Source organism: Stigmatopora nigra, chromosome 7 (genome assembly GCF_051989575.1).
Source record: "Stigmatopora nigra isolate UIUO_SnigA chromosome 7, RoL_Snig_1.1, whole genome shotgun sequence".
NCBI lineage: Eukaryota > Metazoa > Chordata > Actinopteri > Syngnathiformes > Syngnathidae > Stigmatopora > Stigmatopora nigra.
In genome coordinates this window covers 13,922,006-14,063,103 of record NC_135514.1, presented here as the reverse complement: position 1 = coordinate 14,063,103, position 141,098 = coordinate 13,922,006, and the positions used below count along the sequence as shown (strand labels likewise).

The 141,098-nt window shown below is 38.2% G+C and overlaps 13 protein-coding genes across 18 annotated transcripts; 5 read left to right on the top strand and 8 right to left on the bottom strand.

Moving 5' to 3' along the window:
• Positions 1-48,524: 48,524 nt before the first annotated feature.
• Positions 48,525-54,062, bottom strand: rragca (Ras-related GTP binding Ca). The gene is made up of 7 exons (XM_077721751.1): positions 53,632-54,062; positions 51,577-51,780; positions 51,312-51,511; positions 50,838-50,952; positions 50,627-50,769; positions 49,558-49,706; positions 48,525-49,164 (listed from the first exon to the last, which is right to left on the bottom strand). The coding sequence occupies exons 1-7, from the start codon at positions 53,815-53,817 to the stop codon at positions 49,001-49,003; spliced, it is 1,161 nt and encodes a 386-aa protein (XP_077577877.1). The 5' UTR covers positions 53,818-54,062; the 3' UTR covers positions 48,525-49,000.
• Positions 54,063-54,242: 180 nt separating this feature from the next.
• Positions 54,243-58,115, bottom strand: mgat1a (alpha-1,3-mannosyl-glycoprotein 2-beta-N-acetylglucosaminyltransferase a). Its single transcript, XM_077721808.1, has 4 exons — positions 57,912-58,115; positions 57,405-57,443; positions 56,665-57,288; positions 54,243-56,101 (listed from the first exon to the last, which is right to left on the bottom strand). Exons 3-4 carry the CDS (start codon positions 57,241-57,243, stop codon positions 55,403-55,405), a joined length of 1,278 nt encoding a protein of 425 aa, XP_077577934.1. The 5' UTR covers positions 57,244-57,288; positions 57,405-57,443; positions 57,912-58,115; the 3' UTR covers positions 54,243-55,402.
• A 435-nt stretch (positions 58,116-58,550) lies between these two features.
• On the bottom strand, positions 58,551-60,765 carry LOC144199384 (uncharacterized). The gene is made up of 2 exons (XM_077720984.1): positions 59,956-60,765; positions 58,551-59,229 (listed from the first exon to the last, which is right to left on the bottom strand). The coding sequence occupies exons 1-2, from the start codon at positions 60,481-60,483 to the stop codon at positions 59,179-59,181; spliced, it is 579 nt and encodes a 192-aa protein (XP_077577110.1). The 5' UTR covers positions 60,484-60,765; the 3' UTR covers positions 58,551-59,178.
• A 1,247-nt stretch (positions 60,766-62,012) lies between these two features.
• Positions 62,013-66,515, bottom strand: rnf183 (ring finger protein 183). 2 transcript variants are annotated; one of them, XM_077720878.1, is made up of 2 exons: positions 66,303-66,515; positions 62,013-64,474 (listed from the first exon to the last, which is right to left on the bottom strand). In XM_077720878.1, the coding sequence occupies exon 2, from the start codon at positions 64,458-64,460 to the stop codon at positions 63,534-63,536; it is 927 nt and encodes a 308-aa protein (XP_077577004.1). In that variant the 5' UTR covers positions 64,461-64,474; positions 66,303-66,515; the 3' UTR covers positions 62,013-63,533. The 2 variants fall into 2 exon arrangements, with proteins under 2 accessions (XP_077577004.1, XP_077577003.1); XM_077720877.1 differs by having other exon boundaries at positions 62,013-64,478; positions 66,303-66,508.
• Positions 66,516-67,967: 1,452 nt separating this feature from the next.
• dhx16 (DEAH (Asp-Glu-Ala-His) box polypeptide 16) lies at positions 67,968-79,996 on the bottom strand. The gene is made up of 20 exons (XM_077721176.1): positions 79,832-79,996; positions 79,248-79,462; positions 78,153-78,394; positions 77,458-77,641; positions 77,333-77,389; positions 77,009-77,263; positions 75,908-76,144; positions 75,645-75,833; positions 74,802-74,912; positions 74,607-74,722; positions 73,239-73,449; positions 73,065-73,163; positions 71,882-72,175; positions 71,653-71,815; positions 70,688-70,806; positions 70,548-70,615; positions 70,313-70,475; positions 69,382-69,543; positions 69,147-69,320; positions 67,968-68,274 (listed from the first exon to the last, which is right to left on the bottom strand). The coding sequence occupies exons 2-20, from the start codon at positions 79,443-79,445 to the stop codon at positions 68,146-68,148; spliced, it is 3,171 nt and encodes a 1,056-aa protein (XP_077577302.1). The 5' UTR covers positions 79,446-79,462; positions 79,832-79,996; the 3' UTR covers positions 67,968-68,145.
• Positions 79,997-80,578: 582 nt separating this feature from the next.
• Positions 80,579-91,107, top strand: LOC144199953 (uncharacterized). 2 transcript variants are annotated; one of them, XM_077721858.1, is made up of 13 exons: positions 80,579-80,766; positions 81,514-81,686; positions 82,343-82,801; positions 83,649-84,166; positions 84,926-85,057; positions 86,221-86,298; positions 86,444-86,560; positions 86,831-86,980; positions 88,228-88,395; positions 88,481-88,672; positions 89,487-89,678; positions 90,274-90,377; positions 90,471-91,105. In XM_077721858.1, the coding sequence occupies exons 2-13, from the start codon at positions 81,515-81,517 to the stop codon at positions 90,535-90,537; spliced, it is 2,349 nt and encodes a 782-aa protein (XP_077577984.1). In that variant the 5' UTR covers positions 80,579-80,766; position 81,514; the 3' UTR covers positions 90,538-91,105. The 2 variants fall into 2 exon arrangements, with proteins under 2 accessions (XP_077577984.1, XP_077577983.1); XM_077721857.1 differs by lacking the exon at positions 80,579-80,766 and adding an exon at positions 80,968-81,412 and having other exon boundaries at positions 90,471-91,107.
• A 188-nt stretch (positions 91,108-91,295) lies between these two features.
• On the top strand, positions 91,296-93,548 carry LOC144199634 (uncharacterized). Its single transcript, XM_077721403.1, has 3 exons — positions 91,296-91,612; positions 92,490-92,609; positions 93,287-93,548. Exons 1-3 carry the CDS (start codon positions 91,558-91,560, stop codon positions 93,490-93,492), a joined length of 381 nt encoding a protein of 126 aa, XP_077577529.1. The 5' UTR covers positions 91,296-91,557; the 3' UTR covers positions 93,493-93,548.
• Positions 93,549-94,365: 817 nt separating this feature from the next.
• Positions 94,366-104,444, bottom strand: notchl (notch receptor, like). Its single transcript, XM_077721504.1, has 12 exons — positions 104,435-104,444; positions 103,489-103,695; positions 101,987-102,131; positions 100,624-100,962; positions 99,686-99,930; positions 99,256-99,601; positions 97,918-98,057; positions 97,770-97,831; positions 97,569-97,692; positions 96,621-96,718; positions 96,236-96,558; positions 94,366-95,172 (listed from the first exon to the last, which is right to left on the bottom strand). The coding sequence occupies exons 1-12, from the start codon at positions 104,442-104,444 to the stop codon at positions 94,677-94,679; spliced, it is 2,535 nt and encodes an 844-aa protein (XP_077577630.1). The 3' UTR covers positions 94,366-94,676.
• Positions 104,371-112,862, top strand: tap1 (transporter 1, ATP-binding cassette, sub-family B (MDR/TAP)). Its single transcript, XM_077720703.1, has 12 exons — positions 104,371-104,571; positions 105,258-105,595; positions 106,342-106,576; positions 107,154-107,268; positions 107,337-107,467; positions 108,332-108,537; positions 109,345-109,542; positions 109,643-109,771; positions 110,484-110,669; positions 111,247-111,420; positions 112,244-112,403; positions 112,465-112,862. The coding sequence occupies exons 2-12, from the start codon at positions 105,260-105,262 to the stop codon at positions 112,674-112,676; spliced, it is 2,082 nt and encodes a 693-aa protein (XP_077576829.1). The 5' UTR covers positions 104,371-104,571; positions 105,258-105,259; the 3' UTR covers positions 112,677-112,862.
• Positions 112,863-113,416: 554 nt separating this feature from the next.
• Positions 113,417-123,404, top strand: LOC144199214 (bromodomain-containing protein 2-like). Of its 4 annotated transcripts, none has more exons than XM_077720700.1 (12): positions 113,417-113,602; positions 114,535-114,846; positions 115,316-115,453; positions 115,826-115,982; positions 116,045-116,205; positions 116,928-117,347; positions 117,846-117,974; positions 118,265-118,507; positions 119,219-119,469; positions 120,224-120,540; positions 121,145-121,273; positions 121,636-123,404. In XM_077720700.1, exons 2-12 carry the CDS (start codon positions 114,586-114,588, stop codon positions 121,764-121,766), a joined length of 2,337 nt encoding a protein of 778 aa, XP_077576826.1. In that variant the 5' UTR covers positions 113,417-113,602; positions 114,535-114,585; the 3' UTR covers positions 121,767-123,404. The 4 variants fall into 4 exon arrangements, with proteins under 4 accessions (XP_077576826.1, XP_077576824.1, XP_077576827.1 ...); XM_077720698.1 differs by having other exon boundaries at positions 113,418-113,602; positions 114,573-114,846; XM_077720701.1 differs by lacking the exon at positions 114,535-114,846 and having other exon boundaries at positions 113,418-113,602.
• A 462-nt stretch (positions 123,405-123,866) lies between these two features.
• Positions 123,867-129,207, top strand: ankmy2a (ankyrin repeat and MYND domain containing 2a). The gene is made up of 10 exons (XM_077721108.1): positions 123,867-124,211; positions 124,851-124,915; positions 125,645-125,783; positions 125,882-125,980; positions 126,053-126,213; positions 127,041-127,255; positions 127,335-127,470; positions 128,046-128,174; positions 128,828-128,933; positions 128,997-129,207. Exons 1-10 carry the CDS (start codon positions 124,145-124,147, stop codon positions 129,044-129,046), a joined length of 1,167 nt encoding a protein of 388 aa, XP_077577234.1. The 5' UTR covers positions 123,867-124,144; the 3' UTR covers positions 129,047-129,207.
• A 359-nt stretch (positions 129,208-129,566) lies between these two features.
• On the bottom strand, positions 129,567-135,502 carry crppa (CDP-L-ribitol pyrophosphorylase A). Its single transcript, XM_077721107.1, has 10 exons — positions 135,107-135,502; positions 134,453-134,717; positions 133,465-133,614; positions 132,330-132,434; positions 132,212-132,257; positions 131,812-131,900; positions 131,018-131,095; positions 130,777-130,869; positions 130,604-130,714; positions 129,567-129,898 (listed from the first exon to the last, which is right to left on the bottom strand). Exons 1-10 carry the CDS (start codon positions 135,343-135,345, stop codon positions 129,794-129,796), a joined length of 1,281 nt encoding a protein of 426 aa, XP_077577233.1. The 5' UTR covers positions 135,346-135,502; the 3' UTR covers positions 129,567-129,793.
• Positions 135,503-135,912: 410 nt separating this feature from the next.
• On the bottom strand, positions 135,913-138,222 carry sostdc1a (sclerostin domain containing 1a). Its single transcript, XM_077720443.1, has 2 exons — positions 138,030-138,222; positions 135,913-136,349 (listed from the first exon to the last, which is right to left on the bottom strand). The coding sequence occupies exons 1-2, from the start codon at positions 138,220-138,222 to the stop codon at positions 135,913-135,915; spliced, it is 630 nt and encodes a 209-aa protein (XP_077576569.1).
• Positions 138,223-141,098: the final 2,876 nt, after the last annotated feature.

The following is a 141,098-nucleotide window of genomic DNA, read 5'->3' as shown; positions in this document are numbered from 1 at the left end:
AAGTACTGTTTAATAGCTAAGTACTGTTTAATATATAAGTACTGTTTAATATCTAAGTACTGTTTAACATCCAAGTACAGTTCAATATCCAAGTACAGTTCAATATCCAAGTACTGTTTAATATTCAAGTACTGTTTAATATTCAAGTACTGTTTAATATTCAAGTACTGTTTAATATTCAAGTACAGTTTAATATCCAAGTACAGTTTAATATCTGAGTAATGTTTAATATCTAAGCAATGTTTAATATCCAAGTACTGTTTAATATCCAAGTACAGTTTGATATCCAAGTACTGTTTAATATCCAAGTACTGTTTAATAGTTAAGTACTGTTTAATATCTAAGTACTGTTTAATATCTAAGTACTGTTTAATATCTAAGTACTGTTTAATATCGAAGTACTGTTTAATATCTAAGTACTTTTCGATATCAAAGTACTGTTTAATATCTCAACAGTAGATATTAAACTCTTGAGAGCTGTTTTCAACAGTACTTACTCTCTGTCACCATTTAACTGGGGACCAATCGTCCGGGCGACCAAATGTCCGGGCGACCAAACGTCCTTTGCGACCAAACGTCCCAGCGACCAAACCTCCCAGGCGACCAAACGTCCGAGTACCCTTGGATTTTTTTTCATACTAGAAACCTTGACCATGAAAGTTTAGGTTTTTTTAGGTAATATAGGACAGATATTTGTTTCTTGGTAAGAGTTTCTTTAGACGTTACATGCGACCATTTTTATATTAAAGCTTGACTTTGGTTGATGAATAAAAGAGCGATCCAGCGCCACGTCGATAACGACATTGAAGTGTTTTCCAGTACACACATGTCTCTGCCGCTTGTACGTGTTCATTAATTAGGCGGTCGTTGATCAAAACCCCTGGCGTGGTCCGTCAATACCTTCCGTCTTGGGCGCAGCCAGAGAAGCATTGACTGGTTCTGGTAATTAAAAGTACAGCCGGAACACGCGCTGTGTTGACATAATGGCACAATAGCGCTGTTCTTGTCTTTTTGGGGATAGTCAATCAGCTTGTTAACCAATTGGGGATGGACTCTCCATCACAATGGAGGTTTAAAAAATAATTATAATAAATAAGATCCAGCAAAATGAAGGTCAACTGCAACTTTGTGTATTTTAACATAAAAACATTGGTTTTTATTGGTGAAATACAATATTTTCTGGACTATAAATCAAGTTTTTTTCCAGTTTGCCTGCAATGGTTAAACAAATGCGACTTATCTATGTTTTTTTATCTATTTTTTTTTTTTACTATTAATACAAGTCATATGATTTACTAAAGGTTTCTAAAAACTTTTTCTATAAACAGATACCTAGTTAGTCAGTTTTCTATGTTTTTATTAAGTTTTTTTTATTTTACTCTGATTATAACAGACTTATATGATTTATTTTAGGTTATAGTTATCTATAAAACATTTTCTATTCACAGATACATATTTACCCAGTAGTTCTCAATAGTATCAAATTTACTTTAACGTGTATTTCTAATCAAATAAAAAAATGCCACTCACCCCCCAAAAAATGCGACTTATCTATGTTTTTATTTTTTAACTGTTATTACTATGACTATAACACACTTATTATTTACTTTAGGTTATAGTTACCTAACCACATTTTTTTCATTAACATGCCTATTTACCAAGTTGTTCTCAATTGTATTATTATTACTTTAAGTATTCGTAACAAAAAAAAATTGCCACCAACCGAAAAAAATGCGATTTATACTCCAGTGAAGCGCATAAATATGTTTTTTTCCACTTTTATCGTGTATTCTGAAGCAGTTATAACTAAAGTAACCAAAATATCCAGTACTTCTTACAAATACTAATTAATTGCCAATCACATTGTGTCATTTCATCAAACCACCGTAATGTTGTCCTCAAAATACGAAAAATCCCATAAAAAATAAATTTCCCACGTTTTGTTTAATTGCTGTTAATATATACTTTGTAATAATAATATTAATGTTATGACAAAGAACATGATTAAAAAAACAATAATTTGTATACTTTTACCCATAAAAAAAAAAAATTAAACGAAAACGAACTCTAAAATGTAATAATATTTTTTAATTTTATAGACTTTAACGTAGTACTCTATAAAGGATACACTTAAAAAGGCGTCCAATCATTTGGATTTTTTGCACGCAATGAGACAAAACTCCCAAAAACAACACCAAAAAAAATTCCAAAAACTAAATAAAAGTAATTTTTCAACAATCCCATTAAAACAAAAAAATCCCATAATTTTTCCCACGTTTCTAGCCGCCTCCCACCCACTAAACAACCACCCAAGGAGCTCTTAACACGTCCCCTTTATTTGTTCAACAATGTTCCGACGCAAAACAACCCGCGTCTCGACGGCAAAAGCCATGCTTTCATGACGCTAAGTACATTAGCATGAGTCATCCGCGTACTTATTGTTCCCTTCCCATTCCGTCTTTGTCTGTCCGTTACAATGGGATATTCCTAATGGGAGGATAGCGAACGCGGGTATTACCATTCTCCGCCATTGTTCTACTGAGCCTTTTCTTACCGCCGTACGTACCACGTCGGGCCCGCCATTCGCCCGCTTAGCGACGTGATTACCGCCGGATGTGTTCAAAAGACAAATGGAAAACAAATACAATCAACGGCCCCGTCTTATTAAGCGGGTTGTCTTATCCCCGTTACCCCAACCGCCTCGACGCTAAGCTAACACGCTAATACGCTGACGGTGTGGGAGCGTGTATGCGCAGTGCTGATTGGACGGTTGTGACTAGAATGTAAAGAAAGGTTAGCATAAGTATACAAAATAATATCGGATGGCAATTAGATTACGTTGGTGGAGTAAAGTTGGATGGGGGCGGGATTTGTATGGAAGAAAGGGGGTGTTGAATTAGTGTGGGTTTTTTGGGGGTGTTGGGCCAAGATTAAAATTGGAAAAGTGGAGTATTTGGTAACCACGGAGGTTGTTTTTGTGGAAAATATGGTAATCTAAGGAAAATATTGTGGTAATCTGCTGGAAAATATTGTAATGTAAGGAAAATATGGTAATATGAGGAAAATATCATGGTAATCTAAGGAAAATATCATGGTAATCTAAGGAAAATATCATGGTAATCTAAGGAAAATATCATGGTAATCTCAGAAAAATATGGTAATCTCAGGGAAATATCATGGTAATCTAGGGAAAATATCATGGTAATCTGGAAAAAAATAGGGTAAATTGGGGGAAATATCATGGTAATTTAATGAAAATACCACGGTAATCTAAAGAAAATATGGTAATCTAACTAAAGACTAGGTAATCTAAGGAAAACATTGTGGTAATCTAGGGAAAATATCATGGTAATCTGGGAAAAATATGGTAATCTGGGGGAAATATCATGGTAATTTAATGAGAATACCATGGTAATCTAAAGAAAATATGGTAATCTAACTAAAGACTAGGTAATCTAAGGAAAACATTTTGGTAATCTAGGGAAAATATCATGGTAATCTGGGAAAAATATGGTCATCTGGGGGAAATATCATGGTAATTTAATGAAAATACCATGGTAATCTAATGAAAATATGGGAATCTAACTAAAGACTAGGTAATCTAAGGAAAATATTATGGTAATTTAAGGGTGGTGAACAATTTTGACAAAAATGCTTTTTTGGAGGTGTGTGTCCAAAATTAAAACTGGAAAAGTGCAATATTTGGCAACTATTGAGTCCCAAAAAATGTTATGGCCCTTTTTGTGGAAAATATCAGGGTTATCCGAGGGTGAATCTAAACTTAATATTTCTTTTTAGGGTGTGTCAGTCCAAAATTAAAACTGGAAAAGTGCAATATCTGGCAACTATTGAGTCCCGAAAAATATTATGGCCCTTTTCGTAGAAAATATCAGGGTAATCCAAAGGTCAGCCTTAATTTAATATTGCTTTTTTGGGTGTCAGTCCAAAATGAAAACTGGAAAAGTGCAATATCTGGCAACCATTGAGTCCCGAAAATCTTTATCCACCTATGTGGACTTCACATGTTCTTCCTGGCCCTTCATGAGTTTTCCCCGGGTACTCCAATCTCACCCACATTCCCAAAAAACATACATAAGCTAACTAGACACTCTAAAACTGCTCCTAGCTACAAGTAATTGTTTTTTTTTGTCATTCTGCCTTGTGATTGGCTTCCCACTGCTTCAGACTGTCTGGAATAGGCTCCAGCACCCCCTGCGACCCTTCCAACCACCAAACTGGTTCTTTCCAAGAATTTTATCAGTAGTTTCAACTCATTTGTATTTTGATTTTTGATTTTTTTTCGTCCGGGGAGTACGCCGGTCGTCTTGAGGCTGGCGGTGGGGTGTGGGGGGGGGTGGGGGGGATACGAGGGGGTTACGTAAACAAGCCACGGTCCAAATTAGCCTCTCAGAAAGCCCCGTGGCCTCGAGTGCTGCCGTCCTACCCCCCAGCTACATTATTGAGCAATGCTAATGATGCGGCCCGTGCTCATTTACTCGCTCTTCCACGCCATTTCTTCGCCATTTTTATTTTTTTTGGACCGACTCTCAAGGTTTTTGGTAAACAGCACTGCGCCTTTAATAAGCTTCTTTTTCACATTTGTGTGTGTGGACGTTTATACTGTACGCGGGTAACAAGATAAGCCGAACCAGCCATGTTTACTCTGGCAAATCCTCTACGAGGCCGCAACGCTCTTGTTAATTGGTCATTAAAAAGACGGCTTTGTGGGCCGCGTTACATCTTTAAACAGACTGTGAAATAATAATAACCATGATAATAATAATAATAATTAAAAAGTGTGAAGGAGCAGTGGACGGAAGGTACTTTTTTTGTAGGGAAGATGGTTGAATGAGGGGAGAAAAGTTGGGTTGGTTGGTGGGTTGGTTTAATGTCAACTTGGTTTTATGTGGGATGGAGTATTTTAGATATAATATTTAGATATTTTTTTTATTAATGGATTAAAAGAACTGGATTAAAAGACCGGAATTATCAGTTTTTTGTAGAGCTGAAACAATGTTTATTTTAGCTTTTTTTTTAAATATATTTTTAAATTTTACAAAATGATTTTTTGAACTAAAAACAAAAAAAATGATTAAAAATTACAATTATGGATTAAAACAACTGGATTAAAATCCCTGAATATCTATTTTTTATAGATCTAAAACAATGTTTATTTGAGGTTTTTTTATATATTTTTTCCAAAATATTTTTTGAATTAAAAACTGAAAAAAAATTAAAAAATTACAATTATTGATTAAAAGACTTGGATTAAAATCCCTGAATATTTAGTTTTTATAGATCTAAAACAATGTTTATTTGGTTTTTTTTCCATATTTTTACATTTTGCAAAATGATTTTTTAACTAAAAACCACAGAAAAAAATGGATTAAAAAATGACAAAAATTCATTTTAATTTGATCCTAAAACTGAAAATCGACACTTTCCCGGGCCACACAAAATGATCCAGCGGCCCAGATTTGGCCCCCAGGCCACTACTTTGACACACAATATAACATGCAAACTCCACACTGTCAGGACCATCCCTGGTATCAAACCCTCGACCCCAGAACCATGAGCCCAACACACCAACCACTCAATATCACTAAACGTTTGAATCTCCCACCACATGCTAAAACTAACAAATATTCTTTTATGACTTAAAACAAGACACTATATTAAACTTTCCCCCAAAAAGTATCGGAATGGGCGGGGCAAAATTACTAACATTAATAAACCCATTCCAAAACACATAAATATAAACAACAGGTGTCAAAGCACCACACATCCCAAACACAGCAATGATTCAGTTATTCTCATTTATTGAACGAGACCAAAAAAAAGGGCGACGACCCCCTTCCCCCTACACAGGGGGAGCTCACCCCCGAAATCTCAACCTATTGTGTCTTTCGCACTAAAATAGCAGCAGTTTGCGCCAAATCCATGCTTCTCCTTGACACGGCTACCCCAACACACACCCGCACTCATTGTTGGGGTATCAATTTGAGCAGTCAATAATGGGGCGCCGGAGCGTGACGGCGCAGACATGACCCAGACTCCCCGCATGGATAAAGAAGGCCAGATCGCCACCCTTGGCGACCTCTCTCCGTCTCTCTCTCTCTCTCGGCACCCCTCATCTGTTTGGGTGTCGACCCCCCCCCCCCTTTCACCCTTGACCCCGCCCCCTAAAAATCCCAGTCTACCCAAAAAGCTCCCATTGTTTCCACGGCGACCCCGCCTCTTTGTCTCAAGTGGGGCGGACCCATGTAAAGATAGGGGGATGAGTTTTTAGAATTGTATTTAATAATTGGAAATATTAAAATAATAAAAATATTGGGGTGCTGTTTTTGGTGGTTTTTGTGATTTTAAATGAGAAGTCAGAATTGATCTTTAGTGATGGTAATAGATCCAATACAAAGATTTTGATCGCTCTTTTAAATTGAAAATGTAGCATTAGCTTAGCAATCGAAAAAGATGATTTAATGATGTTTAGGGATTATTTTTTGTAGAATAATCGTGTAAAAAAAAATTCTAGATTTTTCAAGCGTCCACTTCTGTATAACTGGTCATTTACTTGAAAAAATCATTAATTTTCTTGCTAAATTCTCTTATTTTGGTTGATTTTGAAGTTGTTATTGATTCAAATTCATTAAAAAAAACTCTTTTTGGAACTATGATACTTTTTTAAGTTCAATATATTTAACACATTAGAACACTAAGAAAAAAGTGACTTAATACTATTAAAGCTCCCCAAAAATGTATTTTTCGTTGTCATGGACATTTGTTTTCCATCAAAAATAAAACAAATACCATTGAACCATTACATTAAATATTTGTGTACATCATCCATCTTGTTTTGTTTACACAAATCATTCCATTTTAAATCTGCCATACTTTAAAAGTCCCTTTTTGTTTAAACCACGTTGACTTTTATGTTTAAGTGAGACAAACATACGTTTGATATCAATAAATATGAATATCAAAAAGCTATTTGACCTATGAAAGAAAAAAGCTGCGCAGTTTCGGGAAGGAAAGAAAAAAAGAAGAAATAAAAGACGACGGATTTCAATGACTAGCTAGGTTTTGGCTGCCATCTTCAGGCTCAAGTGGGTATTACACTCTAGAGGCAAAGCGTTTAAGAGAACAAGCCCTCGGGCTAAAACATGGTGATTGTTCCTTTATGAAAATGAAACATATTCAACGTTAATCTATTCTCATTTCATTCAATGATTTGAACAAGACGTTACAAATGATGAGGGGGTCCCAAAAGGGTCCGGAAATTAGGTATTAATTGAAAAGTAGTAGGGTAAAAGATGAGAAAATAGCGACAAGTATACGGATTTTTAGCAGTATTTTTGGGGGATAAAAAAGTGAGGAATTGGGATGATATTTTGCGTTTTTTTATTTTTTTGTGCATTTTTGAGCATTAAAAATGGGTCGTGTTTGATTGAAAAATGGGAATTCAATGTTTTATGGTTTTTAAGAGATTTATAAGGAGAGTTGACGTTATTTGGGCAAAAAATATATATATAACATTTTAAAAAATTGATGTTTACTGTGATTGGTCTTCATCGTTTATGATTGAAATTTTGTACAAATTTAATGCAGGTGAGGGAAATCAATGTTTTTATGAAATAAAAAAATAATTGAATAATTTTTGGGGAATTTTTTTTAATTCCATTATATTTTTACCCAGAAAAGGGCTATTTAAAGAGGAATTTTATTCAACCAAAATGATTGATTTGAATGATTAATTATTCTAAGTCAGTTTAAAATTGCAGATGAAAAAAATAAGTTAAATTAAATATTTTTAAAAAACGGAGAAAATGACCTATTTTAACATGCATAAAAATGTAAATAATATTTTGGTTTAATTGCTGATATAATATACTATGTAATAATAATATTATGTTATGTAATGAATAGTATAAAAAACAATAATTTGTATACTTTTACTCATAAATACATTTTTAAACTAAAATGTAACAACTATGAACTAATAAAAAAAATGGAAATATGATTCCAATAACATTTTTTAATTTTATAGAATTTAACGTAGTACTCTATAAAGGATAAACTTATAAAAGCGTCCAATCATTTGGATTTTTTGAGCTATTTGCTTTGTCCCAAAACGGAATGGACGCAATGAGACAAAACTCCCAAAAACAACACCCAAAAAAAACAAAAAAAATAAATAAAAGTCATTTTTCCCTTATGAATCTCCCTCAAAACCCTCAAAATACTCAACACCATAAAACAAACGCATAAAAACCCCCATTGTGGTTCGCAAAACCATCTCTCAACGACAAGTGGGTTGCCAGGTAAGCGAGCCGTGGCCGCCTTTCCCAATGGCTAAGTCGTAAGGCAAACAAAAAAAGCGCCTACTCCAAATGAGCCTTCCCCAGCGCCCCTCCAGGGAGGCGGCGGTATTAAATAAGATCTACCTTTGGCGCATTAGCGGAATTCAATATGTGCGACGTAATTATGCTGCTCAATAAGCCACTGGAGGAGGATATTCCATTTACACGCTCGGTAGCGGCTCGGGCTGCCGCTGTTTTATGTTCACGCCGTGGCAGTCGCCGTGCCGCCCGATTATTCTAAACACGCGTCTGGTGAAAGCTGGGGACAATATGTAATCGTTCGGGGGAGTACTACGTTTTTGTCGTTGTTGGGTATTAGCTTGAAAATAGGCTTGTTTTTATTCCAAAAAGGGAGCAGAGTAGTAGTTTCTCATTTCGGGTCGCAAAGGTATAATCGAATGGGATGTATTTTTGGATTATATGTATATTGTATTTTCTTGTCTCCGCGTATATGATGTAAGCTTGAAATTGCGTTAAAATCGATGATTTTTTTTAATTTCTCGAGTATAAGCCGCCCCTTGATTCGCAGTTTTTTACAGTAATATTCATGGTTTTAATAGGGAGTACAAATGTGTTATGTAGAAGGGAAAATCTTGAGAAAAATCATATATTAGCATATTAGCTGCCTCCGCGTATTAGCCTGTAACCTTAAAATTGCGTTAAAATCAATGATTTTTTTTCAATTTCTCGAGTATAAGCCGCCCCCTGATTCGCAAATTTTACTGTACAGTACAAATGTATTATGTTCAAGATAAAATCTTAAGAAAAAATATATTAGCATATTAGCCGCCTCCACGTATAAGCCGTACTGTTAAATTACGTTAAAATTGATGAATCTTTTTAATTTCCCTCGTATAAGCCGCCCCTTGATTCGCAATTTTTACTGTCATATTCATGGTTTTAATAGGAGTACAAATATGTTATGTTAAAGATAAAATCTTATATAAATAATATAATATAAAATCTTATAAATAATAATATAAAATCATATATATATAATATAATGTAAAATTTTAAATAAAAAATGTAAAATAAAATCTTATATAAATTATATAAAATCCTATATAAATAATATAATATAAACTCTTATATAAATAATATAATATAAAATATATTTTAAAAAAATAGTTGTGCCTGCCATTGCTCGCTCAGGGTGCCGTCATCTTACCTCGGGATGACAAACTAGACTGCTATGAACACATTTCCTTGATGTACTGCTCACATAACTTCCTTTTTCAATTAAACTTCCTTATAATATTGACCCTAAAAAACTTAGACAGTATCTCAGAAATACCTCGTTTAATGATTTTTACTGAAGATATTCCCTTCAAAGTAACACATTTGTACTCCCTATTAAGACCATGAATATGACGGTAAAAATTGCGAACCAGGGGGCGGCTTATATGAGAGAAATTGATAAAAAAAATCGATTTTAACACAATTTCAAGAGTACAGCTTATAGGCCAGAAAATACGATATATGTATAGTCCGAAAATACATCCAATTCATTTTATTTTGTCACCTTGCAGTTTTTCTGTCTAATTTATGCGCATATAAGCCATACCCTCAATTCAGTCCCCATTTTTTAACAACAAATACGGCTTATATGTGAAAAAAATACAGTAATCAACAAAAAAACTAGTTAATTAACTCATTAACCAGTCATAAAAAACTACTATTCTCTCCAATTACACTAAAAATCGAAATATGTTCAGAAAAATACACTTTAATCATCTTTAAAGTGCATTTTAACAAGGCTGAAATATGAAAGCAAACAAGAAAAATGTATTTGGGGGTCTTTTTCGGGGGGCGTATACTTTTCAAGATGTCCCACTTGCTAGAAAAAGATTCCCTTAATAATACATTAGAGTACTTGCTTATTATTTACTGTTTACAAGCCGCAACTCGGGTTCGAACGGGGCGACCGTCAAGACACCGGACTGACAAATAAAAGATGTCTGGGGGTCAGGTGGTGGGGGGTCGAGGGGGGGTGGGGTTGTACTACACGAACCCCGAGGTTGTCAAAAAGCAAGAGCGTGCCAGGGTGGGATTTGGGTGGGTAGGCGCGTGGATATTAATATTAATGAGGTTGGCTAAGTAAGCGGCCCCCATAGTGGTGGTCCCAGCCTTAATCGCCCACTTTATTCTGCTTTTTAAAGCGGACCCTTGTCCAAATATAGTCAGGTTAGCGTCTGGGTATAGCGTGCTGCATGATAAGGGGGTGCTTAATTCCGTTTTTTTCTTCAAATCGTGGACGAGAGGGTCTATTTTGAGAATTCTCTGTCCGCCATTTTGTCAATTTTTTGATTTATGATGATTTAAATGTAGAATTACTTCAAGGAATTGTAAGGATTTATGGGAAATCGGGATTAAAACGTGAAAAACAGTTTGGGATGGAGATTTCCGGAAGAAATTGCGACCAATCAGGACAGGGATGCTAACTAATCGCCGGCCAATCACAATGAAGGATGTCTGATAAGAAAGTTTGTTTTGTTAGTTCATTTTCTGAAGTGTTTAATCCTCACTAAAGTCACAGGGGGTGCTGGAGCCTATCCCAAGTTGATTTCAGGCCAGCCAATCACGGGGCACAAGAAGATAAACAACCAATCACTTGTAGCTAGGGACAATTTAGCATATTATTAGCCTAGCATGCATGTTTTGCGGATGTGGGAGGAACTTGAAGAAAACCCACACAAGCCTTGGGGGGAAATATGCAAAATTTCACCTAGGATCAAACCCTCGACCTCAAAACCATGAGTCCAACACGCTATACACAACAGCCTGCCAGACAGATGACAGAATCTCTTAAAGTGACAATCATAAACAATTTAGCATCCAATTAGCCTAGCATACATGTTTAAGGGATGTAGGAAGAAAACAGAGTACCCCAAAAAAACCCACGCAACTAGACCAGGAGAGGGCAAACTTTTAGGCCCGGGGGCCATATTGACTTAAAAAAATGTGACAGATGGGGCGAGGTCAGCACAAGATATGATACATATAAAAAAGTGCATCCGTTAAAAGTACATATGAAACATAAACTGAAAAAAAGGACTCAAGTATTAACATACTCATCACTCATCATTCAAGTCAAAAGTATTAAGTACAAAGTCAAGTAAAAATGTATTAAGAAATATTAAAATGTCATTTAAAAAAAGATAGAAGGGCTATAAAACACAAAAAACAAATAAGAGTGGACACAGCTACTGCCACTGGCTTCCGCATGACACCGCCATCTTGGGTAAACAAAACAAATAAATAAATAAATAAAAATTTAAAAAATAAAATGGAAAACGTCAGTGGGCCGGATTAAAAAGCCTAATGGGCCATATGTAGCCCGCGGGCCGTAGTTTGCCCATGTCTATCCACTTGACGGCACTAAACATCAACAAAAATTCAATTTGCGTGTTAACAACGCTTAAAAAAGCAAATTAGCAAAAAAACTAGAAATTTTTCAGCAGACATTTCCACGTCAAAACACTAACAAAGTCAAAAAACTATCTTTAAAATCATCTTTAAAAACCTTCTCTACCCATCCAATTGAAACCAAATCATGCTAGCACACCATGCTAACCACATTTCCCATATATTCCTCATATCAAAAGTATTTTTAAACCCCGATAAAAGCCACGTCACGACAACATACTCTCTAGCGGTCGACTTTGGAGAGCCAATCAGCTCCCAGGACGGTTTCTTCAGAGAAAAAAAGGTAGGCGAACAACGTCGGGAAGAAAAAAAACAAAACAACAACAAAAACAAGCGCATTTTCAAAGGCGGAAAAAACGAGGGGACTTCAAATGCAGCTATTTGTTTGGGGCCTGTTGTCGCGGGAATAAACGCCGCCGCCGCCATTGCCTGATTAGAATTCCTTTCAAGTTTCCTCTCTCCATATTCCCTGACCCCGAGGGGGGCGGGGCACCAGCGGAAAACGGGGATGGCGAGGAACGGCGTGTTCCGATTTGATGGGAAGTCGCAACTATGGCAAAATTGTGGAAACGCCACTCCTACGTGTCCGTCACCTCGCTGCATCACCCTCTTAGGGATGCCATGTTTGTTTTTTTTTTACCCGGTAGAGATGGTGGTGGTGGTGGTGGGGGGGGGGGGGGGGGGGGGGGTTGGGAAATGGGCTGGTATAAGCACCTGGTGTGTTCTTTACTGATGGGGTGATTGTTATGTTTTAGAAGGGGGAGGGGTTGTCAATAAGTGGTGGATGGTTGGGAGTTGGAATTATGAAAAATTATATATATATATATGAATATAAATAAATGAAGTAATTTGGAGGGGGGTTGTGAGTTTGATTTATTTTAAGAGTTAAGTTTAGCATTTCAAGTCGCAAAATTGTAAAAAGGAAGAATATTAGAGATGAAAAGAAAAGAATACGTTTTTATAATTATAAGAATATTTTTTTAGAAATTATAATAAGAATATTTTGTAGAAATTATAAGAATATTTGGGAAAAATTATAAGATTATTTGGTAGAAATTATGATAAGAATATTTGGTATAAATTATCAAAAGAATATTTTGTAGAAATTATAATAAGAATATTTTGTAGAAATTATAAGAATATTTGGGAAAAATTATAAGAATATTTGGTAGAAATTATGATAAGAATATTTGGTAGAAATTATCAAAAGAATATTTTTTGAAATTATAATAAGAATATTTTGTAGAAATTATAAGAATATTTGGGAAAAATTATAAGAATATTTGGTAGAAATTATGATAAGAATATTTGGTAGAAATTATCAAAAGAATATTTTTTGAAATTATAATAAGAATATTTTCTTAGAAATTATAATAAGATTTCTTTTGAAATTATCAAAAGAATATTTTTTAGAAATTATCAAAAGAATATTTTTTAGAAATTATCAAAAGAATATTTTTTTGAAATTATCAAAAGAATATTTTGTGGAAATTATAAGAATATAGACATAAGAATATTTTTTTAGAAATTATAATAAGAATATTTTTTGGGAAATTATAATAAGAATACTTTTTAGAAATTATAATTATAAGAATATTTTTAGAAATTATAATGAGAATATTATGATAATTATATAATTATTTGTAATTTGAGTCCTTAAACTCATTCACTGTACTGTTTATGGCACAAATTGAATACACATTACTAGAAAAAATACGTTACAAATACGACAATACATCTAATTTAAATTAATAAAGGCAAAAAACTGGTTTAGAAGCCAACATCTCACAAAATTTTACTTAAAAAAGTCATTGGATGTCTAGCATTGTCAATGGCGGCCAAGAAGTTAAATGCTATCAAAAATAAAATTAAAAAAATACATTTGTTATTAGCATTTATAGCCTGAATCTCATTATTCATTTAATTTTATCTTTATTAACCTGTTATTAATACATAAATATCTGCATCTCAAGTAAAAAAAATCCTTATATGGGACAAATTGTAAAATTCAACGATTTTAAGTCAATTTTAAGAATGCGGCTTATACTCGAGTAAATACAATATATTACCCTACTTCCATATTACCATGACTCAGCAATTTTGCATTAATGATATGCCAGCCTATTACAAATCCACATAGCGGGATTCCACCTGTTGTGGGGTCCACTTAGCGAACCTGGCACTGAGGGGGCGGGGCTTAACTCCATGCCCGATGACTTTTATTCCATTTTTTGATTATTTCTTTCGCTCAGAATAAAAAAAAAAACTGCTCACAGTTTGAGCCAGGTCACTTTGGCGAGTTGGGCACAGCGGGCGCCAGACTGCCTTTGGAGAGGGACGCCAAAAGGCCCGTCACGGACCGCCGCTCACCTGACGGGGGCCCCGGGGCCTGCCAGACGGAGCGGGAAGGTTGGCACTCACTGGGAGGGGCAATCACTGGTCCTATGCATTTTCTATGGAGGGAGGGGGTAGTACACGGACTATAAAGTGCAGTTTTTGGGGATAAAATTGATAAATTCAATCGGCGACTATGGGATTATGTTTTGATGATTGCTTAAAAAAATGGATTTAGGAGGAGGAGGAATTGAAGGGAATAGAATAGGGTGTCTCAGCATGATGGGGGGTGGCGGAGGGGCGGCAGTTCTCACAGAGTCACTCAGGCGTGTCCAGCAAAGGTTCACTAGAATACACTCAAAGACATGTGTGCAGCTAAAATAAACGTAAAACACTGTTTTCTTCAAAGATGTGGTAGGTGGGCTGGATGTGGTCCGCTCGGGTGCTGTTTCGCAAACCTTTTTTGGTGCTGAGGCACCCTTTTTGTATTGAAAAAATAACTAATTTAAATTGATGTCCCCTAATTTGACAAGAAAGTCCAAGTTTTATCAAGAGGAATCAAATAAATCCGCCAAATTAGGCCAAAATAAACATTTAACACCAATCTAAAATCTGTGGAGGTGAACAAATTCTAGTTCAAGTAAAAATAAGTACCGTATTTTCACGACTATAAGGCGCACCGCATTATAAGGCGCACCCTCAATGAATGACATTTTTTTCCATATATAAGGCGCACTGTATTATAAGGTGCACTGTATTATAAGGCGCACTGTATTAGAAGGCGCACTGTCTATTTTGGAGAAAATGTAAGACTTTTAAGTGCGCCTTATAGTGATGAAAATACGGTAATTGCTATTGACTTCCAGGTATGAAGCACTCACTACATCACAGTCACCTCTAGAGCCAGCCATTGTTGATGTTTTGGATTTTTTTGTATCAAATCTTGCAGTGGGGGAGGAGTTATATGATGGAAGATTTTGTAAACTTCTTCCATCTTACAGAAATCTCCTTAATATTACATTTTATCAAGAAGAATAAAAAAAATCCCTCAAATCTTCCAACATAAAAAATTCACACCAATCTAAAATCTGTGGAAATGAACAAATTCCACTTCAAGTGACATAAAAATAAGTCATATAATGTTTTCAATCACATAATCACATAACTTTTACTCCCAATCTAACTTCAATCTCCTTAACAATCATTCATTTTGAGCCAAAATGGCGTCGGAATTGGATCCAAATCCACAACAGTGTAAACATGGCACCAAACTTTGCAATTAAAAAGTAAATGAATCAATGTTTGTAAATGTTTGTAAGCACATATGTGTGTATTTGTGTGTTTTGAAAGAGGGAGGGGTGTGTGTGGGGGGTGGTCCTCGGGGGGCCGTCCTAATGAGCTTTCCGTGCGCATTCCTAATAAGTGCGCGGCGCCGTGGGCGCCCACGGCGCTGTCATCCCGGGCCCGGGCTGACCTTGCTCAGCTGCCGGGTTGCGTCGTTTGCTATATTTATGGCAGCCGCACCGTCACCTCGCCGTGTGTTTTTGTGTGGGTGTGTGTTTGTGGGTGTGTGTGGGTGTGTGTGTGTGTGTGTGTGTGTTTCCACCGGGGGAGGGGGGGGGGGGCGGCAGGGGAAGCAAATAGTGTGTATATCAGCATAATGAATCAAGTGGCGGGGAAAAGAGAGAGGTGGGGGGGGGGGATGGAGAAGAAAACCATTATCCCACTGCTGTGTTTCTACCTCCCTCCTGGCGACTCACCCCCATGGTGTATATCCCGCATTTTCCTTTCCCCATTTTTTTTGTGGGTTGCTTTCCCTTTGCATTTATCCCGTTTCTAAAACGTCTTTTAGTTACCATGCAAAATGGACACAATAAAAGGTCATGTGATTTGAATGGAGGTGTATAAACTTGATGGGAGATGTATGTGATGATATTTGAGAGGGGGGTGGATAATGGATTTGTATGATTGGGGGTTAAATTGATTGGATGTGTGTGTGGTGGTTGGACCTTTGGGTTTAAAAGGGAGGGAGTGGTGGTTTAGTTTTGGAAGAATGGAAGGTTTTGAGTGTGCAAAACTGACGCGTGTTATTTTTCCATGGAAATTTCTGAAGACAAAACATTGCTTTTTTTCTGTAGTTTTGATACACTATGTTTTAGTATTAGTAGTAGTATTGGTGGTGGTGGGAGTAGTAGCAGTAGCGGTGGTAGTGGTAGTAGCGGGAGTAGTAGTAGCGGTGGTAGTAGTAGTGGTAGTAGTAGCGGTAGTAGTGGTAGTAGTAGTAGTAGTAGTGATAGTAGTGGCGATAGTAGTAGTAGTAGTAGTGGCGGTAGTAGTAGCGGCGGTAGTAGTAGTAGCGGTAGTAGTAGTAGCGGTAATACTAGTAGCAGTAGCGGTAGCAGTAGTAGCAGTAGCGGTAGTAGCAGTAGTAGTCGTAGTAGCGGTAGTAATCGTAGTAGTGGTAATAGCGGTAGTAGTAGTAGTAGTAGTAGTAGTAGTGGTAGTAGTAGCGGTAGTAGTAGTAGCGGTAGTAGTAGTAGCGGTAGTAGTAGTAGCAGTAGTAGTAGCAGTAGTAGCAGTAGTAGTAGTAGCAGTAGTAGTAGTAGCAGTAGTAGCAGTAGTAGTAGTAGCAGTAGTAGTAGTAGCAGTAGTAGTAGTAGCAGTAGTAGTAGCAGTAGTAGTAGTAGCAGTAGTAGTAGTAGCGGTAGTAGTAGTGGTAGTAGTAGCGGTAGTGGTAGTAGTAGTGGTAGTGGTAGTAGTAGCGGTAGTAGTAGTAGTAGCAGTAGTAGTAGTAGCAGTAGTAGTAGTAGCAGTAGTAGTAGTAGCAGTAGTAGTAGTAGCAGTAGTAGTAGTAGCAGTAGTAGTAGTAGCAGTAGTAGTAGTAGCAGTAGTAGTAGTAGCAGTAGTAGTAGTAGCAGTAGTAGTAGTAGCAGTAGTAGTAGTAGCAGTAGTAGTAGTAGCAGTAGTAGTAGTAGCAGTAGTAGTAGTAGCAGTAGTAGTAGTAGCAGTAGTAGTAGTAGTAGCAGTAGTAGTAGTAGCAGTAGTAGCAGTAGTAGTAGTAGCAGTAGTAGTAGTAGCAGTAGTAGCGGTAGTAGTAGTAGTAGAGCAGCCTTAAAACTTGATATTCAACTATTATATAACTTAACTACTAAATTGAAAAACTAATAGGGGTTGTGAACTGCAGATGCAAATTAAAGAGTGCCATTACATATGGGAAAAAAATAAACATATTTTGAAGTTAAGCAAGTATAGATTAAGTGGATTTTAACGGAAATTTCTACTAAAGCCATTCCTACCTGACACTAACAGACAGACTAACACACACACACACACACACACACACAAAGCGTCTGGTTATGCAAAACTCCCATTTGCAAGGTTCAGGAAGAGAAACACGCTGTGAATACTCATCCAAGTCTAACGGTGGGTGGGTGGGTGGGAGGTGTATGCGTACCCCAACAACCTCTTGGCTAAAGTGGGGGGGGGGGGGGGCTTTGCTTCAATGGCGTGTTGCAACACACACACACACACACGTGACCAAAAAGACGCAAATTTAGATGATAAGCACTAGTGGTGTTGGTGGTTTAAGGGTGGGTGGGCACTGTGGGGATTTTTGCGTGACCAAAAGTAAAGTTTTAATTCGTTCCTGGGGGACGCTGCTTACTCATCCGGCTCCCGCCCCGAGGTCCCGCTTCCTGTGAAATCTATTCAAATCACATCTCTCCTCCGCCTTTTTATTGCACGCCGCACATTTTGCCGCTACGCCGCCACAAAGCGACAAACCGCAGGACCGGCGAGCGGGTGTCGCTCATCGTTTGAGGAGTGGGCGCTTTAAAAGGATTAAGGGGAAAATGACTTCCAAAAGTCAGGAGGTTTACACCATATATGTGGGTGGGGATGGGAGGGTTTTGATAGTGGAGCAAGAGTTGGGTTTCTTCTATGTGTTTAATGAATGGGGATTTGGATTTGGGTTTCAAGTTGGGATAGAAGTTTGAGGGCTTTGGGTTGGGGGGGTGAGCAAGGGTTGAGTTTCTCCTAGCTGTTAAATGAATGGGGATTTGGATTTGGGTTTCAAGTTGGGATGGAAGTTTGAGGGCTTTGGGTTGGGAGGTGAGCAAGGGATGAGTTTCTCCTACCTGTTAAATGAATGGGGATTTGGATTTGGGTTTCAAATTTGGAGTGAATATGCAGTTTTGAAGTAGGTTTAGTATTATTACAGTTGAGGGAAATGGACAAATAAGGGTTTTATTTAAAATTTGAGCTTTTAAGAAAGTCCAGAAGTTTGTTTAGGGAAGTTAAAGCTGAACATTTTGGTTCGGGCATCATGATTTTCAGTTGTTGGCTTCAATTTTAGCTTTACGGAAAATGTTTGGTAATTAAGTTAAGTGTCTTGAAGTCAAGTTTTAAGATAAGGTGGGGTTTTGGATTTAGGTTTTTGAGGCAAGTTTAGAGGATTGAGGTTTCACGTTTTTGATTAAAAGTATTTTTAGAATTTTTTTTTTAAGTCATTTTTAAGGCTTTCAAGAAACACTTCAGGTTTCCATGTAGATTTGTGGCTTTAAAAGGTTAAACTTTCAAGTTAGAGTTCAGGTGAAATGTACAGATCTGAATTCAGATTACAAACTCAGTTCAGTTTTGTTCCACTTTAGTTCCCAAACACACGTTTCCCCCCTCAAATTTCCAGTTTCAAGGTTGCCAGATCAAAATTGAATTCAACTCCCAGTAAAAAAAAAAATGAAACTTTCAAGCTACAATTCCCCATCAAATTATCAATCAAACCTCCAATCAAATCCCTTCAAAAATCAAACCATCCTCCCTCACCCCCCTACAAATCCCACTCCAACCCTCCCACAAAAGCCCCGCCCCTCAAACTCAACCTACCAATCTCTCGCATCATGTCACTCTGCCATCAAACACGGGTTTGATGACGCATTATTACAACCGCAAACCCATTCCCACACACCCCCACACCCTTTTCTCCACTAACATACCCACACACCCATCCACACACAATGTCCCTCTAACCCTGCATTCCCAATAAAACCAGTGATGAGCGCGTGGCGGCATAATTAGTTTATTCAGACGTATGAAGCAGGCGGGACGGGCGGAATTTGTTATTATTCCGCTGCCGGCACGTCACGTACACACCCACATAACGTCGACGGCATGGAAAGAAGGAGAAACGCCACTTGATGGAGCTGTAATGTTCCTTAATATTTTCATTTTGATGTCATTTGTGGCCCCGCTTTTTTAAATATCCGCTCTGTAATAATGTTTAATTTCAAGGGTCAGTCTGCCAAGGAGTATATTAAAGCTGATAAAACTCATTTTCCGCGGGCCCAATATCGCGCCCAGATCAGGTTAGGAGGCCAGACTCTCTGAATATTTCATCTTTTATCACTACGATAATGGGGAGATGACAGAGGCGCATTATTACAATGAGGGAATTGCTCATTTCTCCAAAATGGGGGGGTGGAGAGGAAGGGATGGCGATGGCGAGGATGGCCGGCCCGTGCCAGGGGCTTCGCCGCCGCCACCGAGCCGGTGAAAGCAATTCCACGCAGGTGGCGGGCGAGTAAAGACGAGAGACGGAAAAGAAAGAGAGAGAGAGAGAGTAACTTTCTCGAAGCTGCTCACTTATTTGATTGTCGTGAATAATAAATGTGAAGGGTTTGCATGGGTGGAGGTGAGCAAGTATGTGGTTTCTTTTTTGTATCAGTTTGTGTGGAAGGAGTGTTAAGGAGTGATTGCATAGATTATTATTATTAGAGATGTCTATGGTTGGAATTGATTGGGAATTGGGAGGGGTGGGTCATTTTTTTTTTTAGAGGATTGGAAGAGATTTTTTTGGTTTTGTTTTGGTTGATTTTTTTTTTGTCATTTTCATGGGGATTGGGTAATTTTTTTTTTAATGTAATGGCCTGATCGCGTGATTTTAAAAAGATTGAAATTGAGGATAAAAGGTTGTTTTTTGGTTGAATTGGATAGGTCTAAAATTTTAGGTGATTTTAGTGGGAATCGAGTAAAAAGATTTTTGTTTTTTAAATGCTTTGGTTTCATTTTTTTACCGAAATTGGATTGGAATTTATCGGAAATAGAGCCCGATCATCATTTTTAGAGGATCAGAATCGTAAAAATGTTGGGTTATTTTATTATATTCTTTAAAATGCATTGATTTAGATTTTTAAGGTATTAACTAAGTTTTTACCCAACCAGAAATCAGATCGGAATTTATCAGAATTTTTTTACTTCATTTTCAGAGTATCACAATTGGCCATAAAATATGTCATTTTTTTGTTTTGTTTTAAGTGCATTAATTTATATTTTTAAGTATATTCCTGATCACAAATCCGATCAAAATTTATCGTAAAAATGCTACGTTGAAATCACCCTATCTTTTGTAGGATTAAAATATAGTTTATATCTAATTTTCTTCAAAAAAAGTGTGCAAAAAACCTTCAGATTATACTTTTCCCCCAACTTAATAAATAATAATAATTCTCAAAACCAAGCTACTCAATCTCAGGTACAAAAATATGCAATCTTGCCCTACTACAAACCCTAACATTTTTAACCAATCAAAAAGTTTCACCTTTCAATTATCTTGGAGCAAAACAACTTAAATTTTTACCCATTTTCTTCAATTACCACCTAATTATCCCCTAATAATCTCCATTACCGCCACAAAATATTTTCAATACCTCAGTTTTATGGCTCTAAGTTCCAATGATAGAATTTCTATGGGGGTCCCACCCCAAATTAACCTTTTTAATTGAGGCATTAGGCCGAAACAAAGAGGCCGAGATTCCTCGGTAAGCTTCGGCACCCCCGCCCCCGAAGGCATGGGAAGCTTAATAAATGGAAGCAATCAAAGGCGGTTCTGGAGACCACCTGTGTCTCACACGGGTCAGAAGCATTAGACCTCACATTAGAGCGGCGTGATGGACGCAAGAGCCACTCCCGTCGCCACGGTAATGAGGATAATAAGGAGTGTGATGGCATATTTCGAGGCTGGGGAAAGAAGGGGAGTGGATTCAGAGATGACGTTCATGTGGGATAGAAAGCCCGTAGAACAATAATGTTGGTCTTTTTTATGGGTTTTTTTTTTTTTTATGTGGGCGGGACTGTGACCGGACGTTTGGTGGGCCGGACGTTTGGTGGCCGGGACGTTTGGTGGCCCGTACGTTTGGTAACAGAGAGTTTACTGTTGAAATTAGCTCTTAAAATTATATTCATGAGAGAGAGTTTAATATTTAAGTACTGTTGAATCGAAGTACTGTTTAATATCTAAGTACTGTTTGATGTCCAAGTACTGTTTAATGTCCATGTACTGTTTGATATCCAAGTACTGTTTGATATCCAAGTACTGTTTGATATCCAAGTACTGTTTGATATCCAAGTACTGTTTGATATCCAAGTACTGTTTGATATCAAAGTACTGTTCAATATCTAAATATACTGTTTAATATCTAAGTAAGTTTAATATCTAAGTACTGTTTAATATCCAAGTACTGTTTAATATCTAAGTACTGTTTAATATCGAAGTACTGTTGAAAACAGTAGATATTAGATATTAAACTAATGAATATAATTTTGAGAGCCGATTTCAACAGTACTTCAATATTATACAGGACTGATTTTTTCACTAAAAACTGAAAAAAAAAAATTAAAAAATTACAATTATTGATTTAAAAGAGGGGAAAAATGCAGAAATTTAATATACATCTATACTCTACATTTTAATTTGATCCTAAAACAGAAAGTCGGCACTCATTTACTTTCCAGGGCCGCACAAAATGATGCGGCGGGCCAGATTTGGCCCCTGGGCCGCCACTTTGACACCAGTGCCCTAAAACCCTTAAAACCGTATGCTAGAACGTCTAATCCAGGGGTGTCCAAACTTTTTGCAAAGAGGGCCAGATTTGGTAAGGTGAAAATGTGTGCGGGCCGACTTTTAGCCTGACATTCTTTGAACCATTAACATTAAATGCAAATTAACTTTTTGGGATTTTTTTTAATTACAAATGGCATACTTTTACATTTTTTTTACATTTAGGTTTTTACCGAAATCACAAACCACAAAAAAATAAGAAAACTATCAAGGATATCTAAGTTCATGTGAAACATCACATATTATTCACTATTATATGCTCACTGTAGGAACAGTGCTGAAAACAAAACAATGATCACTGCATATTCAAACTGTGATTTTGACCATCACAAAAAAAATAATGAACTGAGATTTAAGAATTTATTCAACTCAGAGGACTTAACAAATATCTTGCCTGCACTAATGTGAAGGGTGATACTGGGATCTTTACTGCAGTATGTAGTCCAGGTCTTCTTTGCACGCTAACGAGAAAAAGTCAAACTCAGTTCCTTTTGCCTCTAACTGTCTCTTAATATCTAATGAAACGTCTTCAATTCTCCGTGCCACAGTATTACGAGCCAGGCAAATATTGGCAAACTCTTGCTTCTTCGCGGGACAAATTTTCTCAACCATTTTCATTACACAGTCTTTAATAAATTCACCGTCACTGAAAGGTTTGCAGTGCTTTGCAATTAGCGTTGCCACTTCGTAGCTTGCCTTTGTGGCATTTTCATTTGACTCACGGGCTCTTGTGAAAAAGCTTTGCTGTGCCGTTAAAACAGCTTCCAGTTGCTTCACTTTTTCACCGCGTTCGTTCCCAGTTAGCTTGTCGTAGCTAGCATGTTTCGTCTGGTAGTGCCTCTTAATGTTGAATTCCTTGAAAACAGCCACAGTCTCTTGGCAAATTAGGCAGACACAGTTGTTTCGTATTTCAGTGAAAAAATACTCAAATTTCCACTTCTCCTGGATGCGGCGGCCCTCCCGGTCAACTTTCCTTTTTTTGTTTACATGTTAGAAATGGGCTGGGCTGAAACAATGACGCAAGGGTCACGGCGGCCAGAGTGCGGCCACAGGGCTACTGCCATCTTCTGGTGAAGTGAAAAATAGCTTTTTGTACACATTTATTTTATACTGTGGTCAACAGTGCTGGCGGGCCGTGTATTATTGATTTCATGATAGAGGCCGTGGGCCGGTCAAAATTTGTCCTCGGGCCTTATTTGGCCCGCGGGCCGGACTTTGGACATGCCTGGTCTAATCGAAAGTATTGAAGTACAATTTCACCAAAAGAGAAGACAAAATATACAGTACTGATCTTCAGAGACGAAATAGCTTGTGAGTAATATCAAAGCCACACCCCCCCCCCCCCCCAAAAAAAAAATTGCTAGACCGTTTAGGGGTACCCCCGCAGAGGTAAACGAGAATGGATGAGTACCCCAAAAGGGTAAGGGGGGTCACTATTGGACATTGCAACATGGGGAGGTAAGGGGGCGGAGTCAATTTCATCAGAAGACCAAAGCACATCAAATAGAGCGTCAAGAAGGGGGCGGGGCTTTTGTGGGTACCAGACTGGGGCACCTCGGGGGACTTTTGAGCCATGCTCCACGTCTCGTGCTACCAACCGTTGTTCCCTCATTTGATTGCGAGTCATGAATAATGCATGGACACAATGAGGAAGAAGGGAGGGGGCGGAGGGTGGAGAGTACGCGGGGGCGCCGCTGCCACAGTACCTAAACCTTAAAGGGGCCTCGCCACAGTGGGAGTCATTACCCGTGAAGAGCCACGTTGATGAGCAAATATGTCGTCAACAAAAACACAAGGATGTGAAATTCCTCGAATGGTTCAAACGCTAGGCTGCTTGGCTCCGCCCACTTGTCTTTTCGTACCATTGGGTCGCTGTTTTGTTGTTGTTTTCATCTTTTCGCGATTCAAAAGCGGGAAATAGTCAACATCGTTTTGGTTGTTTGTTTGTTTTTGTGGTTGGAGGAAGTTTAGCGCTTATTTCCCATGAAAATACATTCATTTTTTTCGATGATAATAACTTTTCAGATATTGTATGAACTATTGCTGTGGTTCACAATTCTAAATTATTAAGTTTAATATGGTAATACTTGATTTTCAAAGCTAAATTGTATAATATAAGGGTTTTTATTATGAGCCAATCACGAGTTCTTGTTCCATTTCCACTTACCGTATTTTCACGACTATAAGGCGCACTTTAAAGTCTTAAATGTTCTCCAAAATAGACAGTGCGCCTTATAATACAGTGCGCCTTATATATGGAAAAAAAACAGAAAACCAAAAAGGAAAAACCACCACTGTCGGATATTAAAAAAACACAAACGCCTGAACTGAATACTCAATACTGTTAAATATGCAGATGCCATCTTAGTTTACAACATCTACCATCATATAGCTCCTCCCTCACTGCAAGATTTTATACAAAAAAATCCAAAAACATCAACAATGGCTGGCTCTAGAGGTGACTGTATAGTAGTGAGTGCTTCATACCTTGAAATCAATAGCAATTACCGTATTTTCACCACTATAAGGCGCACTTAAAAGTCTTAAATTTTCTCCAAAACAGACAGTGCGCCTTATAATACAGTGCGCCTTATATATGGAAAAAATGTCATTCATTGAGGGTGCGCCTTATAATGCGGTGCGCCTTATAGTCGTGAAAATACGGTAGTTTTTGTTGTTGTATATTGGCATTATGCTAGCAGGGTTGAAAAACATGAATTATTTTTGAATTTCAAAAGATAATTTCACCATGCCTTCATTCCAACTCACCACACGATAAACACCACCATTCTCAACTTCACTTTCCCATTTACCCACATCCCCCCACCCCTACCTTCCCTCACAACCCCAATTTCCACCACACACTAGCCAACCATTCCACAAATAATGATTTCCCCCTGTAAAACTCCAAAACCTGCCCCCCTTGATCCTTCATTTTAAAAAAAACATCATTTAATTCTACCTAGCGATACCCAGAACCTCCCAACCAATCGCAACCCCTAAAAACCTAAAAAAACACACAAACCCCCGCACATAAACAACATTGTGCATATTATCTACCCGCGCTAGCTAGCTAGCGAAACATTATCACTCACCGGGGCTTCCCGTATTACCGGCATGACGGATGGCCCCCCGCGGGCCGGCAAGCGTCACTGCACGCTTATTACCGCCGCTCTTAAGTGGGAGTTGATTTAACTTAAATAGATTGTTTCGTAAGGGGGAGAAACCTCATAGCTGCTCTAATTGAATAATGCCTCTTCTACGTAGCTATTAAGGGGGTACTTCGGTACACAGTGTACCCCAATAATTGGCAATACCACGCGGCTAATTTGGCCTTACTCTTGCGCACCAGAGTAGCTCGCCACGTTATTGAATCATCGGCGGCGTATATTCGTACTCGACGTGGGTTAGAATTCTAATAGTTGTGGCGAGGGTATGTTAGGGAATACAAAACAAATCAGGCTATGTTTAAGTCAGGAATACTATTTTATGTACTGCAATAGTCATTTGAAAGTCCCTCTGTGTTGTTAAAATGAAAATAGGATGCTAAAATGGTTGTTTTATGGCTTTTTGCATGGCAACGCGCTCGTAACATAACATAAAGGAATTTAAATGAACTTGGATTATGATGCAGATACATTAAAAAATAAGTTGAATGGAACTTTAAACTAAACTTAATTCTAATTTAGTTTGAAATTTTGATGCTTTTCTTCTCCCGGGTTGGCTCTATTAGCCCCGCCTCCACTCTGACTTTCAGATGAAACCTATCAAGGGTTGTTTGCTTTTGTATTGCGTTGAAAATATTCAGAAAATGATGCACACAAATGTCCTCACAATACTATAACGCACAAACGAGAAGTAGTATATACTCCTCTCGTATTAGCCAACAAGCTCCGCCTTTCACACTGACTAATGGGAAAACAAAAAAACTGAAAAAAGACAATGCTCCGCCCAGTGCTCATAGAAATGTTATAAGAGGGAGTTGCGGCTGTTATTTCTCATTTTCTCATTAATATCACAAAAATATAAACATTGAAAATCGAGGTGTATTTAACACAAGCAAAGTTATGAGAAACCTCTTGTACTCATATTCCAATGTGATAGGCTGTAGTTTAAACTGTATACAGAATTATCTCACCAAAATATAACAGGTAAATTTGTCCTAAAACATGAGAAAACCACCATGAATAAAAATAAACAGGTCTTACCTTACTGGTGTCTTGTTTTGGAGTAAAATGCATCCCAGAATAATCTCTTTCAGCCTCAAATTCCAGCAAAAACTCTTGGTCAGTCGGGAAAATCTCCTTTAAGACCTAAAAAACAAGTTTTTGAACATGAAAAATCCAAAATGTTGTAACTTGAATTTCTTTCAAAACAGGCAAATGTTGTATCCTGAATATGTCATGTGTAGAGGCATTCATAAGTAGAAATAGCATTATATGTTGTTACAGTTAAGGACAAACTAATGAATTAACCCTCACTTTGTGAGGTTTGCATATTCTCCTCAGAGCTTACGTGGTTTTTCTCCGGGTATTCCGCATTTAGCATTTTTTTCTGTGTTTTTTTTCTCGTTAGTCATTGCAAATGGTGGAGCTTGTTCACTAATACAAGAGGAGTATTTACTACTTCTCGTTTGTGCCAGTAGCTGTGTCCACTCTTATGTTTTTTGTGTTTTACCTCTTTTTTTTAAATGACATTTTAATATTTCTTAATACATTCCTTTTTACTTTATTTGTACTTTATACTTCTTACTTTAATGATGAGTGATGAGTATGTTAATACTTTCGTCCTTTTTTTCCATTTATGTTTCATATGTACTATTAACGGATGCACTTTTTTATATGTATCGTATCTTATGCTGACCCCGCCCATCTGTCAAATTTTTGAAACCAATGAAAAGTTTACCAAAGTAGAGGTACAACTCCAAAGTCATGGTGTACTCTCTCCACCCACTACGACTTATACTCCAACAAATACGACAGTCAGCATAAGAAAATCCTAAATCCAAAACATGTGTCCAATTACTCTAACATTTATGAACCATTAAAAGCTAGTCCGGCCCCTTTTTTGTCGCCCACTTGCCCCTAAATAGCTCCGCCTTTAATGTCATCCTGGAAAAGGCCTTGTAAAACTTCGTGTATCATCATCAGCATTCACGGCGCACGATTCCCGAGTAACTCGGCCGAGTGTGACTCGACAGCTTGTGCGAAAAAGACGATGTGTATGTGGCGCTCATCAAAAAGTGGGCGCAACCATGCGTGAAAGTCAATCCAATGTGTGTGTGTGTGTTATATTTATTCATTAATGACACACCAAAGAAGAGAATATTAAAAAGAGGAAGAAAAAAATAAGAGAAGAAAGTTCCATTCAAATAAGCAGAAGCTCCCTCGAGCGCGGTAAAGTGCGATGACTTCTTTTAATTTGAAGGGGAAGCCCTCAGGGGAAATCGAACCCACCCGCGTGCAATTATGACAGTCAGCCACCGCGTGGCGTGAAGACAGCAAAGAAGAAAAAGAAGTCAATGGAGGATTACTTTTTTTTTTGTTTGTTGGATGGATTTCTTGATGGCTGTGAGACGTGCGTATGGAGATGATTACGTAATGTAAGGTGATGTAGGGGAAAGGGGGCGGGGCTTGGAGGTGGTCATTGTTTTTAGATGTTTTTTTATTGGGAGGGAGTTAAGTGGAGGTGGGTTAGGGTTAGTATACTTGTATATATATATATATTTTGTTATATCAATACTTTAAGGGAGGAGGTAGTAAGGAGACTGAGGAGAGTATTTTCTCGCATATAAGCCGTTCCCTTAATATTGCCTTTAATTTGTTGGGTTTTATTATTTCTCGCATATAAGCCGTCTTCTTAAAATTGCTTTAAATTTGTTGAATTTTGCAATTTCTTGCATATAAATTGCCTTAAATTTGTTGAATATCAAAATTTCTCGCATTTAAATTGCCTTAAATTTGTTGAATATCTAAATTTCTCGCATTTAAATTGCATTAAATGTGTTGAATTTTAAAATTTCTCGCATATAAGCCTTCCCCTTAAAATTGCCTTAAATTTGTTGAATTTTATAATTTCTCGCATATAAGCTGTTTCCCTAATAATTGCCTTAAATACGTTAAATTTTACAATTTCTCGCATTTAAATTGTCTTAATTTTGTTAAATTTTACAATTTCTCACATTTAAATTGTCTTAAATGAGTTAAATTTTACAATATCTCACATTTAAATAGTCTTAAATTCGTTAAATTTTACAATTTCTCGCATATAAGCCGTCCCCTTAAAATTTGCCTCAAATTTGTCAAATTTTATAATTTATCGCATATAAGCTGTGCCCTTAGGGTTAGGGTTAGATTGGTCGTCGGGGGTGCTGGAGCCTATCCCAGCAAACTACAAGCACCAGACACAGATCGTCTATCAGCACACTCATGGCAGCCATCTTGTGTAGGGCTAAATGTACAAATTAAGTAGAATCAGGTTGTATTTTCTCAGTTCCAATAAGTATTAAGTATATTTTAGTCCCGTATCATTATGAATAAGAAAACTATGTACTTGGTATCCAAGAGTAACGTGACAGTAAAACTTTGACTTGTCCTTGGCTGCCTAAATAAGTGTTTTTGTCAATAAAGCTTGGCGAAAATCTCGATACGATTATAAACTCCTAAACTCATTACACTTACTCTAAAACGCCATATTGGAAACTTCAGCAAATAACATCAAAACTCCTCCCATCACACCCCCGACTATTTTCCAATACTTTCCCCCCCACATGAGAGCCAAGAAAATCCATTTATACCCCTCCATCCGATATGAAAGACCTTCCAAACTCCATCCACTGTCCACCATTTTGAAAAAATTAGTTTACAAATAGCATCCAATTTCTTTGCCTGTTCAAAAATCAAGTTGCCCTTATTTTATTCTGAAAAATTCTCTTCCATATTACACATCCCTTTATTACAGTCCCTCTAGTGGGCTTTTATATCAAAAAATAAAAGTGGGGGTGCCGGATTGGAGTGTCCGAGACTTGGTTTATATTGAGAAAGACAGACAATCGGCTACTGAGTCCCCCCACTCAGCAAATCCTTTAAGTGAGTTACCTGTCTTGTCACTTTTATTAACCCTCTTACACCCCCCCTCCCTCACTCCCTCAACCCCCCCCCCCCCAAAAGCAGCAATTTCCCCCTATCGGACCCCCCGAAGGCCAAATCAGGTGGGTTTTGCATAATGCTCCGTTTAACCTGATAGCGGTGACACGGCCAAGAACGTCAGGGATTGGACAGGATAGGACTGGACGGAGCTTTGTCCTCCCAGGGCCATTTTTTATCTACGTCTCTTGCACCCCCATATTTAACCCCGCCCCCCCCTTTAAACCTCCTAGCCCCCAAACCCTGGCGGCGGTTATTATCCGCAAGGTCGTGGTCGGCACCCGTGTTCCGCGACCTTTCGCAAATGCGGTCCCCGGTGAAGTCAAATAGCCGAGACTCCGCCCCCTTTGTCAAAGGATGGTTTAATTTTGTAATAAAGTTGATTATTAGGGGTTTATAAAGAGGAATTTTCAGGTTTTTGTTGGTATATGGCAAAGGGGGGGCAAATTTTTCAGCCCGGGGGCCATGTTGGGTTTAGAAATTTGATAGATGGGCGGAGTCAGCACAGGATATGATACAAGTAAAAAAGTGCATCCGTTAACAGTACATATGAAACATAAACAGAAAAAGTATTAACATACTCATCACTCATCTTTAAAGTAAAAAGTATAAAGTACAAAGTAAAGTAAGTAAATGAATGTATTAAGAAATATTAAAATGTCATTTAAAAAAAGATGGAGGGTCTGTAAAACACCCAAAACAAATAAAAGTGGATAGAGTCACTGCCGCTGAGTTCCGCGTGACGGCGCCATCTTGGGGAAAAAAAAATTGGACAACGTCGGCGGGCCGGATTAAAAAGCATAACGGGCCGTATGTGGCCCGCGAGCCGTAGTTTGCCAATGTTTGGGATAAATGAACGAATGTGATTGCGAACGGGAAGTGACACAACTTACTACGGTGGTTTTACGACACCCTTGTCCTAAAAAAAAGTATTTAATTTTGGGGGACCTGGTGGGTCCATCTGGGCCTTCGTGGGTTTTCTCCGGGTACTCCGGTTTTCCTCCCAGATTCCAAAAAACATGCATGATAGGCTGATTGGACACTAAATTGCCCATAGATAGGAGTTTGAGCATCAATGTTTGTTTGTCTCCTTCTGCCCTGTGATTGGTTGATTCCCAAAGGCAGCTGGGATTGGCTCCAGCACCCCCTGTGACCCTAATAAGGATAAAACTATTCAGAAAATGAGATGAGAACTAGTTCTGTACATACAAAATGCAAAAAGACCCCGTTACAGGGCCGGCCGGATCAGACCCCTCGAGCGTGCCACTTCCGGCCCACGGGCCGCACCTTTCACACCAGATTTTTTTTTTCTTCCCGAAAATGATTGCCCCTCCCATTTTGATCCTTTGATGTCAGTGCAGGCTTTTTCTCCCTCGTAAAAGGACTTACATAATTCATCTTTTGAATTTTTTTTTCAATCGATTTCCCGTCGGCTGACTTTTTATAATTTAAATGATAATTTCATCCCTCGTTAGCGCCCAGAGTCGGCGGGAACGCCGTCTTTTTATGAGCCGTTCCCCACGGAAGGCGTCCCTAAATACTCGAAGCGCGCTTCGTCACGTGTCGCCGACGCGACGTGACGTTGGACAAATTTGGTGACGAATACGCAACAATTTTGAAGGGAAACTAAGAGGCAAAAAATATGTAGAGTATTCTATAAACGCTCAATTATTTCATGGAAAATAAACTCAATACCAGGGGTGGGCAAACTTTCGGGCCCGGGGGCCACATTGACTTTAAAAATTTGACAGATGGGGCGGAGTCAGCACAAGATACGATACATATAAAAAAGTGCATCCGTTAACAGTACATATGAAACATGAATAGAAAAAATGGACTAAAGTATTAACATACTCATTACTCATCATTCAAGGAAAAAGTATTAAGTACAAAGTCAAGTCAAAAGGAATATATTAAAAAATATTAAAATGTCATTTAAAAAAGATAGAGGGGCTATAAAACAAAAAAAAAAAAACAAATAAGAGTGGGCACAGCTACTGCCACTGGCTTCCACATGATGGAGCCATCTTGGGGAAAAATCTATATACCAAATGGTCAAACTACGGCCCGCGGGCCAAATACGGCCTGTTGGGCTTTTTATTCCGGCCCGCCGACATTGTCCAAATATGTTTTTATTTTTTTTTAATAGTTAGTCAGTAACTCTGCCCCTTATTTGTTTTTCGTGTTTTACAGCCCGTCTATCTTTTTTTAAATGACATTTTAATATTTCTTAATACATTCCTTTTGACTTGACTTTGTACTTTTACTTTACTTTTACTTGTACTTTTTACTTGAGTGATGAGTATGTTAATACTTTGGTCCTTTTTTTCTGATTATGTTTCATATTTACTGTTAACGGATGCACTTTTTTACATGTATCGTATCTTGTGCTGACTCAATGTGGCCCCCAAGCCCAAAAATTTGCCCAATCCTAATATTTAGCCCCAAAATGGCAGCCAACAAGCTATTAACAAACCTTAAAATACCCCAAAAGCAACAAAAAGCCACCTGGAATTGCCTAAAAATCAGAAATAATCAACAAGGGAACAAGAAAATCCCTGAAAATGACCCAAAATGTATTTAAACTGACCTCTAAGTACTTTAAAATGACATAGAAATGAAACAAAATGGCTGTCGTGGATGCTCACATTTCAGTGTGGTTGACAGCACTATAAAAAATGTTTTAAAAAATATGTAAATGTAGAGTCAGACAGTTCAGGAGGAGAGAGGATTGGTAATGTGGCAGTTAAGTTGACCTGGTGGGTGTCCGGGGGGGGCTTGGGGTGGGATCTGTCCCATTATCATCATGACTCCACTTCGCCAGCGGGGGCAAAGGTGAGTCGGCCTGGGGGGAGCGGCGCCAGGTGAAGGCTAATGCGGGGCGCGGCCTGTCGTTAGCAATACGCCGTGACCTGCTGACCCCGAGTTCTCTCGATTTTTTGGGGGGGAAGTTTTGATTCGTTGCCAAGTAGACATGGGTATCAAAAAAAATAAGAGGAAATGGCAACTTTTTGAATTTTAATGGGTTTTTTGGAGAGTCTTTTGGGAGAAGTTGGGTGGAAAAAAAATGGAATATTTGAGGAAAGTTTTTTGGGAGGTTGGTTTGAACATGCCAGAAATTCTAAATAAAATCTGTAGGGAATAAAATCCCAAATAGTAAAATAAAGTATAAAAATATTTATATATATAATTTTGCTTTATTTTACTAACTGTTTATTATTTGAAAATATATATATATATATTTTTAGGACATTGCATTTCCAAAAAGCTAAATTAATAATTATTTATATATTATTTAGATTATTTATAGATTATTTCGATTATTTATAGATTATTTCTAGATTATTAATAGGTTATGTATAGATTATGTATAGATTATGTATAGATTGTGTATAGATTGTGTATAGATTATGTATAGATTATGTATAGATTATGTGTAGATTATGTAAAATTATGTATAGATTATGTATAGATTATGTATAGATTATGTATAGATTATGTATAGATTATGTATAGATTGTATAGATTAGGCATAGATTAGTCATAGATTAGTCATAGATTAGTCATAGATTAGGCATAGATTAGTCATAGATTAGGCATAGATTAGGCATAAATTAGGTATAAATGTATAGATTATGTAGATTATTTATAGATTTATATATTATTTGGGCACTTCTAATTTTAAAGATAATGATAATTGTATAAAGACAATAAAAGCATTTAGTTCAATTAAATTCAAAAATTAAATCTTTATTCCATTTATTTAATTTTTTTAGATTCGTCGTACTATTTTTAACGAGCCTTCGTTTGGCGAAAGTGGCAAAACTTCGGGGGTGACGGAGCAGTTTGCTTTCGCCTTTGGAATATAAGCACCCCCCCCCCCCCTTATTTTTATTTCCAGGGGGACGGGGGCAGGGCATCCTGACTTCCATTTGTCTTTAAAAAGGACCCATATGGAAAATATAAATTGGTAGCAGCGGGAAAAGGGGCGAGGCCGTCGACATTTGCGGCGGCCATCTGAATTCATGAGCTAGCCTAGCGCCGCGCCGGACTTCCTTCCTTCTTGGCCTGGAATTTTTAAAATAATTTGCACAGGAGGGGGGACAGCAAGACACTAAAGACAAGGGGGTGGACTTTGTCTTACTGGAAATAAGGAAAATAAAATGCTTTTTAAAATATATCTATATATATTTTATGTTTTATATACATTTTTAAAGGAAGAGAGTCATTTCTGACTTGGTACGTATTTTCCGGATGATAAGGCGCGCTTTGACTTAGCAGGTAAACAAGTGGAGATTTAGTTCTAGATAAGAAATGAGTTTTGATTGGGTCCTCTTGGGTCACAGGTTTCAAAGTGACGGCCCGGGGGCTAAATTTGGCCCGCCGAATCATTTTGTGTGGCCCGGGAAGGTAAATCATGAGTGGCGACTTTCTGTTTTAGGATCAAATTAAAATGGAGTATAGATGCATATTACATTTCATGATTTTTTAGTTCAAAAATAATTTTGTAAAATCTAAAAATATATTTTAAAAAAGCTAAAATAAACATTGTTTTACATCTATCAAAAAAAAAGGAATATTCAGGGATTTTTTTCAGAGTTCATTTTAAGGGGAAACGTTCATTTGAGTCACAAGAAAATTGACATACAAGCTCAGTCCCGGAACGAATTAAACTCTTATCTCAAGGTACCACTGTAAAAGATACTCAACTCTGGATTCAAAACTTGCTGATGATAAAACGATGATGGCTAATAACCAAAAAGGGGGGTAAGAGTGTCATCTTTAAAAGAAATAAAAATAGAAATAAATTAAACAAAATAAATTTAAAAAAAAATTTAAAAAAAATTAAAAAAGGAAAAAAAATAAAAATAAATTTAAAAAAATTAAAACAAATATTTTAAAAAATTAAAAAATGAATATAAAAATGGAAAGAACATTTTCCACCCCCCTTCCTCCCAAAAAAAAATTTAAAAAATTAAAAAATGAATAAAAAAATGGAGAGAACATTTTCCACCCTCCCTTCTTCACCCCGCCCCCCCTACTCTTCCCACTCCGTCGTACTCGAGTCGCGTCTCGGAGATGAAAGCGGTCCGGGGCGAGGGGCTCCCGACAAAAAAAAAAAAAAAAAAGAAGTGCCAGGCGATCACAAACAAACCTTCAGATGAATCACATCAAAGGCGGCGGCCCAATTGTTGGCCCCCTCATATCTACCAGAAATTGGCTCATTAAGGCCACAAAAAAAAGAAAAAAAATGACATTGTTTACATTAGCCTAGGCCCTGATTAGCGTCGGCCATGTTTGTTGTTGCGTCCACACCACAAAAAAAAAACCCCAAGCCCACTCCAACGGCGGCCAAACACAATTGTCCCTTTGAAGGCTTTAGAAAAGGAGCGAGAAAAGACGAATAAAAAAATAAACAAAAAAAAAGAAAAAGATACCCGGACAGCCACAATTTACGTCCTAACGCACACAATGGCGTCGTGACGCTCTTTTCTCTTTTTACTCGGCGCCTCATCAGCTCTTTAAAACTAATTAGGCCACTCGCCCAAACGCCCCGTGGCGGCGTTTGCGATGTAATTGCGCCCATAAAGCGACCAATCAGAGAGCTCGTACCTATTGTTGGCCGGCTCTCATCTAGTGGGTTTTTTTTAACATCCCGTTGTTGTTGTTGTAGTTGTTGTTTTTTAAAAGTGTGTGTTTGATCCCATGATCTTGCTGCTCCACTTCAGACTTTTGGTCTTTTTTTGTGGGTTTTGGCCCGCCAAAATAAGAGATTTTTAAAATAATGCCTTCAATGGATTAAAAGAACTGGAATAAAAGCCCTGGATATTCAGTTTTTTATGGATCTAAAACAATGTCTATTTTAGCTTTTTTAATATATTTTTTTAGATTTTACTAAATGATTTTTGAACTAAAAACACAGAAAAAACGGATTAAAAATATGACAATTATTGATTTAAAAGGGGCAAAATCAGGAAAATGTAATATACATCTATACTCTTCATTTTAATTTGATCCAAAAACAGAAAGTCAGCACTCATGATTTACTTTCTCGGGCCGCACAAAATGATGTGGCGGGCCAGATTTGGCCCCCGGGCCACCACTTTGACCCACATGGACTAACTTGGAAAAAAACACAGAAAAAAAATATTGATTTTCGGGCATAAACAGGTCATTTACAAGAATTTTTAGTGACTTTCTGATGATTTAGTGACATTTATGGGTCAATTCCTGGTAATTTTGTCACTTTTTGCTGACATCAGATTGATTTTATCTGTATTTCTAATGATTTTAACGCATTAAATGTCAACCCCCATTTATCTTTTGAGACATCCTTTTAATTTTGGGTCATAAACATGTCATTTTCAACAATTTTGCTATGACTTTCCTAATAATTTCCACAAAAACACCTCTACCATCCCTTCTATTTACAAACCAATAACCAACCTGAGAAGCCGCCTCCCCCTTTTTTTAACCATACAGCAAAAACAGAAGGATGTAGCGAGTGCGTTGCCTGTCGTGATCAAACGGCGGACTCATTAAAAGGCGCCCCGGCGTGCGATAGGTGGACATTGACGGCGCCTTCATTAACACGCCGCTGACAAAAGGTGAAGCGCACCAAAGAGGCAGCCGGCGAGGCCAGGTGTGTTCCACAGACGCCGCGCCTTTCAACATGACAGGGGGGGAGGCGGCCAACTGTGTGGGGCGAGGGGGGGGGGGGGGGTCCGAGGGGGGGGGGGGGGGGCCGTGGGGTGCTGGAGATGCGCGGCGGGCCGTCAAGGGCTGACCACCAGGGACAAATTTAGCCTCTGATGAACAACTACGTCCTACAAACTTCTGTTTCCTATTCCAGTGGGCTTGACTTGTTTATATTTGGGCCTAAAAAGTTCACTGTCTTGCCACTAGGTCGGCGACATTCTGCTGTTTTGCTATAATTGGAAAAAGTGGAATTACTGTATTTTCTTGCATATAAACCGCATTTGTGTAGAAGTCAGACACTTAAAATTGCCTTGAAATTGGTTGAATTTGACAATTTCTCGCGTATAAGCCGCAACCTGATTCATAATTTTCACCTTCATATTCGTGGTTTTAATAGGGAGTACAAATGTGTTATTTTGAAGGGAAACAACATCGAACTAAATAGCATTTTTAAGGGATAATTGCACAAAATTAAAAAAATTATTGCATAACCACATACTACTTTTGATGAATAAATACACATCCATGATCTAGACCAGGGGTGGGCAAACTTTTTGGCCCCGGGGGCCCACATTGACTTTAAAAATTTGACAGATCAGCACAGGATGCGATACATATAAAAAAGTGCATCCGTTAACAGTACATATGAAACCTAAACTGAAAATACGGACGAAAGTATTAAGATACTCATCACTCATCATTAAAGTCAAAAGTATAAAGTACAAAGTAAAAAGGAATATATTAAGAAACATTAAAATGTCATTTAAAAAAAAGATAGAGGGGCTATAAAACACACAAAAAAACAAATAAGAGTTGACATAGCTACAACCACTGGCTTCCATGACGGCGCCATCTTGGAGAAAAAAAATAAAAATGAAAAAATATTTCGACAACGTCAGCGGGCCGGATTAAAAACCCTAACGGACCAGATATGGCCCGCGGGCCGTAGTTTGCCCATCCCTAATCTCGCTTTTCCTTCAAAGAAAAGTCGAACATTCTTGTTGAAGGTCTTTCTTGGTTCTCATCTTGCCCGAGCCAATTGTATAACCCTTTTAAAACACACACTCTTACACACACACATAACGTAGATGGGCGAGTGTATGCGGTGAGTTGACAGCTGGTAACCGCGGGGCCCAGCAGGTGTAGGGGAGGGGGGGTTGTGTGTGCTCTCGGGGGGGTCCTGACTCACGGCCAGGGATGCTTGGAGGTGTGTGTTTGTGTGTAAGTGTAATAGCGGTGGGACTAGCCCGGAGTGGAGTTGACTTGAGCTCTGGTGATTGATTAGAATGGGGCTGGACGGACATGGGGCCTTGGGTCAGGAGCTTTGACTACCTACATTACGTCAATTTAACACAATAAGCTCCGCCCCCTTAAACAACTCTTCTTTGTGTTACCTTGAAATGGAAGTTGTTGAAAATAGTTTGGGAGAGGAGAGAGGGACATTTTTTTCAGTGTTTTTACAACAGACATGGGCAATTATTTTGATTTGAATTTTTGTATTCTTTTTTTAAAAGACATTTTAATATTTTCTTAATACATTCCTTTTTACTTGACTTTGTTCTTTATACACTTTACTTTAATGATGAGGGATGATGAGTATGTTAATACTTGAGTCCGTTTTTTTCTGTTTATGTTTCATATGTACTGTTAACGGATGCACTTTTTTATATGTATCCTATCTTGCGCTGATCTGTCTGTCCTAGGACCAAGGGTGTCAGACTATAATATTTTAAAAAATATATATAAATGGATTAAAAGACCTGGATTAAAATCTCTGAATATTCAGTTTTTTATAGATCTAAAACAATGTTGAAGCTTTGCAGATATATTTTTAGATTTTTTTAACTAAAAACAACGAAAAAAATGATTAAAAAAATACAATTATTGATTTAAAAGTGAGAAAATCAGGAAATTTAATCTACATCTATACTCTCCATCTGAATTTAATCCTTAAACACAAAATCAACACCCACTCATGACTTTCCCTGGCCAGCCAAAATGATGCAGCAGACCAAATTTGGCCCCCGATCCACCACTTTGACACCCCCATTTGCCAACCCTCGAAATATTCCTGCCAACTCCCAAATATTTCCCTACCTCCACCCCCGCTATACTCTATATCAGTGGTTTTCAAAGTGGGCGGTACCGCCCCCCGGGGGGCGGTGTGAACTTTCAGGGGGGCGCTGACGAATAAACAGGCGAATGGGGGGCGTTGAAATAGTGAAGGGGGCGATGGAGCAATTACAGTAAAATGTGACGTTGGTGTTTGTAGAAAGACCGGAAAAATTGATTGTCTGTAATAAAAAGTCGACAAAAAACAAGCTTTATTGAAACAAGAAACGTTGTCTGCTCGAGCGCTCACGAGCAGCGCGCATATACCGTATATCACTAATTGTCGCGAGTTTATCGTCGATGCAGGCGACTGGGGAAACCACCACCATCCAGTCAGCCGCAGAGGAGCACACAATAGCGCGCCGGCAACGCTTAACCACAGACGTATGTGCACAGCGACCGGCTTAATGCATCAGCTATCAATTTTTATGATTCGAGGTGAACTGCGCATTGGTCTATTAAAAGAAACGAAATTAGCGAATAATATCTGAGGCGCCTGTCTTCTATTTATTTAAGCTTCGTTCGTTGGAAAGGGGTAAAGAGGGGGGCGTTGGCATTTTGGCCCGGCGGTGAAGGGGGCGGTGGCCAAAAAAGTTTGAAAATCACTGCTCTATATAAACACAGTGGTCTCATTATGGCTAAAAAGCACAAAACTCCAGGGAATCTACCTCATTCCCATTAGCCCAGTTAGCTTAAGCTAATTTCCCCCATCCAATCCACAAAATCCAAAAATCCCTTACATATTATTCTCCCCTTTCCCCCCATTTACCCCCCCCCCCCCACCACCACCACCACCATAACATCATTGAACTCCAAAAAGACACTTATAAGAGGACATTTCTTCGAAAAGACAAGTGACAAATCCCCCGTTGATCGCTATCGACAATCTGCCCCCCCCCCCCCACCACAGAATAGCCCGTATCCTTAAGCCCCCGCCCCTCTTTCTAATTTCCTCCATTTTATTTATCCTTGCTTTTTTCTCTTCCCTCCCATGGTCAATTTGTCACTTTTTTTGCATAATAAAATGGTAAAATGAGCAGTCTAAGTCGAGGGAGGGGTTAAAAAATGTCGTTCGAGGGGTTGGATGGGTCGAAAATGACTGTCCACCACCACCCCCCCAAAAAAAATGGAAAAAAAACTAGCTTAAGCGCCCTCATAGCCTCCCCTCGTAGTCTCTCCAGGAGGCAGATGTCAATCACAGGATTCTCCCACAATCCCTCTGGAGCTCATTGTGCGGTGCCGCAGATGGAGGGAGAGCTGTCAATCATTGTCACTAATTATTAATTTCTGTCACTCAGCAGGACCCCGGTGACAGGATGCCGTCCGTCCCACCCTCCCCTCGCCGTGGCCCATTAGGCGAGTAGGCCCACCCTCGTTATAAAAGCCTCCGCCTCTTCTGGAGTAGTCCGGGGTCGCCTCTTGTTTCCCTCCCTCCATCCCTCCCTCCCTCCCTCATCCCGGAAGGTGACTCCCATTTGGTATGCCGACCCCGGCGCCCCAAAAAGTTCAAGCGCTCATTATGTGTCGCACGTAGCCCCGCCTCCTTCTCGCCCTCCAAAGCTACTCTGTTGGCGTCGTTGGGTCATCGGCATCCTTTTTCTCCCAGGTCCTTTTTAATTGTATGCTGCCCTCCAACCCTCTGAACCTATGCTAGGTGTGTCCAAGTGGCAGTCCGCGGGCCAAATGTGGTCCGTCGTGTTGTTTTGTGGGGTCCGGGAAAGTAAATGATGAGTGGCTTTGTGTTTTAGGATGAAATTTAAATGAAGAGTATAGATGTATATTAAATATCTTGATTTTCTCACTTTTAAATCAATAATTGTCATTTTTTAATGATTTTTTTCTGTTTTTAGTTAAAAAATAATTTTGTAAAATCTAAAAATAAATAAAAAAAACTAAAATAAACATTGTTTTAGATCTATAAAAAACTGAATATTCAGGGATTTTAATCCATTTACTAAAAAAATCTAAATATTAATTATTAGATTCTCTAAAATGGTCCAGCCCACATAAAGTATAACAACATTTTTTTTATTAAATATAGGTGTATATTAAATTACCTGATTTTTCCCCTTTTAAATCAATAACTGTCATTTTTAATTCATTTTTTCTGTGTTTTTAGTTCAAAAATCATTTTGTAAAATCTAAAAACATATTTTAAAAAAACTAAAATAAAGTGTTTTAGATCTATAAAAAAAACTGAATATTCCTATCTTTTAATCCACTTCATTTAATCCATTTATGAAAAAAAATCTAAATATTATATCTAAAATGATCCGGCCCACATAAAACCAAGTTGACATTTATGCGACTCGCGAACCAACCCGAGTCTGACACCATTGACCTAAACCTAAGCACCCCCCTTTTTAAAAAAAAAATCCACTTTTCTCCGACTCCCACGCTTGTGATGCTTTGCGTGGCGGCGTCCTGTGATGGCGGGCTAATGAGGGAAAAGCCCGAGCGGGACCCCACTGGCGCTAAGGGTTCTGATCCACCTTCACCTCATTACCAGAGGTGGCGAGTTAGAGAGGCGAGTTGGGGGTTAGGGGCGGGGCAATAGAGGAGGGAGGGCGCACTAAATCGCACTCTTTCGTGTATACAGTGGAACCTCCGGGGCTCGATTAGGGGTTCGGGGTTTAAGAGGGGAGGTGGGACGTTGGGGGAGAAATGGGGGAGGCGGACTTCTTACAATTGGGGATCAAATCCTATAATGATGGCAAAAAATGGCCGCTGAATTTTCTTGCATATATATGTATTTGTGGCTCCAAAAAATGATGACTGAATGGAGGGTACGGCTTATATGCGCATAAATTAGACTTGACATCCACGAAATGCAATAAGGCAAGACAATGTGTCCGATACGGTCATTTATTTCAAAACGGAGAAAAGATAAGTTGATAAAAACGCTTAACAAAATTAATTTTGGTCGCCCGGACGTTTGGTCGCCCCGGACGTTTGGTCGCCCCGGACGTTTGGTCGCCCCGGACGTTTGGTCACCCCGGACGTTTGGTCACCCCGGACGTTTGACAACATGACAGAGAGTTTACTGTTTTGATATCTAAGTACTGTTTAATATCGAAGTACAGTTTAATATCCAAGTACAGTTTAATATCCAAGTACAGTTTAATATCCAAGTACTGTTTAATATCTAAGTACTGTTTAATATCCAAGTACTGTTTAATATCAAAGTAGTGTTTAATATCAAAGTACTGTTTAATATCAAAGTACTGTTTAATATCAAAGTACTGTTTAATATCCAAGTACTGTTTAATATCCAAGTACTGTTTAATATCCAAGTACTGTTTAATATCCAAGTACTGTTTAATATCCAAGTACTGTTTAATATCCAAGTACTGTTTAATATCCAAGTACTGTTTAATATCAAAGTACTGTTTAATATAAAAGTACTGTTTAATATCCATGTATTGTTTAATATCTAAGTACTGTTTAATATCTAAGTATTGTTTAATATATAAGTACTGTTTAAAATCTAAGTACTGTTGAATATCCAAGTACTGTTTAATAAAGTACTGTTTAATATCCAAGTACTGTTTAATAACCAAGTACTGTTTCATATCTAAGTACTGTTTCATATCTAAGTACTGTTTAATATCTAAGTACATTTGACCGGCGACCAAACATCCGGTCACGATTTCAACTCATTTTAAAGAGTTTGGCTTATATGCGAGTAAACACACTACATTGCCAATAGAGAATCGGAACATTAAAAGCGTCGACCTAAAACTCCCCTCCAAACAACCAATCCACTTGAACTCTGCCAACCATCCATCCAGCCAACAAGCCTAAAAAGTTCCTTCCATTAGCATCGCTAGGCTATCCCCTCTAATGAGATCAGATGGTCCATCCATCCTTGGCCTCCCTCCACTGGCGCAATCGTTAGCACGGCACCAAGCCTCCCGCTATCCATTACCTCTCCTACATCCTGTCCATCTCCAATCCCGACTGTCGCTCTTCGGCACCTGTCACTTTTTTTTTCTCCGGCCCTCCGACACCCCCCCCCCCCCCCCCCAATTTCGGCATCTCCGTTTATTTTCAGTTTTTTTCTATCCTCGGTGGCCTCTTTCTCATCTCCTGTCTTTCTCTTTCCATTTACTTGTCTCTCTCTACTAGCTTTATCTAGCCATCGCTCTCATCACTCTCTTCTTTTTCCGGGTGTGTGCGTAGAAAAACCGTGCGCCCACGCACGTGTGTGCAAGCGTGTCGATGGCGGTGGCGACAGGGTTTATTGGCGTAATGCATTTATCAGTACGGCGAAGCGACTCGGGGCTTCGCCTCCTCCTTTTTTGAAGCGTTGAGTAATGAAAACGGGATCGTTTGCGACAACGCTACGAAAAGGCGCCAAAGTCCGAGAGACGCGTGCCAGAAAAAAATGGCGTTTTTAGCCGCGGAAAAAGATTAGCGAGGGATCGTTGTCGGATGACGAGTTGGCGTGGATTTTTTTTTTTGGTGAGGCAGCTATTTGTCGCTTAGCTAAATGCTTTGTTTTTTTCCCTGGAGGAAATAAGGGGAATGAAATTCATCATTTTGCGGGTCAAACTGCCAATAAGCATAAAAAGTTTAAAGAAGTGGAGTGGGGAGGTTTTGAATTTATGTTTTGGGAGAATTGGTTAGTAGGAGTAGTTTTATTTAGGTGGTATAAGGGCGAGAACGTGTAAAATTCAACTATTTTAAGGCCATTTTGAGGGTGAGGCTTATATGCGAGGTAAATAGGGTAGGTGGAGTTAACAAAGTTAGTCAGTTTGGGATCGAAATGAATAAATAAACTGAGGGAGGGGTCACAGGACTATTTTACTAGTGGACAAGTCTACTATTGGACAAGTTTACTATTGGACATTTTTACCATTGGACAATTTCACAATTGGACAATTTCACAATTGGACAATTTCACAATTGGACAATTTCACAATTGGACAATTTTACGATTGGACAATTTTACAATGGCCAATTTAATAATTGACAATATAAAATATATATTTTCTTATGTACAACATGAATATAATTTTGGGGCCAAAGAATTATTATTCAAATAGTAATAAACACAATAATTTAAGAGTTTTTTTAAATAAAAAGACAAGTCAAACATGACTACAGTAAAAAAAAAATTAAAAAATGAAAACAAACTGTAGTAAATCGAGGGGAAGGAACCAAGTATTTTACTCTACTAATTTTATTTTGTTTATTTTTTTTTATAAATCTCTGAGGATTTTGATCAAAATATTTTCTCGAATCTGTATCAAAAAGTCAAGTTCAAATAACAATTTGCATAATACATCCCATAGTTTTGACTTTAATGATGAGTGATGAGTATGTTAAAACTTTAGTCCTTTTTTTTGTTTATATTTCATATGTACTGTTAACAGATGCACTTTTTTATATGTATCATATCTTGTGCTGACCCATCTGTCAAATTTTTAAAGTCAATATGGCCCCCGGGCCCAAAAGTTTGCCCACCCTTGAGCTAACCCAACACCACTTTGATAAAGAATGAGTTTTTTTAAACTTGGATCAATAGCCCTAATCTAATTGGCTAAATCAGGACACCGAGTGGCGATCCAGCACATCCAACAAATCCAACAGAAACCTTGTTTTTTTACTCCCTCTTCTTTTTAATGGCCAGGGGTGCCTGTCTAATCCCATTTTGGTGAGTAGCGAGGGGGTCTTCAGCGGTGTTAAAACAATAGCGTCACCTCCCGTAGCCCTTCTAAACTCTGATTGGTCCTGACAGAAGAAAAAACAACAGTACTCCCGTTTGGGCCGACGTTAATCGGCGCCGACTCACGAGTTAAATCCGTTAGCGTCGGCTACGTGGGAACGCCGCTAGTACGTCTTTCCGACCCGGTCCGCGTCCCAAAAAAACTGCTGACTAATGCCACCAAAACCAAAATAGTCACCCACAATTTGTTATTCACATTAGACAAGGCGGGTGGTTACCATGACAACGAGAGGATACAAATGATGACAATAAAGTGACTCTTATGATATGTAAGTCCACAAATGCACTTTGACGTCCAAACTATTTGAATGCGGAAAAGTAGCAGTGAAATAGTTTTTAGCATTAGCATATTAGCATTAGCTACTAATACTATAATTACACAATGCTAAATTCACACAGAATTTTATTACCATTATGGATGTGGCCTCAATTTAAAATAAGTTTTGATACATAAGATGAAGTGCAAAAAGTCAAAATGGCTCTGTACCCTTCTTAAATGACTTCATTTTTAAAAAATAAATAAAATAAAGTAACATGTATACTTCCCAAAAGTATTTTATAACCAGAAAAAAGTGATTATCCATTTAACTTTGAAACTCGGTCAATTCACATGAAAGATATCATTTAAAATTCATTTTTAATGCAATTTCAAGGATAGGATTAAATGCAGTAGTGCACACAATTGATCACACAAATCATAAACATGTTTTTTTTCAAAAAAAAATGAAGGCATTTATATTCTGTACAGAAAAATGAATAAACTTTTTGGGCCGGATCGGACCCATTAGCGAACCAATCCTAGCCCGCGGGCCTTACCTTTATATTTGGGATTCATTACTAATTAAACCATAGTTTACAGTACTCTATCTAACAGATCGCCTGGAAACAAACTTTCATGGAATATTACATTATATGAAAGTGTCTTACCTTTATCAGATGATGATGATAATTCGGTTTTGCAGGTATTTCTTTAAAGAAAGTCGGGAAAGGGAAAAAATGAATATTGTGTTGTTTGCTCCGCGTTTTTAAGGAGTTGTTGGTCAAATCTGAACTTTTTATGGCCGATCTTTTGGGATCTGCACGCGCTAACAACTTAGTGACTTTCTCGTCTTTTCGTAAATTAATTACTTTGCGTTTTTAGTGTGATAATATTAAAAAAAGTTAAGTAAATGTTTGGTAGGCGTTACCCGGAAACGTGGAGGAAACGTGGCTAGTAGGTAATACTCAGCACTTGTTGTTAATTGGACCAAACCATGTATCATCCGTAGAGGGGTGTGATTTATCTTAAGACGTTGTTTAATTGTTCATTTTTGGGGGAGACCCTGAGTAAATAAAGATTTTAAAAAGGTTTCTAAAAGACATTTGTTGAAGTATCACATCTTTAAAAACATGTAGGAAATGTCATTTCCTTGAAATACTTTTTATACATTCTATAACGCCCATTTCAAAAATGATCAGTAGAATGGTCCGGAAAGAAAACGTCAGTAAACAGGAAGTCTTTTTTAATCCCCTTTAACGTTTATTATTTTATATTTTTATTTTTTAGCAGAAATCAAAAAGATGAAAAACAATAATTATTATTTTTAAATTCATGTATTAGTTTTAAAAATTATTTAAAGAGGAAAATGTAAATCAGCAAAATCTAAAGTAATTCCTTTTTTGGGGTGTAACTTTATTGATAATCCTAAATTCAAAACCAAAAATAGATCGTTCCAAAACGCTTTTATGACAAAGTTTAAAGAATCTTGTTAACAGTCACACTTGCTAGAAGCATTGTCAGCATTTTGGGTTCTTAAAACTGTCTTTTCTTTGCCTTAAAGCTTGTCATCCAGAAGGAAGTAGTAAAAAACACAGCATGACACAACATCACAACAGCTTTTAACACGAATTCCTCCTTAAACTGCAAAAAAAAAAATGTATAATCACACAAAACAGCCTTTTTTATATGTTCCCTCTCAAAATTGTCCCAAAACACCCTCAGAAATGACCAGAATCTATTTTAACTCCTGAAAAATAGCCAATCCGCCAAATTATGTTTACAAATATAATGTATTAATTATTTTTATTGAATTGGAATGTGTTTTAAGATAAATAGATATAAAATAGGACAATTATATACAAAATATGATAAGAAAAGAGCCAAATTCATTATGACCGGGGAACCGCATGCGGCTCGAGAGCCACACGTTCACCACCACTGATTTAGGGCATGACATGTCCGTACTTTTACACTTTTGAACTATACTAAACCAACTTTGCTTTAAAAATGCAAACTAATGTGATGAAAATGGAGGAAAAACAACAAAAGCAAAGAAAAATAATATATTTTTTTCTCTTTAAAGCCCACTTGCTTGATGTTTACAAAGTGTCAACACTGAGAAGCCGTTGAATTAATGTCGTGGCCTCGTTCCATCTAATAAACGTCATTTGCAAATAAGAACTGTGTCAAATACTTTCTTATTTTAATCACAAAAACACAAACAAGTGAATTATCTACCATAATAAACACATATTAAATGAATATACTTAACTATTGTTCGTCTTTTTTCTAAAAAAAACAACAATTATACTTTTAATTAATTAACCCAAAATAAATTACACACAAAGTTCCACAAGGTGGCGACAAAGCTACGTTTTTTCTTTGATTTAAGCGTAAAAAACGTTAATTATTCAAGACTTTTAACATATTAGTCCGCAATTATGAAGGGATTAAATGTTCTTGTGAATTATTTGCCTGACAATCGAAGAAATGAAGTAGCCATTGTCTGTAAAATTCATTCCCTCGGCAGCTTAATAAAAGATGGCAGATAACGGCGACGTTTTATTAAGATTCTAATGGTTCTAATGATAGCAAAGATTGAGAGGGCTGACCATCATTTGAAAAATCATCTGAAAGACGACTTTTTTTTGCTTCACGTCATTACTATGATATCTTCATTTTATATTAGGTGCTGTCTCGCTTCTGTGATTAAAATAAAACATTTATTCAACATCATAGTGACTTTTGTTAGGCTTGTCATGCTTTTTTTCCATGTGAAAAAAATGAGAATAAAACAGCCCCTTTTAGTGGTTGTATTTGAAACTACATCACCCTATCAGATGGATTTTTCAAGGTTTATATGTACGATAATTAGGCAATATTTTTAGGTCTGCGGGTCAAAATAACAGACTAATTTTCTATTATTTAGTTTTTATTTTTAACAACATTTAAAACGTTTTAACCAACAAATGTAGAATTAAAATAAAGAGAAATGACAATTAAAATACTTATATTATTTGCATTTATTCCACATTTTGGTTGTTTTTTAAGCTAGTTTCATTACATTTACTTTATATCTTTATTAACCAACGGAAAGATTAATATTTAGTAGAATATATATTTTTTAGTTCATTTTTAGTTATTTTTTTTCCTCAATTTATATAATATACCTGTGCACACCTAAATAAAATGTTATAACGCATAATAAACAATAAACATTGTATAAAAAGGCCATATAAAAATTACATTTGACCAACATTTTTTTAAAATTGTCAATAAAGAACAGCAAATTGAATTTCACTTTTCACTGTAAGAAATGTTAAAAATACTGTAAAACATTGCAAATTCTTTAATTTACAACTAAAATTCATTTTTTGTGGACTACATTCTGACAAAAAACAGGTTACCTGTCAATGCCACCTCTCCCTGTTCAAATAAATTGGCCTTTTATCCCTTATAAATGTGAAAAATGCATGACCTTGGCCAAATAATAGCAGCAAAGCATTATTATTCTAATTCTCTCCATCCCTATTATAGTGTTACTTCCATCCCAGAATAGACGGACTACATGCGGATGCATAATTGAGTTGAAATTGAGTGAGCGTCCAAGTCAAGGAAAATGGAGAATGTATAGAGGGATTAATGTGGGGGGCTTTTTTCAAGGAAACCATCATTTTAATGAAGTGAACTGGACGGAAGAAAAGAAAATGTCAATGTTTTATTGCAGTTAAATTAAATGTAATGTCCCTTTAAGAATTGTGATTGAGGATTATTAGCTTCAGCTGCTACACTTGTTGCTTTTATGTGCATTAAATAATTAAAGATTTGTGTTTGTAAATCACATTCCTAATTGATAATTATTTTTTAATAAACTTTAAATGTGTGGTGAGTTCTTCAATTATGGATAATGACGACAAGAAGGTTTCACTAAAAGCATTTTTTTGCTAGGAAGTATTACTACAAGTTATAAACAGTCCTACCACGCCATCTCGTGATCAATGAGAATTTTAACTCATATTTTGGGAATTAATTTTACGAAATAAGTTTAAATAAAAGTTTATTGGTTTCTTCGACCACTAAAAAAGAAAAAAATGCAATGACGTCATGCAATATCGGGATGACGTTGTCATTTTAACTTCCGCAGCCAGCAAAATAAAACAACACAAAAAACTAATTATATAAAAATGACTTTGCCTATTTTTAACTCTGGTGTAGAAAGTATATTATATTAAATACCAGAAACTATTAATTAACATTTGTTTCGAAAAAGTGAGCTGAACCACTTTTTTTCAAGGTGGTCAATCCCCTCGTCAAACTATGACCTAATCAACATAAAAGTCAAAAGTATCCATTATTTCACCACATCATTTAAAACGATAAACTTATAGTTTTCCGACAAAACATGACTTTTGTCATATTTTATTAGACACAATCTTCAAACGTCCTTCTTAGATTAACCCCCCCACCCCTGCACTGAACTTGGTTTGTCCCAAAAGAGCAAAAACTCCCGCTGAACTTGCTTTGTCCCAAAGTAGTAAAAACTCCCGTTTCAAATAAATGCCTCTCAGTCAATTGTAATAGTTGAATGAGTCATCTTTATTGAGAAGAACACAAGTCTCGGCAGTTCAACCTAACACACATCCATACGTGCATTCTCACACATAAACACACACGCGCACATACACACACAAACACACACACACAAACACACACACACAATCCCTTTCCTCCAATCACAGGAAGTGACGTGCGAGCGGGCAGCATCAAAGTGAGGTGAAAATCGTGCTGCTTTAGTAAGGCCGTCTTTCCTCTACGCCTTACTTTCAGTTTTATTTCCTTTCATTTTTTTTTATTTTTACAAGTGGTCCAGTGGATGCATCCCAATCCTGCCAACCTGCCAACACGGCAACCATTGGTCCCTTCCTCAAGAAAGAGTCTGTCCGCTTCGGGGCCCCGACGGGCGGCCATTTTGCCCATTTCTTCATATTTTTGTTGTTGTTGTTGTTTTAATCTGTGGGTCCTTTAAAGTCTTTTGGGCGGGCATTCTCACGCGGTAGTGTTACGCGGCGTGCCGTTAAGCGCCACCACGGCCTTGACACGCGTGGGCGAATCCGCGGGTTGCGTCCCGAGTGGGCGTTGCGTGGACACGCCCACTTCGAAGACTTCATGGATGGCCTTGCGGAAACAGTGGAAGTTGTAGTCGATCAAGCCTGACGAGGTGGCGGGAAACGGGGAGAAGAAAGCTTGGGTCAATCTTGGCGGACCACCGACCTCGCTCACGATATTGGTGCTCGGACATTTGGTCCCCGGATTTTTGGTCGCCGGTCAAATGGTGACAGATAGTTTACTGTTGAAACCAGCTCTCAAAATTATATCTAAGAGATTTTAATATCTGAGTACATTTGACCGGCGACCAAATGTCCGGGGGACCAAATGTCCGGGGGACCAAATGTCCGGGGGACCAAACGTCCGGGCGACCAAAACGTCCTGTCGACCAAAACGTCCTGTCGACCAAAACGTCCTGTCGACCAAAACGTCCGGGCGACCAAAACGTCCGGTCACGCAGAGCAATCCACCCCCTGATTGGCCGAAATGAAAATTACCTTTGCGTTCAAAGCTTTCTTCTCGGAGAATGCAGACGAGCGCCAAGAACTTGGTCACCTCCTTCAGGTAGAGCACGGTGGTGTTGTTTAGTTTGATGATGGCCATGGATTCCTTGTCGTAAGCGCTGCCGCTACCGTCCTCTCTCAGACTGCGGGAGGGAAAACAAATCCAGTTTTACCACGGAGCGGTCTGACGTAGGGCCGCGTCAACTCGATTTCATGTGGGCTGGACTATTTTATATATATTTAGATTTTTTTTTTATAAATGGATTAAAAGAACTGGATTAAAATCCCTGAATATTCAGTTTTTTATAGATCTAAAATAATGTTTATTTTAGCTTTTTTAAAATATATTTTTAGATTTTACAAAATTATTTTGAACTAAAAACAGAAAAAAATGGATAAAAATAACAATTATTGATTTAAAAAGGGGGAGAATCAGGACATTTAATATACAGCTATACTCCTAAAACAAAGTATTTTGTTTTTTAAACATACATTCCTTTTTACTTTACTTTGTACTTTATACTTTACACTTTACTTTGTACTTTATACTTTACTTTGTACTTTATACTTTACTTTGTACTTTATACTTTACTTTGTACTTTATACTTTACTTTGTACTTTATACTTTACTTTGTACTTTATACTTTACTTTGTACTTTATACTTTACTTTGTACTTTATACTTTACTTTGTACTTTATACTTTACTTTGTACTTTATACTTTACTTTGTACTTTATACTTTACTTTGTACTTTATACTTTACTTTGTACTTTATACTTTACTTCGTACTTTTGACTTGACTTAGTACTTTTGACTTGACTTAGTACTTCGTACTTTTTACTTGAACGATGAGTGCTAAGTATGTTAATACTTGAGTACTTTTTTCTGTTTATTTTTCATATATACTGTTAACGGATGCACTTTTTATATGTATCATATCTTGTGCTGACTCCCCCCATCTGTCAAATTTCTAAACCCAATACGGCCGCCCGGCCGAAAAGTTTGCCCACCCCTGGAATAGGAGAATACTATGGTAATGTAACTGTGGTCAGAAAGGTCTCACCCGTAGATGCAGGAGACGTCAATGACCACATCGATCATATCGCAGCACAGCTCGTACGACTGCATGTCCACCGGCGAACTGTCGGTGGCGATGTAGATTTTGCTCACCACATCGAACAAAAAGGCTTTCTCAATCCCTGAATTCTAAAGACAGAATGAAGTTTCAAGGTTGGGCCTCCGAACAGAAGTCAGTCGATCGGTTTCCCACTCACGGAAATGAAGATGTTGAGGAGGTTCTCCAACGTGGGAAGCTGAGGGATGAGCTTCTGCACCACCTTGCTGAAGGCCTCGAAGATGGAGTGGTCGTAGATGCTCGTCAAGTAGAAACTAGAACATAAAATAAGATGACGGTCATGATTAATGTTCCCTCTAATTTTTCTCACCACTTGTTTCCATATTTTAGCTAAGAGCCATATGCAACTATCATAAAAGCCACATGTGGCTCCCGAGCCATAGGTTCCCTACCACTGGCTTAGAGGGACCATTGGTCACGAGGCAAACGGGGCATTTTCTTCTTGGATTTTCATTAGAAGGCACACGAGGAATGTAGCGCTTCAATGTCATCGGCTAATGAAAAGCACCCTTCGAATGTTGCGTTTTCTTGCACGGTAAAAACAACAGGATTCTTTACTCTGAGCGGATTATGCTAAAAAAAAACAATGGTTTGAAAAGTGATTGAGTTTTACCTCAAATGGAGTTTTTCCAAGCTAGCGTCAGCCAGATCGTCATTAGCCCGTTGATGGATGTCCCGTTGAGTTTCGATTTTGTGGTCGTCTGATAGGCCGTCCACTTTGTGGATGAAAACCTCGAAGTTAATCTCGGGGTTGACCCGATACGCCCGGGACACGGTGAGGTGGAGTCGCCCTAGCGCCTCCACGTAGTCGTCCTAGGAACAAACAAAGTTGTGAAACCCGTCACCATGGAGACGGAGGTGAGTGGTGGATGACTAACCTGAGCGTCGATGACAAATATGAGGGCGCCGGTTCCTCTGAAGATCATCTCGTAGTCAAAAGTGGGATCGAAAAAGTCCACCTGGCCTGGAAAATCCCAAATCTGGAAGTTGACGAATGAGCTGCTGGAGATGTCGTCCTTGTAGATCTTATTGGTGCTCTCCAGAAATAAGGTTTCGTTGGGCGACATTTTATGGAACACCACCTGAAAAACCACAAAATTAATTCATTTCTGTCTCATAATGTCACTAATCCAATAAAATTCGGATTGAACTGCTTTTATTTGCAATAGTTTTGGGGCCATTGAGAAGGACTATAATTATCTTAGTGATAATTTACTTGAATCATTTTTAATGGGTCGACTAAGTGTTGTTCTGCATCTCAAAACTGCTTATTTCGGCCGCGTTATTGTCTTTTTGCGTTCAAGCTACGTTAGCCTCCATTGCTAACATGCTCAAAACATGTTCCCTCATCATCCTTTTCTTCTCCTGAGCGTTGGTCTGGAACTAGCGTTCATCTGGCAACAGCGCCCCCATTTTTCGTGATGGCCAGTTGGTGTAATTACAGTTTTAAATTATTATTTTTCTTTTTTTTATTCGTAGTGAAAAATTATTCATGAAATTAATCATTATTGTTTTATCACTCATCTTTTGTCGTAAAAAAAACCCAAGTGCATCGACAAACAAAATAGTCAGCTAGCATGTGGGAAAAAAAAACTCATGTTAGCAACAGTGCGCGAGTTCTTAAAGCCACAGAAGCGGTGAAGCAGCAAAAAGCCACGTCACATGTTTGCAGGGGCCTACTCAAAGCTGATTAGCCGAAACAAAGTCTTCATATCGCACTTTTTTTGAAGACTTGGTCGTATCAAACACAACGATAATGCTCTCAATTTGTCAATTGTCATTAAATTCTGCACTGCAGATGCCTGAAATAGCGTCCCTAGATTTTAGAGACAATTTAGCATCAATTGGTCCATGCCAAGAATGTCCACTTTGTTAAATGACCACTGCGCCACAATTTAATTTCAGGTTGCGGCTCAAAGTGCCACTTTCTCGCCACTTGGGGAAAATGAAGGAAACAGGTGGTTCCAAATTACCATGGTGATGACATTTAAGCTTGGCCAAGACAATGGTGATAACTGCATTGCTAATATTTAGGATAGAAAACATGCATGAATCACATGTGTGTCATGTGATCTTTTTCCCATGACGATACAAAAAAAATGATTATTTGAGGAACAATGTTATATTTTCTGATTTAAACAAATCTGACAATTTGATTTAAGGACCTTGTATTGATTTTATATTTAACACACACCACAAACTTTAATGTTTTAGAGATTTTTGTTGTGCAACATTTGCAGACATTTCAATGATTTTTACATGTCAATTAATTGAATCAGTTTGTTGGGTAACCAATCAATGTAAATGACTTTTGCTCCTATCTCAAGGCAAATAAAAAACAAGCCTCATCTTAAATCTGAAACGCATTCAAAGTGAACAAAGTTAGATGCAAAGCACAATATGAAAAGTATGTGTGTATGTAGTATGTTTATGTGTGTACAATGACAATAAAGCTTACAACGTATGTATGTGTATGTATATACAATGACAATAAAGCTTTCAATTCAATGTGTTTGTATGTGTATGTATGTAGAATGCCAATAAAGTTTTCAATTCAATACGTGCAATCAATTCGCTATGCACCTGTATGTTATGAAAACTACACTCCTACACGACTTCACTTATTGTCAGTTATGGTGGCGCTACAAGAAAAGAATGGGGGCATTTTGTAGGGTAAAACTCGGGAGTCAAAAGTTTGAAAAGAAGGGTCAGGCGTACTGTTCGATAGCCCTCAAGTCACATGACGTTATGTCCACATAATCAGAGTGATGCATTGAGTGCCTGTGTCCGACTAGTTAATCATTCATAGCCTCACTTCTCTCGTAGAGACAGAACTTAGCTTAGCATTGTGGCTAGCTTGCAGCTAATAATACTTGGTTATGTGATATTTACAACTCCGGGCTAAGCACGGAGCTAGCTAGCGGCTAGCAAACCTTCTGTATCGATGACTTGCCACTTCGTCTCAGCCCCATGAGCAGAATCCTCGGCTTGCTGTCAGACGGCGCCGGGCTGTCCTCAATGTCCGCCTCTTCTTCCTCGCCATAGCCGAAGTCTTTGGGGAAGGAGTCGGCTACCCCGTAGCTGCCGGCCAGCTGCTCCACCTCGTACTGGATCGACATTTTGGGCCAAAAGCGACGGTCGCCTTACCCCACCGGGTGGTATCCCCTTTGGTATCCCACCCCCGCCCTCTTCCCGGGCCCCGAGCCAACCTTCACTTGTCGGCTACTACGGGAATGAGCTCAAGTGTAGCCGAGAAAATGGTGCGTCTGCCGGGCCATGCCATTAAAGCTCCATTTGGCTCGTGTCGGAGCCCACACGTTTCTTACGGATTCCCTCTCTGTTGAAAAAAATAAAAAAAACAAAAAAACAATGCATAAGGTCCCGCCTTTCTCTTTTCTTATTGGATAACTGGTCCCTGATGATGATTGTGATTGGCTGGTAGGAGGTGCCACTCAACAGTTGATGCGCGTCACTGTCACCTGACTTGTTTCGTGACTTGCCAACTGCTGAACAGTCATCAAAAAAGCGTTCTTCTCCCATAAGATTATGTTTGTATATTTAATGATACACTTTATGTAATCGTCATGAACAAAGTGGTTTATTCTCAAACAAATTAAACGTTGAATTAGAAGGTAACAAGAGGCGGCACTAACAGATGGCGACAACTCGCGGTACGTTCACGGATTCTAAAAACATTGGAAATTGTACAATTTTGCAATCAAGTCAAATGCGGTTTACGGCACATTCACTGATAACGCAAAAGTGTTTTGCGTCACTCTCGCCCAATCCAACGTGACGTAAAACAGAACCATCGTCATCAATCCTTTTTAGGACAAAATTAAGTTGAAAGTTTGCCATTTGGCACATTGTTTTCATCATTAGCAAAATCATTCATATGCAAATTTAAGGACATTATTGTAACTTTTATGGTGAAATAAGACTACCACCAGAGTGCTGTTGAGTTCACCTTTAAATTACAAAACACTTTAACAGGCTTGTGGTTTGCATTCTATAACGTTGAACTGCAAACAACGAAAAGATTTGGCATTGTTATATGAAAAAAACTTGAAGGCAACAGTTCAAACCTCCATCGGATTCATACCAAACACACAAATAACCCCATCAACAGTTAGAAAATAATTTAAAGTGGTACCCTTTGACATGTCATACAAAAATAGACCTCTAGATGAATTATACAGCAGTTAGCATGAGCAATGGTAGCATCTTATAAAAAAGATGACCTACCCCTGAGTAGAATTAAGTGATTGGAGCAGCCACTGCTAACAAGTATAACATTCTAGATTATTAGTTGTGAGGCAAAATGTCACATAATTGGTCCCAAAAATATTCCAGTCCCATTAACGGCACTAAAAAAATAATAAACTTGCTCACGTTCCTACAAAATGATGTCAAATTAAAGATGGACGCTTTCCAACAAGTCATAGTACCATAAATAAAACCTATAAATTTCCTGTCATTCTATATGATTTGTTCACTTTTTGCCATAACTCCCAGTCCAATGACATCTTGTCAGTTAAAAACGTTAATTACAAAAGCAAAATGTCTCCCCAATATTATGATAAGAGTGTCAAACTATGTTGAAGTAAGCTGAGGAGCATTATTTGAACCACTGTAGTGTTTCCACCCCATTTTTCTGCATTAGTGATGACCACCCTTTGCCATTTTTCCCCTCTCTGACAGAATTCAGTTCCAAGTAGGATCGTAGGCAGTCCACCCTGGTGGCGGCACGAGGTATACCCGGCGCCCCCGGTAGAATAGCGCCACCACCCCCTTATACCCAGTCCTCGGCACCCCGGACTTGAAGTCGTCCATGACTCCCAAGTTTTTGGCAAACAATCGGAAGCTCTCCTTACTGGAGTACTGCAAGCGGAAGGGACCGTCTCCCTCTAGCGCCCCCCGCTGGAGTTCCTCCATAGTGACGATGGGGGCGGCGTAGACCCTCTCCGTGAAGGTCTGGTCGTACACGTCTGGTTTCAAGTACGTCAAGTCCAGCTGGGTGAAATGCACAAATTCCGAGTTGAGTTTGATGAAGCGCAGGTATTTGTCGTAGAACTGGCCTAGGCTGACCCCCTTCCGGCCGAAGGTGAGGGTGCGGGAGATCTCGGGGCGCAGGCACTGGCGGCCACGACGCTGCTCGGGCCTCCGCATCCAGTCATCCCAGAAAGAGGCGGGCCAGCGAGGTTCTAGCTCCTCCCACAACTCCCGCAGGAGCATCCAGCCCAAGCCGGGGAAGAAGTCGGTGCGGTAGAGGAGGGCCGAGGCCGCCGGGTCCACCACGCCGTCCCGCCCGTTGTCGTTCCATGCCGACACGCACCACAGGTTGGGGTCCGAGCGGAGTAGAGGCAAGGTGGCGCTGAAGTACTCGAAAAAGTCTGGCGCCACCTGGAGGGGGAGAGACGAGTGGGATCAGTGGATCTGAATATACAGTGTTCCCTCGCTACTTTGCGTTTCAGTTTTTGGAAGAAAAAAAATACAAATTACATTGAAACAACATATTTTACAGTTTTTTTTTGTTATAACATCAATTTCACTTTCTCTACCCGTATTATATATGGTGTACTGTATACAGGGGGTAAAAAAAATAAATAAAATAAAAAATACAAAATAAAATATACAAAATTAAAAAAAAAAAATTTAACAAAAAATGTTCGAATTAAATTCAAGTTAAGCATTTTTGAAGGGGAATCCCTACTTCACGGAAATTCACTTATCGCGGGTGGTCCCGGTCCCCATTAACCGCGATAACCGAGGGAACACTGTAGTTGTCTGTATCAGTGGCAGATAAAGATTTGAATTTCTAAAATGTATATATGTTATTAAACGCTATAGGTCTGACAAAATACGGACAAATGGACTTAAGGACATTTTTTTCCTACATTCATCAGGACTCTGATAAAATACCCAACCCAACCCTACCCTACCCAAAATAATACTCCACCACATACCTCCAAATCATCTTCCACAATGATAACAGCCTTGTACTTGGCGAAAACCTGCTTAAGAGCCCACTTGTAATGTCTAGCGATCTTGTAGTAGCCTTGAAACTTCTTATGCTCGGGCGGCGCCACCACGTCGCCCAGGTCGGGCTGCGCCATGTAAGTCACATTATTCCCATACGAGCGGATCACCTCGGCCGTGGCGGCGTGGCCGCAGTCGTGGCTGACCACTATTGGGAAGCGCTCGGCCGAGGGTCGGTACGAGAGCAACTTGTCCAGGCAACGGCGAACCGTCACGCGGTCGCAGGCCATCACCAGGACGGGGACGACCCAATCCGGCGCCGTCAGGCCGGCCTTCTTCTTTGCCCGAGGACGCATGCTTCGGATGTGGGACAGGATTTTGTTCTGCGCTTCTAGCTCCGCCTCCAGCATCTCGGCCACTCGCATGACATGGAGCAGCGCTTCCTCGTCCTCGCTGGTCGCGTCTTTTTCCGGAACTTTGACCCGTAGAAACAGAACCAAAATGGCGTTCCAGGAGATGAACAGCAAGGCACAGCCCCCGATCCAAGAACCTCTGTGGCAGCGCATGGTTACGACGTAACGAGCCGGGCACCCGCACAAAAAAAATGGAGGCTGCAACCAGATAAAATAAAACATAAAAAAATAATAGGGTGCTAATAATTAGCTTTATAGCTAGCCATAGGGTATGGTAACTAATAACTTCAGCTGTCCAATACAGGCCAACTTACCTTCAACTTTCAATAAATCTTCACCAAATCTCGCGTCACCTGCAGGAAAAAAATAAATAAATATATAAACATATTTCCAAGTCTTCCCTACTTAAAAAGTAATAACAGATAGTAAACAAAACAGTGTTTGACAACATCTACATGAATTAAAAATATATTTTAACACGCCTATACAACGATAAAGTTGCGTCTACTATCTTTTTTATATATAATTCATAAATACCCAAATGTACATTATACAGAAACAAGAATAACACGTTCAACTATACATATGGATATTATAAAAAATATATATATCTTCTTGGGCGCGTTGTCGCCTGAGTGACGTCATTCCCACGCGCCTGTAGCAAGTTGTCTTAATAGCTACCCTGTTGCTCCCTTAAGTCAAACAAACTAAACATTTTGACACTATATCATCTTAAAAAGCTGATTTTGTTACATTTGCGCTAACATTTGGGGATGACACACAGAAGACAGATAATTTCGCGTGTACAAATGTGCACTTACCCGGAAAATGTCGTCTCTTCCTCTTTTATGGACCATTTTGTCGTCTCTGTCGCTTCTTCGCGGAGACGTCACGAAATGTCCCCGTACGACGTTAGCAATTGTTTTTAAACAGTGTAATATTTGAGCTTTGTACAAAAATAAAAGTTCGATCCTACTTCCTAAGTTCCTACTTCCTGCTTGGGAAGTAGTCCCAACGTTACACCTCCCGCCTTCCTCTTTAACGTCCGCCCTTGCGAAATACATCCGCTATAAAAAATAGTTCGGAAAAGTTGCACTCACCGACACTATCCCCAAAGAAACAAAAAAAAAACTAAATTAAATATAATTTAACTACTACAGTACTAAAACATTACAGTTAAATGACTAATAAACAATTATTTGAATGTATTAAAATGTATTTGGAAACACAACACTAGCTAAATAATAATTCTACATTGTCAAATTTAACAGGGAGTTATCCCACTATTGCACTAAAATCTTTATTTCTTACCTATTATGCAAAAGTTATCTTTATGTTCTTGTTGGAGTTACAGTACTAGCACAAGGACAATTTTCTGATCTTTATGATGTATTTTTTTTACAATAAAAATTCACTACTGCACATAGACCACTGTTGCACTAAACTTCTTTTTTTAACGAGTTTAACCAGCTTATTTCTTTTCTGATGAACCCAAATGACCTGGATCAAAATACTGGACCTCATATATAGGTTAAAGTGCAAACTACGATATGGTCCAAGTCTAAACTCCATATATTTGACTAAAATATGTCCGCAAAAAAGTTTCACAATGAGTTATTGCCATTTAAATCAATACTAAATGTACAAAACCCTTCAAAATGAGTCCAAAAATGGTGTTAGCCCACTTTAGTTCCATGAGGCACAATTGCACATTTTTTAAAGAGATTTAAGGCACTTTACTGCAAACATATAACCAGCATTTCGGTCAATGACAAAGATATTTCCTGTTTTTTTAGGGGGGTGTTAGGGGAAGTACCTGTTTTTTTAGAGTATTAGTTTCTCTGCATTCCCAGACGAAAAAGTGCTGACACAGCTTTTGGCTGAATAGATTGAAGTCCAAAAATGATGCAAAATATACGAACCAGTGTGGAAAACAGCATCGGCACCACCGGTGAACGTCGTGGACACAAGATAAGCAAAATGGCGTGTCTCATATTGACGTGGTTTACTGTCAAAATGCCACACGCACATGCAAAAGTCAATAAATAAGATGGGGTCACAGTGGGTTCGGGTCAAGGCCTTGGACCGTCAGTCGGGTCCGTTTTGGCGGAACTCGTGTCCGGAATCTTCTGTCTTGATCTGTCAGAAAAGAAGGGAAAAAATATTATACCATTATAGAAATGTCAAATAATAGTTTTTTTATGCATCTCTATTCAGTGATTCAGCAAATATTTTTGGTCTGAAAATATACATATTCAGTTATTAATTGTTCTATTTAACTTAAATTGGACATATTAAATTTTGCATATTGTTTTGTAATGTTTCTGTTATAATATTATTGGACTAATATTTTACTAGTTTGATTGAAATGCTTTAGTATTTGTGTGTTTTTTTTTGCTTAATCTTGTTATATAAAATATTTTTGATATCTACTCACTTCATATGACGTCACACAAATGATGGCTAACAAAAATAATGAATAGAAGAAGAAAAAAGAGGATCTATTTTTATCAGAAGTAGGGAACCTATGGCTCGGGAGCCACATGTGGCTCTTTTGATGGGTCCATACGGCTCTATGCTAACTTATTAGCTAAAATACTTAAATATCTAAAAAAAAAATGCATACTCATTGATTAGCAACTGCATAAGAATGTTGTCAAAATAGTTTGTTCCACTTTCAAAGTGGTGAAATTACAAAAAAGGCATCCATTTACATGTATTTTGACTTTTAAATTCGTAGTATGGCTCCCAAGAAATAACATTAGAAAATATGAATTGTTTCATGGCTCTCTTCGTCAAAAAGGTTCCCGACCCCTGATCTATATTTATAGTAGTTATTTCATCGTCGTTATTGTTAGGCGTCACCTTGCGATGGCGCCCTCTAGCGCAGGCACAGGGCAAGGCCAGCCTCCGTCGTACAATGTGGGTCAACAGAAGTTGAAGAGAGCGGCAGGTGCTCCTCACAGTAGCCCGTCTGGCCTCCACGAAAGATGGCGTCACTTCCCCGCACTCGCAAGCCACCCCCGAAACCCCACCAGGACTTTCGCACGTATTCCGAATAAAAACGTTGATTTGACACGGTCGAAACAACCGAGTAGCATTAACTCCACCGTCGGCACCCCCAGAAGGCCGCCCGGTAGTTTCGTCCAGTCCCCGGGATCCCGCTGCTCGAGTGTCCGCTTCCGGGTCGCCTTTCAGCGGCTCCCTCAGGCACCGCGGCCCGCTACTCGCCCGGAGCGGCGAGTCGTACCGAACGGCCAGTCCAAACAACGACAACAATATTTGTCCTCGAGCCGAAGTGGGGGTTCGCTTCCCGGGGGGGTTTCTGGTCCAGACGGTCCCACGACACCGGAGAACCGAAGTGAGGGCCGAGGCGGAGGGAGTCGAAGCCATGGCGGTCGTCGGCGTCCACTTGAGGGGGGCTGACTCGTTCAACCTCTCGCCCCCGACGGTGGTTATAGGGGAGGAGGTGGTCTGGGGGAGGAGGGGGTCTGGGGGTCTGACACTGACTGTCTGACTGACCTATTTGTCGGGAAGGCTGACGGGTGTCATTTTAATACGGAGGCTATAAATATAGAGTACAATAAATTCACAAGGAAGTCTATTTATATATTCATTCCCCAACAGTAATGGACTGGTATCAAACTCGAGGCTCGCGGGCCACATGTGGCCCACCGGATAATTTTTTATGACCCAAAAAAAAGTCAATTTTGTGTAAACTTTCTCAAATGATCAATATTGAGAAGTGCTGTTTTTTTGAAAAATATTAAATAAACTTTGAACAAGAGAATAAAAACAGAATATTTACATTTTGCCTATGATTAAAAATGTTGAAAAAAATGAAATAATTGTTTTGCCCTTTCATTAAAATAAAAAAAATGAACAAGAGAATGAAAAGTGAATATTTACGAAAAATGCAGGCCAAAAAATGGTGTAAAATTTCTCAAATGATCAAGATTGAGAACTGCATCATGTTTTTTTTAAAGATTAAATAAACTTTGGACAAGAGAATAAAAGCGGAATATTTACTTTTTCCCTCTTATAAAAAATGTAGAAAAAAAGAATTGTTGTGCCATTTCATCAAAAAGAATAAAAAAATCTTCTGTTATGAAAAATACAGCCAATTAAAAAAATGACATCATTTTATAACTATTTTTAATAGTTTTCATCCCCAACGCGGTGTGAAAAATACAGCCAATTACAAAATACATACAACATTTGTACTCCCTATTAAAACTACAAACATGGAGGTTAAAATTGTGAATCAAGGGGCGACTTATATGCGAAAAATTTTAAAACTCAACTATTTTAAGGCAATTTTAAGGGTGTGCCATATACAGAGAGGCGGCTAATATGCAAGAAATTACAGTACTTTCCTTTTGTTTGTGAAGTGAAGTAAAGAATCCGGAAAATGCGTCACTCCAGAAATCGTCCGACCGGTTTGGGCTGCCTACGAGGGAAACAAAACAAGTAGAGAGAAACTCCAAAAGAAGAACAACAAGCATGAATTGCAGAAAATTGGACGAGTTTTTACTGAAAAATACTTCACGGAATGGTTTTATACAACAAGATGGTGGCGTATATACACAAGCATAAAATAAACACTGTCATTGTTATTGTTTTTTTTTGTGGCTGTGACAAATAGATTTTAAACAACCCTTTAAATATTTAACTTCCTACAAATAGGGCTGCCAAAGTTAATTCACAGTAGAGGACATCTTTGTTTTTTATTTTGGGAGTTTTTTTCTTTCAAATATGTGCTTGTTTACTTGTGTTTTTGAACATTTTCAAAGTTAAAAGGAGTATGTCGGTTTTAGATTATTTTTAAAGAAGCATTTTAAAAAAAAAAACAGGAAATTTGCCCTAAAAAAAATTCAAAAATATTTTTGGAGAAAAAGGTGATTTTTTTTTTACATTTTTTTGTTTTCATTTTTAGGTAAAAAACTAAATATTTGTTTGCGTGTGAATATTTTTGAAGGCAAAATCTTCAATATTTTGCATTTTTTTCCCTTTACAATAAAAAAATTAATATTTTACAGATATTCATTAAAAAAAATCTGTAAATATAAAAAAAATGGTTGATTTAAATTTCTGGTCATTTTAAATGTGTATATGTAGAAAAAAATGACTTTTTGACAGCAATTGATTCCATTTATAAAGAATTAAACATCTCCCAGTAACACAAAAATAAAAACATATTATATATATTATAATCTACAAAAAATGGGCAGCCCCATTTGACACCAGTATTTAAAAAAAGGGCTATGTAAACTTTCCATCACTTCACAGTTGCAGTTTTTTCACATTTTTTTTGTTTTTGTTGTTTCTTTTCAATCATCAGAACAAGAAAAATATTTCAAAATGTCACTTTTCAATGTTGACCATTGACTATTTACAAAAGGAACTTTGTTTTTGTCCAAACAAGGACATGTACGCGTCCAATTTGTCCACGAAGGGGAAAAAATGTTGCCGTTCTCGTTAGACTTGATTTCTTTTTTAACAAAAAAAGTGTCCGCGTGAACCAATGGGCTGTCAGAGATGTTGAAAGGGGAGGGTTGGCAGCAATGGGAAAGTAAAAGGGTTAGCATATGCTAATTGTTTTTGTTTGAATATGTTTTTGTTTGTTTTGGGTATATTTTCAAAGTAAAAGGTGATTTTTTCATCGGGTTCTTTTCTGTTTTGTTTTTTTAACTGACAACAATTTTTGATAATGTACTGATGCAATATTTTGTATGATAATCTATTTTTTTAAAGGCTAGCATACGCTAAATCATTTGTTTGAATGTTTTCGTTTGTTTGGGGTAGATTTTCAAAGTAAAGGGTGATTATTTCATTGGGTTATTTTCAGTTTTGTTTTTTTTATAAACTGACAAAAAATTTATAATGTACTGATGTTATATTGTGTATGTTAATCTATTTTTTTGGACTACCATAGGCTAATTGTTTTGTTTGAATATGTTTCTATGTTTGTTTTGGGTAGATTTTCAAAGTAAAAGGTGATTATTTCATTGTCTTATTTTCAGTTTGTAGCTTATCCCAGCTGACTTCAGGCCCTAAATCAGTCAGCCAATCGCAGGGCACGACGACACAAACAACCAATCACTCATACCTAGGGGCAAGTTAGCATGTTAGCCAGCTAGCTTAGCATGCATTTTTTTGGAATGTAGGATGAAACCCAGAGTACCCGGAAATAAAAAAAAAAACATGGGCCTGGGTAGAACATGCAAACTCCACATAGGTGGACCAACCTGCATTTGAACCCAGAATCACAGAGTTGCAAGCCCCCCACGCTATCCACTTAACCAACGTGCTGCCTGCATGTCCATGTTTGTTTTTTTTATATATTTTTTCTGTTCATGCTGAATTTTAAGCACAAAAGGCCACTTTTGGGAAAAAATAGGCCTTACAAATAATTAGAAGCAGTTTTCCAAATGTCTGTTGTGTCACAATCCGGCGGGTAAAGTGTTTGGCGTCGTGCGGTTCCCTGGCGGGGGTCTCGGGGGGTTCGCACTGGGCACAATGACAAAAGCCAAGATTCCCACTAGTAGAAGAACCAGAGCAACAGTCACAACTGAGGCCACGCTGATGTAATAGCAACGATCCGAGCGACAAAAACGCCGAATACGCCCGTGTACCCTATTGGGCGGGCGTCCCACGTCCACAACAGCGGCGGGCTGACCACCATCCTCCACTTCACGGAGCCCCAACGTATCCCCCGCGGGTGCTTGGGTCTTTCTCGGCAAGGTCAAGGCGGCGGCGGCGGAAGAAGACGAAGCGGCGGTGGCGGCGTTTTCCGGTTTTTTAAGGAGGAGCTTCCCCTTACTGCGTTTAAATCGGACGGAACGGGCACGCCGCATTTCGGGGGGTAACCTACCGATGATGTCTTGGTTGTTATCAAGGCGGGGGAGGTCTTGGCCATGTGGGATGTCGGTTAGCTCGCGGCAAACGGGGCATGATAGCGTCTTTAGCTGCGGTGCGCTAACGTTGATACGTGCTAGGCATTCTAGGCAGAAAGTGTGTCCACATGCTAGTAGTTTAGGGGTCTTGAAGATGTTGTCATAGGAACAGAAGCAGATGGCGCACTCGGGGTCTTCGTTGTCGTCGTTGGGGGCGTCGGCTTGGGTTGGACGACGGTTGTCTTCGGCGCTCCTGCCGCGACGTTGGCGGTTATGACGTCGAGGTTGGGTGGGTTCGCTTTGGCGGCGAGGTTGTTCCGATTCGGTGCTACGGGATCGGGTGGGTCTGGAGGATTTGGGTGGGCGTCGGGTGTCAACGCGGGGTTTGACGTTTTGGGGTTTGATGTTTTGGGGTGGACGGGGCTCGCGGCTGCGGTTGCGACGGCTACGCCGTCTGTCGCGGTCGTCGCTCATGGTGGATGATCACGCTATCTGGGGACATGGGATTTGGAAAGGGTTGTTATGACAGTATTTTTGGTGGTTTTTTGTGGTTATTGGTGGTTTTGTTCAAAATGAAATGAAATTTTTCCAGTTATGAAGGATGCTCACGCTATCTGGGGACACGGAATTTGACAAGGGTTTGTTATAGCAGTATTTTTGGTTTTTTCTTTGTGGTTATTGGTGGTTTTGTTCAAAAAAGAAATGATTTTTTTTTAGTTAGGACGGGTGCTCACGCTATTTGGGCACACACAATTTGACAAGGGTTTGTTATAACAGTATTTTTGGTGTTTTCGTTGTGGTTATTGGTGGTTTTGTTCAAAATGAAATGAAAATTATCAAATTATGACAGGTGCTCACGCTATTTCGGGCACACAGGATTTGACAAAGATTTGTTATAACAGTATTTTTGGTCTTTTCTTTGTGGTTATTGGTGGTTTTGTTCAAAATGGAATAAAAATCATCAAATTATGATGGGTGCTCACGCTATCTGGGCACACGGGATTTGACAAGGGTTTGTTATAACAGTATTTTTGGTCTTTTTGGTTTTTGTAATCCCATTTTACAAATTGCATGAATAATTTGAATAAAATAGAAATGTAAAAATTACACAAGATCCGACCACAAAAAATATTCTTAGAAAAAAATAGAAAATATTTAAAAGAGGGGACAAAAATCTGTTAAACAAAGGGGGGGCAGACATTTTTGGTTTGTATGACAGTATTTTTGGTCTTTTCCTCATAGCGATAGGTGGTTTTGTTCAAAATTAAATCAAAATCATCCAATTATGATTGACACAGACGATGACATTTCAAAAATTTAGTTACGTTGATTAGTGATGTTACACAATTTGGCAAGAGGGAGAGCATGTGACAGCAATTTTTTAATTAAATTCACATTTTTGGATTTTCTATCGAATGTTTGTCCCCCCTTTTTAAATGAAATGGTCAAAAAAAGCTGATTTGGTCATTTTGAGTTCATCTAAACCGAAAACAAAAATATCTGTCCGTCATATTTGCAATTCTGATTCAGTTTAGAACATGATTTTAATCTTAGCTCATTTACAATAAAAGGCATTTAATTTATATTTCAAAACACTTAAAAAAAATCTCAAAATATTTTTTGGCAGAAAAATGTGTTTTTTAATTTTTTTGTTTTCATTTTTAAGTTAAAAAAATTGTTTGGGTGTGAATATGTGTGAGGGCAATTGATTATTTTTATAACAAATTGAAACGTGATATTTGACTAATATCCATTAAAAACTACAAAAACACAGTAAATATTCCCCTCAAAAAATATTCTTAGGGGAATATTTAGTTGTTGTTTTTTTATTTAAGAAAAAAGTATATTTAAAGAAAACAAAAGGAGTAGTAATGTAAATATCTGATATATTAAGGCAATAAATATCCCCCCAAAAATATTTTTTAGGTGAATATTTATTGTTTCTTTTTCTATTTAAGAAAAAATGTTATAAAAGAAAACTTTTTTAATGAAACGGCCCAAAAAAGATGATTTGGACATTTTCAGGTCATCTAAACCAACAACCGAAAACAAAAATATCTATCCATCATATTTACAATTGAAGTTAAAACCCTGATTTTAATCTTATCTGATTGGTTGCCATTGACAACAGCAGACGTCCAATCCGATTGGACATCTACCACTATACAAAAAACAAGCTAACAAAACCAACTCTACCCAAAAACAACAGAAGATCATTTTGTTTTAGGACATAATGATATCAAATTGAGTAAAAAGCAGCAAAAATAAAATAAAAATAAAGAAATAGTTAAGTAGTTGAAATGTAAATAAAGTTACCTGTAGAGTTGGCGTGTCATTACGCAGCCCAGAAAATGGCGAAAAGAGCCGCATGGGTTGTTTGGTCGCTGCCGTTTCTTGTTTTGTCATCGCGACTCAGGCACGCGGCGCTGCCTATTCATTCACCCCCCGCGCGCCTGTCAGCCGCCTCCGGTTCGACCGGTTCGACCCGCCCGGGGGTGCCGTGTGTACATTTCTGCAAGAGGAAGATGACAGTGACTTTTCAGAATGAGTGAAAATATGCATTGCTAATGACTTGATTTAATTTTATTAAATATGTAGTCCTATTTTTTAAAAATGTTTTTAATGTGCATATTCAGGTTTTTTTATTGAATTTTTTTTCTTTGAGTTTCATTTTGGTGAATTTTTTGTTTTTATTTTTTTATATTTTAAAAGATTTGAACTTTTATGCATCTATGCCTCTTTATTTTTTTACATACTGCTTTTTAAAAAAATATAACTATTGACGTCTCATTTTTATTGCAATTTTATTGTATACGTTGGAATTTATGCTATTTTATGATTTTTTTTAATTCTATTTTTTATCTATTATTCATTCTCGTTAATTATTTTTTGTACATATATTTAGCTATTTTTTTAGATTGCGTTCCATTTATTTTCCCCTTCATGAAAGGGTATCCATAAATTTCAACCAAATATATATATAAATATATATACACTGAATTAACTTATGTTTTGTTGAATATATTCTTTTAAAATGAATATGTAAATAATGAGGTCAAAGGTCAGAGGACAGAAAACGACATTCACAATAACTGGGAATTCACGCCATTGAGCCATAATAAAAAAACTCCAGTCATACCTCTAATTATGAATACCTTTTTGCTTTTAATTGTCCTGATATTTTTTTGTATTCATCATTTGAAGTTGTTTAGATGTCACTTAATGTCCTATATGTTCTGTGTCCTTTAATACGTCACTTAATACGTCCTATGTCCTTTAATATGTCACTTAATACGTCCAATGTCACTTAATATGTCTTATGTCCTTTAATGTCACTAAATATGTCCTATTACATGTCACTTGATATGTCCTATGTCCTTTAATATGTCACCTAATATGTCCTATGTTCTTTAATGTGTCCCTTAATATGTCCTATGCCCTTTAATATGTCCTATGTCCTTTAATATGTCACTTAACATGTCCTATGTCCATTAATATGTAACTTAGTGTCCATTGTCCTTTAAAATGTCACTTAATATGTCCATTGTCCTTTAATATGTCCTATGTCCTTTAATATGTCACATAATATGTTCTGTCCTTTAATATGTCACCAAATATGTCCTATGTCCTTTAATATGTCCCTTAACATGTCCTATGTACCTTAATATGTCACTTAATATGTCCTATGTCCTTTAATATATCACTTAAAATGTCCTATGTCCATTACTATGTCAGTTAATATGTCCTATGTCCTTTAATATGTCATTTCTTATGCCCTATGTCCTTTAATATGTCACTTAATGTCCTATTAAATCCCATTTGTTTAATACACCCCCTCCCCGGCCAATAAAAATGGAATCCATTCATTATCTCTACCACTAATCCTCACCAGGTTCACTTTCTTGGCTTCCATTGCAAAATGTGGCAGCCATTTTTTTGCCGAGGACGTAAACAAGGAAGTAGCGGAATGGGGAGAGGTAATACAAACAGCAGTAAAAATTTATTGCTCTTCAGCAATCAAGACAAATGTGTACTCAGTTCAAGTAAGTGAGCGTCACTACTGAGCCAATTGCGTTAATCGTTAACCAGTCCTGCTTTTGTCTGGAATGTCTTTTAGTCACATGATTGGCCGAATGGGCGGGCATTGTTTGTGTTGTTTTCAGCCAAGCTCCTCCTTGGCTTTGCCTAGTTTGCGGGGCATCTTCTTGGTGTTACTGTCTTCCACCTCTTTGCTCTTGTAGTAGTGAGGGGCAACTTCCAGAAGCCAACCACTCTCGATCTCCACCACCTGAGGAGGTCAAAGGTCAGCCAAAAGCAGAGAAAATTCTACCTTTTACCATATTTTCTCGCATTGTAGCCGTTTTCACGTATAATGATCCTTTTAAATGGTTGAATTTTACAATTTCTCGCATATAAGCCGCCCCCTGATTGACAATTTTCACCTCCATATTCATGGTTTTAATAGGGAGGACAAATGTGTTACTTTGAAGGGAAAATATTGAGAAAGATTATCGGACATTTTATGGAAGATACATTTTCTTTACTACATTTATTGATTAATTTTGCGTACCGTTTATCCCAAAGGTGTTGGTTCGTGGGCCGCTTTAAAGCCAACTTGATTTTATGTGGGCCGGACCATTTTAGATATAATATTTAGGTTGTTTTTTTTAAATAAATGGATTAAAAGCCCTGAATATTCAGTATTTTATAGATCTAAAACAATGTTTATTTTAGATTTTTATATATATTTTTCGATTTTTTTTAAAATAAATTTTTAGATTTTACAAAATGATTTTTGAACTAAAAACACAGACAAAATGGATTAAAAAATGACAATTATTAATTTAAAAGGGGGAAAAAATCAGGAAATTTAATATACATCTATAGTCTTCATTTTAATTTGAGTGTTAGCCAGTTAGCCTAGCAAGCATGTTTTTGTCATGTGGGAGGAAACAAAATCCACCCGGGATTGAACCCATCATCTCAGAAGTGCGAGGCGAATGTGCAAACCACTTCTCCACCGTGCTGCCTAAACATGTTTTTAATTATTATTATTATTTTTTAGATTAGATAACTTTATTCATCCTGTGACATGTATCGTCACCCATTAGTCAACGAGATGTACAATTTATGTTGATAAAAAGTTTTTTTGTGTCATACCTGTCTCATGAACTCCTTGGTGGTCATGACCAACTCGTGATAGATGAGCCATCGGGGCTGCTCCTCAAAAAGCGAGCTGCTGGGGTGGGTGTAGACCGTCTGCTGGTGCTTGACCGTCCTGTAGCCTCCTTTGCTCAGCCTCGCCGTGTGGTAGAAGTAGCCCGCCGTCACCGCCTGCCAAACGCTGGTCTTTTAGGACTTATTTTGTTCAAATCGGGCAGTTTCCGGTGGGTACCTTTCGGATGGGCATGGCGTCCCCCTGCGAGCTGACCATCTCCACCTCGATGCGCTCCATCAGGCCTTCCAGCTGGTCGCGCACGTCCCGTGCTCGCCGCATGGAGCGGAACTGGATGAAGTTTTCGTAGCACCACTGCGTGGAGTAGCCGCTCTCCACCCACTATTGACAGATTGTGAAAATGATGCAAAATATCATGTCAACAGTAAATGATAAATCCCTAAAACCTATGTCAATACTTTGTTTAGAATATTACGTGATGATTTTTTTTCTGTGTCCTTAGATTAGATTATATAATTGTATTCATCCTGTATTCGGGAAATTTCATTCTCACAGTAGCAAGAGGGTGAGAATACAGACACAGAAAAATACATTTTAGATGTAAATAGATAGGCGAAAAAATAAGTTATCACAAATATAATTATATCTATATCTATATATACACATACATTAATAAATATATAAATTAATTAAATAATAAATACGCTCATTAAATAATAAAGAATACATAAATTTATAACTTAATTACTAAATAAATACAAAATAAATAAATGGATAGAATAATAAATAAATATATCAATTAATTAATAAACAAATACAAATATATATAACTTAACTACTAAATAAAAACAAAATAAATAAATTAATAAACAAACACATACATATATAACTTAATTACTAAATAAACAAAAACATTAATACAGAAATATATAAATAAACAAAATAAATAAGAGTGTTGCTGAAATTTAGATTTACATATATATAAATATACATACACCTAGATGTACATGTATACATATGGTTAGTCTTAACATTCAGCCATTTGTTTTGTTAAAAAAAACAGAGAAGTAACCCCTAATCGCGGACATGTCGGATCTGGTGCCACCTATACTGATACTGAGCATCGGGTAGGAACGTCACTTATCCTCACCTGAGTGTAGACATTGAGAAGCACCAGATGATCTCCACCCGGGACCACAAAGTTCATCCTGGCGTTGTCGGCATGCACCGCCTTGTCCTTAGGCCGGTAGAAGATGGAGTTGTTGACAGACAGCATGGCGGCAATGGACAGAACCTCCTCGGAACACTTGTACCTTTGAAGCGTTTTTTTCGGCGTGAGCGGGGAGGACAAAAAAAAGTCAAGGATTGAAAAGTGAATGACTCACTGCTCGGAAGCCAGGATCATCTTGCTCAGCATGGGGTCCACCGGCAACTCGGCCATCCTGCGACCAAGCTGAAATGACAAAAACAGACACACGTTATTAGCTTCAATCAACCAATCACCGAGGACTATGAGTAATCTTACCGTGGTGAGTTCTCCCAGGTGATTGAGCGCTCCAAGCGCGTAGAGCTGCTCCAGGGCCATCAGGAGCGTCTCATGTGGCGGTGGATCCATGAAGTCAAAGTGGAGGAGGTCGTTGATACCTAGCAAGTACACAGAGAGATACATTTTGTGCCCTAAAACATCAATTACTGTATTTTCATGAATATAAGGCACACCGCATTATAAGGCACACCCTCAATGAATGACATTTTTTCCATATATAAGGCGCACTGTATTATAAGGCGCACTGTCTATTTTGGAGAAAATGTAAGACTTTTAAGTGCGCCTTATAGTGGTGAAAATACGGTAATTGCTATTGACTTCCAGGTATGAAGCACTCACTACTTTACAGTTACCTCTTGGGCCAGCCATTGTTGATGTTTTGAATTTTTTGTATCAAATCTCGCAGTGGGGGGGGAGCTATATGATGGACGATTTTGTAAACTAAGATGGCATCTGCATATTTAACAGTATTGTTTCAGTTCAGGCGTTTGTGTTTTTTTTAATATCCGACAGTGGTGGTTTTTCGTTTTTGGTTTTCTGTTTTTTTCCATATACAAGGCGCACTGTCTATTTTGGAAAAAAATTATTAAGACTTTTAAGTGTGCCTTATAGTCGTGAAAGTACGGTACATGCAAACGAGTGCCTTATGATTTTTTTTGTAATTTCACCACTTTTCAAGTGGAAAAAAAATGATTTTTTAAAAAAATATTCTTAAATACTATTGCTATTCAATAAGAGGATGCATTCCAGAAGAATCTAATACAAAAAAATGAACAATAAATCAGTTCTAGATGTAATATCATAGTTCTGTCATCATACTTTAGCTCACAGGTTAGCAAAGAGCCATATGCACTCATCAAAACAGCCACATGTAGCTCCCGAGCCATAAGTTCCCTACCCCTGGATTACTGTATGGTCTGTCCCAACACTTAGACCCCGCCTACCTAAACTCTTGAGTAGAAGAACTACATTTCCCAGGTTTGTCCTCTGAATCTCAGGCACGGTCATCTCCTCCATCTCATGTTTGAAGGCCCACGCCGTGTACAACCTGAAGCATTTCCCGGCAGCCACTCTACCGGCACGTCCCGCTCTCTGATTGGCCGACGCCTGGGAACAACGAGAGCATCACTTGGGTGTCTAAATCCAAAAGTGGGAGGCGGCTTTGGTGCTTACCCGTGAGCAAGGCATGACGATTAGAGACTCCATGCCAGTACGGGCGACGTAATTCTTTTGTTTGCAGAAACCCGGGTCGATGACGTAGATGATGCCGTCGATGGTTAGCGAGGTTTCCGCGATGTTGGTGGCGACCACCACTTTGCGGGCGCCGGGTGGCGTGGGGCTGAAGATCTTGGCCTGCATGTCTGAGGGTAGGTTGGCGTAGATGGGAAGGACTAGGAGTTCGGCGATTTTGGAGCCGAGGCGTCGACATCGGTCCTGGAGTTGCTCGCAGCATGTTTCGATGTCTTCCTGTGAGGAGCAGCAATAACAGGTTGAATCAAGTTTTTTTCTTGGTTTATTTTTGTTTTTTATGAGTTTTAAAAAATAAAAGTGAAAGGGAAGTTTTATGCGGAAGAAATGATAAAAATATTATGAATAAGTTCCATTGGTGCAATACAGAAGTGAGATGAAATAGATTATTTATTCATGTTAATATAGATTTTAAGATGAGGTAGTGTCTTTATTTATTAGTTATTTTATTTTGAAATACTATTTCAATTTCAGGTAATCTCTTTATTTATTAGTTATTTTGAAAGATTCCAATTTGAGGTCATCACTTTATTTAGTAGCTATTTTATTTTGAAAGATTTCAATTTGAGGTCATCTCTTTATTCATTAGTTATTTTATTTTGAAAGATAGTAGTTGTTTTATTTTGAAATATTTCAATTGCAGGTCATCTCTTGATTTATTAGTTATTTTATTTCAAAATATTTCAATTTCAGGTCATCTCTTGATTTATTAGTTATTTTATTTCAAAATATTTCAATTTCAGGTCATCTCTTTATTTTGTAGTTCTTTTATTTTGAAAGATTTTAATTTTAGGTCATCGCTTAATTTTTTAGTTCTTTTATTTTGAAGAATTTCAATTTCAGGTCATCTCTTTATTTATTAGTTATTTTATTCAGAAGGTCATCTCTTTATTTTGTAGTTATTTTATTTAGAAGGTCATCTCTTTATTTTTTAGTTATTTTATTTTGAAATATTTCAATTTTAGATCCTCTCTTTCTCTATTAGTTATTTTATTATTCATGGACTTTTTTTAAATCAATCAAATGGAAATCAATTTTAAGATTAAAAAAAATGCAATAGATAAACATTCCATTGTATTCTCATTAAAGCCATTTTTTGGCAGCATACCTGTCCAGTTAGAAAGACCAAAATATCACCAGTAGGCTGCGTGACGTGGATCTGCAACACTGACACCACACACGCTTCCATGTAGTCGGCCTCCGGAGCCTAGCAGATACCAAAAATCAACTTTAACTCCTTTAATTCCTAAATAACACAAATGTATAAATTTGGCAGACTCACTTTAGTGTAAAAGATGTCCACGGGGTACCTCCTTCCCGGAATCCGAAAGACGGGGGCGTCGTCAAAGAAAGTGGAGAACCTAGCCGTGTCCAAAGTGGCGCTGGCCACCAGGACCTTCAAGTCGGGTCGGAACCTGGCGATGTCCTTGATTAAGCCGAACAGGATGTCCGTGTGAAGTGTCCGTTCGTGCGCCTCGTCGATCATGATCACGCTAATGCCAGAAAAAACATGAAATGTCTTGTTTTCAATCATACTGATAATGCTTACCGTATTTACACGACTATAAGGCAAAAATAAAAGTCTTAAATTTTCTCCAAAATAGACAGGGTGCCTTATAATCCAGTGCACCTTATATATGGACCAATACTAAAATTGTTATCACGATAAAAATTTAAAAAAATCAATGGATAGGGTACACCAGGGGTAGGGAACTTATGGCTCGGGAGCCACATGTGGCTCTTATGATGGGTGCATATGGCTCTAAGCTAAAATATGGAAACCAGTGGTAAGAGAGCTGAGTACCGAACGCACCAATAGGAACGTCACGTCAGGACTGTGGCATTGATTTTTTTCCATTAGTCTTCTGCATTCATTTTCTTATTGATACTCATTGAACTGACTGGTATTCATTGATTAGCTAAAGCGTAACAATGTTGTCAAATGAATTCAGAGACTTTTTGTACTTTGAAAGTAATAAAATGACTGCAATTTTTCATGTATTTTGACTTTTAAATTGTGAGTATGCCTTGTAAGGAATATCATTCGAAAATAGGAATTGTTTGTGGCTCTTTTCGTCAAAAAGGTTCCAGACCTTTCTAGCTACTAGCTTCTACCTACTAGCACCTAGCTACTAGCTTCTAGCTACTAGCTTCTAGCTACTAGCTTCTAGCTACTAGCTTCTAGCTACTAGCTTCTAGCTACTAGCTTCTAGCTACTAGCTACTAGCTTCTAGCTACTAGCTTCTAGCTACTAGCTTCTAGCTACTAGCTTCTAGCTACTAGCTTCTAGCTACTAGCTTCTAGCTTCTAGCTACTAGCTTCTAGCTTCTAGCTACTAGCAACTAGCTACTAGCTTCTAGCTCTAGCTTCTAGCTACTAGCTGGCTACTATTTGCAAATGGATTGTGGCCTGGCGTTCGGCATCAACACAGCTTTACGAAGCATGGACGCTAGCTACTAACTAGCTACTATTTGCGAATGGTTTGTAAAGTGTTTTTAGCATGTATGTTTCAGCTGGTCTATGTTTTGCCATGCCTGGCTGGCTGCGTCTATAAAAACGGTGCGTCCTTTGTGTGTGTAAAACAATGACATAGCACTGGCTATTGACACTGTGGCTAAAAATACAATGCGCCGTATAGTCGTGAAAATACCTGTAGCTGGCGAGATCGGGCTCGGTCAGGAACTCTCGCAGTAGCATGCCGTCCGTCATGTACTTGACCGCCGTTCTTTCGGAAGTGCAGTCCTCAAAGCGGATGCTGTAGCCCACCTGGACCACGTGGAAAAAATGGAATGAAGTTAGGCCCGAAATTCAAATTTGTTCCAGTTTTTGTTTATCTTTGCTTCACCTCGTTACCAAGCTTGACAGCCATTTCCTCCGCCACCCGGGCCGCCACTGACATGGCGGCCACTCTGCGAGGTTGTGTGCATCCTATTTTCATCCCTCCTTTGGTAAAACCCTGAGAAAAGGATAGGCAAGGGTTAAAACAAGGGTCTCAAACTCGATTTCATGTGTGCCGGACCATTTTAGATATAATATTTAGATTTTTTTTATATAAATAGATTAAATGAACTGGATTAAAATCCCTGAATATTCCATTTTTTATATATCTAAAACAATGTTTAATTTAGCTATTTTTTAATATATTTTTAGATTTTACAAAAATGATTTTTGAGCTAAAAACACAGAAAAAATTTGATTAAAACATGAAAATTATTGATTTAAAAGGAGGAAAATCAGGAAATTTAATATACATCTATACTCCATTTTAATTTGATCCTAAAACAGAAAATCAGCACTCATGATTTACTTTCCAGGGCCACACAAAATGATGCGACGGGCCAGATTTGGCCCCCGGGCCGCCACTTTGACACCAGGTCTAAATTATAACTACAATTTATTTAATATTGGTTTAAAAGGGGGAAAATCAGGAAATTATGGTTGGCCACTGATTCAAGCCCGAGGTCATTTGGGATATGCTCCAGCACCCCTGCGAGCCTAGTGAGGATAAAGCTGTTCCGAAAATGAATGAATGAATGAACATTAGACAGGAAAAATGCCCCTAAGCCAAAGAAAAATTGAACCAAGAAGGTATGATACTCCTTTGTATTCGAGAAATACCCCCAAAAAATTTAAAGTGTTTACTTGGTGGTCAAAATCTGCTATGATGACGAAATAATGCAATACTCACATCCTCCACTAGGTATTGTGGAATCTGCGTGGTCTTCCCCGAGCCGGTTTCTCCCTCGATGACGAGTACTTGGTGTTCATGGATGGCGGCAAGGAGGTCTTCCCGGAAGGGGAAGATGGGCAGGCTTCGCCGGACCTCCTGAATGGACTGCCTCTTCAACTCCGACTGGGACACCGCCGGAGTGTCGTCCTGAAATGGGGATTGGCTCACTTTCACCTGAGGGGGCGTGTCCTCCTAAAGTAAAGGTCGTCCAAATGTATTACCTGCTCGATCAACGTCCCCTTCATGGTGATGGCCGTGCTGACAAATTCGATCATCTCGTCCTCCTCCAGGATCAGCTGATATTTCTCCTGTTCTCGCTTCATGCCCTGTTCTCGCTCTTTCTTGGCGCCGAAGTTGAGCGCCGCCGTCTTGAGTCGCTCTTCCTCCCAGCGGCCTTGCTCGCCGCCCAGTTCCATGGGGGGCTCCTCCTCCAGCTCCAGGTCTTTCTGAGGCACCTCCTGGATAAGGCAAGACAAGGGTGTGGGCTACATGGTGCTCGGATGTTTGGTCGCCAGACGTTTGGTCGCCGGACGTTTGGTCGCCAGACGTTTGGTCGCCAGTCTTTTGGTCGCCGGTCAAATGGTGACAGAGAGTTTATTCAGGAAACCAGCTCTCAAAATTATATTCATGAGAGAGAGTTTAATATCTAAGTACTGTTTCATATCTAAGTACTGTTTAATATACAAGTACTGTTTCATATCCAAGTACCGTTTAATATCTAAGTACCATTTAATATCTAAGTACTGTTGAATATCTAAGTACTGTTGAATATCTAAGTACTGTTGAATATCTAAGTACTGTTTAATATCTAAGTACTGTTTAATATCTAAGTACTGTTTAATATCTAAGTACTGTTTAATATCTAAGTGCTGTTTAATATCTAAGTACTGTTGAAACCAGCTCTCAAAATTATATTCATGAGAGAGTTTAATATCTAAATATCTACTGTTTTCAACAGTACTTAGATATTAAACAATACTTAGATATTAAACTTTCTCATGACAACAGTAGATATTTTAATATTAAATTCTCTCTCATGAATACAATTTTAAGAGCTGGTTTCAACAGTACTTAGATATTCAACAGTACTTAGATATGAAACAGTACTTACATATTAAACACTACTTAGATATTAAACAGTACTTAGATATTAAAAAGTACTTAGATATTAAACTCTCTCTCTTAGATATCAAACAGTCTCATGAATATAATTTGAGAGCTGGTTTCAACAGTAAACTCCTTGTCACCATTTGACCGGCAACCAAACCTCCAACCACGCTTTGTTTGACTCCCAGTGTCTCCCTACAGTGTGTGTCACCAACCTTCCTCCTGATCTCCTCCGGCATGTAGTATCGGTTCTTGCGCTCCTCATGCTCCTTAGCCCCGGCCTTCTTGTAGTCCTTGGCCAAGTCTCGCAACGTACGCTTGTAGTCCAGCTCCCTCTTTTCGTGCTCGGTCACGTCATCCGAGGCAAAAAGATACTCCTCATCAACAATCTCCGCCTCCAAGTCCTCCAATTTCTCCTCCTCTCGCTTTTTCAGATACTCGCGGCGGGACTGTTTCCTCAACTCGGGCAGCTGTTGGAAAGAAGCCCCGCCCCGTTTAGACTCAAGAACTTTTTCCTTTGCTTGGACCATGGAACCCACCATGTTTTTCTTGTCGTCTTCGGCCAATTTGAGCCGTTTTTGCGCCTCCTCGTAAGCCTAAAAGTCGTCAAGAAAACGTTAAAGTCACATAAAGTTGTTGTTTTCGGGGTGCCGTGAAACGTCACCTTTTTATCGGTCCTTTCGCCGATATTTCGCGTCTTTTCTTTGTCCCTTTGCTTAATTCGCTCGGCAAAGGCATCTCGTTGTTCGATATCTTGCAGTCGCTCTCGCTCTTCTTTTTCCCACTCCTCTTCTTCTTCTTCGTTTTTCTTGACAGCCGCAGTGTCGGATTGGCTCGACCTGGCCCGGCTGTCAAAAGCAAAATGCACAATAAGAGCGGGCGAAGTCAGCACAAGATAGGATACATATAAAAAAGTGCATCCGTTAACAGTGCATATGAAACATAAACAGAAAAAAGGACTAAAGTATTAAAGATCATTTTTCTTGGGACTACTACTTTTTTATTGCCGTTCTTTATGACCTCCTAGCATTCTATTAGATTAGAATAGGACTAGATTATATTAAACTTATCCTATACACAATATTAACGTCAACTCGATTACATGTGGGCTGGACCATTTTACATATAATATTTAGATTTTTTTTATATAAATGGATTCAAATACCTGGATTAAAAGCCCTGAATATTCCGTTTTTTATAGATCTAAAACAATGTTTATTTTAGCTGTTTAAAATATATTTTTAGATTTTACAATATGATTTTTGAATTAAAAACACAAAAAAGATGATTAAAAAATGACAATTATTGTTTTAAAAAGGAGAAAAATCAGGAAATTTAATAAACATCTATACTCGTTACCTCACTGGCACTTCTTCCTCACTAGACGAATCGCTGTCTTTCTTCCGACGGATATTCTTCCTCTTGCTCCCTTTGTCCTTGTCTTTGCTCTTCTTTTTACTCCCCCGCTGTTTCTCGGCCACGACGTCCTCGGCACTGTCGCTGTCGTCCAGTAAAGTGTACGTCCGGTTCTTTCTGTCCATTTCAATGGCCTGACGTTCCATTACTCGGGAGGCTTTCTCCACGACTTGCTTGCGAGGAATCTGAAAATAATACTGTATCTGTTAGTGTGACATGCTAAAGCATAGATAGCTATAGATATATGGATGTATAGATGTATATACGTATAGAGGTATAGAGGTATAGATGTAATTGATGTATAGATGTATGGAAGTATGGATGTATAGATGTAATTGATGTCATTGATGTAATTGATGTTTAAATGTAATTGATGTTTAGATGTAATTGATGTCATTGATGTAATTGATGTATAGAAGTATAGATGATGTATAGATGTATACATGATGTGTAGATGTATAGATATGTTTGTGTATGTACATGCACAAGTACATGAATAGGAATATGAATATGTATATGAATTGGAGTATGAGTATGTATACGTGTATATATATATATATATATATATATATATATGTATATATATATATATATATATATATATATATATATATATATATATATATATATATATATATATATATATATATATATATATATATATATATATATATATATATATATATATATATATATATATATATATATATATATATATATATATATATATATATATATATATATATATATATATATATATATATATATATATATATATATATATATATATATATATATATATATATATATAAATATATTTATATGGTTGTAATTGTGTATTATGGGTTTTTTTGTTGATGATGATTACAGTAAAAGTTGGATTGAAGACAACAACTAATCACTGTTGTGATTATTTCTCCCTGTGTTTCAAGTATGAAAATGCAGGGTGCAATATTAGCATAAGATAGCATTTGTCTTCTCCTGATTCATGACCCCGTCTCTGACTGGTCAACATTTTTAAAACTTTTTCACACACACCTTCTCAAAGAGCTCATGGGCAAAGGCGGTGACGCTCTGGTCAATGTCGATAGTACCCGTCTGCTGGAGCCGGGCTACAAAATCTTGGGAACTGCTCGCCTTACGGGCGGTACCGATCATGAACTGGGCTACGTATCGATCACTTAGACCCAGGATGTCATGTAGACGGTCATTGACCCACTGCTCCAGATTGGCCATGGTGCTTGGTGTCTATTCTGTCAAAAAGGAGTCAAAACAACACAATAAGGTACAAAACAAGTCATGAAAAATGCCCTTCCATTTTGCTTTCCATTAATAATATCTTTACTTATTTTAATACAGTTATGATGACTAAATAGTTGAGAAAAGTCCTAGTGGGCCTACATATTGTTACACGCAAATTGTTTTGACAAACCACAACTTTATTTGCAACAAGCCCATTACTCATTACTGCAGATCACAATAATATTAATATTATATTATAAGAAGCAGAATAACGACAATAAATCTCCACTTACGGCTTCTGGCGACCTTGTTTATGTTGCAAAGTAGGAGACGAACAGCGAACTCACTGTTAGATATTAGAGAAGTAAATCCATACGTACCGGCACTTCAAGCAGTGGCTAATCAAGAACGTTGTATTCTTTTTCGTGTGAACAAATATGCATTTTTAGAAAGCAAGTAGCTATGAACATGAAAAATTAAAGCTAATGTGGGAAGCTAATGTCGTAACACGCATGTCCCGGGAAGATATTCAAGTAGTAGAAGAAGAAAACTGGGGAACAACGGTGGGAGAGTGTGACTGACCTCACATGGACGTAAGTGAAATTACAATAAAATAATGATAATAATCAAATGTTTTCACGATTTCCTGAACGTGTAGTCATATATTGGTAATACAGTATTGTCATAAGTTATTTTTAACAGGAACAGTGAACAGTGTTGGCATGAAATCATAATTAAAAATATTGTGACGCCTTAATTACAATTTTAAAAACACTAAATATTTTTCCTCATCTATTGGGCGCTTCAAAGTTAGCTATAAAGGTAACCCTGTTACTGACATATTGTCAATGTTAATAAAAATTATAATGCTGTCCTCTTTTCGAAGACGAGTTTGAAAAAGGCGGCAAAAATGCTATTATGACGTCACGTCCGATGTTTAATGTCGTATTATTGCTAGTGTTAATATGTTAAAGTAAACAATGTAACCATGAATAACACTTTTAATCTTGCTTCCACGTTATATAAAGTCAAAAATCAACATCTAGATGAAGTTAAACATATGCTAAAGATTTCTATTTGTCACTCCACCCTTTTTGATTGAACAAGCCGCAACAGGTAGGCATTGTGACGTCATCAAAAGATGACACCCACCACCTCTGAGCGGCGCATTGAGTCGACCCGAACTGACTCGGCTGCTTTGCTGCTCTCAAAGCAGAGGTCGAGATTACTTTTATTGACGCTCCTTTTCGGTTAATAAGTCAACTCGGAGTGAAGAGTCCTTCGTCCAAGAGGAGTGGACGTTATCTATTAAAAGGTAAAATGTTGTGCTTGAGCACTTGCTGCCTTGTTAAGGTAAGACGTGGCTGTAGTTTTTCGGAAACGGTGCTTTCAAGTACCCTCGGAAGAAGCTAATGAGAGACGCCTGACAGCTGATTTCCGTCAAAGTTTATGTTTTGTGACCGTCTGAGTCGCTTTAAATGTGGCGTATGTAAGATAAAACATCGAAATAAAGTGCATTTCTTTGTGTTAGGAGCGAGAAGTTAGTGTTTGAGTGACGACGTTTCCGTAGCATAGATTTTAGGTTGGACATTTTACTTGACGGAGACTTTTAGGACCGTCCGCTTGGACAAAGGTCGACGTGTCATGTCGCCGAGGTGCTTATGTACACTTAGTGAGACTTTTAGACTGGTGAATCTTCGAGAAAAATGTATTGTCTCGTTCGTGTTTGGTTAAAAAAAATGATGACATGAACGATAATGAATGAGAACATCTGTCGACGTTGTCATTTCCGCTCTTATTTTGACATTCCTTTGGGTACTTCCGGCCCATGCACTCGTATTCAGTTATATAGGCCGGCTTGATCAAAGTGAACTGATTTAAGGTTATTATCGTCGTATAATGACCAAATTTAGTAAATTAACTCATGAAATAATTTGTGGTCACTCCACTAACTCTAATGGGTGAGTTCTGTGATTCCATTGCGTTAAATCTGTAAGTTGCTGTCACTAACTTGTCAATCAATCAAATTTTGTCACAATTTTACCTTTTTATGGACTTGCAGGATGTCGTCCCGAGGTCCAAACGACCTGTGTATGATATGCGGAGGCCTTCTTAAGGGCAACCAAAGGCGTTGGCTTTTTGGGGGTCACCACAAGAAACCCAGTCAGCTTCAGACCCCCACAAAGTCCCTAAAAGATGGAAGCCTGTCAGGGTCTTCCCCAAGCAGTCCCTGGGGTGAGTTATTATTATTATTATTTAAATTAATCCAATTGGGTTTCAAACTTTGAATGAAGCACTTAGATATTAAACAGTACTTGGATATGAAACAGTACTTAGATATGAAACAGTACTTGGATATGAAACAGTACTTAGATATGAAACAGTACTTAGATATGAAACAGTACTTAGATATGAAACAGTACTTAGATATGAAACAGTACTTAGGTATTAAATAGTAATTAGGTATTAAACAGTACTAGGTATTAAACAGTACGTAGATATTAAACAGTACGTAGATATGAAATAGTACGTAGATATGAAATAGTACTTAGATATGAAACAGTACTTGGATATTAAACAGTACTTAGATATGAAACAGTACTTAGATATGAAACAGTACTTATACATGAACCAGTACTTAGATATGAAACAGTACTTAGATATGAAACAGTACTTAGATATGAAACAGTACTTGGATATTAAACAGTACTTAGATACTAAAACAGTACTTAGATATGAAACAGTACTTGGATATTAAACAGCATTTGGATATTAAACAGTACTTAGATATTAAACAATACTTAGATATTAAACAATACTTGGATTTTAAACTCTGTTTCTTAGATATTAAACTCTATATTTGATAACCCAATTTGAATTGTCCTCCCCAGGCAGCACTTCCTCCCTCTGCTCGTCGTCTTCCTTGTCCAAGTCGCAAGCGTCTTCGGCCTCCCCGTCCAAATCTCCGGACCTCCTGTCAATCCTCAATCACATTGTGGGCGGGACCCTGCGTCGCGGCTCCGGCCGCGGGGAGTTCATCTGCGGAAAGTGCATTTCCGTCCTGGAACGTGTCTTCAAGTTCGACACAGTTATCGCCAGGGTGAGGGCGCTTTCCTCTGATAGGCTCATCAAGCTGATTCAAGAACGAGACCGCGTCCGCCGTTGGGTGCGGGAAAACTACCTGCGTAGGCGTCCGCCGGGCCACAACGACGACGACGAGAATGACGAGGGAACGGGCGAAGACGATAGCAAGGACAACTATCGAGACATGTTGAAGGACAACATGGCGCTGGCCGAGTACGAGTGCTGGTCGGAGAAGTGGGATACGTGTCCATACTTTATACGGACAGGTAGCGAACTAGCTAGTTTCAAGCCCCTCATTGCTAATCCTATTTTCAAAATATCATTTGAAATGTGAAGCTTTATTTAAAAGTGGCTTTACAAATGATAACATTGGTTTTAAGCTGGATGTTGACTTTTTTTAGTTTTTGTCCTTAGTACAGGTGTCCAAGTGGCGGCCCAGGGGCCAAATCTGGCCCGCCGCATCATTTTTGTGGCCCGGAAAAGTCAATTATGAGTGCAGATTTGCTGTTTTAAGATTAAATTTAAATGAAGAGTATAGATGTATATTATATCTCCGTATTTTTACCATTTGATATTAATAATTGTTGTTTTTAATCAATTTTTGTCAGTTTTTTGTTCAAAAATAATTTTGTAAAATCTAAAAATAAAATTAAATTAAAAAACCTCAAATGAACATTGTTTTAGATCTATAAAAAACGATTATTCAGGAATTTTAATCCATTTATAAAAGAAAATCTAAATATGATATCTAAAATGGTCTAAAAATGGATTAAAAACCCTGAATATTATTTTTTTATAGATCTATAACAATCTTTTTTTTTAAATATATTTTTTGATTTTACAAAATGATTTTTGAACTAAAACACACAAAAAATAGATTAAAAAATGACAATTATTGATTTAAAATTGAGAAAATCCGGATATTTAATATACATCTATATTGTTCATTTGAATTTGATCCTAAAACAGAAAGTCAACACTCATGATTGACTTTCCCGGACCACACCAAATGATGCGGTGGGCCAGATTTAGCCCCCGGGCCGCCACTTTGACACCAGTCCCTTACTATATCACAATGTAGAATGCTAACCTTCCCTTATCTGTACCCCATAGGTAAAAGATGCCGAAAGGGGCAAAACTGCGAAGGCTGCGACTCCCTCCGCGTGTCCGACTCGGACTACGAGTCCGTATGCGGCATACCCCGCAGAATCCCCAACATGGCCTCCTCCCCGCTGCCCCTATCCCGCGACAAATCCCAAAGCATGCCACTCCACTGGCATCCCATTCTTTCCGATTGTTCCCGACCCAATTCACCGGCGGCGTCCGTCTTCTCCATGCGGACCGCTTCCGTCCAATCCCTCGACTCCTTGGACGAGCCTTCCGACTCGCCGGGTCACTTTTTGCTGGGTTCGTTGCTCAGAGAGCTCCTGCACCCCGGTTTGAGACCGGTGCGCTCACCAGCGGGGAGTAGGATTCCGGTTTTGACCACTGGGAGGCGTTCTAGACAGACGACCTCGCCATTGGTTAATAGGAATCTGAGTTTTGAGGAGAATGGAAATCATCACAGTGAAGAGGAGGTGGATGGTGGAGTGGTGGAGACGGAGGATGAGTTCCTGCCTTTGTATCAGCAGGTGGGTTTGTCCAAAAAAATTATGACTGACTTAAGGGTGTGGCTTATATGCGCATAAATTAGACTTGACATGCACAAAGCTGCAAGTTGACAAAGACAAAATGCTATAATGTAAGACAATACAGTCATTTATTTCAAATTAGAGAAAAGATAAACAGATTAAATGCTAAATGTGGATTTATAGTTTATATCACGGGTGTCAAAGTGGCGGCCCGGGGGCCAAATCTGGCCCGCTGCATCAGTTTGTGCGGCCCGGGAAAATAAATTATGATTGACTTTCCTGAAGAGTATCGATGTGTATTAAATTTACTGATTTTCCACTTTTTAAAGCAATAATTGTCATTTTTAATCTAGTTTTGTGTGTTTTTAGTTCAAAAATAATTTTGTAAAATCAAAAAATATATATCAAAAAAGCTAAAATAAATATTGTTTTATATTTATAAAAATATGAATATTCAGGGCTTTTAATCCATTTATTTAAAATGTGAAAATCTAAATATATCTAAAATTGTGAATTAGGGTGCGGCTTATACGAGAGAGATCATAAAATTCAACGATTTTTTTGGCTATTTTGAGGGGACAGCTTATACGCGAGAAAATATGGTAGTCAAAGTAAAGTGTCAAGATGGTGTCCAATGTCAAAGTGTTTTCGGCCTTCCCGAAGGTTCAATATTTACTCGGTTAGTTTTATCCGGATCAGGATCACTTGCTAGGGAGTTGGCCCAAATGTCAATACTGATTTAGTTTTTGGTTCTGGCAGAAAGCGGCCCACAGACTCCACCAGGTAGCCAGGCACCTACGAGGCCGTCTAGAACAAGCCGAGGCCCAGGTCAGGACCTTGGAGGCCCAGCTGAACCCGCCCCAGAATGATGCAGTCCAGGACTGGAACCATGTAAGTACTCATGTTATGCTACTTCAAGCCCAATTCCCTCTATTGGAATCCTCATGTAACAGAATCAGCAAAATACATGAAATCCAACAAAGAGGCCATCATTTCGACCGACGGTGTCAAAGCGGCGGCCCGGGGGCCAAATGTGGCCTACCGCATCATTTTGTGTGGCCCGGGAAAGTAAATCCCTTTTTAAATCAATAATTGTAATTTTTAATCATTTTTTTAGTTTATTTTAGTTCAAAAATCATTTTGTAAAATCTAATAATATATTTAAAAAAAGATAAAATAACTATTGTTTTGGATTTAAAAAAAACTGAATATTCAGGGCCTTTAATCCAGTTTATTTAATCCATTTATAAATAAAATGGAAATATCTATATCTATCTAAAATGTTTTTTTTGAAAATCATTTTTTTCTGTTTTTAGTTCAAAAATGATTTTGTAAAATCTAAAAATCAATAAAAAAAACATTATTTTAGATCTATACAAAAACGGAATATTCAGGGATTTTAATCCAGTTATTTTAATCTATTTATAAAAAAATAAAAAATCTAAATATTATATCTAAAATGCGGCTTGTAAACCAACCCGAGTTTGACACCCTATTTAATGTTTGCTAATGTTTTTAAACAAAACCGCTTGTACACACACACACACAGAGTAAATGTTTTGATAGGTGTGGTGGACTCTTCTTGTTTTGCTTTTAAAGGGCGTGTCCTCATTTTTGTTCATTTATAGATTGTGCACACAGACATAATGGAATCCTGCCCAACCAGTACAGTTTGCCCCTGGGCTTATTACCGGGACAAAAAAGGCTCCAATCTGACTCTGTCTCCTCTTCAAATTTACAATATTATACTAATAAGGAATATGTGTAAATGGACAATAACATGTTGAAGCCATTGGCTTGGCTGTAGTTTGCCTCGTTTAATTTTCTATTAAGACTTACTTCCTACCTTAATATTGATCATAAAAACTATGAAAAGTCTATATTGAAAAAAAAACATGCTCTTATGTCTATATAAAAACAAGAAAAATCACTTGGTGGATACTAGTCGTACTGCCTAGTTTTCAATTATATCCTATATTTATTCATTTTAAATTAAACATTTAGCATTCAATAACGTGATTCTTATATATGTATATATATATTTTTTCATATAGTTTGTGCATGAGGAGGATGGCGGTTGCCTATTACCCGGTTTGGCCTGCTCGCTGCACAGTCGCGATCGCCTCATCCAGGTGAGTGATAATGAAAGTCACAATTGGAGATTCTTTCCTTGGCCGCTAGAGGGCAGTGTTTTTCGTCCTTTTTCTACGTGGTTTAAAAAAAGAAAAGCCAATAATGCCATTCAGGAAGATCAATGAATGCTACCCTCATTCACAGGAGTGCATGATTGTGATCAGAAGAGTTTGTTCGGAAGGAAGTGGGAAAAGCCAAGTTGCAGATGAGTTTTCCTCGAGATTTGCGGAGAATTTGAAAGAAATTGTCCAGGACAACAAGGTGAGTCAAATTGATGGCTAAAGATTTGACACTATTATAATAATAATCATAATCATGGAGGCAGATCACCGCCCAACATCTTTTCATATTACCTCACCCTGTAGTTATTGCAGAGAAGGGATTGTGTGTTGTGCCACCGCAAGTTTAGAGTCCGGATGGATGTGGGAACTGTGTAACTGTAGTTTTTCATGAATAAATGAACAGAAGTAGCATTTTTTAATAATGTTTTACCCTAAACGTGGATGTCAAGTATGTGTCATCTTCACCCAGGTTGCCATGGAAAGTTTGCTGCGTCAACTGAGTGAGAAGGAAAATAATCTGGAGAAAGAAGCCTCGTTGCTGAGGGAGGCCGCGGGGGAACGTGAGAAAGACCTTGAGAACCTCAACACGGTGCTGCAATGCAACCAGGATGTCATTGATGTGAGATGTTGTTATTTAAAATACTAATTAATAATACAGGGTGGCCCAGTGGATGAGTGGTTAGCGTGTCAGCCATACAGTAGGGGGTCCTGGGTTCAAATCCATGGTAGCCTGATTGGACATTCTCGTGACTGGACGTTTGGTCGCCCAGACGTTTGGTCGCCCAGACGTTTGGTCGCCCGGATGTTTTGGTCGCCCGGATGTTTTGGTCGCCCGGACGTTTGGTCGCCCAGACGTTTGGTCGCCCGGACGTTTGGTCGCCCGGACGTTTTGGTCGCCCGGACGTTTTGGTCGCCCGGACGTTTTGGTCGCCCGGACGTTTTGGTCGCCCGGACGTTTTGGTCGCCCGGACGTTTTGGTCGCCCGGACGTTTTGGTCGCCCGGACGTTTTGGTCGCCCGGACGTTTTGGTCGCCCGGACGTTTTGGTCGCCCGGACGTTTTGGTCGCCCGGACGTTTTGGTCGCCCGGACGTTTTGGTCGCCCGGACGTTTTGGTCGCCCGGACGTTTTGGTCGCCCGGACGTTTTGGTCGCCCGGACGTTTTGGTCGCCCGGACGTTTTGGTCGCCCGGACGTTTTGGTCGCCCGGACGTTTTGGTCGCCCGGACGTTTTGGTCGCCCGGACGTTTTGGTCGCCCGGACGTTTTGGTCGCCCGGACGTTTTGGTCGCCCGGACGTTTTGGTCGCCCGGACGTTTTGGTCGCCCGGACGTTTTGGTCGCCCGGACGTTTTGGTCGCCCGGACGTTTTGGTCGCCCGGACGTTTTGGTCGCCCGGACGTTTTGGTCGCCCGGACGTTTTGGTCGCCCGGACGTTTTGGTCGCCCGGACGTTTTGGTCGCCCGGACGTTTTGGTCGCCCGGACGTTTGGTTCCCCGGGTGAATATAATTTGATAGAGCTGGTTTCAATAGTAGATATATTCAGATATTAAACTCTCGCTCATGTATATAATTTTGAGAGCTGGTTTCAACAGTAAACTGTCATTTCTAAAATATAGATTTAATACATGAAAATCCAAAATACTGATTTATCTCAGTTTTATTAAATATATAAAAAAATATATGTGCCTTATGTTTGTATACTCAAAAATGAATATAGGTAAATTCCCTATTAAGAAGATTTTGAGAATTCAAAGGTCAACAATTTTTCCAAACAATTGGACAGTTATCTTATTAGTCGTCATTTACATGCTCGCTAATTAAATACGGCAGCAACATTCCCTTTCTGTTTGTGTATGATGGTCTTTTAGGACCTCCGCATGGCTCTTGGCGAGAAAGAGCGCCTCCTGCTGGAGTTGCAGAAGGAAAGGGAGGTGTGGACACAGAGAGACCGGGCCCTCACCGCCACGGCTCGTGACACGGATCAGCTGGTCCAAGTCCTCAAGGTGGAGCTGGAGAGCAGCATGAAAGACGTTCAGGTACCTATAGTCCGGCAAATACGCTGCTTTGAGTTATTAATGATGATGTCATATGTCATGATCTGATTGACGTATGGTCAAATAGGCTCTCTCCGATTCGGTGATCAGCCAAGGCTTGGTAGGGGGCGGGGCCGAGGCAGCCCTGGCTTCCCAGCTGCGAGACAAGCAGAGTCGACTCGTGGCCGTGTTGGAGGAGCGAGAGACGGAGAGCGCCACCTTGTGTCGGGAGGTCACCAAACTCAGCGTTGCCCTGCAGGAGTACCAAAATGTAGTTCAGGTAAGAGGCTACATGTACAGTTGTACTTCTACTTGTGAAATTAATCGCTTCCAGAACTATTTAAGTAACTTGAAAATTTCGTAAGTAGCCGAGTACTTTATATTTAAATTCTCATTTTTTTTCACGGTCCTCACACAATTACCTACTGAACCCTTTAAAAATGGTCAAAGTGTCCCAATTTTGTATGAAAGATGAGAAAAAATTATAAGAAAATTATTTATGGATGTTTTTTTTAATTATTTTTAGATTGGAATATGTGGAAGTGTAAATATTTACTGTGTTGCATTTGTACTGTTTTTATTGATTAATAAGGGAAATTGAGAATATTTATAAGGGGATTTTTTAGCTGAGTTTGACAAGTATGTGGGAGAGATTCTTGAAATATGGGTAGTGGTTGTTGTGAGACAGCCAATGAGAGCGCAGTAGTGTTGTGAGGGTCTAAAGTGAGGATAAATGCATTTGTGACTATTTGCAAAAAAATAATTATAATTTAATTACTTTTTTGGGAGATTTTGTCACTTGGATCTTTTTTGTATATAGAGGCATTCATTTGCATATAAGAAGATTTCATAACTTGAAAATTTCGTTCATAGAGGCATTTGTAAGTAGAGGTATGACTATTTTAACTTAAATTTTTTTTATTTTATTTTTTGTATTTACCAAAAAATTTTCATAACGGTTCCTAAAGCCTATCCCCCTAAATATGCAAAATGTATTTATTTTATTAGTTTGAAAATATATCTCATTTTAGTTATTAAATATATTTAAATTTAGAGAAATAAAAAAAAAATGCTTCTTTTGCCCTGACCAACAGAGTCGACAGGATAACTTTGAGCACACCACGTCCTGGCTGACGTCTCAACTGACGGACGCCAAGCGGGCGCTACGCGAGCAGGAACGCCGCCGCAAGGAGGCGGAGCGAACCGAAAGACTACGGCAACAAGACCAGGAGCGTGCCGAGAGAAAGCTGAAGGACGGTTTGGAGAAGAGGGACCGACTCATTCAAGTAACTTTTTTTTCTGAATATAAATCTTTTTAAAACATGCAAATAAGCCATACCCTTAAAATGACCTTAAAATTGTCAAATTTTACAACTTCTCCCATATAAGCCTCCCCCTGATTCCCAATTTTCACTTCTATATTCATAGTTTTAATAGGGAGTACAAGTGTGTTATTTTGAAGGGAGAATCTTAAGAAAAATCTCTGTCATCTTGTCTTAAAATATTAACTAACACCAGGGTTGGGCAAACTGCGGCCCGCGGGCCACATCCGGTCCGCGAGGCCTTTCAATCTGGCCCGCCGACGTTGTCCAAATGTTTTTTTTTTTTCAAGATGGCGCCATCACATGGAAGCCAGTATCTCTGTCCACTCATTTGTTTTTGGTGTTTTCAACCGCTCTATCTTTTTTTAAATGACATTTTAATATTTCTTAATACATTCCTTTTTACTTGACTTTGTACTTTATACTTTTTACTTTAATGATAAGTGATGAGTATGTTAATACATTAGTCCTTTTTTTCTGTTTCTGTTTCTTATGTACTGTTAACGGATGCACTTTTTTACTTGTATCATATCATATTTAACTGAACTCTCTCCCACAGCAAATCCTCCAAGACGCCGAGGATCGCGACCGCCAGATGGAGGCGCTACAGTGCAATTTCTACAACAAACGAGAGCCTTGCATGTCGGCCATCAAACACGCATTGTGAGCTCCGCATCGACCAATCAGGATGAAGATTTTGCACTTTTATCGCGGTACTACTTAACGATACATAGATTGTTTGATTTATCTCCACAGGTGTGCACTTTATCCTGCCGGGTTGGGGTATGGAATGTCGCTTAGTAAGGGCTTCGACATCCCATAATTGAGGGGTCTTAATTAAAAAAAAATAGCGCTTCACTGTTATTTAATCATTTTCTTTTTAGTGGGTTTGGAATTGAGTATTAAAGGGTCTTTTTAAAGAGCTATTTAATCAGTAAAGGAGCTATATTTAAAATTTGCACTCCATTATATTTTTATTTATTTTTGTTAAAGGGACATAATCTTTGATAAACATCAACAAAAACGTGTTTTGGAAATACTTGACCATTACATGACGGCATTAAATGAGTTTTGATTGTTTACAACAGTGGCTCCGCCCTCTACCAATCAGCCAATTAGGAGAGGAGTTTATATTGTTTGAATTTGACACTGTAAAAGGTCATCAAAAAATGTGTACACTATAAAAAGTGTATGTACTTGGGAGAAATTGCATAGAAGCCACATAGAAAATCAACCAAATCAGGTTATTTCTCTATTTTCTTATTTTTTTGACGTAATACGACATTTGTTTATAAGATTTTTGATTATTTTTTATCATTTTTCGGCCGCTAATTTGCATATCGCTCCTTTTAATAGTTCTTGATTTTGTTTTTTGTTGTTTTTCACCTCAAGAGAATTAAAAGCTCTGATCCAAATTTGGACTGCATTTTTATTTTTTATTTTTTTTTATGATGTGATAACAGATGGAATTTAAATGACTTTTTTTTAGATGATTATGATTTAAACGCATTGAGTTTGGTGATAAATTTGACAAGATAATTCCGTCTAAACTGACAAAAGCGCACTTGTGTGGTTCAACGAAGGTCACGAGGCTCGGCAGGTCACATGACCTCGAGTTCAACGTCGCTTATTAAAACTTTGTCCTTTAATTGAGCAAATGATGCTACTTCAAAATGCCACTTTTTTTTACTCATTCGTAAACAGACAAACGAGCTAAATCGGATTTAAAGTGGATGGAATGTGGGTGTATTTTTTTTGGTGTCAAATTTCAGATTGACGAGTTTGCTGCTTGGTGACCATGAAGGAGAAAATGATGCCATTTGGGCGTTAAAACGGCGGTAAAATGATGTCACGGATGCTCGTCCCGTTGCTTTTTCTCTTTGTGGTTCCATCTGTGGGTAAGTCAACTTTTATTTTGTGTATTAGTTGTCTTTTTGGGTGATAAAGGTAGGAAATTAATGCATTATAAGGTTATTCTAAAAATAGCAGGTGTGGTTTATAGTAGGGATGTCACAAAAAGTTGATTGGCGGTTAATCGTTCATTTTTGGAGTGGATTATTAAGCGAATATATTAATTGGGGTATTATTTTTAACTAATAAATTGATTGGACTAGGAATTTGTAACTATTGAATGTAATTGTAGTAAAAAAAGTAAATAAATGTGTACTTTTTGATCGTTATCTATATATTTTGTAAAATAGTATAGTATTTACTATTCTTGTTTTTCATATATTCATTTTTCTATATATTTAAAATTTTAAAATGCTCTCATACACACTTTAACAAACTGCTATTAATGCTAATCCATTTATAGATATTCATAATGATATAAAAATATATATATATAAAGAGCACAATGATTATAAAGATGCCAATCCATTTGTATATATTCATAATAATACTAAAATATACATATAAAAAGAACACCATGATAATGAATCTCATAATATAATACTTTTTGTACACATACAATGTTTTAATGACTGAAAACAATGGTCTTTCAAGGGTTAAAAGTCTTAACTGTAAAGTAATAAATGGCTTTTCACTGTCCATAATAGGGTTAAAAATAAATAACAATAAAAAATAAATAAGATACAAATAAAGCAAACTTATTTTTCTATTTAAAGTAGTTTAAAGCTAAATTCTAAAAAAATATATATATAGTGAATGACACTAAAAGACAGTTTAAACATCATTAGGTGGATTGTTGAATAATGGCATCCGTCTGAATGGATATGGATTTATGATTTATGATTTATGATTTTTGTTCTTCAGTTCCTCTGTTCTGCTACACGTGTGTATTTCCTGCCGTCTCTCCTCTGGAATGCATCCGCTTTCCTCTCATGTGTCCCGCTGGACAAGTTTGCCTCTTCAGCAAAGTGGTGGGTGAGAAAGGTGAGTTACCCGGAATCCAACCAATCACAGGGCACGATGATACAAACAACCAATCACTCATAGCTAGGGGCAATTTAGAGTGTCCAATCAGCCATGGTTTTCTTTTTGGGAATGTGGGAAGGTAACCAGAATACCCTGACAAAACCCACAAAGAACATACAAACTCCACACAGGTGGACCAACCTGGATTTGAACCCAAGACCCCAAAGCTGTGAGCCACCATATAAAAATAATAATAGTGCTAACAACTTGCGCCAAATAAGAATAATAATACTGAAATATAAAATTACAATTAAAATAAAGCACTTTTATTGACTGGTTTTCACTTCAATTTATACATTAATATTATTATTATTTTTAAATTGGTTTCCGGCCAATCACAGGCCATAAAATTTGACTTTTCAAATCTGATCATACTATATTCACTTTTATTTTGACTGCGATTGATTGAACTATGATTGTAACTATGGCGACCAGTTACGGTGTAGCCCACACTTTTTCCCCTGGGATAGGCTCCAGCACCCCCGCAAACCCGAAAATAGTAATATTTACTTTTATAATCTTTAGGTCACTTCTCATTTTGTATAGTTTTTTTCCATTCATTTGTTTCAAATTTTTAATTCCAATTGTCTACCATTTGTCAAAACCATATGTGATCACATGACCAATCTTTCCAGGAGAAATGCGGGTTGTACTGTCGGAAAAGAGCTGCATCCATCCTTCCCTTTGCGGTTTGACGGGCCACAAGTCCATCATGGGTCTCAACTTCACCTTCACCAACCAATGTTGTGACACTCACCTCTGCAACGGAGCTGCTATTTCACACAGCGCCACCTACTGGTCAGCTATACTACTCTCATTTCTCACCCTTTCACTTGTGTGAACTACTCACTGTCATTTCTACCTTTGTATCTCCACCATAATAATTAAAATGTTAGATTCCCCAAATGCAAAATAGACAGATTTTGTTTTATAGAAATATATTTTAATGAAAAGTTCAATATATTCAGTCGAAAATTACGCAATTCAGAACAGAAATGAAGTTTTGTCTATACACAAGATATTGTCATATTTTGCCTTGGGATCCAAAACGAAGCAGAAAGCCAGAGGGCGCTGTTACTGCTACACAAATTAGGAATTTTAATTAAAAATAACTATACAAATAATCAAAACTGGGACAAAGTAAACAAAACAAAAACTAGAGAGACACGCATTGAAGGAATAGGCAAAACATTACTCAAAACAAGCTCCCAAAACAGACATGCCAAACACGGGGTTTAAATACACACATTTTTGATGACTAATCACAAACATTTGGGTCATGCAAGGGAAGGGAAGCCAGGAAGGACACCCTAACTCAGGGTTGGGCAAACTTTTGGGCCTGGGGGCCTCCACATTGACTTTAAAAAATTGACAGACGGGCCAGGTCAGTACAAGATATGATACATATAAAAAAGTGCATCCGTTAACAGTACATATGAAACATAAACAGAAAAAATGACTAAAGTATCAACATACTCATCACTCATCATTAAAGTATAAAGTACAAAGTAAAGTAAGAATGAATGTATTAAGAAATATTAAAATGTCATTTAAAAAAAAGATAGAGGGGCTGTAAAACACCAAAAACAGATAAGAGTGGACACAGCTACTGCCCCTGGCTTTGGCCTGGCGGCGCCATTTTGGGGAAAAAAACCAAAGAAAAAAAAAACATAAAAAAAAAACATCCAAAAAAAAAAACATCCCAAACCCCCTCCCCCCAAAAAATACATTATTTGGATGACGTCAGCGGGCCAAATTTAAAAACTTAGTGGGCCGTATGTGGCCCGCGGGCCGTAGTTTGCCCATCAATACCTCCCCTAACCCCACATCAGGCAAACGCATATAAATCACACAAACAGTACACACGCACACACACACACACACACAAAACATACTCATGCACCAACCCCAATAACGTGCCAGAATTGGCTTTTCCACGGGTTAGCCGCAGTTTTTCAATCAAACTATAAAAAAAAAATTTCGCAGGCCTACTGTTCTAGAAAAATGTTCCAATTGGGATCCTTTCTACAAAGCCGTCTGCGTGGCGTCAGTGGCGTTATCCGACCTTTCACCTCTCGTTTTGGGCGTTTCCGTAATGCTAACGCTAACATTAGCTTGCTCCACTCTGTCGTCACGGCTCGTCGGATTCGCCGATTCCGGCGGTGGGGGCGGAGACACAATCACTCGTTCGATGTGCTCATTGGCTGTCCGTTCCGTCACGATCACGTAATTGGGCTCCACTTGATGCGAGCTGGAACGCCGTTGCAATGCATGCTGGGTACAGGAGAAAGAACGCTGCCGTGGGGCCGGTTGCGGCGATAAAAAGTGGGGGGTCACCGCCCTGGGGGGTTCTCGTCGCCTATCCCGGTCCTCGTCCTCTGAGGTGACCTCTTGCAAGGTGCTGATTGGTCGAGGGGAGCGGCCCATGATTCTGGGAGGCACTAGAGCGGTCGCTGATTGGTTGAGTTGAGGTCGCCAGTTTTGAGGGGATCCGTATTGGACACCGCTCACCGACCAGTTACTGTTAAGAAAGGATTTACATTAAATTCTAAATCTTTAACCAAGTTATCCTCATTAGGGTTGCAGGGGGTGCTGGAGTCAATCCTAAACTGACTTGGGCATGACCTGGATTTGAACCTAGGACCCTAGAGCTCTGAGACCGATGTGGTAACCCATATGTGTCAAAGTGGTGGCCTGGGGGCTAAATCTGGCCCGCCACATCATTTTGTGTGGCCCGGGAAAGTAAATGATGAGTGCTGACTTTCTGTTTTAGGATCAAATTAAAATAAAGAGTATAGATGTATATAAAATTTACGGATTTCCCCCTTTTAAATCAATAATTGTCATTTTTTAATCCATTTTTTTCAGTTTTTAGTTCAAAAATAATTTTGTAAAATCTAAAAATATATTTTAAAAAAGCTATAATGAACGTTGTTTTAGATCTATAAAAAACTGAATATTCAGGGATTTTAATCTAGTTCTTTTAATCCATTTATAAAAAAATTCTAAAAATACATTTAAAAAAAAGCTATAATAATCATTGTTTTAAATCTATAAAAAACTGAATATTCAGGGCTTTTAATCCTGTTTTTTTAATCCATTTACAAAAAAAAAAATCTAAAAATATATTTAAAAAAAGCTAAAATAAACATTGTTTTAGATCTATAAAAAACTGAATATTCAGGGCTTTTAACCCAGTTCTTTTAATCCATTTATTTAAATAAAAAAATAAAATCTAAAAATATATTTAAAAAAAGCTAAAATAAACATTGTGTTAGATCTATAAAAAATCCTAAATATTCAGGGATTTTAATCCATTTCTAAAAAAAAAAAAAATCTAAATATTATATCTAAAATGGTCCGGCCCACATAAAATCGAGTTGACCTTAATGCGGCCCGCGAACCAACCCTTGACACCCTTACGCTAACCACTCATCTACAGGGCCATCCAATTAGAGTCCTTGTTAAAAAAATATAACCAAATGCATATAATCAATGGAAAAATGGCCATCTGGCTAAGTCTCACCCTCACTACTAGTAGTAGTGAGGGTGAGACTTAGTAGTAGTACTACGGTCTTACTTACCTCTGTGGCGCCGCCCCCACATCCCGATGCGCCACCATCCCCGAGAAGGAGGCGCTGCGTCCTTGCGTCCCGACCCACGGCGAGTACATCAGCGCCCTCTCCTCCCAAACCATATCGCCGGTCATATCCTCAGTAGCGGGCGACCTCTGAATCTGGTGGGCTAACAGAAGCTCCAGCACCTGATGGTGAAGACCCTCCCTGGCGACATCAATGGGACGGCGCCCCCTACGGTCGTGGAGCTCCAAATTAGCGCCGTGGAGGAGGAGGAGCCTGGCTGTGTCGTAGCAGCCGTAAAAGGCGGAGAGGAATAACGGCGTTTCACCCTGGTGGGGATTAACGGTATTACATCAGTTCGTTTTTTAAGGATGTCGATGAGTAAACCCACCTTGTTGTCTTGCAGGTCCACGGCGGCGCCGTAGCGAATGAGCGTCCTGGTTAGGGAGAGGTGATTCACTGAGCATGCCCAGTGGAGGGCTGACCTCCCTGAGGTGAGACGGGTTCCGGTGGGAGGGAAAGGGGCGGGGTCAAGGAAGGGGGAGGGAGGGAGCAAGTCAGCTAATGATTACCGTATTTTCACGACTATAAGGCGCACTTAAAAGTCTTAAATATTCTCCGAAATAGACAGTGCGCCTTATAATCCAGTGCGCCTTATATATGGAAAAAACAGAAAACCCAAAACGAAAAACCACCACTGTCGGATGTTAAAAAAACACAAATGCGTGAACGGAAACAATACTGTTAACTATGATGCAGATGCCATCTTAGTTTACAAAATCTTCCATCATATAGCTCCTCCCCCACTGCAAGATTTTCTACAAAAAAATCCAAAACATCAACAATGGCTGGCTCTAGAGGTGACTGTGAAGTAGTGAGTGCTTCATACCTGGAAGTCAATAGTAATTATCGTATTTTCACCACTATAAGGCGCACTTAAAAGTCTTCAATTTTCCCCAAAATAGACAGTACGCCTTATAATACAGTGCGCCTTATATATGGAAAAAATGTCATTCATTGAGGGTACGCCTTATAATGCGGTGCGCCTTATAGTCGTGAAAATACGGTGATTATTACATTACAGAGTTCAGAGCAAGAATGAAAGGATGTTTTTGGAGATGGGTGCAGATGAAAAAGGCCAGAAAAAGTGGGAGAAATGTTAAGGAATGAAGCTAAAGCTCCAAGGGTTGGTTTTATTCCGGGGTGGGGGAAGGCAATAGGGGGTCTTCAGGAGGGAGAGAAGGGGAAAAGACATGGAAAGGAGGTCACCCTCGATACAGTCATCATTTTTTTAGACACAAATACGGCTTATATGTGAGAAAATACTAGCATATCTTACCAGTGTGATCCGTGTTGTTGACAGATACTCCAGCCCTGAGTAGCTCTAGGACTACTCGGTCTAGTCCACTTCGGACCGCTCGGATCAGGACCACCGAACCGTCCGGGCCGCACCATTCTGCCGACTGTCCACCAAAAAGTACAACAGGTAAGACAACTTCAAATCAATACTGATTTAACAATTAATAAATGAAGTCTAGACCTGTTGAGGAGGACTAAGCAGAGGTGGTGGCATGGTGTTCCGGTCCCAGCCTCTGGAAGAAGCTGAATGGAAATTTTGAGTTGATAGTTAGGATATTTGTCGTGTAAACGTGGTCTCGGGCCAACGAAAACTGATTTAGGGGTCTCACCAGATGCTGGTCTTCGTTGTTGGGATCCTCCGGTCCTGCAGTGTTTGACGTCCTCCTGACGTCTACATGTCCTCACGTCTTCCATGGAACTCTGCGTGAAGTCGGTGTCGCTAGCCACGTCCTGATCTCGTTTGAGAGGTCTGAGGGAAAAACAGCAGTGTCACGAGTTAATTAACATGTACAGCTAATTAGCTAGTTAAATCAAAATAGTCTGCATATCCAGAAATGTTTGCATTATACATTTTAACTCGATAGCAAAACATTTTTACCCTAACCCTAACCATTTTGTATTTAAACACACCCTAACCCCTAACCCTAACCATTTTGTCTTTAAACACACCCTAACCCTTACCCCTAATCCTAACCCTAACCCTAACCCTACCCCTACCCCTAACCATAACCCTAACCATTTTGTATTTAAACACTCCCTAACCCAAACCCTAACCATTTTGTATTTAAACACACCCTAACTATAACCCTAACCATCCTGTATTTAAACACACCCTAACCCTATCCCTAACCCTAACCATTTTGTATTTAAACACACCCTAACCCTGACTCCTAACCCTAACCATTTTGTATTCAAACACACACTAACCCTAACCCTACCCCGAAGCCTAACCATAACCCTAACCATTTTGTATTTAAACACCCTAACCCCTAACCCTACCCCTAACTATAACCCTAACCATTTTGTATTTAAACACACCCTAACCCCTAACCCTACCCCTAACTATAACCCTAACCATTTTGTATTTAAACACACCCTAACCCTAACATTAACCCTAACCCCTAACCCTACCCCTAACCATAACCCTAACCATTTTGTATTTAAACACACCCTAACCCTGACTCCTAACCCTAACCATTTTGTATTCAAACACACACTAACCCTAACCCTACCCCTAAGCCTAACCATAACCCTAACCCTAACCATTTTGCATTTAAACACCCGAACCCCTAACCCTACCCCTAACTATAACCCTAACCATTTTGTATTTTAACACACCTTAACCCTAACCCCTAACCCTACCCCTAACCATAACCCTAACCATTTTGAATTTAAACACACCCTAACCCTAACATTAACCCTAAACCCTAACCCTACCCCTAACCATAACCCTAACCATTTTGTATTTAAACACACCCTAACCCCACCCTAATCTTTTAAAAAGATTGGTCCCGATTTCCGAAAAATTCCTATTCGATTTATGATCGGGACATTTGTCTTGACACCATTTCTTTGGACAAAAGGGACGAAGGCTTCTAGTCCCGATCTTGGGTAGAGTCCAACACCATCCAAATCCCCATCATTTTTTATCAAACCCGGATTTTCACCTCATTCTCATGGCGTCCTCCCCTAGAGGCTCCCTCCGCCTCTTCTTCTCCGCCTCCTTGGCTTTCTTCTTCTTCCTCAGACCCGATTTGTCCTTTTCTTTCTCCCGGCCGGGCCTCCCAGTGGCGGCCTGCTGTTGGGCGCCGTTTGCCGTCCAAGTTTTGGCTTTACCATCTGCGGCGGTAGAGCGGTTTCTTGCCCGTTGCTCTCCGCCCTCGCCACCGCCGACCTCTCTCTGCCGCCTGGACCTTCTCGCCCGCCTCACCACCAGAAAGACGGTCAGAGCCAAGGCCAGTAACAGCCCCGTTGCCATGGCAACCACCGCCCAGATCCAAGTGGGCGTCGACTCTTGAACGCAAAAAAAAACGGGCAACTCGGTCATTTCTTGATGAGGCTTTGCCGTTTTGCTAGTTTAAAGCAACGGGCGCTAACCTCTGACATCTTGTTTCCCCCTGCCCGCGCCGCCTCGCTCATCCCGGGCGCCGATCTCGTCTTGGACTCCCCGGATGGCGACGACGGCCTTCAACTCCGGCAGGGGAGGGTAGGCGGCCAGGTAGGGGATGGAACCCTGGGAGGTGATAGCCCGCAGGAAGCTAGCCGCCTCCGTGGCGTGGGGGAAACAGGTGGAGGGTTGACGGGAACAGGGACGGTTGTCCATTTGAAGGAAAACTAGGGAACTAAGATACATGGAGAGGAGGTTATGTTATGTTATGTTAGGTTAGGGTAGGCTAGGTTATGCTAGGTTAGGCTAGGCTAGGCTCGTATATGTCAAATATCAGCAGTCGACATTAGGATTGTCAAAAACTGTTATTGTCATAGTGGAAGATTTTTGCATTGAGTTGACCAATGGGCTAATTTTTTATTTATGTTACTCTAATTTAAGTACAAATTTAAGTTAGGCTAGGCTAGGATTTTATGTCAAATATCAGCAGAGTTGACATTAGGATTATCACAAACTATTATTGACATAATCAAATATTTTTGCATTGAGTTGATCAATTGGCTTATTTTTTTATTTATGTTACTCTAACTCAAAGTACAAATTGTGCTAACGAATACATATTGTTGTTTTGATCACAAAGATGTCTTAATCAAGGACTTCCAAAATAAGATTTATCACTTTATTTAATTCATTCATTTTCCTAACCACTAACTCACAAAGGTTGCAGGGGGTGCTGGAGCACATCCCAACTATAACTACAGTCAGCAGGCAGGCAGATAAGCCTAAATCAGTGGCCAGCCAATCAGTCATGCTACCCACTCTACCACCCCATTGTATCTCATCTCATGTCATTTTCTGAACCCCTTTATCCTCATTAGGGTCGTACGGGGTGCTGGAGGCACCCTGAAATATTTTTCGGAATGCTTACCCGTCCGAATCGCCCGCCGGTTTCTTAGCCAGCAGGTCCACCAGCTGCTGGGGGTCCAAGTCGAAGAGACTTTTGTCTGCGGCCAATGGCGCCAAGCCCCTCAGCACCAGGGGGCTCCGGAGTAGAACGCTGAGCGCCCACAGTAAGGACGTGTTGGTGAAAGCGGGGGCGGCGCCTTTGTGTGGGATGGTGGCGTGCACCACCAGCGTGCCCTTGGCCCATAGGGCGCTCCCCCGGGTGGAGCAGTCGCCCCCGTCCCAGCCACAGGGGGCGTTGTCGCAGCCCTTGTCACATTGAGAGTTGGCGTAATGGTTGCGGCAGTATGGGATGTGGCCCGGACTGGGGGGGGGCAAAAAAAAAATACTTTTTTTGCAACATATAATGATTCATTTTTAATTGAAATATGCAATAGGCTGGTTTAAAAATACAACTTTGTTTTTTGTCGTATAAACTTTAGGAATGATTGATTTGTGATGCAGCATTACATTCATTCAGGTGATATATATGTACATAATTAATTGTGTTTATTTATTTATACGTATATCTGTGTGTGTCTGTGTGTATTTTGTGTCCACATGTGTATGTATATGTATATACATATATATACACACGTGTATGTATGTGTATATATGTTGTGTGTATGTTTATTTATATATGTGTATATATATATATATATATATATATATATGTATATATGTGTGTATATATGTATATGTATATATATATATATGTGTGTATATATGTATATATATGTATATATGTATATGTATGTATATATATGTATGTATGTATATATATATATATATATATATATATATATATATATATATATATATATATATATATATATATATATATATATATATATATATATATATATATATATATATATATATATATATATATATATATATATATATATATATATATATATATATATATATATATATATATATATATTATATATATATATATTATATATATATATATATATATATGGTGTGTTTGTTTGTATGTATATATGTATGTGTATGTATATGTATATATGTATGTATATGCATATGTATATATATGTATTTATATATGTATAATGTATTTTCACGACTATAAGGCGCACTTAAAAGTCTTACATTTTCTCCAAAATAGACAGTGAGACAGTGCGCCTTATAATACAGTGCGCCTTATATATGGAAAAATGTCATTCATTGTGGGTGCGCCTTATAATGCGGTGCGCCTTATAGTCGTGAAAATACGGTATATGTATATTTGTATTTATGTATATGTGTGTGTGTATATATATATGTATATATATATATATATATATATGTTTATATATGTATGTATGTATGTGAGTGTGTCTCACTTGCACGGTCCCCTGTCCTTGACGCAGTCCATCCCGTCTCGGAGACACTCGGGTTCCATGCACTCCTTGTCACATGAGCCGTCCCCGAACTTATCTTTGCACTTTCTGCTGGCGGGACACTGCCCCCACGGGTCGGCTGATTCGGCTACTGTCAAAAAAAAGAAGAAAAAAAATATATATATACTTGTTGCCACTTCATATTGTTAGTATTCACAGAATATGTGCTGTGGCAGAGAGCACAATGCTTCTGTCAGCCATATTTTCTCAAATTAACATTTTTTTTTACCAACATGATTTCTAATCGCCACATCTCTGTGACATAAATAACGTCTCCATTGTTTTTTGGACCCGAAGGCGATCGGAGCCACGACGTGTACTTCCTGATGACGACGTGTTAAATGGGAACGGGAAGTCAGGCCGGGGGAGGCGCCGTCAACAGGAAGTTTCCAGGAAACCAACTCGGTGCTGGATAAAGGTTAGGCCGGTTACCGTGGCGACCGTTGGACGGGATGGAGACGGACAATGGGGCTTGGCAGGTGGGCGAGGCACTACAAACACTCATTAGACCAAATGAACTTGTCCTAATTGACGCATTCCACGCCGCCGTCCAATCATTTTTGCATATTTTTGTCATTTTTATTCTAGCATTTCTTTCATGGATCAGAATTTTATACTCTTTTACTGTTTTAGCTCAAATTAAATGAGATTCTAATCATTTTTAGCAAGTTCAACAATGTGTTTTGTTCCATTTCTGTATTATATCCTTTTTTTCATCTTTTCATTGAAAAACAAACCTGAAAATTTTAGCTATTAATACAAATAATTTTTAAAAATCCTCTTTTCATTGAAGCAAATCTTTATTTTTCTTTAATATTTTTAAATTTTATTTTTACTTACTTTCCCGTGATATACCTTAATTCAAAAATATGAATATTGCATAAAAAATGCAAAAAAATATATTTTTTCCATTATTATAATTTAAAATGTTTTCAAACTTGCCAATTATTTAATTATTTTTTTTAATTCCAGAACTCCCTCAAAAATAGGGACTTTACTTATTTTCCCATTACATACCTTAATTCAAAAAATAAATATTTCATAAAAAATGCCAAAAAAATCTCTTATTATAATTTAAAAAAAAATTCAAACTTGACAATATATTTTATTTTATTTTTTTTCATTCCATAACCCCTTTCCAAAAAATAGGGACAATTTTTCTCTCCCCAAAAAATCAAAATGATGAATTAACTCAGAAAAATACTTTGGATTAACTTGATAAATTTCCAGAACAATTATTGCTGTCCCAGAATCTACTTACAGTATTTATCATTTTCTATAATGTATTCATCTGTACTGTACCTATTAATTAATTAATGTATAATTTAATTCCATCCACCTGGGTGCCATCTTGAAGGACAAACTCTTTAAAAAAAAGACAAATTTCTACCCATTTTAAACCATTTTTCTCCCAATGGAATTTCCCAACAGATAAATTGAGTTACCTTGTCTGGTGCAGCTCAATCCCAGCAAAACCAGTACGTACAAAAACCACATTATGACCAAATCCAAGACCTCCAGGTCCGTATCCACGTCCAAACCTTCTTCTCGATCTCCTTTACTCAGACGTTTTCTTTTCTTTTTTTTTTTTTTTTTACTTTGCTTCCCGTAGGCCTTTTGCGGATATCTGGACGACTTCCTGCTACTGTGTACTGAAGAATAGAGGGTGCATGACTTATACTTTAAAAAGCACTGGCGGCTAAAACAAACAAAAAAACACACACATTGCTAAAATAATGTACTCTGTCAACAAATATACATTTATTCAATCCACAAAATGATTTTTCAGTAAATAATTTTATTGATTGGGTGCCACTGTCATATCAAAGTCAGGTCATTTTCATTCATTATTTTTCCGGGGGTGCTGGAGGCTATCCCAGCTAACTATGTGTGCTAGCTAGCACGAAATGGGAGCAAAATAAAGTAATGTTGGTATAACCAACTACAAATTTAAATAGACTCAATAGAATAATCAATACAAAGTAAAATGATGTATAATTAATAATAAATTTATATGTATTTACTGTTTAAATGCATCTTACAATGACTAAATATACACAGCCTACTGAAAGCACAACATTCAGGAAATAACTTAATATAATAATGTATATTTTTATTACTTTTTTACTTTCCTGGTCTTATATTTTTAAAAAAGATGTAGTTTATGAGGAATAAAATAGAGAATTTCATTTTGTGTGTGTATTTTGGCATACTTAAGAAGCCTAATGAGCTAGCTTAGTGACGTAGTCAAGCTAATTATTTGGAATTGGCCCTTCAACGTAATTTGCCCAAGTAGAGTTGCCGTAGTTTAATACTTTTACTTTCGTTTTGACGTTTTACAAAAATAGTCAGTATAGTTCGGTCGATAATCTTAGTACAGCAGTTCTTTACCTCTTCTCATTATGTGAAACTACATACTTGTTTTTTATTTTATTTTGTTTTATTTTGGCGTAGAGAACCGTAACAAGAAGTTTCCGTTTTATGTGGAAGAGTTTTCAACTCCGTTTTAGTATTGGGGGTAAAGTACAGTAAGTACGGAAATTTTGTTAAAAGTTGTTAATCTTTTGCTTAATACGGATATACTTTGATAGATTTTTTTTTAAATTCATGAGTGTAACTTTATTAGAAACGTTTTTGTTTTCCTCATTACGGGTATTGTGGTAGAGGTAACAGTACTTAGATATTAAACAGTACTTAGATATTAAACATTACTTAGATATTAAACATTACTTAGATATTAAACATTACTTAGATATTAAGCAGTACTTAGACATGAAACAGTACTTAGATATTAAACAGTACTTAGATATTTAACAGTACTTAGAAATTTAACAGTACTTAGATATAAAACAGTGCTTAGATATTAAACAGTACTTGGATATTAAACAGTACTTGTATATTAAACAGTACTTGTATATTAAACAGTACTTAGATATGAAACAGTACTTAGATGTTCAACAGTACGTGTATATTAAACAGTACTTAGACATGAAACAGTACTTAGATATTAAACAGTACTTAGATGTTAAACAGTAGTTAGATATTTAACAGTACTTAGATATTAAACTCTCTCACAAATAAATAATTTGACCTCATTGATTCATCAACTAAATGATAAATTATGACAAGACATAAATGGATTAACTCATTGACTTTCTGTCCCACTTCTCCTCACAAGGATCCCATCTCTTACCAAGTTTATTTGTGTTCGCAGACATGTCCAAAACGAGCTCTTTGTTGTCCTCGCTCCTCTTTGCGAGCGTGGACGCTTGCGTCCTGGGCCTCCTGCGCTCCCTGCAGTTGTCCCCACGAGTCTTCTCCAACTTCCCGTCCCCCCCGCTCGCCGCTTTATGGACGGGGGAGCTCATCAGAGCCCTCATCCTGACACTGCTGCTCCCCTTTTTAACAAGTGGTCCTTGTTGGGTCCCTAACTCTGAGCTTTTTCAGACCATCCTCGTCCTAACTTTGCACCTGCCGGTGTACCTGACCGTGGTCCGTGTCCTGGGCGGGGCTGTGGACGAGGAAATGTGGGCCTGGCACTCCTGGGAAAGGGTAAGGGGGAAAACAAAAGACACTTTTTTCAGTTCAAATGTTGGTTTGACATGTATGGTGTATAACAAATGTGAGCAAACTATGGCCCGCGGGCCATTTCTGGCCCGCTAGGCCTTCCTTTTAATCCGGCCCGCCGACGTTTTTTTAAACTATTTTTTTACAATTCTTTTTTTACAATTCTGTTTTTACAATTCTTTTTTTACAAATCTTTTTTTTACATTTTATTTTACAATTATTTTTGTACAATTATTTTTTTACAATTATTTTTTTACAATTATTTTTTTACAATTATTTTTTTACAATTATTTTTTTACAATTATTTTTAACAATTATTTTTTTACAATATTTTTTTTAACAATTATTATTATTTTTTTTTTCCCAAGATGGCACTGTCACACGGAAGCCAGTGGCAGTAGCTCTGTCCACTCTTATTTGTTTTTAGTGTTTTACGGCCCCTCTATCTTTTTCAAATGACATTTTAATATTTCTTAATATATTCCTTTCCTTACATTACTTTGTACTTTATACTTTTTACTTTAATGATGAGTGATGAGTATGTTAATACATTAGTCCTTTTTTTCTGTTGATGTTTCATATGTACTATTAACGAATGCACTTTTTTATATGTATCCTATCTTGTGCTGACCCGGCCCATCTGTCAAATTTTTAGAGTCAATATGACCCCCGGGCCCAAACGTTTGCCCACTCCTGCTCTATGATAAGCTGACAATGCGAATCTTGTGAAGATGTTTCAAGGCTACCTGGTGACGCTGGTGTCGTGGATCTATTGGAGTCAATACGTCCAGCCAGTGTTGCTGTCTCTGTTTCGGTCTGTGTCGTCCATCTGGGGATGGAAAAGAAGACCTCGAGAGGAGAGTAAAAAGCCAACCATTTCATCTCTGAGAAGACTGATGGGATTCATGCGGCCACACTCGGGTCGTTTTGCGGTCATCTTGCTGCTTGTGGTGCTGTCCTCTTTCTGTAAGTTTATGGATTTAACCTCTAGCCCAAGAGTGTCAGACTCAATTTTATGCGGGACCATTTTAGATATAATATTTAGATTTTTTTTAATATAAATGGATTAAAAAACTGGATTAAAACCCCCTGAATATTCATTTTTTTATAGATCTAAAACAATATTTATTTTTGTTTTTTATATATATTTTTTAGATTTTACAAAATGATTTTTGAACAAAAACATAGAAAAAATGGATTAAAAATGACAATTATTGATTTAAAAGGGGGAAAATCAGGAAATTTAATATACATCTATACTCTTCATTTTAATTTGATCCAAAAACAAAATGTCGGCACTTATGATTTACTTTCCTGGGCCACACAAATGTATGTGGCGGACCAGATTCGGCCCTCGGGCCGCCACTTTGACACCAGTGGCTTAATGCGTCAGAGCTCTATTCTGATTGGCCACCTTGTCCACATTGGAGATAATTTTAGACTTTTAAGTGCGCCTTATGTGTGTAAATATTTCTTATACATTTTTTATGACCTTTTATATTTTATGTCTCGTCATGAAATTATATATTTTTGTTGTTTTCAGGTGAGATGGCGGTACCCAAGTACACAGGTCACGTGACAGACTGGCTGCAGAACCAAGGCTCACCTGATGCCTTCACAGAGGCTATCACGGTTATTGCCATCATGACTGTTGCCGGGTAGGATTAAAGCATTTAATACCATTTCTAGCTGTCATTTTTTACGAGTGTCTGCTATTTCGTTGTAGGGCTATCTTGGAGTTTATTGCTGACCTGATGTACAACATCACCATGAGTCACCTTCACATAGCCGTACAAGCAGATGTCTTCCAAGCCGTCCTCAACCAGGAGATCGCCTTCTTTGACAGCACCCCCGCAGGTTAGTGTATTTTTTTAATTTAAAACGTTTTTGTTTTCTTTTTCTTAATACAATTATTGTGATAGTTTTTTTAAAATAATTTATTTTACTAAACTTTCAATTTTGGTTAGCTAACTTCAACATTAAACAGTACTTAGATATTAAAAAGTACTTGGATATTAAACAGTACTTGGATATTAAACAGTACTTGGATATTAAACAGTACTTAGATATTAAACAGTACTTGGATATTAAACAGTACTTAGATATTAAACAGTACTTAGATATTAAACAGTACTTATATATTGAACATTTCTTAGATATTAGACAGTACTTTGATATTAAACAGTACTTAGATATTACACAGTACTTTGACATTAATCAGTACTTAGTTATTAAATAGTACTTAGATATTAAACAGTACATAGATATTAAACAGTACTTAGATATTAGACAGTACTTTGATATTAAATAGTACTTAGATACTAAACAGTACTTAGATACTAAACAGTACTTCCATATTAAACAGTACTTAGATATGAAACAGTACTTAGATATGAAACAGTACTTAGATATGAAACAGTACTTAGATATGAAACAGTACTTAGATATGAAACAGTACTTAGATATTAAACAGTACATAGATAGTGGTCATTGTTCATTCATTTTCCGGGGGTGCTTGAGGCTATCCCAGCTAACTACGGGCACTAGCTGGCATGAAATAGGAGTGAAATAAAGTAATGTTGGTATAAAAAAACTACAAATGTAAATAGACTCAAAAGAATAATCAATACAAAGTAAAAAAAATGTTAAAAAAAATATATATGCGAGAAATTCAACATTTTGAAGGCAAATCTGCTAGAAAATACAGTACTGTCGTTTCAGGTGAGTTGGTGTCACGTATCACCACGGACACCAACACCATGAGCGAGGCGCTGAGCGAGAAGCTGAACCTGTTGATGTGGTACACGGGCCGAGTGGTCTTTCTCTTTGTCTTCATGCTGATGCAGTCCTTGAAAATGTCCCTGCTGACCCTCATGGGACTGCCCATCATTTGGTTTGTGCCAAAGTTCACCGCACAATTTTACCAGGTGAGCACAAAAAGGTGGTGCCAGTGGTTAGCATGTCGGCCTCACAGTGGGGACCTGGGTTCAAATCCTAGAGTCAGTTTAGGATAGGCTCCAGCACCCCCCACGACCCTAGTGAGGATTAAGCAGTTACTTATTATGAGTCATAATAGGTAGGGAAGGATATATATATATATATATATATATATATATATATATATATATATATATATATATATATATATATATATATATATATATATATATATATATATATATATATATATATATATATATATATATATATATATATATATATATATATATATATATATATATATATATATATGTATATATATATATATATATGTGTATATATATGTATATATATATGTAAATATGTGTATGTATATATATATATATATATATATATATATATATATATATATATATATATATATATATATATATATATATATATATATATATATATATATATATATATATATATATATATATATATATATATATATATATATATATATATATATATATATATATATATATATATATATATATATATATATATATATATATATATATATATATATATATATATATATATATATATATATATATATATATATATATATATATATATATATATATATATATATATATATATATATATATATATATATATATATATATATAAATCAATTCATAACTAAGAATTTGACAACAACATGATTTGGTTTACTTGAGCACATTTTCCATTATAACAACTGAACTTTTCAGTTTTTTGTTAATTTTTTTTATATTTTTTTGCAGGAAATCTCAGTCAAGGTTCAAGACTCTCTTGCTAAAGCCAATCAGGTGGCTTCCGAAACCTTCTCCTGCATCAAGACGGTGAAAAGTTTCGCCAACGAAGACGGCGAGACGGAACGCTACAGACGCTGCGTAGAGGACACGTACACCCTCAACAAGCAGGAGGCGCTAGCGTACGCCGGCTCCACCTCTGCTAATAGCGTACGAATTGCCTCCGGATAACTTTGATTTTTCTCCATAGCAAATAATTGGATCCTAAAGTCTATTTTTCACCCCTTAATTTTTCTTTGGGAAACCCCAGATGACCACTTTGGCCATGAAGGTCTTCATCCTCTACTACGGAGGCGTTCTGGTGACCCACGGGATGATAAGTAGCGGCGAACTGGTCTCCTTTGTCCTCTACGAACTTCAGTTTGCTTTGGTCGTGGATGTGAGTTGTGGATTCCAACGCGGTAGTCCAGGGGTAGGGAACCTATGGCTCGAGAGCCACCAGTGGCTCTTTCGATGGGTGCTAATGGCTCTTTGCTAAAATCTAGACACTATGTCTAAAGTTACTTTAATTTTAAAAGTACTGTTTAATATCTAAGTAATGTTTAATATCTAAGTACTGTTTAATATCTAGTACTGTTTAATGTCTAACTACTGTTTAATATCTAGGTACTGTTTAATATCTAGTACTGTTTAATATCTAAGTACTGTTTAATATCTAAGTACTGTTTAATATCTAAGTACTGTTTAATATCTAAGTACTGTTTAATATCTAAGTACTGTTCAATATCTAAGCACTGTTGAATATCTAAGTACTGTTTAATATCTAAGTACAGTTGAATATCTAAGTACTTTTTAATATCTAAGTTCTGTTTAATATCTAAGTACTGTTGAATATCAGTACAGTAGTATCTCACAATTTTATCAACATAATTCTGCGACTTTTTCTACTTTAAAGGCAGTAAAATGACTAAAAATATATGTTTTTTCATGTATTTTTTACTTCTAGTAAATTATGAGTATGGCTCTCAGGGAATAATGTTTGAAAATATGAATTGTTTATGGCTCTCTTTCTGTCAAAAAGGTTCCCGACCCCTGTGGTAGTCGTATATATTATAAGAAAATAATGATGTATTGTGTGTGTCCTCATTTAGGCTTTGATGCATTACTATCCTATGGTGAAGAAAGCCGTGGGGGGTTCTGGGAAGATCTTTGAGTATTTGGATCGGAAACCACAAATTCCTCCAGATGGAACCTTGGCCCCGGAAAACTTGGAGGGACACGTCGAGTTCAAAAATGTCACATTCGCCTACTCGAACGGAAATGGTGACGTTCTCAAGGTTCGTTTAAAAAGCTCCAGAAATCAAGGGGTGCGACTTATATATGAATTTTCGTTGGGTTTAATGAATTTTTGCCTATGATTTTGGAGCACTATAAAACCAGGTTTACCAATTTTGTTATACGCAGCTGGGTATGATGACAATTAGGTTTTTGTCAAGTTAATGATGATGACAAAGCCTAGGTTTTTTATTTATTATTTCAACTTTTATTTTTAATATTTTTTTATTTTTAATTATTTTTTAAATTATTTTTTATTTTATTTTTAAATATTTTTTATTATTTTTTAAAACATGTATTATTTTATTTTATTTTTTAAATATTTTTTTTATTATTTTAAAACTCATAATGAATAAAAATTGTATTGAAATGTTAAAATATAATGAACACAAGTACGTTGATGCTGTAATGAGCCTTGTGTATGGAAATAATTATGTTCATTTAATATAGTCCAAAAAATTGAATACATTGCTAAAATCGGCTGTTAAATTAATGCAATTATTTTTATAGACACTGAATTATATTAAGGAATGGTTGACCTAAATATTGTCCAATTTTGAATTTGAATTATTTCACCAGAATGTGTCCCTGGAAATGAAACCCGGGAAGGTCACTGCACTTGTGGGGCTCAACAGATCTGGAAAATCATCTTGTGTCAAGCTCCTGGAAAGGTTTTATCAGCCCCAAGATGGAGTCATCCTCCTGGATGGGCAACCCATTAACTGTTATCAGGATGCTTATCTTCGGCAAAAGGTAACCTGGACCAACATATTTGACTGGGGCCCATGACCGGACGTTTGGTCGCCGGTCAAATGGTGACAGAGAGTTTACTGTTGAAACCAGATCTCAAAATTATATTCATGAGAGAGAGTTTAATATCTAAGTACTGTTTAATATCTATGTACTGTTTAATATCTAAGTACTGTCTAATATCTAAGTACTGTTTAATATCTAAGTACTGTTTAGTATCTAAGTAGTGTTTAATATCGAAGTACTGTTTGATATGTAAGTACTGTTTAATATCTAAGTACTGTTTAATATCTAAGTACTGTTTAATATCTAAGTACTGTTTAATATCTAAGTAGTTTAATATCTAAGTACTGTTTAATATCTAAGTACTGTTTAATATCTAAATACTGTTTAATATCTAAGTACTGTTTAATAATATCTAAGTACTGTTTAATATCTAAGTCCTGTTGAAACCAGCTCTCAAAATTCAATATATTCAATATTCATGAGAGAGTTTAATATCTACATATCTACTGTTTTCAACAGTACTTAGATATTAAACAGTACTTTGATATTAAACAGTACCTGGATCAAGGGTCAATCCATTTTGGGAATTGAAATTTGGCAACAATTTAAAAAATTATGAAAGTCTTTTGGTCCCTTTTGGTCCCTTTTGGTCGCCGGTCAAATGTACTTAGATATTATACAGTACTTAGATATTGAACTCTCTCTCTTAGATATTAAACTCTCGGAGACCAAAAGACCAGCGACCAAACGTCCGAGCACTGACTGGGGCAAGTACCCTCCCATAAATATCTCTTTTTAAGTCTAAGTCTCGAATCTTCAGATCTCGGTGGTTAGCCAAGACGTGGCGCTGTTTGCCCGTTCCGTGCGGGAGAACATCAAGTACGGCTGCGAAGAGGCCAGCGACGAGGACATGTACGAGGCCGCAAGGATGGCCAGTGTCCACAAGGACATCACCAAAATGTCCAAGGGCTACGACACAGGTCCAAACTCTCCGGAAGAATGTATCCCCGGGACGACGTCTTACCCTAATTTTTTTTTTAGATGCCGGCGAGAAAGGAGGACAAATATCTGGCGGCCAGAAGCAACGTATCGCCATTGCCCGGGCGTTAATCCGACGACCCACCATTTTGGTTCTAGACAACGCCACCAGTGATTTGGACAGCAGAAATGAATATCAGGTAAAATACTTTTTGGATTTGACGGTTGATGGATACTCAAAATTTGGTTTTCGTAGGTTTACCAGGGCCTCCTGAAGCTAGAAAATTGCTCTGTGCTGCTGATTTCTACCAAGATGAGCGTAGTAAAGATGGCCGACCATATTGTAGTTCTCCACGAAGGAACCGTCAAGGCAGAAGGACGCCACGACCAGCTGATGGAAACCTGTCCGTTATATACTCAGATGGTGAAAAAAGAGGTGGAATAAAGGACTAATTTATTTTTATTTATTAAATTTCTACCTCATTGGGTAAATGCATACAATACATATATATTTTTAACATTAGTCAATTTCCTCCATTCTCACATATTAAGCAAATTTGACATATTGACCACAACACTATATTCTACTGTTTTTACGTGTCTTATATTGTCCCCCATTGTGCATGTAAAATGTAATTTAATACATTTATATCTGTGAAATTTCGACAAAGTAACAAACCAATACCTTGGCCATATTTTTACTTTTTAATATGAAGTGTTTTGTCAGTCAACTTCAATTGACTAAAGACTAAAAAAACATTTTGTTTAGTTTCACTACACTCACGCTAATGAGCGCAGAACCTCAAAATGTCTCTTAAATAACGAAACGTTGGTGATTTAAAGCAATTCTAATGGATTTGCTGAGCTAGCTCGCTGGCTAACGTGCATAACAAACAACATAAGCGTCGGACTGTGCCGCTGGACGGACGTCAAGTCACAACCAATCGAGAAGCGTCCTGATCGGTCACATGACAGGAAGTAGCGACCCTAATCGCGCGCAGGCATATATGTGGACTGAAACGGAAGTAGTTGGTCACCATTTCGTGGAGGAGCTGTCAGTGGTCGCTTCGGTCCCATCCGCTATAAAAGCAGCGGACAAGCTGCTTTTTTTTGTTTTTGTTTGTTCGTTTTTTAAGTTAAAATTGGATAACGACTGGACACACAACGGTATGGATGCGACTCTCAATTTGCTTCACGAAAGGTAACCTTTTTGTTTCTCATTTAATATTTTCGCCGACGTTCGTGTCAGAATGGCGTGACAGCAATGCATTCGCTTAGTTACCGTTACCAGCTAGCTTGGTTTAGCTTCCATGTTGTGGGTCGGCGTTATTTTTGAACATTGCGGCATTTTAAGAAGATTTTGGGGCGGGGGCGGGGGCGGTTGACAGACTTGACATAGCCCCGGCTAGCCTCCCTTCCGCACCACCACCACCACCACCACTGCCGACCGGGCACCCCCATTCATTGCAAGCTAAGCGTCCTGTCATAAAAAATATTGGCTTATTCTGGTCCGTTTTGTACACGTTTTCTAACGTAAGGACGTCGCAAAATTACTTCTCTAAACTGTTTAAGAAACCGTGACATTCGCTCAGTTTTACCGGCGACTGGCAGGTTCTGTTGACATTAGAAGGAATAGTTTGACTTTTTAAAAATGTTTATTTTTTTTATAACGAAAATAGTGGGCTGTTCTTCGGAGGCAGTGTTTACAAACACACATGGAGTCGTGACGTAAACATTACGCGACAACGTCTATAATTGAGTATATTGTTGGCAAAAAATGGACGTTCGTAACATGATTTATAAAAAACAAACTATAAATTAATTAAAAGTCATACTGCTCCGTGGTGGTGGTGTGTTTTTAGATCCAAAAATGCATCTTTATTTATTCCAAAGTCCTTACACTTTGTTGCATTATCTTACAATATTGTTTTCGTATGTTTATATGGTCTCGATAATCTAGCAAATTCCGGATGTTTGCATGTTGCCGACATACAGATTAAAATCTGGGTGGGGGATTTTTTTAAAATCAGAGATGGAAAATCCCTTAAAGTGGATCTTGTCGCCGCCCCTGTTAATCGCCGCCAATTGACCGTAGTTTGTAACAATTTCCCATTTCTGAACCAAAACAAAAAGAGCTTGATAACATTTGCATGGACTGCTCGCCACCACAGCGCCACCGTGGGGATGGACTCGCACGCCGGCACGGGCAAGCGCATCCGGAAGCCGTCGCTACTCTACGAGGACTTCGAGAGCCCGTCGCTGCCGCACGCCACGCCGCTAGGTCTACCCGCCACTCCGCAGCCCGCCGTCAGAGACCCGTCGCGGTCGGGCCGGGCGACCAATCAGCTGCAGTTCCTCCAGAAGACCCTGCTCAAGTGCCTTTGGAAGCATCACTTTGCGTGGCCCTTTCACGATCCGGTGGATGCTAACAGGCTCAACTTGCCCGTGAGAAACACAATTGTACTCGCTCCTCCTAAAGTATTTGGGACAGTGAGGCCAATTCCTTTGTGTTTTTCTGAAGACTCCAAATATACATAGGTGACAAGAGAAGCTGCCATCTTTTTTTTAATCAATCAAAACAAGATCTCGTCTCGTAATTACAATCGTTAGCCAGAATGTACGTCTTATAGTGCGGAAGATACGCTCCTTTACATTCATACTCCCAACTTTTCACAATCTTTGTTTTCCAATACATATTTTCAACTAAAATCATCTGCAATCTGATCAATTAAACCGTCTCAAAGATAATGGGATGAATAAGTGATGACCAAAATATTATAGAAGAATAATAATAATAATTTAGGCGGCCTCGCCTCACTGTTGGAATTCTTTTGGATGGCATTATTAATGAATCTGCCATGAAATGCCTTCCATGCTCCTTGCAAAATGTGATAAAATTCTTTTTGTGTGTCAGGACTATCACAAAATCATCAAGCAGCCCATGGACATGGGAACCATCAAGAAGCGCCTGGAGAATAACTTTTACCGCTCGGCCAGCGAGTGCATCCAAGACTTTAGCACCATGTTCACCAACTGCTACATCTACAACAAGGTCCGTTCCGCAACCGGACGTTTTGTCGCCGGTCAAATGTACTTAGATATTAAACAGTACTTGGATATTAAACAGTACATAGATATTAAACAGTACATAGACATTAAACAGTGCTTAGATATTAAACAGTGCTTGGATATTAAACAGTGCTTGGATATTAAACAGTACTTGGATATTAAACAGCACTTGGATATGAAACAGTACTTGGATATTAAACAGTACTTGGATATTAAACAGTACTTGGATATTAAACAGTACTTGGCTATTAAACAGTACTTGGATATTAAACCGTACTTATAATATTTTCAGTAACAATAATTTCATTTTTTTTTAAATCTGTTAAATAAATCAAATCAACCAACCCCTCTCCAGCCGACAGACGACATCGTGCTGATGGCCCAGTCTCTTGAGAAGATCTTCCTCCAGAAGGTGGCGCAGATGCCTCAGGAAGAGGTGGAGCTCTCCGCGCCCAACCCCCGCCAGAAGGGCGGCCCGGGTCGTGGCCGAAAAAGCAACCGCGAGCATCCCCGTGAGTAGGCACCCCTGCCCTCGCCAATAGACGAACGCCGTCCTTACCCGCGTTTCCGTCAGACCCCCGGGCGCAGCAGGTGCCGGCCGTGTCGCAGTCGGCGTACTCGCCATCTTCCTCGGACACGGGCGAGTCCACGCCGGCCAACTCGCCACAGACGGTGATGACAAAGAGCCTGCCGCCGGCGATCATGAGCTTGCCTCCCACGCAGCCCACCACCAAGGTAGGCCTCCAACCTAAGGATGTTGCTATCTACTGTATTTTCTCGCATCTGCGTAGAAGTTGTAAAAGTATTGGACGTCAAGTGCCCCCAGTGGCAGCCGATGAGTTTACCTCCGAACGTCGGTTTAATTTTCCGTGGCACCCCGCACCGTGACCGGACGTTTGGTCGCCCGGACGTTTGGTCGCCCGGACGTTTGGTCGCCCGGACGTTTGGTCGCCCGGGTGAATATAAATTTGAGAGCTGTTTTTTTTTCAACAGTAGATATTTAGATATTAAACTCTCATGTATATAATTTTGATAGCTGGTTTCAACAGTAAACTCTGTCATGTTGTCAAACGTCCGGGCGACCAAACGTCTGGGCGACCAATTGGGTGACCAAACGTCCGGGTGACCAAACGTCCGGGTGACCAAACGTCCTGGTGACCAAACGTCCGGGTGACCAAACGTCCGGGTGACCAAACGTCCGGGTGACCAAACGTCCGGGTGACCAAACGTCCGGGTGACCAAACGTCCGGGTGACCAAACGTCCGGGTGACCAAACGTCCGGGTGACCAAACGTCTGGGCGGCCAAACATCTGGGTGGCCAAACGTCCGGGCGACCAATTGGGTGACCAATCGTCCAGGCGACTGTGTTCAGGCGACCAAACGTCCGGGAGACCAAACGTCAGAGTACCCCACTCAACGGTATTTTTGTTTTGTTATTTTTTATTTTTTTGGGTTAGAAAAAGGGCGTCAAGCGCAAGGCGGACACCACCACGCCGTCCACCCTGGGCTTGACGGTGGGCATGTCGGCAGAGGGACACGCGGTGGGCTTGGGAAAGGGAGGCCACGGCGGGCAGCCCCCGGAGACGCTGCCCGGAGTTGTCCAGCTGCTGCAGCCCGCCACCGGACGGCGCGTGGGTAGTGGGCGCCCCATCAAGCCACCCAAGAAGGACCTTCCCGACTGCGTGGTGTCGCAGGCCTCGCGGAAGGGCAAGCTGAGCCCGCCCATGCGCTACTGCGGCGGGCTGCTCAAGGACATGCTGTCCAAGAAGCACGCCGCCTACGCCTGGCCCTTCTACAAACCCGTGGACGCCGCCGATCTCGGCCTGCACGACTATCACGACATCATCAAGTGTCCCATGGACCTCGGCACCATCAAGGTGACGGATGCATGGCGGATAGTAGTCGACGTCTACTCATTGGCTGCCATTGACGGTTTACAATAGGCGTCCAATCCAATTGGACTCGGACGCCATTGTTGCCAGATTCCACACCATTTTTTTGAAAATACTGCATGGATTGATGGTTTTAGATCATAAATAACAAAAAAAAATAATAATGGTAATAATAGTTTAAGAAATGTCCTTAACAAACACATTTTTACACTTTGTTTGATTACATAAATTGGGTAAAAAATAAAAAAAAATGAAAATAACTAACAAGAAAAAAAATGGTAATAATAGTTAAAGAAATGTCATTAACAATTTTTTTTGACACTTAATTATAAAAAATGGGTAAAAAAAAGTGTTAAGAATTTTAAAAATGACATGTTGCCCTTAGGTATTTTAAATATCAAGGAACTAAATCTGAAAACATTGAGATTGGATTAAAATTTGCAAAAAAATTCATATATATATTTTGTATATTATTGTCACCAGAGGAAGATGGATGGGCGGGAGTACCGCGACGCACAGCAGTTTGCCGGCGACGTACGCCTCATGTTCTCCAACTGCTACAAGTATAACCCCCCCGACCATGACGTGGTGGGCATGGCTCGCAAACTGCAGGTGAGACTTGGTGTATATGCCTATGTCTATGTATATGTCTATGTATATGTCTATGTATATGTCTATGTCTATGTATATGTCTATGTCTATGTATATGTCTATGTATATGTCTATGTATATGTCTATGTATATGTCTATGTATATGTCTATGTATATGTCTATGTATATGTCTATGTATATGTCTATGTATGTGTATATGTATTTGTGTATGTCTATGCATTTTTAAAATTTATTTTATTTTATTTTTAAGATTTAATTATTATTATTTGTCACCATAATGGCGCCCGCAGGACGTGTTTGAGTTCAGCTTCGCCAAGATGCCCGACGAGCCGCAGCTTGACCACGCCGGCATTTCCCCGAGCGGCCACCCGTCGTCATCATCCTCGTCCTCCTCTTCGTCCACCTCGTCCTCGTCTACGTCCACCACGTCCGAGAGCGAGCCCAGCACAGAGAGCGAGAGCAGCCCGAGCTCGGATAGCGAGGAGGAGCGAGCGCACCGGTTGGCTGAGCTGCAGGACCAGGTGTGCACGCAGGTGAGTGCTTTTATTAAATCACAAATTACCATTATTTTGTCTGGCTGATTATTGTCGTTATTATTATTATTTTTGTTTAAAACTGGAACCAGAACCGCTTGGGAGATGAAATATGAATATTTTGTAACTGCAACTATACAATTAACGTCAACTCGATTTTATGTGGGCCGGACCATTTTAGATATAATATTTACATTTTTTTTTATGAATAGATTAAAAGAACTAGATTAAAATTCATGAATATTCAGTTTTTTTAAATACATCTAAAACAATGTTAATTTTTAAAAATATATTTTTAGATTTTACAAAATTATTTTTTGAACTAAAAACAGAAAAAATGATTTAAAAAAAAAAGACAATTATTGATTAAAAAGTGGGAAAATCAGGACATTTAATATACATCTATACTCTTCATTTTAATTTAATCCTAAAACAGAAAGTCACCACTCATGATTTACTTTCCCGGACCGCACAAAATGATGCAGCGGGCCAGATTTGGCCCGCGGGCCGCTACTTTGACACCAGTGGTGAAAACGGTTCCTAACTACATTGAAGAAACATGAATATTTTACCATTCATATGCTTAAACAATAAAAAGGACTGGAAGGATTTTAGGCCAATGATGTCTTAAGTCCTCTAAGAAAGTAGCCATAGATTAAAATGATCCCATGTCTAATGATTCCCATTTTTTTTCACCCTCATCTCTCTCAGCTACGAGCCGTTCACGAACAGCTGACGGCGCTCTCCCAGGGTCCCATGGTCAAGCCCAAGAAGAAGCGCGAGAAGAAGGAGAAAAAGGAGAAAAAGAAGCGTAGGAAGCCGGAGAAACGAAGCCGTGGAAGCAAGAACCGGGCTGGTTCCGAGGAATGGACCTTACCCAATAAAATGCCCAAGAGCAAGGCATCCAGAGCCGGAATGTCACAACCCAAAAAGAGCCAGAGCAAGAAGAGCAGCAAGAACAAGTTAGTAGCATGCACCAAACACACATAAAAAAGTGCTGGTTCATTATGTGGGATCACCATTTAAAATCCCTGTGTGTCAAAGTGGCGGGTCGGGGGCTAAATCTGGGCCGCCGCATCATTTTGTGCGGTCCGGGAAAGTCAATCATGAGTGCCAACTTTCTGTTTTAGGATGAAATTAGAATGAAGAGTATAGATGTATAGTAAATTTCCTGATTTTCCCCCTTTTAAATCAATAATTGTCATTTTTTAATCCATTTTTTTCTGTTTTTTTAGTTCAAAAATAATTTAGAAAAATCTAAAAATATAAGCTAAAATAAACATTGTTTTAGATCTATAAAAAACAGAATATTCAGGGCTTTTAATCCAATTCTTTTAATCCATTTATATAAAAAAAATATCTAAATATTATATCTAAAATAAAATCGACTTGATATTTAATATACATCTATACTCTTCATTTCAATTTGATCCTAAAACAGAAAGTCGCCACTCATGATTTACTTTCCCGGTCCACACAAAATCATGCAGCGGGCCTCATTTGGCCCCCGGGCCGCCACTTTGACACACCTGCCCTAAACAAGGTTATTTAGTGGACTTCCCTAATAACTCTCCTTTTCACAATTCTGTAATAATATGTCAACAAAACAATGCACTGCTAGCTTAGTCATTAGCATTCTTTCACTTAGCAACAAGTGACCCATTTATTATCCGATTTTATTAATTTTTAAAAAAAAAAATTGGGTCTCCCGTCCAGGAGCTCCAAGAAGTCGTTCTACCCACCAATGCCGGCCACTCTGCTGCCACATTACGACTCCGAGGAAGAGGAGGAGATCGTTCCTATGACTTATGACGAAAAGCGCCAGTTGAGCCTGGACATCAACAAGCTACCGGGGGAGAAACTGGGCCGGGTGGTCCACATCATCCAATCACGGGAGCCCTCGCTCCGCGACACCAACCCCGAGGACATCGAGATCGATTTTGAGACACTCAAGCCGTCCACGCTCAAGGAACTGGAGCGCTACGCCATGACGTGCCTGCGGAAGAAGCCAAGGAGGCCCTACGCTGAACAAGGTTTGAATATAATATTTCGATTTTTTTTTTTTGATAAATGGATTAAAAGAACTGGATTAAAAGCCCTAAATATTCCGTTTTTATAGATCTAAAACTATGTTTATTTTAGCTTTTTTTTAAAAAAATAGTTCTAGATTTTACAAAATGATTTTTGAACTAAAAACACTGAAAAAATTGATTAAGAAATTACAATTATTGATTTAAAAGGGGGAAAATCAGGAAATTTAATATACATCTATACTTGAATAAATGGATTAAAAGAACTGGATTAAAAGCCCTGAATATTTAGGTTTTTTTTTTATAGATCTAAAAAAAATGTTTATTTTAGCTTTTTTTAAAATATATTTTTAGATTCTGCAAAATGATTTTTGAACTAAAAACACAGGAAAATGGATTAAAAAATGACAATTATTGATTTAAAAGGGGGAAAATCAGGAAATGTAATATACATCTATACTCTTCATTTGAATTTGTTCCTAAAACAGAAAGTCGGCACTCATCATTTGACCTTCGCGGGCCACACAAAATGATACGGCGAGCCAGATTTGGCCCCCGGGCCGCCACTTTGACACATGTAAACTTACTTTTTTTATTGTGGCATTAGCGGTAAAAAAAGGTGGCGTGCTCAAGTCCAAAGAGGAGCTGACCCTGGAGAAGAGGCTAGAACTGGAGAGGAGGCTGCAAGATGTTAGCGGACAGCTCAATTCGGGAAAGAAGCCCGTTAAACCAAAAGGTGAGCATAAAAAGTCAGAGGTGAAATACAGTATTTTCTATCATATATTTTGCCTATTAAAACCACCAATATGGAGGTAAAAAAATTGTGAATCAGGGGGCGGCTTATACGCAAGAAATTGTCAAATACAACCATTCTAAGGCATCTTTAAGGGTACGGCTTATACGCGAGAAATTGTCAAATTCAACCATTTTAAGGCAACTAAGGGAACGGCTCATATGTGAGAAATTGCAAATTCAACCATTTTAAGGCAACTTTAAGGGTACGGCTTATACGCGAGAAATTGTAAAATTCAATGATTTTAAGGCAACTTTAAGGGGAAAATAGTTCTTTTTTAATGTATTATCTGTGAATGTTCACAGTGGAGAAATCCAACCCCACTGAGACCCACACGCAACCCACTCGCCTCAGCAGCTCTAGCTCAGACTCGTCCTCCTCCTCGTCTTCCTCGTCTTCGTCGTCCTCGGACACCAGCGAGTCGGATTCGGGCTGAGAACTTAGCTGTTGTAGTCGAGAAGAAGAAGAAGAAGCAACTCAGGGACCTGGGCTGGCCCAGAACGCGACACACGTGATGTTCCCCTGAAAACTGCGTCCGACACCTTTTTTGAATGTTACACTTGAAGGATGTTTTTGCAGGGATGATGTTCATTTCTCCCGGTTACTTTTTGGTGTGTAAATTCTGTGACTGGACGTTTGGTCGAGGGTCTTTTGGTCGCAGGTCAAATGGTGACAGAGATTTCACTGTTGAAACTAGCTTTTAAAATTATATTCATGAGAGAGAGTTTAATATCTGAGTACTGTTTAATATCTAAGTACTGTTTAATATCTAAGTACTGTTTAATGTCTAAGTACTGTTTAATTTCTAAGTACTGTTTAATTTCTAAGTACTGTTTAATTTCTAAGTACTGTTTAATTTCTAAGTACTGTTTAATTTCTAAGTACTGTTTAATTTCTAAGTACTGTTTAATTTCTAAGTACTGTTTAATTTCTAAGTACTGTTTAATTTCTAAGTACTGTTTAATTTCTAAGTACTGTTTAATTTCTAAGTACTGTTTAGTTTCTAAGTACTGTTTAGTTTCTAAGTACTGTTCAATGTCAAAGTACTATTGAAAGTAGCTCTCAAAGTCATATTCATGAGATAGTTTAATATCTAAATATCAACTGTTGATTCCTGAGAGAGTTTAATATCTTAGTACTGTTTAATATCTAAGTACTGTTTAATATCGGATTACTGTTGAGACCATCTCTCAAAATAATATCCATGAGAGAGTTTAATATATCTAAATATACTGTTTTCAACAGTACTTAGATATTAAACAGTACTTAGAAATCAAACAGTACTTAGAAATTAAACAGCACTTAGATATTAAACAGTACTTAGATATTAAAATGTACTTAGAAGTTAAACAGTACTTAGAAGTTAAACAATACTTAGAAGTTAAACAGTACTTAGATATTAAACTCTCTTAGATATTCAACAGTACTTAGATATTAAACTCTCTAATGAATATAATTCTGAGAGCTGGTTTCAACAGTAAACTCTCAGTCACCATTTGACCGTCGACCAAAAAAATAGCGACCAAACGTCCGAGCACCTTAAATTCACGTACAAAAGTCTACGTTTCTTTTATAAAGAAGGATTTTTAAGATTAGTTCCATCTGCCAGAGAAGGACATGTTGACATACGAGTTGGACGACTGTGTTACGTGAAGCACTGTTTGTAAGCTAGTAAAATTGTGCGACACTAATAGCATATAGTTCCATTAATACTTGGACAAAAAGTAGTACACAAGTATAAATGATTAAATACTCATACAGTTTCTACATTCCAAATAGTAATGTTAGAGGTTTTGCTGTTCTGGCTGCAGACAAGTTGATTTGTTTTGTTCAGAGAATGTTCACTATGAGAAATTGTTGAAGTAACGCTTGTATATTCAAAGTATTTATGCTATTGCTCATACTACTGCATCCTATCTATTCTTACCTTGCTTCTGTTCTTGTTTGTGTCCTTTTTACATGATTTTTAGAGTTCTCTCTCATTCCTGTTGACCATCACTGTTTGTTTACATGGCTTTTCTTTTCTGGTTCTTCAGTTGACAGCCTTGGTTATTAAAATAATCTGTAAAAACACTGTGATCATCTTTATCTTGTTGATTTGCATGTAGTTTATGAGTCAGCCCTTAGGGGGCGTGCACGGTAGCACGCTTATTTGACAATTAAAATATATATTTTTAAAAATGAGCAATATAACAACGCACTAATTCTACCATAACATTTGATTTTAAAAATCTCAAAACTTTCCTTTGAATATAAATTGTTGATATACGTATTTAAACAGCGTTTCTATTATTTAAAACTTTATTGGCAATTTGACAATAAACAAACAATCTGTATTACAGACTTTGAGTTTATACTCTAATTATAATTATTAATAAACTGTACATATACAACAAGCGTTTTTAGGCAAAAAAATGTACAGAATATTTAGCTAAATTTGCGGTATCTTCTCTAAACTTTCCAGAACGTCAACATAATGGACATTTCTATTTATCCAAAGAGCAGGGGCGCATCATTTTAAGTGACTTCAAACTAACCGCTTCAACCACTATAAACAACAATTCTTCCAAAATTAAATTGTATGTTTATTTTTATTTATTTATTCTTTTTTGGAGTCCATCATCTATATTACTGTGACAAATTACCTAAAATACATTTTAGGTACCCCAACTTCGAATGTGAGATAGTACAATCCACTTCGACAGCTTGAGCTAGCTAGCTTGGGTGCTCTATACTCGTGCATCACCCAACGACGCCCAAAACGTAAATTTCCGGCTTATTTGTGCCTCTCGAGTGCTTCTTCCCATCGCAAAAATGTCTGCTGCCAAAATAGGAGACATGTCTCCCACCGAAAAGGAGTTGTTTGACGTTATCACAACAGGTAAAGTCAGCTTCTCTCTGGCTAATCCCTCAAAATTTCTAATATCGTAACCACGAGTGACCTCGTGCGCTTTTTATCTCATCAAAACAGTAACAACCATAAATACTAATGTTATATTTTCGACATTTTTTGTGTTTATAGTTAACGACCCAGAACCTAAGTGCGTTGACATCGAACAATATTTATATGTGTAGTTCTATCTTCTTTAACTCCAAAACAACAGCATTTCCAACACATATCATTATATATTATTACACTCATTAACACATTTACTTGCATTGACAATGATATACTATTAAACACGCTGAAATGAGTTTAATGATGCTGAAAGTTTGAAAGAATCACGTGTATTTGATATTTATATAATAATGCTTCATCTAGAAACCTTATAGACTACTAGTATTAATTTAGACTTTTAAAACTACGGTGTATTTGGTTCATTTCAAAAAATCTCAGCAATATAACAAATAAACCCACATTACACGCCGTCTGCTGGTCAAAATGTGCATTGCAGGATCATGTCGGTTGTTTGCGCTCATGGTAGAAAAATCATTTAAAATGTTAACAGGACATTTTATCGAACACATGAAATTAAAACATATGATGACTGAGTGTTCTTTTCTTAAAAAAATATTACAGGAAATGTCCAAGAGGCTTCCAGACTGCTTGGTTGTAAAGAAGTTAGAGTAAACTGCTTGGATGAGGTATGGAAAAAAAAGTGACTATTTCGGTGCTCGGACGTTTGGTCGCCAGTCAAATGGTGACAGAGAGTTTACTGTTGAAACCAGCTCTCAAAATTATATTCATGAGAGAGAGAGAGTTTAATATCCAAGTACTGTTTAATATCTAAGTACATTTGGCCGGCGACCAAATGTCCGGCGACCAAATGTCCGGCGACCAAATGTCCGGCGACCAAATGTCCGGCCACCAAATGTCCGGCGACCAAATGTCCGGCGACCAAATGTCCGGCGACCAAATGTCCGGCCACCAAATGTCCGGCCACCAAATGTCCGGCCACCAAATGTCCGGCCACCAAATGTCCGGCCACCAAATGTCCGGCCACCAAATGTCCGGCCACCAAATGTCCGGCCACCAAATGTCCGGCCACCAAATGTCCGGCCACCAAATGTCCGGCCACCAAATGTCCGGCCACCAAATGTCCGGCCACCAAATGTCCGGCCACCAAATGTCCGGCCACCAAATGTCCGGCCACCAAATGTCCGGCCACCAAATGTCCGGCCACCAAATGTCCGGCCACCAAATGTCCGGCCACCAAATGTCCGGCCACCAAATGTCCGGCCACCAAATGTCCGGCCACCAAATGTCCGGCCAAGAAATGTCCGGCCACCAAATGTCCGGCGACCAAATGTCCCGTCACGATCGGAACGAGGTCCAAATTTCAAGTGATGTCCTTTTTTTGTCTCTCCTGCCAGAACGGCATGACGCCACTAATGCACGCCGCCTACAAGGGCAAAGCCGACATGTGTCAGCTGTTACTGAGGCACGGCGCCGACGTCAACTGCAACCAACACGAGCACGGCTACACGGCACTTATGTTTGCCGGCCTCTCGGGTATGCTAACACGCTGCGTTGGCTAACACAAACGATTATTTATGCTATCAATGGCCTTTATGCAATTATTAATCCGCCATTTTTTACGCCACTCACAGGGAAGACGGACATCACATGGATGATGTTGGACGCCGGCGCCGAGACGGACGCCGTCAACTCGGTGGGGAGGACGGCGGCGCAAATGGCCGCCTTTGTCGGTACGTTTGACGGCGTCCCACGCCGCCTCTTCCTCGTATTTGAATGTTTTTGTACGCCGTCTCGTCGTCCAGGGCAACACGACTGCGTGACGGCCATCAATAATTTCTTCTCCCGCACCCGGCTGGACTACTACACTAAAACGCAGGGTCTGGAGAAGGAACCCAAGTTGCCCCCCAAGCTAGCCGGACCCCTGCACAAGATCATCATGAGCACCAATCTCCACCCGGTTAAGGTATGGTATTTTCTGCACTATAAGGCGCAGATGTTAGTGGTTGGAGTAGGGGATTGTGGTTATACAGCCACTAGATGGAGCTGTAGTAGTAGTAGTAGGAGTAGTAGTAGGAGTAGTGGTAGTGGTAGTAGTATTAGTCCTAAGTGCACAAATGACAACAAATAAATATACATATATAAATAACAAAGGAAAATAAATACATAGTAAATGAGTATAACTAATCAATCAATAATAACAATGCATAATAGATAAATAATAAGAGTATAAATAATCAATTGTGATTAAAAGTGAATAATAGATAAATAATAAAGGAGTATAAATAATCAATCAATAATAACTGAATAATAAATAAATAATAAATGAGTATAAATAAACACTCAATAATAACAATGAATAATAAATAAAAAATAGAGTAATCAATAAGCAAGTCATAAATAAAACGGTTAACAACATAAATATTCAGGCAAGTGCACAAATAACAACAAAAACGAATGAACAGCTAATTAAATAATCTAGATAGTTACCATGAATATTGATAAAATAATCAATAATTAATAAATTAAAAAAAAATGTCAACAACATAAATATTCCGGGACGTGTACAAATAACAACAACAAATGAACGAACAGATAAATAGTCGATAAATAGTAACAATGAATAATAATAAAATTATCAGTCAGCATAATAAATAGTCCACAACATAAATACAAAGTAGGGAAATGTACAAATAACAACAAATGAACATATAAAGTAAAATAAAAAATGAATTAATGCTAATGGGAATTTTTGGACTTAAACGAGTTGAAAACGATCCTTCACCGATGCAGCTGGTGACCCTGGTGAAGGAGAACCCACTACTGGCGTCGCCACCATCGCTGGACAAATGCCGGCGCGTTGTGGAGCTCATCTGCGAGAAGTGCATGAAGCAACGTGACATGAACGAAGTCCTGGCCGTCAAGATGCACTACATCGGATGCGTGCTGGATAAATGCGCCTCCTTCCTGGAGCATAATCGTGATAAGCTGGACGGACTAATCAAAAGGTGGCCGCCTACTCCTCCATTTTCCTTCTTCTTCTTCTTCTTCTACTCGCTAAATGCTACTTTGTTTTTGCATTTCCAGCCTCCTGAAAGGCCGAGACGGAGACGGCTTCCCGGTCTTCCAGGAGAAGTTTGTCCGCGAGTGTGTACGGAAATTTCCCTTCTGTGACGCCACCTTGTTGCAGCAGCTGGTGCGCAGTATCGCCCCTGTTGCCGTTGTGAGTTCGATTCCCAGTAGGAATTTTTGTTTTCAATTGTTATACCGTATTTTCCAGACTATACGGCGCATCGTATTTTTAGCCGCAGTGTCAGTAACGAGTGCTATTTCTGTATTTTAAACACACAAAGGATGCATTGGTTTTTTATACACCAATCTCCACCTGGTTAAGGTACTGTATTTTCTGCACTATAAGGCGCAGTGGTCCTGGTAGGGGTTTGTGGTTATACAGCCACTAGATGGAGCTGTATTAGTAGTAGTAGTGCTTGTTAGTTGTTATTCGTTAATTGAATTTAATAGAATGTTTTTATTGTCATTATACAAGTATAATGAAATTTAAAGCTTCAACAATAAGTGCACAAATAACAACAAACAAATATACATATAAATAACAATGGCAAAAATACACAACTTTAAACAAACATGCTGTATTGGTCCATATATAAGGCGCACTGGATTATAAGGCGCTCTGTCTATTTTGGAGATAATTTAAGACTTTTATTTGCGCCTTATAGTCGTGAAAATAAGGTAATTATTATTATTTTTAAACGTTCTTTTTGACGTGGTAACCCGCAGGGCGACGAACCCACAGCGTTGTCGGTGTTGACGCAAGCCGTGACGGGGCAAGTGGGTTTTGTGGATGCCGACTTTTGCACCACCTGCGGGGATAAAGGAGCGCAAAAAAGGTGCTCTGTTTGTAAAACGGTAAGTAAAAGGCATTTTTAATTTTTTTTAATGGAAAAAAACATGTAGTTTATGTTGTTATGTATATTTAAGTTTAAAGCAAACAATGTTCCGTATTTATACACAATGAATAGTAAAGTAATCCCTCAAATATCGTGGTTAATTCAGACCAGACATGGTGCAATAACCCCTATTATAAAAATAATAATAATAATAGAGGAAAAAAGTAGTAAACCTAAAAAAAGAAAATAGGAGGAAAAATAATTTTGCATTTGCAATAATCGAGGGACTACTGTTTAAGTTAAATTAATTAAAGTAATAATAATTATTAGCTATCATCAGTATTGTTATTATTTTTATCATTATTATCATCATTATTATTATTATATTATTATTATTTTTTATTATTATTTTATTTATTTTTTAATTATTTATTATTATTATTTTATTATTATTATTTTATTATTATTATTTTATTATTATTATTATCATTATTATTATTATTATTACTATTATTATTATTATTTTATTACTATTATTATTATTATTTAAATCCCTATTATTTCATTGTCATAATGAAAAAATATGATCACACAATTAAGAACAATCAAAAAAAGGACCAATGGATTTTGAGCTAATATCTTGAATGGGCGTGGCCTTTTGCTTGCAAACAGGTGCTGTACTGCGACCAATCGTGTCAGAAGTTACACTGGTTCACGCACAAGAAAGTCTGCAAGAAGCTGAACGAGGAGCGCCAAGAGCAGCTAGCGCAAAAGCCAGGTTAGTTGTAGGCTAAAGCACCCCAACATTTTCCACTCCCAACATATCACTTTTCCATTTCAGCTCCGAGTGATGACACGGACCAACCTGCCCAATCTGCCCAGCAACAGTGAGTGTCACCCACGTAAAAGGCAAACAGGTGAACCATGTTGGGAGAAGTGGCACAATTATCTTAATTAGGGAATACATCTATATATTTATAACCATACTGCAGTACTTACTGTAATTGTTTTGTTTCCATTCACGTCTTTGATAAATACAAAAATCAAAGGTTTTGCCGTTTAAATACTTTTTATTTCGATTTTATCTCGACTTTATCGGGGCTGCAGTGAGCCCTCCAGTCCTGCCAGGGGGCAGCATTTCACTAAAAATAAATCAAGTCTGCTAAAATTGAAATATTGAACAAACTAAAATGAGTAAAAATAAATAAACATTCAAAATTAATTTGAATGAAGTTTATTTATTAAAAATACTGCGACTCATACAAAATTACTGAATTTAAAACTAAATTTGTTAATCCCTTCAAAATAGGAAATTTTCTCTTTAAAATATAATTTTTAAAAAATCCAGGCTAAAAAAACAAAAAAATGTCATTTAACAACAGTCATTTAATTGAGTCATAGCTATATATTTTATCTATATTTTTAAAAACAACATTTCAAATGTTTGTATTTTTCTTTAAAAAAATCACAGTATTTGGGGGAAATACACACCCAAAAAACCCCTAAATAAAAAAAATCAGCATTCTGGAGGCCATTAAAAAAAAACAACTCCATTTATTGGCCATGTTCAGAAACTTTAATATACTATATAAATATAACATACTATAATAACCGGTTGTAACCAGTCGAGTGTCGTCATCAGGCCTGTAAAACTTGCCCCACCAAGGCCAGGCTTCGGTCTCGTATCAAAGTTGACACCAGCGAGGCCACTTTGGTCAGCGATTTCATCCAAGTTTCAGCACCCTAGTAAAAAAAAATAAAAAGACACAAAAAATAGGCCATGACCCATCATTTGTCAAATTCCCTTTAGAACTCCGTATTTTCTGGCATATAAGCCATATTTGTCTCAAAAAAAATTATAACCGAATCGAAGGTAAGGCTTATATGCGCATAAATTAAACATAACATGCACGAAATGCCATAACACAATGCTAATAATTAGTGCAAAAAATGAGTAAATTATCAAATTGTTTATTAACAGAATTTTCCTTTTACATTATCAACAATAAATTATGAACAAGAGAATAACATAAGAACATAAATAAATGTCAATTCATGTTGTCTGCACGTACTAAAACACTGCGTCCCCTAGCGGATATTACAAGAACTACACATTTTAAAGAAAATTCATTTTTTTTATACAATGCAGCTTTCTTCACCGGGCCGTACCAAACCACCAGACAGGCCAGATCTGGCCCGCGGGCCGTATGTTTGACACCCCTGCCCTAGTCTGTCTTTCAGACCTTGATATTGTGAGTAGGTCCAATTGGAAAAGAACCCCAGCAGGGTAGATAGACTCCACCCCCTCCCCCAAACATCGTCTCCATTCTCCACCATTCTTTTCTTCTCCTTAGCCGGCTAATCTACTTTCAGGTTTAGGATTCCCAGGAATTTCCTATCCTAGCCCTGTATACCCCCCCCTACCCCCCAACATAGTGTCAAATTTACCTTTGACAGATCCAAGTCCACATGGATGCCGTACGTGTAAATATTTTGAAGTTTAGCCGCTGATGCTAATTTGGCTAACGCCAAATGTCCGTCTAAATCGCCCAAAGAAACCTAAAAAAAATAAAAATTAACATTTTAAATCCAGGCAAATGAAGATAGGACGATATACTTACCGCTATGACAACCACGGTGTGGAATAGCGTTTGATTGGACGCCTGAATTGTGGTAAATATGGCTTCCATTTGTGTTAAGTTAAAGCCGTTTGTCTGGAAAACAAAAGGTCATTTTTTATTGTTTTAAGCCCCGTTCAGAGAATATTTTGAAGACCAGATGTGGGTTTTGCTTTGTTATGCCGCCAAATTGTTTTGTTTGAAGGAGGCGACCTTTCCCTTTTGTTGAAAAATGGCAATTTACAGAGAATTGGATCACGTTGGAGACCTCCGATAGATATGAGATGTTGTCTCCCGTTAAATCCGGGAAGATGTTCAGCTCCTGGAAAATAGCGACATTAAATTTCAATTAGGATTTGCGGCTTTTCATCGTTTAATTCCACGTTTTAACCCACGGGTGTCAAAGTGGCGGCCCGGGGGCCAAATCTGGTCCGCCGCATCATTTTGTGTGGCCCGGGAAAGTAAATAATGAGTGGCGACTTTCTGTTTTAGGATCAAATTAAAATGAAGAGTATAGATGTTTATTACATTTCCTAAAATTCTCCCTTTTAAATCAATAATTGTCATTTTTTTAATCAATTTTTTCTGTGTTTTTAGTTCAAAAATTATTTTATAAAATCAAAAAATAAAAAAGCTCAAATAAACATTGTTTTAGATCTATAAAAAACAGAATATTCAGGGCTTTTATTCAATAATTGTCATTTTTTAATCAAATTTGCAGTGTTTTTAGTTCAAAAATTATTTTGTAAAATGTAAAAAAAATATTTAAAAAAAAACTAAAGATAAACATTGTTTAAGATCTATAAAAAAACTGAATATTCCAGTATTTTTATTCAATAATTGTCATTTTTTTAATCAAATTTTCAGTGTTTTTAGTTCAAAAATCATTTTGTAAAATCTAAAAATATATTTAAAAAAAGCTAAAATAAACATTGTTTTAGATCTATAAAAAAACAGAATATTCCGGCAGTTTATTTCAGTTCTTTTAATCCATTTATAAAATAAAAAAAATCTAAATATAGGCTAACTCATACGTACCATTTCTGCGTCCTCTCTGAGCGAGTCGGCCATCTTCTCGGCAAACGGGATTCGAGCCGTGATCACAAAGGCGCTCTTGCATAGCGTCTCTGAAACAAGATGGACGCCGTTTACGACAAATCTTTTATTTTGAAGGTCTGCCTATCATTTAGATCCGTATAGAAATATTCCCTCTACGGGTGCAAATTCAGTCATTTCCGTTCTGCTCGTCCTTAAGGGCCGCGGGGGTGCCGGAGCCTATCCCGGCCAATTCTGGGCAATAGGCGGCAGACACACAAAATTGGTCGCCAGCCATTTTCAGGGCAAGAGGAGACAAACATCCAATTATAGGACAATTTAGAGCAGGGGTAGGAAACCTATGGCTCAGGAGCCACATCTGGCTCTTTTGGCTCTCGCTCACCTTTGATAACGGATTCTGCGGCTGCCAAATCCTGTTTGTACGTGACCTGAAGTTGGTCAAAAAGGGTTAAATTGGTAAAAGCCATGTTAATTCTGTCACGGAGCTCATGATAGGTCACCTTCCATAAAGTGGGCGGGCCCTCGATGAGTTTGGCTTTAGTATCGCAGTACTTTAGAACCAGGTGAAGACACTCGGTACCAAAGTCAAAGTCGCTTTGTTGGCACTGAGGAAGGAGGAAATACATCATAAAAAAATAACTTTGCTAGCAAAATGCTAACATAGCAAAACATTATTGCATAGTCTTGTATGTATTGAACTACAAATCAAACAAAAAGATTTTTAGTATGGGTCAACAAACATTTATAAAAGGACTAAAATATGATAAACAAGAACAATACTACTATTTTAATTTCATGAATTCAGTTTGTACAAAAACAAGAATTTTAAAGTGCTAATATTTGAATAGTTGTAAAAACCCCACAGAAACTCAGCTAGCTGTTAGCTGCTAGCTTCCAAGTTTTGTTGTAGAAAACTGTTTTAAAAAATCTAAAAAATTCTCTCAAAATAATTTCATTTTCTTTCAAAATATTTTCAATTTTTTTATTTTTACTTCAAAATATTTTCCCGTTTTTTTTTCTTTGAAGATATTTACGTTTTTTTTTATATTTCTTTCAAAATATTTTCCCTATTTCTGTATTCTTCTTTCAAAATATTTCCCTATTTTAGTATTTTTCTTTCAAAATATTTTCCCTATTTTATTATTTTTCTTTCAAAAATATTTCCCCTATTTCTGTATTTTTCTTTCAAAATATTTTCCCTATTTCTGTATTTTTCTTTCAAAATATTTCCCTATTTTATTATTTTTCTTTCAAATTATCTCCCTATTTAAGTATTTTTCTTTCAAAACATTTTTCCCCATTTTTTTCTTTCAAATCATTTTCCCATGGCCCGTTTCCCAGCCCAAAAATATTTACCCCGTTTCCCCGTGTAACAAAGCAACCAAACGTCAAGCCTCAACACACACTTAACACAAATTAAATTACCCTTAAAAGCATCCAATTCAAAGAAAAGCACATCAAAGTACAAAAATGATGTCCACTCATGCATCAAGCCGTTTGTCTCAGGGGGGAAAAACACTCGGAACATCCCACTAATCCTCCACCTTTCATCTAACTGTCGTCATGGCGTCAACACCAAAAAACGGACCGTAGAATTCCCACGCAGTCCTTTTATTCCCGTCCAAGTCCACGTACCTTCTGGTAAGCTCGATGGATGACGTGGTAGTGGAAGGCCTGAGGCATCTCGCTGGCTCTGTACTTGGCTCGCTCCAGGGATTGGTCCAGGAACCCCTCGGACGTGGTGGCGATCACCGTGGAAACCAGCGGACGGACGGCGCCCGAAGCCTGATGTAAAAGGAAACGGTAATTAGACACGATTTATACACTTTCACGTATTTTATACTTAAAAAAAATTATTTCAAAGTGTGTACAACTTATGTACGGGTAAAAAAACTATCTTGTTTACTCCATTTTGGCTCTAATCCGGATCGTCTAGGACTCTAGGTCACTGGCATCAGACGAAAGCTAGCAGAATGCTAACATAGCAAACTATTTTTGCCCGATCTTGTATATATAGAACTACATACAAATCCTTAAATATTTGTATCCCACCATCAAACTTGTCACTTTTGTCTTTTCACTAAATAAATATAGCGCGTCAGCAAGCAATGTACCCAGCGTCATACAGCGACATCTACAGAATGATCAATTTATTAAATTTTCAATGTTTGATCCAAGATGGCGGCGCAAGGGTGCAGTGGCTCTTTGTTGTTTACTGGGAAAAACGTAATGTTTGATCCAAAATGGCGGCGCATGCAGGTGCAGTGGCTCTACGCTCTTTACTGGGAAAAACTCATTGTTTGATCCAAGATGGCGGCCCGCACAGGTGCAGTGTCTCTGCTCTTTACTGTGAAAAACGCAATGTTTAATCCAATATGGCGGCGCACGGGTGCAGTTTCTCTATGCACTTTACTGGGAAAAACGCACTTTGTTGAGTAACACCACCAATTTCGTTATATTATTGTTGTATCATGACAAAGTATTTTGTTTTCATTTGATTGGGCAACTCGTTCAATTTGGAAAAAAATAGACTTTTAAGTGTTTTTTTTAATCGCTTAATAAGGGGAATTGCAATCATTAATAAGGTGAGCGATTGGTTGATGTTGACAGGTATTGCACTGACCCCGTGTTCCCGGGCAGCCATGACGACCCGACGCAGTAATTCCTCTTCCACGAAAGGTCGCACAGCGTCATGGACGACAACGACCATTCCGTCCTTTCCCTCTTGGTCAGCCAGGGATTGGACGCCGTTGCGAATGGACCTGTGACGCGTCGAACCGCCCGGCTCGACGTGGACTTTAACGTGACGGTAGTGCTTGACCAGGTTTGTCATCAGGTCTGTTTTCTCTTTAGCCACGACAACCACGATTCGACGGATCCACGGTATACTGCGAGAAGAAGACATTTTTTCAGTTAAAGGTACATTTTGGGAGGATTCAAAACTGGAAACTTTATTTAGTACTGTTCAATCATTGGATAACTGGGCGGGGCAACATCACGCAGCCCCAGCTGGTGGTAATCATATCGAAATGGTCCATTCAAACTTTTTGGGTTGTTTGCAAGACATTTGGTTAGTTGAATTGTTTTGACCCAAACCCGATTTATGTGTAAATATCTAAAAAAAATGTTATCTCCATCTCGAGCCAAACTTTAATTCCTAGATAAGTGTTTTGGGTGAAATAGTTTGAGTCATAGGCACCGATCTCAACCACTAGTCCGTGCAGCATTGAAACCTAACATGCAAACGTAACTTTCCCAGTTAAATGTAAGTTAATACCTCTCAAAGGCTTGAATAGTGTAACTTATAAGTGGTCGGCCCAGTAGTGTGCAGAATTGTTTGGGTGTCTGCAGTCCGGTTCTCTCTCCGCTGCCACCAGCAGGAAGGACCACATACACCGGGAAGTCCACGGCGACTGTGGCCGGCGAAAGGCATCGCTTTTCGGGTTGGTTGGAAAGGAAAGTCCCAGGATGGGTGGGCCTGTCTGGTTCCTTGCCCGACATGAGGAGAAAATCCATCAGTTCTCCGGTGCAATGTCACGAATGTTCATTTTTGGGTGTTCCCATTTCATCGAAGAGGTACGTACATTTATTTGTATCCTTTTAAAGATTGTTAATTAGAGCGACTTTTTACTCCCGACAAATCGTATAAAAATAGAAAATTACGGTCGCATAACATAACACAGGCTAGATGATTAAAAGGTCAGCAGAAAGGCGTAGCGAACTGGCGGCCATCTTGGAACAGGGTTAGGGTTTTTGATAAGAACTTTTCTGAAGAAAATTTGGTTAAAATTGTTTGAACATTGAGAAGGTCAATCCATTTCATATTTAATATTGCCACAGAATTTCACCTGTCGTTTATTTTAATGGTCTTGAAAACTTTATTTACATGTAATTTAACAGATTGAATACAAAAAGAATATATTACATCAACATTTTTATACACATGGCTGTGAAATGTTATCAAAAATGCTAAAAGTATTAATTTGACAAACATATTATATTACACATATTTACAAAAAGTTGTCTTAAAGCAAAAATGGCTAAACTGTTGCAAATATCTGGTTAATTGCAGTTTAAGGCGTCTTAGCTTAACGGGCCAATTTGGTGCCAGTTCTGGCTCGTATGTTTCTCTCCCAGAGATTTCCCACTCTTAGACTGGGTTTGCTGTGGCACCCCCGCACCAAACTTCTGTCCCGACTCATTGTGCTGCCTAGAGAACCTCTTGCACTTACACGAAGTGACCACAGTGATTTTGTACGTTCTGGCGCTGCCGTCCAGGCACTGCAAACGGATGCGCTGCGCTCGGGTTTTGTCGTTGACGCAACGCCAGTCCGGGTTTCCTGCGCGTCGAGTCCAGAACCTCCTGGAACGGCGGCTGTCGCCGATCCAGTTGTGAAGCATCTGGGATGGTAGACACTCGCCGGCGCACACCAGCTCCTTGATGGGGTGGACGCTGGTGCAATGGCCGTCGGAGATGTACTTGGTTGACCTCAGTTCTCGGCAGCCCAGTTGGTTCCGATCTGAGGAATTATAGCCACAACTCAGGACAACCCATAGATCAATGTTTTGTTCCGTATTAAATTGGAAAATAGTCAATTAATATGCTTTTTCGCTCAAATCTATTGTTAGAATTGTTTTTTTTCAGATGTACTGTCAATATTTCAGTATATAAATTGAATCTGGTGTCCAAAAAGTTTTTTTTTCCCCAAACTTGAGTCTTGACAAAGAGGGCGTCGTCTTATAATCGGGGTCGTCTTATAGTCGGGGTCGTCTTATAGTCGGGGTCGTCTTATAGTCGGGGTCGTCTTATAGTCGGGGTCGTCTTATAGTCGGGGTCGTCTTATAGTCGGGGTCGTCTTATAGTCGGGGTCGTCTTATAGTCGGGGTCGTCTTATATTGGGGAAAATATGGTATCAAAAGTTAATTATGTAGAAACAATAATACAAACATTTTGCTACAACTGAGCTACTATGCTAGCGTTAGCACTAATAGCCCTAGTTTAAATGGACAGTGGAAATTTGAAGACTCCTTTTGTGCTTTCCCATTGGCTTTGAACGCACCATATTTATTCAAAGTTATTTTATCAGTGTTAGATGGTTTTGAAACAAATAACCCGTCCTTTTTGTATTTTTTTCCTTGAAACTTTTTGGCTGCGGGCTGTAGATCATTCTCTGCCGTAACTTAAACCGGCGTCCATTCAGAACTTCACACGCCTGGCTGACAATGGTAGCCTTTACGTGAGTGACGCTCTTTGATGAATGGTCGCAATGACCTCACGGTGGTGAGCTGTCTGTCATCCGCCAAGAGTGACACTTTTTTTTTCTTCTTCTCTTCATTTAATCCCGTTTAGAAATGAGTATGTCTGTTGTTAACTCTTTCACTGCCATTGACAACAATAGATGTCTTGTGTATTTTGATGGTTAAGTGGGACTAAATTTGGCATTTATTAGTATTTCTATATAAAATAAAATGGGATTATATTATTACATCAAATTTAAATCAACAATGCAATTAAACTATTTTTTAAACATTTAGTAGACATATTTTTTTGGCATTTATTAGTATTTCCACATCAAATAAAATGGAGATATATTATTAAATCTAATTTGATATCAACAATACAATTAAACTATTTTTTCAAAATTTAGTAGACACATTTCTATTTTATTTACTGCTATATTCATTAGAAAATGTCATTAATTTTTTCATAATGCAAAAATAATGAGTAAAATTAACTATTAACTAACATTGAATAAATACATTAAAAATGATTTGAATGATCTTCAAATATTTTTAATAAAACAATTGTGAAATTTCAAAATTGGTGTAAATAATAAAAATCAAAATAATATATATTAAATAACAGTATAATTAATTTATTTTTACATCAAAATAAATTGACCTTTAAAATAATTACTATCATAACATAATTATAAATTAAATGAATTTTTAACATTCCCATCTATCGTATTAAATATGATATTAAATGCCAGAATTGTCATTATACAATTTTTATGAGATTTAACATTATGAAGTGCACAAATAAATTAAAAAAATCCTATTTTAGAGGAATTAATTAAAAAAACAAATACCTGGTTGCAGTATAATAGAATAAGAGTAATTATTACTGGCTTTGAACTATTTTTAGCACGCCATTATTCACAAAACATCCAACCAAGCCCCCCATTGCCCCCTCTTACCGTTTCCGTCCCTCCCCACCGATCTCCCGCCGGCTCGAGCCCGGTTCAGGGACGCATTTCCCCCCTGGACGTCTTCCCCGGCCGGTTGGGGCCGGACCACCGGGCCACCCGTGTGCTCTGTGGCGTCGTTTTTGAAGGCCTGGCAGCCCCCCAGGACCATGAAAAGCAAAAGGGGCAAGAAATCTTGGCGCATGGTGAAGTGGAAGGAGTTAGTGATGAAGAAAAGGATGTTAAGAAGGCTTTTATTTGGAGGAGGGACTTAAGGTGACTTTGTTTGGGTGGAACAGTAACCACTAATACACCCACTTTTTACTAAAACAAGTTTTAAATAACATAGAATTGAGTCAGTAAGTCAAGTAAATGATGTTAAAAGACAATCTGTCAATCATATTTCCATTTTTTACCCATAAATCCATTTTTGAAAGCTTCATCTATCAATCAATCTTTTACAGCTAAAAAAAATAACTGGCTGAGACGTAAAAGATGTATTTTTGATTTGTTAGTGACATCTGGTGGTCACATTTGTTATTGCAGTTTTGTACAGTTGCAAATGTTTCCAGTAGATAGTGCTATTGTACTTCTCAAGATTATCTTGACCACCAAATTATAAAAAATAAATAAAAATACAGTACAGTCCCGCTGTTTATTGTTTTAAACCATAAAAAAATTAAAAAAAATATTTTTTATTAATTAAATTAATTTTAATGTTGACTTTTAACCTTTACATAGGGCCAGCGATTTTTTATCATTAAAAATATGATTTAAAAAAAAATAATTTGCATTTAAAAATTGATTATAACTTGACTTTTTCAATGTCGGTATAAAAATGAATGATAAAAAAAATTAATGATAAAAAAATCATTAAAACTAGAAATAATAATATTAAGTATTCTAAGTACTCTGGTTATGGCCCAAAGTAACAACACTTTTAATTAGATTTTTGATGTTTATGTGCTATAGATGACGCCAGACGTCATTTTTTATTGGGAGGAGCTAAAATGTCAAAAAAATATAAAACCAAACGCCATAATTTGTCCTTGCAAGGCTTCATTTGTATCTTCTGTCATTTTTTTCTCCGTTTCGGGTGGTTCTGCGGCACCCCTCAAACGTTCGCGGGTTGGTTTTACTTAGACACGTGAGGTCTGGACCGTGGGTTCGAGTCCGGAATTCTACCAGAGCCTAATTCTCATTCTCTTTTGTTTTTTTAGTCAAATATAAGAATTTAGATTTGACTTGCAAAGACTCAACTCGACGTTCTTGTCAATCACTTTTTATGACCCTGTGGATTCAAATATAGATTTTCAAATTACAGCTAAGTCAGCCTCGCTTGATTTCATTGGTTAAAATGACAAAAATAGGCTTTTTTTATGCCCACATGTTGCCCACATTAGATTTTTTTTTAGGGTAGTTTTTCAGCACTCAAAAGTCGGAATTCTAACGACACCGTAGAGACGGAGCCCCGCTGATCTTTCCCATGGACGGAGCTTTTCCGTTCCCTTTTTTTTAAAATCAGAGAACTAAATAAACCTACCGTATTTTCACGACTATAAGGCGCACCTAAAAGTCTTAAATTTTCTCTAAAATAGACAGGGTGACTTATAATCCAGTGTGCTTTATATATGGTAAAAAAAAAAAAATGTCGTTCATTGACGGTGCGCCTTTAAATGTGGTGCGCCTTATAGTTGTGAAAATACGGCAAAAAAAAACAACAATGTGCAATTTTTTATTCTAAAAACACATTCAATTTATTGCTAACATACAAAAGAAGATGCCATTATCCTGCTAATGAAAATTAGCATCATGCTAAAAACAAAAACAAAAAAATACATACATTTATCTCAAAAATACTATTTTTTTAGGCCTTCTTCTACTTGTTACTGTCTTCGCGGGTTCGATTCCAGGTTGGTTCTCACTTTAAAGGGTTTGCATCTTCTCCCTGGGTTTGCGTGGGTTTTATGCGGGCATCCATTTACTCCTACCTCCTAAAAACTTGCATGCTAGGCTAATTGTATGCTAAATTTCCTTAGCTACCTGTGATTTATTGTTTCTTTGTGTCCTACGATTCAACAACAACCAATTCAGGACGTCGCCTACCTACTTACTTCCCGGGATAGGCTCCGGCACCCCCTCACCTCCCAAAAAAACGCATGCTAGGCTAATTTATGCTAAATTTCCTCTAGCTACCTGTGATTTATTGTCTCTATGTACCCTACGATTTGCCGGCAACCAATTCAGGGCATCACCAACCCATTTACCAACCCGGGATAGGCTCCAGCACCCCCTACCTCCCTAAAACATGCATGCTAGGCTAATTTATGCTAAATTACCCCTAGCTACCTGTGATTTATTGTCTCTATGTACCCTACCATTGGCCGGCAACCGATTCAGGCCATCACTTACCTATTTACTAACCCGAGATAGGCTCCGGCACCCCCTACCTCCCTAAAACATGCATGCTAGGCTACTTTATGCTAAATTTCCTCTAGCTACCTGTGATTTATTGTCTCCATGTACCCTATGATTTGCCGGCAACCAATTCAGGGTGTCTCCTACCTATTTACTAACCCGGGATAGGCTCCGGCACCCCCGCACAGTATGAAAAATGAATAAAACATTGAAGATTGGAGTTCAGAGCAATGTTAAAGTAAATTTCAATTTGTTAAATAGACACACGAGCAGTTTTGAGCCGGAATACTTTTAGAAACTGGAAGGCCCCCCTTTGGCTCCGCCTCCGGAAGAATTAGCCGCTCAGACATTACCACACTGGATTGTTTTTCTGGAGCGCCATGCACGGGCCCAATCGGGCCTCTTTCCTCCACTCTCTAATTAGATTAACTGGGTCCCCAATCTGGCTTGCTGGACCTAAATGTGTCGCTACACCCAATGCCCGCTTGGGTAATGAACACATGACCAATGTAGAGGGGAAGGCCAAAGAGTTGTGGGCACAAAACCAAGGTTTTGCGGTCTGGGAGGACATTTTGGGAGGTAAGCTTGGCTTCAAAAGAAGCCATTTTAAGATGTGGATGGGCAATTTCAATGTGCGGGGTCCCACAGGGGTCAATCCCGGTC

Excerpts from the sequence above, each read along its gene's own strand:
- rragca (XM_077721751.1), bottom strand. The coding sequence starts at position 53,817 with ATGTCGATCCAGTACGAGGTGGAGCAGCTGGCCGGCAGCTACGGGGTA. Across the intron at positions 51,781-53,631 it reads GCAAGTCATCGATACAGAAG|GTGGTGTTCCATAAAATGTC; the intron begins GTTTGCTAGCCG and ends GTGGTTTTTCAG. Across the intron at positions 50,953-51,311 it reads TTGGAAAAACTCCATTTGAG|TTTCTACTTGACGAGCATCT; the intron begins GTAAAACTCAAT and ends TTTATGTTCTAG.
- mgat1a (XM_077721808.1), bottom strand. The coding sequence starts at position 57,243 with ATGCGCTGCCACAGAGGTTCTTGGATCGGGGGCTGTGCCTTGCTGTTC. Across the intron at positions 56,102-56,664 it reads TTGTGGAAGATGATTTGGAG|GTGGCGCCAGACTTTTTCGA; the intron begins GTATGTGGTGGA and ends CTCCCCCTCCAG.
- LOC144199384 (XM_077720984.1), bottom strand. The coding sequence starts at position 60,483 with ATGGCTTCGACTCCCTCCGCCTCGGCCCTCACTTCGGTTCTCCGGTGT. Across the intron at positions 59,230-59,955 it reads CTAGAGGGCGCCATCGCAAG|ATCAAGACAGAAGATTCCGG; the intron begins GTGACGCCTAAC and ends CTTTTCTGACAG.
- rnf183 (XM_077720878.1), bottom strand. The coding sequence starts at position 64,460 with ATGAGCGACGACCGCGACAGACGGCGTAGCCGTCGCAACCGCAGCCGC.
- dhx16 (XM_077721176.1), bottom strand. The coding sequence starts at position 79,445 with ATGGCCAATCTGGAGCAGTGGGTCAATGACCGTCTACATGACATCCTG. Across the intron at positions 72,176-73,064 it reads TGGTCTTTCTAACTGGACAG|GAAGACATCGAAACATGCTG; the intron begins GTATGCTGCCAA and ends TGCTCCTCACAG. Across the intron at positions 70,476-70,547 it reads ATGATCCTGGCTTCCGAGCA|GTACAAGTGTTCCGAGGAGG; the intron begins GTGAGTCATTCA and ends AACGCTTCAAAG.
- LOC144199953 (XM_077721857.1), top strand. The coding sequence starts at position 81,351 with ATGACCAAATTTAGTAAATTAACTCATGAAATAATTTGTGGTCACTCC. Across the intron at positions 81,687-82,342 it reads TTCCCCAAGCAGTCCCTGGG|GCAGCACTTCCTCCCTCTGC; the intron begins GTGAGTTATTAT and ends TGTCCTCCCCAG. Across the intron at positions 86,561-86,830 it reads AAATTGTCCAGGACAACAAG|GTTGCCATGGAAAGTTTGCT; the intron begins GTGAGTCAAATT and ends ATCTTCACCCAG.
- LOC144199634 (XM_077721403.1), top strand. The coding sequence starts at position 91,558 with ATGATGTCACGGATGCTCGTCCCGTTGCTTTTTCTCTTTGTGGTTCCA. Across the intron at positions 91,613-92,489 it reads CTTTGTGGTTCCATCTGTGG|TTCCTCTGTTCTGCTACACG; the intron begins GTAAGTCAACTT and ends TTTGTTCTTCAG. Across the intron at positions 92,610-93,286 it reads CAAAGTGGTGGGTGAGAAAG|GAGAAATGCGGGTTGTACTG; the intron begins GTGAGTTACCCG and ends CAATCTTTCCAG.
- notchl (XM_077721504.1), bottom strand. Across the intron at positions 102,132-103,488 it reads ATTGAGCTGCACCAGACAAG|CCGAATCAGCCGACCCGTGG; the intron begins GTAACTCAATTT and ends TTTTGACAGTAG. Across the intron at positions 95,173-96,235 it reads GTGGGGGCGGCGCCACAGAG|TAACTGGTCGGTGAGCGGTG; the intron begins GTAAGTAAGACC and ends CTTTCTTAACAG.
- tap1 (XM_077720703.1), top strand. The coding sequence starts at position 105,260 with ATGTCCAAAACGAGCTCTTTGTTGTCCTCGCTCCTCTTTGCGAGCGTG. Across the intron at positions 107,468-108,331 it reads CTTTGACAGCACCCCCGCAG|GTGAGTTGGTGTCACGTATC; the intron begins GTTAGTGTATTT and ends CTGTCGTTTCAG. Across the intron at positions 109,543-109,642 it reads GCTCCACCTCTGCTAATAGC|ATGACCACTTTGGCCATGAA; the intron begins GTACGAATTGCC and ends GGGAAACCCCAG.
- LOC144199214 (XM_077720698.1), top strand. The coding sequence starts at position 113,571 with ATGGATGCGACTCTCAATTTGCTTCACGAAAG. Across the intron at positions 115,983-116,044 it reads AAGCAACCGCGAGCATCCCC|ACCCCCGGGCGCAGCAGGTG; the intron begins GTGAGTAGGCAC and ends CGTTTCCGTCAG. Across the intron at positions 116,206-116,927 it reads CCACGCAGCCCACCACCAAG|AAAAAGGGCGTCAAGCGCAA; the intron begins GTAGGCCTCCAA and ends TTTTTGGGTTAG.
- ankmy2a (XM_077721108.1), top strand. The coding sequence starts at position 124,145 with ATGTCTGCTGCCAAAATAGGAGACATGTCTCCCACCGAAAAGGAGTTG. Across the intron at positions 126,214-127,040 it reads CCAATCTCCACCCGGTTAAG|CTGGTGACCCTGGTGAAGGA; the intron begins GTATGGTATTTT and ends TCACCGATGCAG. Across the intron at positions 128,934-128,996 it reads GCAGCTAGCGCAAAAGCCAG|CTCCGAGTGATGACACGGAC; the intron begins GTTAGTTGTAGG and ends TTTCCATTTCAG.
- crppa (XM_077721107.1), bottom strand. The coding sequence starts at position 135,345 with ATGGATTTTCTCCTCATGTCGGGCAAGGAACCAGACAGGCCCACCCAT. Across the intron at positions 133,615-134,452 it reads TGGCTGCCCGGGAACACGGG|GCTTCGGGCGCCGTCCGTCC; the intron begins GTCAGTGCAATA and ends CTTTTACATCAG. Across the intron at positions 130,870-131,017 it reads CCAACGTGATCCAATTCTCT|ACAAACGGCTTTAACTTAAC; the intron begins GTAAATTGCCAT and ends TTTGTTTTCCAG.
- sostdc1a (XM_077720443.1), bottom strand. The coding sequence starts at position 138,222 with ATGCGCCAAGATTTCTTGCCCCTTTTGCTTTTCATGGTCCTGGGGGGC. Across the intron at positions 136,350-138,029 it reads GGTGGGGAGGGACGGAAACG|ATCGGAACCAACTGGGCTGC; the intron begins GTAAGAGGGGGC and ends ATAATTCCTCAG.